Source organism: Chiloscyllium plagiosum, unplaced genomic scaffold (assembly GCF_037043375.1).
Source record: "Chiloscyllium plagiosum isolate Xiang-an unplaced genomic scaffold, Cpla_swu_hap1 HiC_scaffold_18, whole genome shotgun sequence".
In the NCBI taxonomy this organism is placed as follows: Eukaryota; Metazoa; Chordata; class Chondrichthyes; order Orectolobiformes; family Hemiscylliidae; genus Chiloscyllium; species Chiloscyllium plagiosum.
This window is the reverse complement of record NW_028270156.1, coordinates 69,770,596-69,914,774: the sequence shown is the minus strand read 5'-3', so window position 1 is coordinate 69,914,774 and position 144,179 is coordinate 69,770,596. Positions and strand designations below refer to the sequence as shown.

General features: G+C 44.3%; 1 protein-coding gene across 1 annotated transcript; it reads left to right on the top strand.

Moving 5' to 3' along the window:
* Nucleotides 1–45,236: 45,236 nt before the first annotated feature.
* Nucleotides 45,237–108,270, top strand: ldlrad3 (low density lipoprotein receptor class A domain containing 3). The gene is made up of 6 exons (XM_043706429.2): nt 45,237–45,249; nt 50,042–50,188; nt 53,274–53,399; nt 70,771–70,905; nt 101,798–102,161; nt 106,583–108,270. The coding sequence occupies exons 1-6, from the start codon at nt 45,237–45,239 to the stop codon at nt 106,767–106,769; spliced, it is 972 nt and encodes a 323-aa protein (XP_043562364.1). The 3' UTR covers nt 106,770–108,270.
* The last annotated feature ends 35,909 nt before the right edge of the window (nt 108,271–144,179 follow it).

Sequence of the window (144,179 nt, the reverse complement as noted above, 5' to 3'; positions counted from 1 at the left end):
TGTAAGGTGTGTATCTGTACTATCTGTAATATGAATGTATGTGAGTTTCTATCTGCTGCAAATTCATCCCATTATTGTAAACTTTGGGTCTATTTGCAATTAGGAGGTCTCCTATTGAACTCAGCCCCTGTGCAAGGTTGCTTTTTGTTGGAGTGACCATAAGATGTAGGAGCAGAGTAGGCCATTCAGTCTGTCCAGTCTGCCCCCCAATTTCAATGAGATCATTGTTGATCAATACTCCTCAAGGAATCAATGTACAAAGTCATATTTGCTTGATCATAATTTTGTAGTTTGAGGCACTCAGGAACAGGTGGTCAATATAAGTCAGTACAGTGAGACAGTGCTGCCAATATTGGATGGAATTGAGTGAATATGGACAGGAACAAAATTGAGTTGCACAGACTGTAATAAATATGCAACAAAAAGCCACATTGAGAACAAGATAAAGTCAGGAGTGAGTTATCAGGTACATGTACATTACTCAGAGGAAGAAGTCTTGCATTTACATGCTACCTTTGTGACCTCTGGACATCCCAGTGCTGTGTATAGCCAGTGAAGTAGTTTTGAAGTGTGGGTATTGTTGGAGGATAGGAAATATGACCAATCTGTTCATAGCAAGCTACCACAAATAGCGCTGTGACCAGAGAGTGTGTGTGTGGTGCTGATTGAGGGATGAATATTGGCTAGGACACTAAGGAGAACTCCCCAGCTATTCTTCAGAGTAGTGATATGTTCAACAGAATCCCCCTTGTTTTTAAATGATGGGCCATGGTTCTTGATTCCTTAACCAGGAGACACATCTGCATTGATCCTGTCAATCCCTTTAAGTATTATGCATAGTTTTCATTGACATTATCTCTCCCTCAGCAAAAGAGGGGGAGGGGACATCTGTTTACTGTCTCATTCAAAAAAAGGCACCTCCAACAGTGCAGCACTCCAATTAGCACTGCGCTGGCTTCTCAGTGATGATGTTTGTGTTCAAGGATTTGGGGTGGATGGGGACGTAACTTTCTGACTGAGACAAGAATGTAACTATCTGGCAGAATGTAACTAACACAGCAGGTGTAATGGTTATCTCACATTCGCCTCACATGAGAAAGGTCCCCAGTTCAATCCTGTGTGGGAACATTATAGCGGATGTTTTCTTGTGGCACAGTGGAAATGTCTCTACCCCTGGACCGGGAGGCCCGGGTTCAAGTCCCAACAGCTCTAGAGGTGCGTGATAACATCTCTGAGCAAGTTGACTAGAGAAAGCACAAGTACAGTGCCTGGATTATAGCAGTTCCAGATGAATGAGTACTGAATCACATCTACAACAGTGGACACTTAGTTACAAATTACCCAAAGAATAATAGGTAAGATAGCAGATTTGTTCTTGCGACAATGGGACTGTGCTCTGAAACTGGGCCTGTGTTCACAGCAGTTTTGCTGAGGGAGAGATAATGTCAATGAAAACTACGCATAATACTTAAAGGGATTGACAGGATCAATGCAGATGTGTCTCCTGGTTAAGGAGTCAAGAACCATGGCCCATCATTTAAACACAAGGGGGATTCAATTTTGGACTGAGATAAAGAGAATTTCCTCTGCAGTAGAGAATTTTTAGAAGTTAGTGATTGATAAATGGTTGATTATCAATGGTATAAAGGGTTATGGCGATAGTATGGGTAAAAGTGTTTGATCAGCCGTGATCATATTAGACTTCTCCTGTTCCTATGTTCTTAGATTGCTCAAAGTACGCATCTTTAATCAAGTTTCAAGTCACTCCATGTCTCAGTATGTGATTCTGTGTTGGATTTTGTCTGCTAGTGCTCCTTGAAACACTGTGGTATGTTATCCACCTAAACAAAGTGCTATATAAATACAAGTTGTTGTTGAGCAATTGCATTGAGAATACTACTTGGGTCTGAGCATGATATCATAGTTCAGGAATGCACTGACCTGACCACACAACCAAGGTCACAGTGATCGGAGTGCACATTCATTGATCCAAATACCAATTGTTTCATTGTGTGGTGTTCCACACTGGCCTGTCATTTTTGGATTTTGTACAGATGGTTTAATGGAAGTAGAAACTTCCAACATACTCAGAAGCAGAATCATAACTGAGTGCTGTGATTTTATAAATGTCTGGTGTTTTCAGATGAACAGATGCTAAGTGCTGTTATGGTTTGTGAAGAGAAATTTCTGGATTAAATTTACTGAGGCATTTTTTTATGCATGTAAATTTTATTTCAGAAGTTTACTATTCACATTTGTTTTTCGTTTCCTTCAATTGGAGTGGGAGAAGTCTGATAGTAATGTTGTTTAATTGAGTCACAAGACAAACCTCATGATCATTGAACGTAGTGTGATCAGAGAATTATATTACACCGTTCCTGAATCACAAACTCAGCACGTATGAAAAAATACAGAATGCTGACATGGAGAGGGACATTTTTGCCAGTCAGAGTTGCAGATTAGGAATGGGGTTAAAAGGGAGGATATCTGTTGGGCTCTGGGTTCCATGGTGGAGGCCTGAGGGCTAATCATAGAATCCCTGCAGTGTGGAAGCAGGCTGTTCAGCCCATCAAGTCCTTACCAACTCTCCGAAGACCATCTCGCCCAGATGCATTCCCCTACCTGTAACCCTGCATTTTTCCCATGGCCAATCCACCTGACCTGCACATCTTTGGACTATGGGAGGAAACCGGAGCACCCAGAGGAAACCCACACAGACAGAGGGAGAATGTGCAAGCTCCACACAGTTGGTTGCCCAAGACTGAAATCGAATCCGGGTCCCTGGTGCTGTGAGGCAGTAGTGCTAACTTTGGGGCAGTTGGAGGGTTAAGGTCAGGTGACAGTTCGGAAGCCATGGGTAAGGAAACAGAAGGGGATGGGAAGTTAAAGGCCTGGTGGAGAGGTGTCAGAAGCTTTGAGGTAGGGGTTGATGTGGTCTGTCTGTTCATGTTGACTACTAATGGAGAGTATTAGAATGACCTGTTGGTCTCTGCTCTTGGTTATTTCACACACTGTTTGGTGCCTTAGTTGTGTAGTGGTCACCTTGAACACTGAGTTATTTCCTAAGCTGTACAATTATTGAATACATTTAATAGGCACTGGATAATATTCTTCATATTATTGTGGCTGAGCTATTTTATGCACTGTATAGTGAGTGGATATTTTGCATACATTATAATGACTGGATTATTTTACATGCTGTATTTTGATTAGAAATTCATGTACACTTTAATGGCTTTATACTGCATGGATAATTTTATAAACCGTATAGTGACTGGATTATGTTATGCACTCTATATGGCCAATATTTTATATACGTCGAGGTTGAGACTTTAAATTCGTCATCCAAAACTCTGCTACCTGTTCTCTGAAAATCCCATCCCATTCATCCATCACCTCTGTTCTCATGACTCTGCGATTCTCACTCCCCCTGTCTGGCTCCTCTTAAGAAATGATTGTCTAGCTAGAACATGTCATACCCACTCAGCAAAGTGAACCTTCTCTGGAGAGCTTGAGTGTGGGGTCCACACTTATGCTGGTCAAAGGATGCACTGCAAGGACATTCTGAAAGCTTCTCTTCATTCAGTTTGTCATCGAGTTCAAGTCCTGGAAGAAGCTTGCCCAAGATTGCTGCTCCAGGTGTGAACAGTTTTAAAACAATGGTGCGGCCTCTTTCAAAAACTGACACACATCAGTGGCAAAGAGAAAATGCAAGCAGGAGAAATCCCTGAGTTCATACCGAATGCAATCAACTTGTATCTTGTCCACTTTGTCCACCTTAGCCTATTGTTGCAATCACCTACATACTGACTGGAACCCTGTCAAACATCTTAAATAATGGAAGCAGTAATCTTCATCTCAAATGACAAACAGTAAGCAATGTCCTGTTGTAAAATTATCTTTGTTTTTAAATCTCATCAGGGTCTGGTCTGTCTGATTTTCTGTAATATCCTTCGTCCACACAATTCTCTCGGGAATTTTTTTTGGGCCATCTGTTGCTGGCCTTTTTGAGCAATTTTAATTACTTAACCAGAGGTAAGTGCCTTCAGCTCCCTAGTCCTAGGCTCTGAAATTCCCTCCCTAAACCTCTCGACTTTGTCTTGTCACAGCTGGACATCAAGCCCCACTATTCCTGTGCAAATGTGAAAATTTGATTAAGCCACTAAATTGTCTAATTCTACCTAGCAATCAAATTCAAGTTGAAAGAATATGTGAATAAGGTCTTTTCTCATTAATATGTAAATATATATTGTAATCAAACTGTCTCTAACCAAGTGCAAAAAGAAGCATGAATTGCTAATTTATAATTCTATAACTTAGGTCGATGCCTGGTGATCCACCCGGTTTCATTTCTTTGAAATTTTGGAGTGTTTGGTACAACTGAGTGGCTTGCTAGGGCATTTCAGAGGGCAGTTAAGAGTCAACCACATTGCTGTGGGTCTGGAGTCATATATAGGCTAGACCAGGGAAGGATAGCAGATTTCCTTTCTGAAAGGACATTAGTGAACCAAATTGGCTTTTCTGACAATTGACAATGATTTCATGGTCATCAGTAGATCTTTAATTAAGATTTTTTTTATTGAATTCAAATTCGGCCGTCTGCCATGGTGGGATTCAAACCCAGTTTCCCAAAACATTAGCTGAGTCTCTGGATTAATAGTCTAGCAATAATAACACTCAGTCATCGCCTTTCTTTTTTGCTCAATATTATCTAATAACTCAGGTATTTCTTACTCTGAGGCACCTAAACCTGTAAAGGTGTCTTGTTGAAGAACATGGTGTGATTGCTATGGCTTGCTGCTTAGAAATTAATTCAAAGTTATGGAGTCATAGAACCGTAGAGCTGTATAGCATGGAAACAGACTCTTTGGTCCAACTCGTCCATGCCAACCAGATATCCTAAATTAATCTAATCCAATTTGCCAGCACTTGGCATATATCCCTCTAAATACTTCCTATTCATATGCCTATTAAATATTGTAATTGTACCAGCCTCCGCCAATTCCTCTGGCAGCTCATTCAATATATGTACCACCCTCTGTGAAAAAGATGGCCCCTTAGGTCTATTTTATATCTTTCACCTCTCACCGTAAACCTATGCCCTCTAGTTCTGGACTCCCCGACCCCAGGGAAAAGACCTTGCCTATTTACTCTATCCATGCCCATCATGATTGTATAAACCTCTATAAGGTCCCCCCTCAGCCTCTGACACTCCAGGAAAAACAGCCCCAGCCTATTCTGCCTCTCCCTTTAGCTCAAATCCTCCAACCCTGGCAACATCGTTGGAAATCTTTTCTAAATCCTTTCAAGTTTCACAACATCCTTCCTGTAGGAGGGAGACTAGAATTGCATGCAGTATTCCAAATGTGGCCTAACCAATGTCCTGTACTCACAACATGACCTCCCAACTACTATACTCAATGCTCTGACCAAACAAGAAAAGCATAATAAATGCCTTTTTCACTATCCTATCTACCTGAAATTCCATTTTGAAGGAACTATGAACCTGTACTCCAAGGTCTCTTTGTTCAGCAACACTCCCCAGGACTTTACCATTAACTGTATAAGTCCTGCCCTGATTTTCCAACATTTATGACTGTTTGGTAGGGGTATGGAATGAGCTGCCAGAGGATGTGGTGGAGGCTGGTACAATTGCAACATTTAAGAGGCATTTGGATGGATATATGAATAGGAAGTGTTTGGGGAAATGGGCCGGGTGCTGGCAGGTGGGACTAGATTGGGTTGGGATATCTGGTCGGCATGGACGGGTTGGACCAACGGGTCTGCTTCCATGCTGTACATCTCTATAACTCTATGAGTTTCTTCCTAAGCACCTTTAACGATGCCAGTAGACTGTTATCCAGCCATTTCAGAATCGTGTGGTATGTGTATATCTTCTTTCCTGCTGACTTAAGTGTTTTCAGAATGTGCGACAAGTAATGTGCGAGTGTGGATTTTTCAAATCCAATAATAGTGTCACTCCTTGACAGTTTTCTTCCCCTTCCCTCATATCTAGGTTCTTTAGATCATGAAATGATGGCCAATGGATGGTGGTCAGGATGTGGCTTCATGCCAGTGTGACCCTGCTTCCCTGAACATAACAGGACACTGCCAAATGGGCACATTCTGTCACCTCATTACAGGAAGACCAAGATCCAAGGGCCAGAACAGCTTCCTGTGGATAGTCAGTCTGGTAGACTTCAATGACGCCTAAGAAGCTAAATGTGGAACAGGCTTGCTAAAAAGCCAAGTACCACAAAAACATCAAAAGGAGTGGGGAAAGAGGAATTTTCACGTAAAGATCACAGCACACAAATTGTTATTTGGTTTTCAAGATGAGAAAGAGCTCAAGAAGGCAGATCGTGGATGGAAGAAATGAAGAGAGGGAGGATTTTAAATAGATGTTCTGTCGATTTGAAAGACCAATGAGGCCAAGATTGTAAACGACATGTTAAGGTCATCGGGGAATTGGGGGAAATGAGAGTTCAGGCCATCCACAATCTACACGGCAAAATGGAAGACTGATCATTTTCTTACCAACAGTAAAAAGCTAATAAAAGAAGTGATACTTCAAAAGGGGATACAGACGAGTGTAAAACCTACTCAGGAATTAGCCTCTTGGGTCTCATTGACAAAGTATTTGTCAGTCCTAGGTAATCAAATTGTGAATAAAAAGATCATTAAACTTCCTGGTGGATGGATTGAGCTCTCACTGAGGCAAAACACACTGATCTGTTTACCCTGAAGCAGCCATCTGAAAAATATCATGAAAAAAAAACTAATATCTCTAGGAGACCAATTTCACACAAGTGTATGACAAGAGCTGAAGGATCCACTTGTGGTTAATAATAAAAAACAGTGGTCTGAATGTTGATAGGGTTTGTAAGCTGGCCTTATGGATAAATAACTGTTATCCAGGAGCTGGGTGTGCAATTTTGTGAGTAATCTAAGTGGTATAAATAGCTGAAGAAATGAAACTTGCCTGTGTTATGTTTCCAATATCTATGATTGTAACAGTAGCTGCGATAGTAAGGGTCTGTCTAGATATGGGCACAGTAGCACTTCTGCCTCACAGCACCAGGCACCCAGGTTCGATTCCACTGTTGGGTGACTGTGTGGAGTTTGTACATGCTCCCTGTGTCTGTGTTTCCTCTGGGTGCTCTGGTTTCCTCCCACAGTCTTCCATGCAAGTAGGTAGATTGGCCATACTAAATTTCCCGTAGTTTCCAGGGATGTGCAGGCTAGGCAGATTAGCCATGCAAAGTACAGAGTTACGGGGATAGGTTAGGAGAGTGTATCTGGGTGGGATGCTCTTTGGACTCAGTGGTGCTGAATGGCCTGCTTCCACATCGAAGGGATTCTATAGCATGAATGGAGATGTTTTAAGAAGAACACAGTCTTTCAATAATGTGATCTTTGCTGGTGGTGTTAGCCTGACTGCTGAAAGAGGAAGGTCAGCCAAGGACTGGCAAACAGAACCCCCAGGCTAAGAAAGAGATTTGATCTGAACTTCAGTAAGGTCAAGATGTTTGTCCTGAATAAATGGAAAACCAATGTAGAATGAGTTGTTGTGATCTGGAATGCACTGCCTGCTTAGGGAATGAAAGCAGGTTCAGTAGTAACTTTCAACAGGGAATTGGATTAATACTTGAGAAGAAAAAAAATGCAGCTCTAAGTATAGGAGAATGAGATTGATTGGAAAGTTCTTTCAAAGAGGCAACCCAGGTATAATGGGCCGAAGGGTACTGAATGCTGTGTGAATGGGGCAAATGGGTATGGTTTACAACATGGTAGGAGATTGAGAGAGCCATTCTGCTAGCTGCTGCTCACTATTGGCTGAGGGTGAAATGGGAGGAGTTCCTCTTTGCAAATAAAACCTCAGGAAATATGAACCTTCCGTAGTACTTGCACGGAAAAAAGCATCATTGTCACCAAGGAGACACTGAGCACGTTGTTCCCATGTTCTTGGCCAGTTTTGGATTATCAGGCAGTGTTGTAATGCAAGGCAAAAAGGCAGAGAGGAACACTATTGGGCTAAATCATTGAAAGTTTTCATCATTTGTATAAATGATTTTGATGTGAATATAGAAGGTATAGTTAGTAAGTTTGCAGATGATGCCAAAATTGGAGGTGTAGTGGATAGCGAAGAAGGTTACCTCAGAATACAACAGGATCTTGATCAGATGGGCCAATGGGCTGAGGAGTGGCAGATGGAGTTTAATTTAGATAAATGTGAGGTGATGCATTTTGGAAAAGCAAAGCAGGCAGGACTTGTACACTTAATGGTAAGGTCCTGGGGAGTGTTGCTGAACAAAGTGACCTTGGAGTGCAGGTTCATGGCTCCTTGAAAGTGGAGTCGCAGGTAGATAGGATAGTGAAGAAGGCGTATGGTATGCCTTCCTTTATTAGTCGGAGCATTGTGAACAGAAGTTGGGAGGTCGTGTTGTGGCTGTGTTTGGTTTGGCCAGTTATGGAATATTGCGTGCAATTCTGGTCTCCCTCCCATTAGAAGGAGGTTGTGAAACTTGAAAGGGTTCAGAAAATATTTGCAAGGATGTTGCCAGGGTTGGAGGATTTAAAGCTATTGGGAGAGGCTGAATAGGCTGGGACTGTTTTCCCTGGAGTGTCAGAGGCTGAGGGGTGACCTTATAGAGGTTTATAAAGTCATGAGGGGCATGGATAGGATAAATAGGCAAAGTCTTTTCTCTGTGCTGACAGAGCCCAGAACTAGAGGGCATAGGTTTAAGGTGAGAGGGGAAAGATATAAAAGAGACCTAAGGGGCAACTTTCTCATGCAGAGGGTGGTACGTGTATGGAATGAGCTGCCAGAGGAAGTGGTGGAGGCTGGTACAATTACAACATTTAAAAGGCTGGGTATATGAATAGGAAGGGTTTAAATGGATAAGCGCCAAGTGCTGGGAAATGGGACTAGATTAATTTAGGATATCTGGTTGGCATGGATGAGTTAGACTGAAGGGTCTGTTTCCATGCTGTATAGCTCTATGGTTCTATCACATGTCAGTTGAATAGTTGGAGGTAGATGTTAAATATTGTTGTGTATTGTCACAAAAGCAAACACGAATCCCAAAATATTAATTAGATTGGTCAGGAACTAAGGATTGTTGTACTTTGATATATGCTGTATATGGTTTGGAATTTGATATACCACAGCATGCTGGCTCAGTGGATAGCGCTGCTGCCTGACAGTGTCAGGGCCCTGGGTTCAATTCCATCCTCAGGCAACTTTTTATGGAGTTTGCACATTATCCCGAGTCTGCGTGCATTTCCTCGGGGTGTTCCAGTTTCCTCCCACAGTCCAAAGATGTGCAAGTCAGATGGGTTAGCCATGGGAAATGCAGGGTTGGAGGAATAGGGTAGGGGGGTCTTGGTAGGATGCTCTTCAGGGGGTCGGTGTGGCTGCATGGCCTGCTTCCACACTGTAGAGATTCTATGATTCTATGAAAGCTTGGAGCATGTGATACAAACTACATAGGCTGGGTGAGACGAACACTAAATGGATTGGGATGTGTGACATGCATTGTACATGGTTTGGGGTGTGAGATAGGCATTGTACATGTACCGTGATTTGCAATGTCCTGGATTGATTTGGGTTCTGTCACATTCTGTATATGCGATGTAGTGTGCTATGTATTGTCTATGGGTCAGACTCTTATATACTACACACTGATATGAACAAGATAGCTGCTTTATGCAGGTCGAGTTGTAATCTGCGTTGCAAACCCAAAAGTCATTTATACATGTTGGAGTGTGATACATATTATCTAGAGGATGGGTTTAAAGAGTTTAATTTAAAGGAGGGCTCCAAGAGATGGAGAGGCTGAAGTCAAAGGGTCCAGCAATCTGTTATACATGCATACTAACAATATTTTCTCATCAACTTCAGAGATATTATTACACACATCGGGAGCAGATGGGACTTGAACCTGGGGCTACTAGCTGAGAGAAAGGGATATTGCAACATGAAAGTTTCAATGAGTGCATCCTCGATGGGTCTAGCTACAAATGTCAACAATGGAGCAAACCAAGAACCAAGTGTTTCAGGGAGTTTAAGGCTGGGAGGTGACGTAGATGAGGGTGTGGATATATCTACAGCCACAGAAAATGCATTGGGATGAATGGCGATCAGTGAGGGCTGGGGTGATGACCAAAGTGGGAGTTGGTCTGCGTAAGCTTTGGTTAGACTGGAGTTTATAAACTTTGGAGGCCAGCAAATGCTTTGTTATGCTGTGCATGAAAGATATGAGTTGCTTTGTCAAGATTGACTGGCATCGTATAGTCTGTATATAGGGATGGGTCGTGTTTTGCATAACTAATTATCACAGAATTATTACAGTCCAGAATGTGGCCCTTTGGTCCAGCTTGCCTTCACCAGCTGTTTGAACAAGGGGCTCACCTACTGCCATTCCATCCCCTTCTCCTTTCTCAGATAACAGTCTAATACCCTTTTAAGTGCTCTGATTAAACTAGTCATCATCGCACTCTCAGGCAGCACATTCAAGATCTTCACTGCTTGCTTTGTAACGAGGTTATTTTTTTCTCCAGTTGTCTTTGTTTTCTCTTTCCTCTAGTTTGTTTAAATTTGTTTCTTCTCGTTCCTTTTTCACTCGGGAATTTGTTTCTCCTCACCTGCTCTGTCCAAGCCCTTCATGATTTTGAATGTCACTTCCAAACCACCTCTCAGCTGTATTTTCTTTTCCAAGGGCATGTCTAGCTTCTCTGATGTACCTACAGAACTGAAGTTTCTCATCCCTGGAACCATTATCACAAATATTTTCTGCACAGTCTCACGTTCTTCCCAAAACGCAGGACCCAGAACTGGTTGCAACTTGTCAGCTGAAGCTGAACAAGTTCATCATGCCCTCCTTGCTGTTATACTCCATGACTCGATTAATAAAGCCCAGGATACCATACGATTTATTGACCACGCTCTCAGCTGACCTGTCACCTTCAATGCTTTGCACACATATATATCCAGTTCCTTCTCCATCTTCATTCCCCTCAGAATTGCAGCCTTTATGTATTGTTTCCCTGTATTTGTCCCACCAAAATGAACCATCTCACATTTCTCCCCCTTGACCTTGTGTGCCACCTGTTATTCTACATCTCTTCGGAGTCCTCCTCAGAGACCACAAAGCTAACAGGTTTTGTGCTCATCTCCAAACCTTGAACTTGTACTCTTTCCAGCCAGTACCAGATCATCTAAAAATATCAGGAAAAGTAAGTTTCCAATCCCTACCCATGGGAAGCTCCGTTATAAACCCAGGAACAGCTATTAGCCACTACTCTCTGTTTCTCACTCTCCCAAGGACATGCAAGTCCTGGACCGCCTCCACCACCAAATCAAAACCACCGGCAACTGGAGGAAGAACACCTCATCTTCAACTCTTCAACTACACAGCTTCAACATCAACTTCACCAGTTTCCTCATCTCCCCTCCCCTCACATCATCTCAAATCCAACCCTCCCATGCGGCACAACCCTCTTCACCTGTCCATCTTCCCTCCCACCTATCCGTTCCACCCTCCCCACCAACCTAGCACAATCAGCCCCCCACCTACATCTGCCTATCGCCTTCCCGGATACATTCTGCCTCAACCCCATCCCAACCCTCCTATTTAACTCTCAGTCCCTCCCCCCCCCCCCCCCCCCCACAATTCCTGATGAAGGGCTTATGCCCGAAACGTTGACTCTCAAGCTCCTCGGATGCTGCCTGACCTGCTGTGCTTTTCCAGCACCATCCTTTTCAACTCTGACTCTCCAGCATCTGCAGTCCTCACTCTTTCCTACTTCCTGTCACTGAACCAAGTGCATATCAATGTTGCTACTGTTCCTTTCATTTAAAAATCTGTGCTGGCTTTCCTCAATTAATCTGCATTTGTTCATGTGATTGTTAATTTTGTCCTGAATTGTTGTCTTATGAAATTTCCCCAACGCTGAGGTTAAACTGATGGGCCTTGGAGTTGTTTGGCGTATCTTTACAGTGGTTCTTAACAAAGATGTACCGTTTGTAAATCCCCCAGTGCTCTATAGTCCACAGAAATGATGCAATTTGAGCAAATTAAGGCCCATGTTGGTTAAACAGTATTATTCAACATCCTATATACATATAGATTGTGCTCTGTCGTAAACTGTGAAGGAGATGAGTTGTTTTATGCATTGTATGTAGCTGGGTTTTGTTATCTAAATGTATAGAAGCTGTATTATGTAGGAATGTGCTGTAGAGTTTGTCTCAAAAAATAGGGAAAGAACTGCGAAATCAGAAACAGAAGCAAAAATTGCTGGAAAATCTCAGCAGGTCTGGCAGCATCTGTGGAGAGAAATCAAAGTTACGGGTTGAGTGACCCTTCCTCAGAACTGACGGTAGGTAGGAAAATGTTGGTTTATATGCAGAAGGTAGAGTGGGGAAGGGGGTAAGGTGTAAATAATAGGTGGGGTTAGAGCCCAAGAGGAAGAAAAACAGAAGACCAATAATCCACTCCTTTGTCCAACTGTCCTTGTCTCCCTTTTGGCTCTACCTCCACCTATCCTTCACTCCTTACCCCCTCCACCCTTCTGCTTATAAACCACCATTTTCCTAGCTACTATCAGTTCTGAGGACGGGTCACTCGACCTGAAATGTTAACTTGGATTTCTCTCCACAGATGCTGCCAGACCTACTGAGCTTTTCCAGTGATCTCTATTTTTGTTTCTGGTTTACAGCATCCACAATTCTTTCAGTTTTTATTGAGAGAGAACAGTTGGACAGACAAAGGAGTGGATAACGGTCAGCCTGGGAGAATGAATCATGGCTAACAATAGGTTGTGTGTCATAAAACGCCATGTGATAACAAGGCCTGGTGTGTGGGGGTTGAGATAAGGTCATGGGAGCAGCCCAAGCCCTAAAGTTGTTGAACTCGACACTGAGTCCAGGTGCCTGCAGAGTTCCCAAGTGGAAGTTGAAATGCTGTTCTTCCAGCTTACGTTGAGTGTAACTGGAACACTGTAGCAAGCCTGAGACAGAGATGTCTGCCAGGGAGCAAGGTGGTGTGTATTGAAGTGGTAGGCAACTGGACGCTCAGGGGCTTTTTTTGTGAACAGAACGTAGGTGTTCTGTGAAGTGGTTGCCCAGTGGTTACACATCATTTCCCCGACGTAGAGGAGACTGGATGTAGATTTTGTCTGTCAGGCTTGCCATTGTTGATGATGGACAGGAAGTTAATTATCTTTAAAATCTTTGTTGATATTTCCTGAGTTGCCTTGTGCTGTGCCTGTTTCTGGCTGAGTCAACCTGCTGGCCCCGTTCTGTCAGTGTTACTGTACAAACAAGAACTGAGACGGGCGGAATGGGGCATAACCGATTCATCGCTCCCCCTCTGACTGTAGCCAATATAAACTCGGCTGAAGTCAGAAACTCCAGGTCGGGCCAACTTGTTTCTAACTAGCTAGGGCCCAGTTCATTAGAGTTCTAATGCACACAGTTTTGGATTCCAGCATTTCACTTGGCCAGAAGCCTGCATTATAGGATATCTGTAATAGGGGAGAATGAAAGGAGCCTTATGTTGAAAGTAAATGACCCAAGAGTAGCTGGTGACTGGGCAAGAAAGAACTCAAAAGCATCCCTTATTAACCAGCCTTTGCCTAAAAACATATCCCAGTGCCTTTGGAGAACATTGGGCAGATAAGGATAAGTTTGTGGATTTTACAAAACAAGGTTCCACACATAGTGACAACAAGTGGGGCAGATTTCTGAGTCAGTGCCCCAAACTGCCCAATTGGGATTGTGTGTCACACTCCCACCTTTCAGTTACCAAATTCCACTCCAGACCTTGAGGCTGATGCTTCTGTGCAGAAGTGAAGGAGTGAACCATGCTGCGTTTCTTTTTAGAGCCATAGAGTCCTACAGCACGGAGACAGGCCCTTCGGCCCAAACTGGTCCATGCCGACCAAACTGTCCATCCACACTAACCTCATTTCCCTGCACTTGGCCCATATCCTTCTAAACCTTTCCCATCCATGTATTTGTCAAAATGCCTTTTAAATGATGTTAATGTTCTCATCTCAACAACTTTCACTTTCAAAATTCCATATGCGTACCACCCTCTGTGTAAAAAAAAGTTGCCCCTCAGGTTCCCTTTTATTCTTTCCCCACTAACCTTAAACTGATGCCCTCTCGTCCTCGATTCCCCAACCTTGGGAAAAAGACTGAATACATTCACCCTATCCATGCCTCTCATGATCTTATACACATCTATGAGATCCCCCCTCAGCCTCCTACACTCTAAAGAAAAAACTCCTAGCTTGACCAACCTCTCCCTATAACTCAGATCCTTGAGTTCTGGCAACATCTTTGTAAATTTCTTCAGCACTTCTTTCAGTTTAATAACATCCTTCCTATAGTGAGGTGACCAAAACTGAACACAATACTCCAATGTCCTGTACAACTGCAATATAACTTCCTAATTTCTATACTCAATGCCCTGACTGATGAAGGCCAGTGTGCCAAAAGTCTTCTTCACTGCCCTGTCTATCTGTGACTCCATTTTCACAGAACTGTGCACCTCAACTCCAAGGTCCTTCTGTTCCACTACACTCCTTAAGGCCCTAACGTTCACCATGAAACTCCTACCTTGATTTGACTTGCCAAAATGCAAGATCTCACACTTATTGATTTTAAACTCTGCCATTTCTCAGCCCACTTCCCCAGCTGGTCAAATGTCCTGCTGCAATTTCTGATAACCTTTCTCACTGTCCACAATACCACCTATTTTAGTGTCATCTACAAACTTACTAATCACACCTTGTACGTTTTCATCCAAATCATTGATATAGATAACAAGCAGCAATGGGCCCAACACCAACCCCTGAGGCACTCCACTAGTCACAGGCATCCGGTTTGACAAGCATCCTTCCACTATTACCCTCTGCTTCCTACCATCAAGCCAATTGTGTATCCAATTTGCCAGCTCCCCCTGGATTCCATGCAATCTAATTTTCCAGAGTAGACAGGCAGGAGGTTGGAAGAACACAGCAAGCCAGGCAGCATCAGGAGGTGGACAAGTCGATGTTTCGGGTGTAAGTTCAGGTGCAGGTGCACGATTCTCTGAAAGTGGAGTCACAGATAGACAGGGCAGTGAAGAAGGCTTTTGACACACTGGCCTTCATCAGTCAAGGCATTGAGTGTAGAAGTTGGAAAGTTATGTTGCAAGTGTACAGGACATTGGTGAGGCTGCACTTGGAACATTGTACCTAACCTTCCTACGCTCTCTATAAGAACTCTCGACTCTGATCTCCAGCAGTCCTCACTTCCTGTAACCATCCAGAGCGGCCTACCATGTGGAACCTCATCAAAGGCCTTACTGAAATTCTTGCAGACCACGTCTACCGCCCTGCCCTCGTCAACCTTCCTGGTCACTTCATCAAAGACCTTTAACAAATTTATGAGGCATGATCTCCCACGCACAAAGCCATGTTGACTATTCCTAATCAATCCCAGTCTTTCCAACTGCATGTATATCCTATTCCTTAGGATCTTCTAAAGTAATTTAACTATCACAGATGTTAAGCTTACCAGTCTACGGTTCCCAGGTTTCTTTTCACAGTCCTTCTTGAATAAGGGCACACATTCACCACCCTCCAGTCTCCTGGGACCTTCACCCATGGCTGACCTTTTGAATGAAACTCTGACTCTGGGCAATTTTGTTGACAATTAGTTCTTTCTATACATCAGGAGGCCGTTTCACCAATTGGTGAGTATTATTTGAGGTATTTTGGCTCAGGCAGCACGTTCTTATCCTAGATCTGAGGATGCTGACCAATTATTGAGAGGGCAGTGAGAGGGAGAGTTTCTGAATAAAGGGACCATAGTATGGGTTACAGGGCCTTCCCAGCTCGTGGGCTTTTGTGGCTGCAGCAAGTCCCACAGAATGGAGAGGAGGACCAGGAAGGCTTCTCTCCTCCCCTGAGGCTCTTGCTGTAACCTGGGTTTCCTGATGCAGGATCTGAGGTGAGTCCCCTAGGTTCTGTCTGGCAATCAATTAAAGAGCCAATTCAGAACCCAAAGAGGGGGAGAGCAGCAGTGTCTCTAACAGAGCAGGCTTGGTTAGCGATAGCCCAAGGCTTGAGCAGTAATGTAGTTCCTTCTACCAAGAGACAGTCCATGAACTTGAGAGGCCGGAAAGGTCAATGATATCAAAACTGAAAGTCTGGAGAGAGGAATAGGGGCACATTTCAAGTCCAGTACAACTGTCCTTCAGAATGTTTAATGCTGTTTCTCTCTCCAAAGAAGTTCTGCAGTGCTTCCAGTTTTTATTTCAGATTTCCAGCTTTATTTGAAGGTCAATGACAGGAACACTACTCTGGTGCCAAGACCTGACTGGACAGTTGCAGGATTACACCCCCCCCCCCACCAGGAGAGTTACTGATAGGCTGGAAACAGATGCAGCAGCCAGGCATGTCCTATTCAGCTTTCTAATCACCGTGACCTTTTGCCCATCAGACCCAAGGGCTCACCTCCCATCCCACTCTGCAGAAAGCTGGAAGTGGATGGGGGTGATGTTGGAATCCTGACTCAGCTTCAGTTGGTAAAAGGTCATATCATAGAATCCCTACAATGTGGAAGAGGGCCATTCGGCCTGTTGAGTCGACACTGACCCTCTGAAGAGCATCCCACTCAGACCCACCCTATCCTCGGAAACCCTGCATTTCCCGTCTCTGATCTACCTGTGGACACTATGGAGCAATTTAGCATGGCCAGTCCACCTAACCTGCACATCTTTGGACGTAAGGTGGAAACTGGAACACCCGGAGGAAACTCCACACAGTCACCTGAGGGTGGAATCGAACCCAGGTCCCTGGCACTGTGAGGCAGCAGTGCTAATCCCTGAGGCACGATGCTGGCTCTTATGGTACTATTCCAAGAAAAGTAGGGGAGTCTCTTCAGAGCCCTGGCCAACATTTCTAACTCAGTCAACAAAAAAATGTTAATTCATTGGCAATTGCTCTGCAAATTGATTTGTTTTAATTTAAGCTTTATTGTCACGTGTCCTCAAGTATGAGAGTACAGTGAAAAGTGTACAATGCCGCCACACATCTTAGGTACAAAGGTACTTAGGTATAAAATGTAGGAACAAGTAATAACATAGAGAAATAAAGTTGAAAGTAAAGCATTACCGTTGTTCTTAGGTATAAGTAGAAAAATTCAGTTTAAAACATTGGCTGTCACATTTCCGACACTAGCAGGAAATATTTCACCGATTGAGAAGCATTGATGGACATCCTGAGATTGCGAAGGATCCAATAGAAATGGAAGTCTAACGTTTCCCTTTCATTCCGATGTTGCTGGCAGTTAAATGCAAGTTTATTTTGGGGTCTTTGAAGCCCTGATGAAGCAGGCGGTCACACCATTCTCTAACCTGAGCTTGGACCCCTCAAAGATCAAGGAAACCACCGGAGCTCGGGTGGGACTGGCTGATATTGAGTGATCCAATGTGGATCCAGTTGTTAAGGGACCTCTTACGAGTTTGATACCATAACCAGCACACAGGGATCATAAACAGGGTCCAAGTTGCTGCTCCCATGCTCCGAGTCTTGGGTGAAGAACACAGAATCACTGGGAGAGCTGAAATAAAGCTTAGTGCCAATGATATTTGTAAATAATGCCAAATTATTATCAAACATTTTGTACAACAGTATTTGTTGGATAGAGCCCTGGAAAAGTACAAAATAGCTGGCAGATGGCTCCACCGCGACAGTTTGTAGGATATTCTTGGGGCCAGGGTATATGTAAGAGTTGCTTTGTTGCTGAGTCCATTCCTGCATCAATCTCTGTGAACCTATATCATTCCTTCTTTTCACAGAATTGTTCGGGTGCAGAAGGCCATTCAGCCCACACGGCCTCCCCCAGGTCTTCAAACAAGCATTCAAGTCTTCAAACCTTCTGCTGTCTCCTCACACCCTTGTACATTATTTCTATCTAAACAATCATCTGATGCCCTCTTGAATGCCTCAGTTGAATTTCCATGATTTCCATCTGGAAGCTTGCAAAATCAGATGGTAGAGATGTTGGATTTCATCTGCAACCAATCTGCGATGTCAGTCCTTGAACTACCCCTAGTCGATGTCTCTTTCTGCTGGCCAAATATCGATGTTGCCTTTTCTGGATGTCACTTTTTTAAGATTTGTTTTTGCTCTTGAAATTTAAAGCACTTCTTTTGATTTATGGTTTATTTATGGAATATCTGGCACGAGTCTTTGTATTTAGATTTCAAAAGCTTCCATCGAGCTCTCTTTACTGTCAAGTTTCTGACGCACGCAGGAGAGTGGTTGCAATGTTGCATCTTATAAATTTTTATCCTTGTGAAAAGTTTGAGTTTATTGAAAGTTTTCTTGGTGGTGATGGTCCCTGTGGTGGGCAGTTTTTGCAGTAGGCACCTTTATTAATGGTGCAATTCGGTCTTGAAGGGAGGCAGATTTCACTCCGAATCTGTTCTGAATCCAGCTCAGTAAACCTGTGGGTTTGTAGCAATTGGAACTTTGAAGCTCAAACTGGGGGTCCCCAGAGGAGTTACTCTGGGAGCAAATCCTCCATTTCATGCCCGATTAAAGGCTAAATGGCATGTGTGACTGCAGAGCTGTGGTATAGGGTTTTGGATAGCGGTTTAATGTGGCCTTGCTTGTTCGGCGGGATAATTATAGAAATGAGTCAGTCTGCAGAAATGTGATATTGGAGCAGCGTATGTTTTGATGTAGGCTGACAAGTGGTAGTGGACGTCTTGAGTGGATCACTCGAGGTAGTTGGAAGTAAACCAGTGACGTGCAATTGCGATTCTTCCCGTAAACCACGACAAAAGGTGAATTTAGAAGCAGATTCATAGAATGAATAAAACACAAAAGGAGGCCATTTGTTCTGTCTCCTCACTGTTGGCTGTCTGCATAGGAACTCAACTCGTCCCACTCCCTCACCTGACAAATCATTTCTCTTCAGATTATGATCCAATTATCCCCATAGATACCACCCTAAGTCTGAAAAACAACTGTTCATCTCTGCCCTCGGTTGGCTGTCATTTAGGCAACATAGCATTTTAAAATTTATCTTTCCTGGAGCCTTTGATTCACCAGTGAAAATCAAAACTAAGATGGAGATATCGAACTAAGTATAAAAATGTTAATTAAACATTGATTTCCAAATATTTTCTAAACTGCTGGTTCAGAGATGGTATTATGCCTCCCTGAGGCTGCTGGGACTTGAACCCGTGCTTCTTGCTGCAGAGCTAGGAACACTACCATTGTCTCACACAAGCCCCTGAAAGAATGATTTTATATCTGGTCCAAATTTTTCTGACAACCTATGACCAGAGAGAAGTGGGGGAGGCTGTTAATAGACAGGCCAGCACGAGGGGCGTGCATACGAAGAGAGGTTTGATCAACAGCAGGTTGCTGATTGGCTTAGAGAGTTGTGACCAGTTGTGATGCTAAAGGCCATCAGCCTGACAACAGCTGTTTTATTGGCTGTTAGGTTGCTGAACAGCTGGTGAGTGTGAATGATATGGGCAGAAGCCTTTGGACTGCTGCAAAGGGCAGGTGGTGTGTCTTTGCCCACAGTAAAATTCCTAAAGGCCAAAGAAAGCCAGGTCATTTTCCCTCACCTGTGGCTTTTAACCAGTCACCAAGAGACTTTGTCGCAATCACTTGTGCTTCCTGTGAGGCTGTGAAAAGAGGCTGGAGAAGAGAGACTGAAGAATGGAAAATCCTGGAAAGCCAAAGAAGCAGTCCAGCAAACCCTGCAAAACTGGTGCCATTGCCGCCCCAGTTTCTTTTGCCCTCTATCTATAACATCAAAGTATAGTCATTCTTGTTAAGTACAGAAACCAGGCCCATGTCTCCTGTAAGCTTGGGACTTTCCATCAGGATAATTAGGGACTTTGCATCTGATGAAGATTTGTTAACTTTTGTGATGAGTCAGGAATAGCGTGGCTTGGTATTCAGTAGTGAGTCATGGCTTGGATTAAGAATTGGCAAGTACAAAGTGCCAGGCAGCGATCATTTCTAACAATAAAGAATCTAACCATCCCACCCTTGACATTCAATGCATCACCATCACTGAATCCCCCACTATCAACATCCTGAGGGTTACCATTGAGCAGAAACTCAGCTAGACTTACCATATCCACATTGTGGCTACAGGAGCAGGTCAGAGGCTATGAATACTGCAGCGAGTAACTCACCTCCTGGCTCAAAGGTAGAATACAGAGGGTGGTGGTGGGTTGTTTTTCAGACTGGAGGCCTGTGACCAGTGGAGTGCCACAAGGATTGGTGCTGGGTCCACTTCTTTTCGTCATTTATATAAATGTTTTGGATGAGAGTATAAGAGGTATAGTTAGTAAGTTTGCAGATGACACCAAAATTGGAGGTGTAGTGGACAGTGAAGAAGGTTACCTCAAATTACAACAGGATCTTGACCAGACGGGCCAATGGGCTGAGAAGTGGCAGATGGAGTTTAATTCAGATAAACGTGAGGTGCTGCATTTTGGGAAAGCAAATCTTAGCAGGACTTATACACTTAATAGTAAGGTCCTAGGGAGTGTTGCTGAACAAAGAGACCTTGGAGTGCAGGTTCATAGCTCCTTGAAAGTGGAGTCGCAGGTAGATAGGATAGTGAAGAAGGCATTTGGTATGCTTTCCTTTATTGGTCAGAGTATGGAGTACAGGAGTTGGGAGGTGATGTTGCAGCTGTACAGGATATTGGTTAGGCCACTGTTGGAATATTGGTGCAATTCTGGTCTCCTTTCTATTTGAAGGATGTTGTGAAACTTGAAAGGGTTTAGAAAAGATTTACAAGGATGTTGCCAGGGTTGGAGGATTTGAGCTATCGGGAGATACTGAACAGGCTGGGGCTATTTTCCTTGGAGCATTGGAGGCTGAGGGGTGACCTTATAGAGGTTTACAAAATCATGAGGGGAATGGATAGGGTAAATAGACAAAAGTCTCTTCCCTTGGGTGGGGGAGTCCAGAACTAGAGGGCATAGGTTTAGGGTGAGAGGGGAAAGATATAAAAGAGACTTAAGGAGCAACTTTTTCACGGAGAGGGTGGTACGTCTATGGAATGAGCTGCCAGAGGAAGTGGTGGAGGCTAGTACAATTACAACATTTGAAAGGCATTTGGTATATGAATTGGAAGGGTTTTGGGCCGGGTGCTGGCAGGTGGGACTAGATTGGGTTGGGCTATCAGGTCCACATGGACGGGGTGAACCAAAGGGTCTGTTTCCGTGCTGTACATCTCTGTGACCTCCTGACTCCCCAAAGCCTGTGCACCATCTGCAAGGCACAAGTCAGGAGTGTGATGGAATACTTGCCCCTTGCGTGGATGGGTGCAGCTCTCACAACATTTGAGAAGCTTGACACCATCCAGGATAAAGCAGCCCGCTTGATTGGCACCACATTCACAAACATTCACAGCCTCCATCACTGATGCTCAGCAACAGCAGTGTGTATAACCTACTAGAGGAGATGCTGGCCTACTGTATTATCGCTAGATTATTAATCCAGAGACTCAGCTGTTCCTTGAACCGGAGTTTGAATCCTACCACAGCAAGGATCTGAGAAAGAGTCATTTTCAGTGAAAGGGACCATCATCTGAGGGTTTCACCTTATAGTCATGAAGAGGTAAAACAGCAAGCAGTGTGTCTGCCCGGTAAGTATGTCACCATAAGTCTGAAGCAGTTAGCTACTCTGCAGATTTGGAAGATTCCAACTACCTCTCCATTGTCTGTTCTGTAATGAGCACTAAAGGACTTATGCCCGAAACATCGACTCTCCTACTCCCCGGATGCTGCCTGACCTGCTGTGCTTTTCCAATGCTGCACTTTTTGACTCTGGCTCTCCAGCATCTGCAGTCCTCACTTTCTTCTCCTCTCTTCAGTAATGGGACTGCCCTTTGTTGTTTGAAAAGAATATTAGAATGTCATCTGGCTGAGAAACCACTGCAGTCCATATTGTGGAAGAGCAGTAATTAGTGACGGGCTGTCTGAACCAAGCAAATATCCACCATTTGAGGGTTTTAATAGGAGTGAGTCCACGTGTATTAGATCATGGAAGATCCTAAACTTTCAGACATCCTTCTACAAAGAACAACTGGCTCCAGGGTGTTACCTTACCTGGATGACCCCTAATCCTCTGAGCTTTCTGAACTCTGCTAGCTCAGGTAGTTACCTCAGAACACCCTCTGATAGTCCTTTATGTTCTATGTTTAATCTTGTGAACGTTCACCCTGAAAGGTAGCTGCACTGTTGGAATAGGGCACTTATTTCATGGAGCTGCGCATTTCATTCATGATGGCCTCATCCATTCCATTTCCCCATCACTCTTTCCCCCCCCCCCCCCCCGCCAAAACAGAAATGGCATGGATCCAAATCAGTGCTTCTGAGAATTAACAATGGCGATTATGATTGTGCATGTGACAGGTACAGCAATGGCGTCCATCCCAATTTGGATATGCAGGAAGTCAGTGTCCGGTTTGCGCATTAGCAGGCAGCTTCCTGTGTTTGCTGCTGGTGCCAAATGGGTCGTTTTGATAATTGTCTCCCAATGTTTGATACCTCGGTGAAAATCATATGCTATGTTTTCACAAACTCTTCAGAGAACAAACAATCGACACATAAGATTTAGTGGGAAATAATTATTTTTTGATTGGTTGTAAAAGCTAAATCTGTGTTTTGAACTGGCGTTTCTGAGGGTGTCTATGTTTCTGTAAATTATGTTTAAATGTAGGTGTTGAAGGGATGTCACACAGGAGAAAGTGAAGGGGAAAATGGTGAAGGCTGAATTATTGGAACAGCAGCAGAGGTTTGAGAATATTAAAAGGCAAGCTGCAATGATTCAGGAGATAAGGGTCAGCAATGGTGGGGATGAAAGAGGTTAATATTGCTCAGGCTTGAAAAAATGAGGGAGTCCAGAATTCACTGCAGTTAAACGGGCACATATCCCATTCTGGAAGTGAGCAATGGGAGGGACTGGGCTCACCAATCAAGGTGCCGCTGAGCAGTGAGAATGAGTGCTTTGGCTGTTAATGCATGCAGTACAAGAAGTTCTTGCTCTTTTGCGATAAAAACTAATTTACATCAACAGAGCTGCCAAATCCCACCACTACATTAAAAATAAACAAATAAATAATGAAAAAGCTTCAGTTTTAATGAAATTCTACTCTCTGAGTAACCCTTACCCTGCTGAATCGTCTATAGGTACTGCACACAGTATAATACTTACCCTCCTGAATTTATAGGTACTGCACACTGTGTAACCCTTACCCTGCTGAATCTATAGGTACTGCACATTGTAACGCTAACCATGCGGGATGCATAGGTACTGCCCATAATGTAACCCTGACCCTACTGAATCTGTAGGTACTGCACACGGTGTAACCCTTATCATGCCGAATCTGTAGGTACTGCACACGGTGTAACCCTTATCATGCCGAATCTATAGGTACTGCACATACTGTAACCCTTACCCTGCTGAATCTATAGGTACTGCACAGAGTGCAGCCCTTACCCTGCTGAATCTATAGGTACTGCTCACTGTGTAACCCTTACCCTGCTGAATCTATAGGTACTGCACACAGTGCAGCCCTTACCCTGCTGAATCTATAGGTACAGCACACTGTGTAACCCTTACTCTGCTGAATCTATATGTAATGTACACAGTGTAACCCTTACGCTGCTGAATCTATAGGTACTGCTCACTGTGTAACCCTTACCATGCTGAATCTATAGGTACTCCTCACTGTGTAACCCTTACCCTGCTGAATCTATAGGTACAGCACACTGTGTAACCCTTACTCTGCTGAATCTATAGGTACTCCTCACTGTGTAACCCTTACCTTGCTGACTCTATAGGTACTGCTCACTGTGTAACCCTTATCCTGCTGAATCTATAGGTACTGCACATTGTGTAACCCTTACCTTGCAGAATCTATAGGTACTGCTCACTGTGTAACCCTTACCCTGCTGAATCTATAGGTACTGCTCACTGTGTAATCCTTACCCTGCTGAATCTATAGGTACTCCTCACTGTGTAACCCTTACCCTGCTGAATCTATAGGTATTCCTCACTGTGTAACCCTTACCCTGCTGAATCTATAGGTACTGCTCACTGTGTAACCCTTACCCTGCTGAATCTATAGGTACTCCTCACTGTGTAATCCTTACCTTGCTGACTCTATAGGTACTGCTCACTGTGTAACCCTTACCCTGCTGAATCTATAGGTATTGCTCACTGAGTAATCCTTACCCTGCTAAATCTATAGGTACTCCTCACTGTCTAACCCTTACCTTGCTGAATCTATAGGTACTGCTCACTGTGTAACCCTTACCCTGCTGAATCTATAGGTATTGCTCACTGAGTAATCCTTACCCTGCTAAATCTATAGGTATTCCTCACTGTGTAACCCTTACCTTGCTGAATCTATAGGTATTCCTCACTGTGTAACCCTTACCCTGCTGAATCTATAGGTACTGCTCACTGTGTAACCCTTACCCTGCTGAATCTATAGGTACTGCTCACTGTGTAACCCTTACCTTGCTGAATCTATAGGTACTGCTCACTGTGTACCCTTACCCTCCTGAAACTATAGGTACTGCTCACTCTGTAACCCTTACCCTGCTGAATCTATAGGTACTGCTCACTGTGTAACCCTTACCCTGCTGAATCTATAGGTACTGCACACTGTGTAACTCTTACCCTGCTGAACCTATAGGTACTCCTCACTGTGTAACCCTTGCCTTGCTGAATCTATAGGTACTGCTCACTGTGTAACCCTTACCCTGCTGAATCTATAGGTACTGCTCACTGTGTAACCCTTACCCTGCTGAATCTATAGGTACTGCACACTGTGTAAACCTACCCTGCTGAATCTATAGGTACTCCTCACTGTGTAACCCTTGCCTTGCTGAATCTATAGGTACTGCTCACTGTGTAACCCTTACCCTGCTGAATCTATAGGTATTGCTCACTGTGTAACCCTTACCCTGCTGAATCTATAGGTACTGCACACTGTGTAAACCTTACCTTGCTGAATCTATAGGTACTGCTCACTGTGTAACCCTTACCCTGCTGAATCTATAGGTACTCCTCACTGTGTAACTCTTACCTTGCTGACTCTATAGGTACTGCTCACTGTGTAACCCTTACCTTGCTGAATCTATAGGTACTGCTCACTGTGTAACCCTTACCCTGCTGAATCTATAGGTACTGCTCACTGTGTAACCCTTACCCTGCTGAATCTATAGGTACTGCTCACTGAGTAACCCTTACCCTACTGAATCTATAGGTACTGCTCACTGTGTAACCCTTACCCTGCTGAATCTATAGGTACTGCACACTGTGTAAACCTTACCTTGCTGAATCTATAGGTACTGCACACTGTGTAATCCTTACCTTGCTGAATCTATAGGTACTGCTCACTGTGTAACCCTTACCCTGCTGAATCTATAGGTACTGCTCACTGAGTAACCCTTACCTTGCAGAATCTATAGGTACCGCTCACTGTGTAACCCTTACCCTCCTGAATCTATAGGTACTGCACATTGTGTAACCCTTACCTTGCAGAATCTATAGGTACTGCTCACTGTGTAACCCTTACCCTGCTGAATCTATAGGTACTGCTCACTGTGTAATCCTTACCCTGCTGAATCTATAGGTACTCCTCACTGTGTAACCCTTACCTTGCTGAATCTATAGGTACTGCTCACTGAGTAACCCTTACCCTGTTGAATCTATAGGTACTGCACACTTTGTAACCCTTACCCTGCTGAATCTATAGGTATTCCTCACTGTGTAACCCTTACCCTGCTGAATCTATAGGTACTGCTCACTGTGTAACCCTTACCCTGCTGAATCTATAGGTACTCCTCACTGTGTAATCCTTACCTTGCTGACTCTATAGGTACTGCTCACTGTGTAACCCTTACCCTGCTGAATCTATAGGTATTGCTCACTGAGTAATCCTTACCCTGCTAAATCTATAGGTATTCCTCACTGTGTAACCCTTACCTTGCTGAATCTATAGGTATTCCTCACTGTGTAACCCTTACCCTGCTGAATCTATAGGTACTGCTCACTGTGTAACCCTTACCCTGCTGAATCTATAGGTACTGCTCACTGTGTAACCCTTACCTTGCTGAATCTATAGGTACTGCTCACTGTGTACCCTTACCCTCCTGAAACTATAGGTACTGCACACTGTGTAACTCTTACCCTGCTGAACCTATAGGTACTCCTCACTGTGTAACCCTTGCCTTGCTGAATCTATAGGTACTGCTCACTGTGTAACCCTTACCCTGCTGAATCTATAGGTACTGCTCACTGTGTAACCCTTACCCTGCTGAATCTATAGGTACTGCTCACTGTGTAAACCTACCCTGCTGAATCTATAGGTACTCCTCACTGTGTAACCCTTGCCTTGCTGAATCTATAGGTACTGCTCACTGTGTAACCCTTACCCTGCTGAATCTATAGGTATTGCTCACTGTGTAACCCTTACCCTGCTGAATCTATAGGTACTGCACACTGTGTAAACCTTACCTTGCTGAATCTATAGGTACTGCTCACTGTGTAACCCTTACCCTGCTGAATCTATAGGTACTCCTCACTGTGTAACTCTTACCTTGCTGACTCTATAGGTACTGCTCACTGTGTAACCCTTACCTTGCTGAATCTATAGGTACTGCTCACTGTGTAACCCTTACCCTGCTGAATCTATAGGTACTGCTCACTGTGTAACCCTTACCCTGCTGAATCTATAGGTACTGCTCACTGAGTAACCCTTACCCTACTGAATCTATAGCTACTGCTCACTGTGTAACCCTTACCCTGCTGAATCTATAGGTACTGCACACTGTGTAAACCTTACCTTGCTGAATCTATAGGTACTGCACACTGTGTAATCCTTACCTTGCTGAATCTATAGGTACTGCTCACTGTGTAACCCTTACCCTGCTGAATCTATAGGTACTGCTCACCGTGTAACCCTTACCTTGCTGAATCTATAGGTACTGCACACTGTGTAACCCTTACCCTGCTGAATCATTATGTACTGCATATAGTTTGTAACTCTTACCCTGCTGAATGTATACGTACTGCACTCAGTGGGTAAAGGTATCCTGTGAATAAGCACTTACTTTGTTCAAAGTGAGTAATTGGTAAGTTTTCATTTTATTATTATCTCATGAAATGTTCGTTCAATATTTTACATTCATGTTATACACATCGCCAAAGTTGCCTATAAACCTAAATATACACTGAATTAATATGCAGTAAACATAAGGCTATCAGCCCTGTGCTGATACATGCTATAACTGTTACTCTGATAACCATGTATCTTGCGAAGGATAAAGCCTGACCCAGTGTATCTTCCGGAAATGTCTACTTGTGATAGTCCGTGCAGAAAACGAGCAGACAGCTTTTCACTCCAACAGACTCTCTGTTGGAATCCTGTTCCTATACTTAGATTTAATCAACCTATTTGGACATGTTATGACATACCTTTGGGGCTGGTGAGAACCTGGACCCTCTAGCCTAAAGGCAAGGACAATACCACTGCACCAAATGGCCCTTTATTATGTAGTTGGTTCTTAAATAAAAGCTAGCCTGAAGAAACCAAGTAACATCGCAAATTGTCATTAAAAAAACAACTTCTGGTTCACTAATGTCCTTTAGGGGAGGAAATCTGCTATCCTTACCCAGTCTAGACAAGCAGGAGACTGGAAGAGCACAGCAAGGCAGGCAGCATCAGGGAGTGGAGAAGTCAATGTTTCAGGTGTAACCCTTCTTTTTACCTTACCTGGTCTGGCCTATCTGTGACTCCAGACCCGTAGAAATGTGGTTGACTCTGAACTGCCCTCAGGCTGCACATGCTGGGCTAGTCACTCACACCTGCATCCCACGAATGAATTGAGAACTAAAAGATATGTATCTATAATTTTTCTTCGATTACTATCAACTGCCCTAATGGCAACTAGGGTGTGCACATAAACTTAATTGGCCCTGTATTTGTAAAGTTAGCAACAACTTAGATATTTTCTAACCACCCTGTTCAGAGTTGCTATGACACATCTCTGGAGCTGGTGGCATTTGTACCAGAGTCTCCTGACTCAGAGGTAGGGACACTACCCCTGCACTATAAGAGCCATAAATAATTTAGATTTATAGTAACAGTGATCAGCCACTTTCTATAATGGGCTTACTTGTCAAAATACCTTCCTGCGCAGCTGGTAAAGGTGCATTATGAAGCAAAATTGGACACTCAGAGACATCAAACAATATTCAGGCTTTAAGGAGTGCCTTAAAAAATGAAGAGGTCAGAGTACTAGAAATGTTTAAGGGAGGAATTCTTGAGCTTAAGGACTTGGCAGCTGAATACATAGCTCTGAAGGTGGAGGGATTCAGATTGGGGATGTTCAAGAGGCTGGAACTGGGTAAATGTAAATACCTTCGCGGGGGGGGGGGGGTGAGAGAAGGTTAAAGAGATAAGGAGCAGCCAGGTCAATGAAAGACTTGGAAACCAAGATGATGATTTAAAAATTGTATTGTCATTTGACTGGAAGCTAATGGAGGGCAACAATCACCGAGGGGGAGGGGTGAAGATGACTTGTGGTGAGCAGCAGATTTTAGGATAACCTCCGATGAATAATTAAACAGCTGATTACGCCATCACGTTTGGAGACACTGGACTGGTTTCAGCTCCTCTCAAAATGACAAGCAGCAAGAGGTTGAACCCCTTCATTGTCAAATTAGTTTGTATATGTAGTCACATGAGGCTTTTACAAATCACTTCCTTGCAATTTTAGCTATGATTGTTCAACCTCTGCAACATTTCAGTCTGTGAACAGGTCCTCGAACATAGCAACCTTATTAGGTCCAGTTTCATTGTCTAAAAATATAACCCTCAGAATTGGTGTCAACCATGCTACACACATCTTCTGGAATACCTTTCCATGCAACTGGTAAAGGTAACATATTTAAAATGTTAAACTCCTGCTTCCTGCATTCTTAAAATGTAACATCCAGAAACACACACTACTCATTTAGAGTCACAGTCATACAGCATGGAAACAGACCCTTCGGTCTATGCCAACCATGTTCCAAAACTAAACTAGTTGCACCTACCTGCATTTGGCTCATATCCCTCCAACCCTTTCCTATTCATGTACTTATCCAAATGTCTCTTAAATGTTGTAATTAAAACTGCATTCACTACTTCCTCTGGCAGTTCATTCCACATGCAAACCTGTGTAAAAGATTTGCCCCTGCTGCCCTTTTTAAATCATTTTCCTCTCACTTAAAAATGTGACCCCTAATTTTCCCACCTTAGGGAAAAGACCTTTCCCATTCACCTTATCTACATCCCTCATGTCTTTATAGACATCTAAAAGGTCATCTCTCAGTGAAAGCTCCAGTGAAAAATGTCCCAGCCTATCCGGCCTCTCCTTATAACCCGAACCCTCCATTTCCTGGCAGCATCCTGTTAAATCTCTTCTGAACCTTCTGCAACTTAATAATCTCTTTCCTATAACAAGGTGACCAAACTTTAACTTTTACATATATTAAAAGGTATATTTACCTATGCTTCCTGTAGTTCTTGCATTAACAATTTTGCTTTATTCCTTTAAAAAGCTGTTACAAAGAATATATATATGTACATATATACCCTAATAGTATCCAATACTCTACTGAATGACTAAGGACTGCACATAGTGAACAATCTAGACCCTACTGAATGAAGAGGGACTCCATACAAATGGCAACTCGTAATCCCTAGCCCTATCCCAGGTTTGAGAGAAAGTGAGGACTGCACATGCTGGACATCAGAGTCTAGAGTGTGGTGCTGGAAAAGCAGAGCAGGTCAGGCAGCATCCGAGGAGCAAGAGTCGACGTTTCGGGCATAAGCCCTTCATTATTCCTGATAACTCTCCTGCTCCTCAGATGCTGCCTGACCTGCTGTGCTTTTCCAGCACCACTCTCGACTCTATCCCAGGTTTGGACTCATGTTCAGAGTGACTCTGTCTAAGGAGATGGCTAACCAAGGGCCATTGAAAGATGTGGGTAACTATGAAAAAAAAAATCTCAAACTCCCTGCTGTGGAAGGGTATGGCAGGATATAGCCACAAAGTTGCTGATAAATGAGCTGGGTGGCGCATTTAATTACTTCACAGCCTTAAGACTCACTAACACAGTTTTAACTATGGCCATCATCAATTAGTTGTGAACTGGTCATTGGAGCCATGTAAAGGAATGCAGTTTGCCCCTTGACACTTTATATTCTGCAGCACCGTTTTTCAATGGTTGATGATTAATGTGTGGTATATGGATCTGCAGTAACCCAGACTCTGTATTATTGAGGCAACTGCATTTTGTTCAAGCATAATGTGCTCATTATCGGCGTTGAGATTCCTGGCGACAGCCTGTAATGAGTAGCTCAGGGTTGGCAGTGACTATAAATGGCATCCAGAGGACTGGTGTGCCGAAGACAGTATTTTAGTAATTGGCTACTCTCAGAGATGTGACAGGCCTTTTGGGCAATTCATCTAGTCTCGAAAAGACATGACAGGGTGATTTATTTCCTCAATTTATTGCCTTCAAGGTAATGCCGAGCAAAACCCGAGCTCCTCAAGGCTCCTCTGAGTAAAGCCCATATTTCCCAAGGCCCTTTGTATGTGAACATATGAGTTTGGAGTGGGCCATTCGGCCCCTCCGGCCTGCTCCTCCATTCAATAAGAACGTAGCTGACCTGATTACTCCACATTCCCACCTCTCACCAATGACATACCTTTCAGGTGTCTATATCCTATTTGTAGGATAAGGTCTAGGGAGAAGCGGCAGGTGAGTGTTTTCCATCCCTTAGTGAGATGAACTTCCATGCAGACCAACTCACACCACCCGAACCGGTATGATATCTCCACAAATGGCAGCCCTGTAGATCTCCTGTATGCTGGTGAGCTGTACTGTCTGAGATGATTTAATGCCCAGGCTGTGCTGCATGGACTCATATTGGGTGGATTGGCTGTTGATAAATAATCAAAAGGAGACAAAGATAAAGACCGTCAAATGATGCTTCATTCAGTTAACAGTAACCACTCCAGCTCCTGAGATAGGTGTAAAATCTCCTTGATAAATTCATCAGGAAAACACTTGGAAATTGCATCCGATTCTCTAAGGCAATCAAGCGAGCTTCCAGGAGACTTCAGTGACCTGTAATTCCTCACAGTCCTGTCAAACTCATAATCTGCCCTCCATAACTCTTCCAGGTTGGTATACAATGTGTCGGTCATTTGGCAACTTGCTCTCAAGGGAGTGGATATTCTGAAAAAAAAACACGTTGTGGCATCAAATCAAAACCTTTATTGATTTTGTAGATTGGTCTCCAATCCATTTCACAACATAACTACACTGTTTCATTCCTGTATCATTTAAAAACAAACTTGGCTCAAATCCCCCTAAGCTCTGATTCCCTGAGGTCAATGACAGTCCTGCTTCTCTGCACAAATGAAAATCTCAGTTAAACTGACCACAGTGCCATAGGATGATGTAATTGGCTGAGGTTCCTGCTATAGAAACCTGGGCAAGGGCAGGGTTATGCTTGGCTGGCATGCCATTCTCCCATGATGAACGTCCAGCGAAAATACACCCAAGTCACACGTACACACACACACAGTCTCTCTCTCTCTCTCTCTCTCTCACACACACACACACACACACACACACTGAGGCACACGCATACTCACACACATATACACTCAGACACACGCACTCTCTCTCATACATATTCACACACACATGCACTCTCTCTCACGCATACACATGCACTCTCTCTCACACATACACACTATCTCTTTCTCAGATACAGACTCAGCCACACACACATTCATACACATACACTCTCTCACATACATACACACTCTCTCTTTCTCACATGCACACAAGCACACACACCATTTCACACACATACACAATCACACAGACACACTCAGAGACACACACATACATACACACACACTCAGGCACATATACACTGTCATATGCCAATGTACACCCACACACACATACATATCCTGAGTCAGCAACATGAATGGATCTTCAAATCAGGGAAAGGAAGTTGGCTTCATATGACAAAAGGAAACCGAGCACTTTCTTTCTTGGGGCCACAGCGATCAAATCTGTGTGAAAGGCCTAGGATCGGGTTGTGAGCTGGGAGCAGGGACTGCACTACAATAAGTGCTTCATAAGGTGTAAAGTGCTTGGATATATCCTGACGTTGTGCAAGGTGTTATATAAATGCAAGTTCTGTCACTCTTTTCCACATACAAAATAACAAATTAGGAGCAGAGGAGGCCATTTGGCCCTTCAAACCTGCTGTCTCCAATGTCTATATGAAAATCCCAGCCCTATGCCACAGGCAAATGGAGACTCTTGGACTGATGCTTCAGGCACATGAAGGGTATGAAATCACTGAGCACGATATATTGACTCTGAACGTTCCGAGGAAGCATTCTGGATTTATTTTTACACCCCTCCTCCCTCAAGCAAACTATTTCTCCCTCTCTGGCGAATGCAAGAGCAGCATTTAAACTCATGGTAAAGTGAGGCTTGTCACTCATGTGAATCGGGGACCTGGAAAAGAAGCCCTGATCGAGACTCACTTCAATCCAGGATGAGGCAGCTTCTGGATTTGAGCCGAGCCATTTAGGAGTGAGACAGAAGGCACTCTTTTGTGCAGCATTAGCTGGTTGTAAAGAGCGTTGAAAATGGGAAAGCAGAAGGACAACATCAAAAAGGAGAAGCACAAAAAGCACGAAGTGAAGTGGTGGTAGATGCACTGCAAGAGATTATAATGTGATATCGATAGCATGGTGAATGCGAGCAAACTCTATCTGAGATGGTCACCATGTCCACAATAGCAGGCATACGAAACCATCCAAAACATCTCATGTGATGTGTCCTCAGTCATGCATCTGAAATACAACTGGACATCATCCGGCAGAGAGTTGCCTGCTGTATGAACAGAGAAGTGGCAGAGGGGCAAACTGGTGTCGTTCTTGGGAATAGGCTGACTAGTTTGAATTTGTGCCCCCCCCGAAATCTCGGAGATGAATGTGAAAACAAGCAGGAAAGTCAACTTTGGCCCATGTTTGTATACTCTATCAAAGCTTTCAATAATGAGCAGTATGATACTGACTGAAGGACACTTGTAGACTTTAGTGTCCCCGAAATTTTTTGTATGGCTAATCTTTGAGCTGCATAGAAATGTTTCAGGAGTCATCAGAGCATGGTACCCAATTCCAGTTAGGGACAGGGGTCAGGCACCTGAAAGGTATTAGTTAATGTTGTGGTGGAGAGGATGGTGCAGTAACACTTAGCAAAGACACCTAGCTGTGTCCTGGGAGATCACTGCAAATGAAATCTCAGTTATTCAGTTTAAACATCATGCACCTAGCCAGAACAATACTGTACATGTTAATGACTTGGAGGAAGGAAGTGAATGTACTGTCGCCAAATTTGTAGACAACACCAAAATAGGGGGAAAGGCAGTTTGTGAGAAGGATACAGAATTTACAGAGAGATATTGATAGGTTAAGTATTTGTAGAATCCTGACAGTGTGCAAACAAACCATTCGACCCAACAAGTCCACACTGACTCTCTGAAAAGCATCTCACCCAGACTCAACTCCCTATCCTGTCCCTGTCACCCTGCTTTTCCCAAGGCTAATCCACCTAATGTATAGCCATGGTCCAAATGAATGGTGGAGCGGGGTCATGGGGCCAAACAACCTACTCTCACTCTGATTTCTTATGGTCTAAGAAAGGAAGAGATCGCAACTAGGGCTGGCCTAGTCGAAAGACAGAGCAAGCCTTTGGATTGAAAGTAAAAGAAGGAAAGTATGGCTTTATATTGCAATCAAAAAGTCAGGATTGGAAAAACTGAGAGAGATTCAATGGATAGTTTCAACTTTGGCTTGATGATGAAAACTAAAGTTACGTCCAAGAAAGAAATGTCAGTTAATGCAAAAGATGCGACCAGTCTCTTACGTAAGCAATGGGAGGAAGTCCAATAGCATCAGCATGAAGCTAAAAATAAAATCTGGTATTATCAGTAGTGTGGAGAGTTGCTGTGGATGAGAGAGTTAAACACTGAAATGATGATGAGAGGATAATAACAGCTCTTGTAGTATAGACAGGATGAAGGTAGCTCAAACTCAGTTAAGTGGGTTAGATCAAGAGTAGATGTTCAGGGATCAAAAATCCTATTGAAGAGAGAGGAAAAAACAGCCAATTATTGATATTGGAAATTAAACTGCACACCTCCAATTAGCTTGTTCTGCCGAAAACTGAAGGGGAGGTTGACAATAAAAGCAGGAGAAAGTGAGGTCTGCAGATGCTGGAGATCAAAGTTGAAACTTTATTGCTGGAACAGCACAGCAGGTCAGGCAGCATCCAGGGAACAGGAGATTCGACGTTTCGGGCACAGGCCCTTCTTCAGATTCCTGAAGAAGGGCCTGTGCCCGAAACGTCGAATCTCCTGTTCCCTGGATGCTGCCTGACCTGCTGTGCTGTTCCAGCAATAAAGTTTCAACTGACAATAAAAGCAGAAGAGGAAGAAGGAAAATCAGACAGAGAGAGAATGTTGAGACATCGACTGAAGGGATTAGATTAGATTAGATTAGATTACTTACAGTGTGGAAACAGGCCCTTCGGCCCAACAAGTCCATACCGACCCGCCGAAGCGCAACCCACCCATACCCTTACATTTACCCCTTTAACCTAACACTATGGGCAATTTAGCATGGCCAATTCACCTGACCCGCACATTTTTTTGGATTGTGGGAGGAAACTGGAGCACCCGGAGGAAACCCACGCAGACACGGGGAGAACGTGCAAACTCCACACAGTCAGTCGCCTGAGTCGGGAATTGAACCCGGGTCTCAGGCGCTGTGAGGCAGCAGTGCTAACCACTGTGCCACCGTGCCGCCCATCTTGAAGAAAACCAGAGAAGAGTAAAGACAATGTCAGTGACCTCATGAAGCCAACAAGATGGCAGAAATTGGGAGTTTTTGCTCTCAGAATATGTCCCCCCCCCCCCCCCCCCCCCCCCCCCACATCCCCCATGTGGGATCAGTTTAAATCTTCAAGATGTTTTTGGTGGATTATGGTATCAAGTTATAGAGTAAATGGAGTTGAGGGTTCAGATAAGTCATGATCGAGTTGCTTGGCACTGCGATATTGATGGCCTGAATTCCCTCGCCCTTTTGCTGTGTTCTAATAGGATGATGGGTTTTAAGGAACATCTGAAAGGTGTAGGAGCTTCAAAGTTTCAGGAGGGAAATTGAAAGATTGCCTCATGCTGGACCACCATGGAATGGGAAATGCACATGGAATGGGGAGGTTTACAAAAGAGGTCAGAATTGAAGGAGCACAAGAGTTCATCGAGGGATGTGGGGCACGGAGGAGATTGCGGTGGTTGAGCAAGGCAAGTCCACAGGAGGGATTTGGACATGAGGGTGAACATTATAAATTTAGGGCGTCACTCCTAATGGAAATCCGCGAGCACAGGGATGATATATGAGTGGGACTTAATGGAAGATTGGATGCGGAAAGCAGAGGCTTGCATTGATTCATCTTCATGGAGCATTGAGGACAAAAGGTTGGCTAGGATTCCTTTGGAATGGTCAGATCTGGAGATTACGAAAAGCATGGATCAGTGTTTAAAATGTTGAAACTTTATTGCTGGAACAGCACAGCAGGTCAGGCAGCATCCAGGGAACAGGAGATTCGACGTTTCGGGCACAGGCCCTTCTTCTTTCTTGAAGAAGGGCCTGTGCCCGAAACGTCGAATCTCCTGTTCCCTGGATGCTGCCTGACCTGCTGTGCTGTTCCAGCAATAAAGTTTCAACTTTGATCTCCAGCATCTGCAGACCTCACTTTCTCCTCAGTGTTTAAAAGCAGAAGGCTTGAGCCAGGGACAGAGATGGGCCATGTGATAGAGTTGCCCACCAAGAAACTTAGCCACATAATAAATAGGAGCAGGAGGAGACCACTCAGCCCTTTGAGTGTGTTCTGCCATTCAATATCAGCATGGCTGATCATCCAATTTAGTCCCCTGTACCTGCTTTGTCTCCATACCCTGCAATCCGTTAAGAAATACATCCAACTCCTTTTTGAAAACTTCCAATGTTTTGGCCTCAACTGCTACCTGTCGCTGGGAATTCCAAAGGTTCACCACCCTCTGGGTGAAGAAGTTGCTCCTCATCTCAATCCTAAATGGCCTCTCACATATCCTTAGACTGTGACCCCTGGTTCTGGACTCCCCGGTCATTGGGAACATCCTTCCTGCCTAATCCTGTTCAAATTTTATAGGTTGCTGTCAGAGACACCCTCGCCACCCCCCACCCACCTCATTCTTCGACGCTTAGACTGGCGGGTGTGGGGAGGAGAGGAGTTGGCTGAGGTCCTGCTGGGAGCTGAAGCAAGTGCCAGTGCACACTATGAACATAGTGCAGGCCTTCTTAGAGCCAAAGACCTATTGTTCAGCAGATTGAAAATAAACTGGTTTCGTTCACCTCTTTAAAATGTTCCAGTGAGGTGTTTAATAAACAAGTACTTTCTTCCAACTCAAACATTGCTCTGAACAATCGCTGGAACCTTTATAGAAATGGAGAGTCATAGAGTCATACAACATGGAAACGGACCCTTCGATTTAACCAGTCCATGTTCCCAAACTAAACTAGTCCCACCTGCCTGCATTCCTTGAAATGATTGGAAAGAGCAGGTAAGAGCCAACCATATTTCTGTGGGACTAAGGTCAGTCCAGATCAGAACAACAGATATCCTTCCCCAACAGCTTTAGTGAACCACCATTACTGAGACTAGCTTTCAGTTCCAGACTTTATTTATTATATTCAAATCTCACCAATTATCTTGGTGCAATTTGAATATTTGTTATCGGAACATAGTTTAAGCCTCGAGATTGCTACTTTAGTGTCGTCAATACTATGCTGTCATGTCCCCTTCTTATATTAGTTAGGGAGGCGATTGTCTAGCGGTATTGTCACTGGACGTTAATCTAGAGACCCAGGTAATGTTCTTGAGAGCCAAGTTCGAATCCTACCATGGCAGATGGTGGAATTTGAACTCAATAAAGATCTGGAATTGAGAGTCTACCAATGACCATGAAATCTATTGCTGATCATTGGCAAAATCCATCTGGTTCACTAATGTCCTTCAGGGAAGGCAACTGCCATCCTTGTGACTCCAGACCCACAGCAATGTGATTGACTCTTAACTCTGGGCAATTAGGGATGGACAATAAATGCTGGCCCAGCCAGTGTGGCCCTCATCCTTGTAATGAATAAAGTATCAATTGGTAAGCTGGCATATATATCAATGAAAATAGCATTGAATGACAGCACTGTAATGATCCCAATCTCAACCCTCTCACCTCTGCATTCGATACGCAAAGTGTATATAATCATGCCTGAAAATATCCACATTGATGAAGTTTTTATGAAATATACTGTCTATGTTTTCTGTAGCACACCCTGATCTTACCACTGATTGTGACTGACATTTGGGAGCTCAAATGAGAGAAGTAAGTTTTAATCTACTCGCGGCCAAAGCAAAGGGAACTGTTGAAGAGTTTGCGCTGCTTTCCGTAGGTTGGGAGAAGGTTAAAAATAAAAGGAGCAGATCAGAGCTGGAATTGGAAATTTGAATGAAAGGCGTGTGAAGTAAGAAACGTTGTCCAGGAAGGCGGTCTTGGAAGAGGTATAAAGCCAATTCTGTGGCGACACCCGAACTATGTGTCCGGACGGAAATGGAAACCCCGACAATGTGTAAATGTGATCGCAGAGCTCTCCTGGGTTGGCATGTTTCATCGGTGAAGCTTGAATCCTGCATGTCTTAACACAGAGGAATGATAACAACAAGCTAAAGACTCCCTTCAGTTCAATGTCCTCTCATCATAGAATTAAAGGGGGCCCATTCAGTAATTTTCTCTTTGGTTTTATTGTCACGTGTACTCAAGTACAGGAGCACAGTAAAAAGTTTGCAACATCGCCACACACAACACTATCTTAGGTGCAAAGGTACCCTGGTACAAAGTCTTAGTTACAGAAGTAGAAAATAAAGAAATAAGTCAAAAAGTTCAGCACTACAGTCTTCTTACTTTGAAAGTAGAGAAATAAAATTAAAAATGTCAAACATTACAGTCCTTTCTTTAGACAGGGCCTGCAGACGATCCGAGCTGGGTTTTCCCAAGAGGGTTTACTCTTTCTGTGCTGGGCTAAGAGCCGCCTGTGTTTGCCAGCTGCTGCTGACCTCCCGTCGGTTTCACCACCGCTCGCAAGGTTTCAGGCCCTGATTGCTGCAGAGCGCTGCTTATTCGTTGTTCATGTGCTAACTTTGTTCAGTTCTGTTTCAACGCACCTACACAGCTCCCCCTTGATAGAGGTTATTGAATTCTCTCCCATACAGTCCATTTCAGATCATAACCAATTGGCAGACAAGAGAGTTCTCATAGAAAGTAGGAAAAGGCCATTTGGCCCATTGAGCTCGCTCCGCCATTCAACATAATCATGACCGATCCTCCATCTCGCCACTGTATTCCATCTCCCCATTCCCCTTGATGCCTTCAGCCTCTGGAAATCCATTTATTTCTCAAATATATTTAGCAACTTAGCCTCTACGGCCTCTTTATAGTCGAGAATCCCACAGATGTTCACTGCCCTTTCCTTGTCTCAGACCAACGTGGCCAACTCTATCCCCTGAGACCGTGGCCCCATCTCATAAAAACAAAATATTGCAGATGCTGCAGATCTGAAATAAAATAGGAAGTGCTGGAGAAACTGAGTAGGTCTGGCAGCATCTGTGGAGAGAGAAAAACAGAGTTAACATTTCACATCTGCTATGACTCTTCACCTGATTTCGGGTTTCCTCTTAAAACTTTGTTGTTTTCAAACTTTCTTGTTCTGTTTATGAAGCATAAGATCCTGCGTGTTTTTTTTTAAACAGCCTTGTGTATAGAATTTTGAGAAACTGAAAAATACAATTAATTTTAATTTTCTCTCCAGTGAAGACTGAGAATGTCGATACCAATGTAAGGTGCTGCAGCACAGCCAGTGGATGATATCATTACTTTTCACCATTTTCCAATGGAAAGTGGACCTTGTTCCTCCTCTCCCACTTCAGAATGATGTCACGTGAGACAGAGCTTGGATCTGAAGTATCCTCATGTTGTTGTAGCTCCTGTCCATCTCAGGGATAGCATTCTCTGGGTTAATTGATGCTGCTGGAGAAAGTTCTGTAGCATTGACATAGAACAGTACAGCAAAGAACAAGCCCTTCAGTGAACCAGATCTGTGCCAACCCAGATGTCATTCCAAGCTAATCCCATCTACCTACACATGGTCCATATCTCTCTATTTCCTGCCTCTTCACGTGGCTGTCTAAATGCATCATAAAAGTTGCTATTGTCTGCTTCTACCACCTTCCTAGCGCTCTTAGGCACCTACTACCCTCTGTGTAAAAAAGCCTGCCTCACACATCTTTAAACTCCCCCTCCCCCTCCCCCTCTCACCTTAAACCTATGCCCCCTAGTATTTCCACCTTGGGAAACAGACTCTGCATATCCATGCCTCTCATAATTTTATATACATCTATCTGGTCGCCTGTCAGCCTCCAACGCTCTAGCAAAAACTATCCAAGTTCGTCCAACCTCTCCTTATAGCTTATACACTCCAATCCAGGCAAACCTCCTGGTAAACCTCTTTTTCACCCTCTCCATACCCTTCCTGCAGTGAGGCAATCAGAACAGCACACAATATTCCAAATATGGCCTAATGACAGTTTATACGCTACAACATAATTTGCCAATTTTCATATTAAATGCTTTAACCTATAAAGCTAAGCATGCCGTATAGTACCTTTACCACCCTATCCACTTGTGTTGCTACTTTCAGGAAGATTTGGTCTTGAACCCCAACATCCCTCTGTATATCAATCCTCCTAAGGGTCCTGCCATTTACTACATACTTTCCTCTTTCATTTAACCTCCCAAAATGCTGACACTTATCTGGATTAAACTCCATCTACCACTTCTCCACCCAGTTTTCCAGCTGATCTATGTATCCTTGACAACATTCCTCACTATGCATAACAGCATCAATTTTGTTTTGTCTGCAAACTTCCTAATCAGACCATCTACATTATCCTCCAAATTGTTTATACACAGATTACAAACATCAGTGGTCCCAGCACTGATCCTTGCGGAACACCACTAGGCACAGACCTCCAGTCAGAAAAACGCCCCCCTACAATTATCTTCTGTCTTCTATAACCAACTCAATTTTGTATCCAACTTACAGTGGATTCCATGTGACTTAATCTACTGCACCAACCGACCATGAGGGACTTTGTCAAATACTTTAATAAAGTCCATGTAGACAACATCCACTGCCCTACCCTCATCAATGATTTTCATCACTTTCTTAACATTTGTGAGACAAGACTTATACATACAAAGCCATGCCCAAGCCACGTGCTAATTGGGATAGGGACAAAAAAATTAGGGAAGTAAACACATGGCTAAGGGATTGGTGTGGGAAAGAGGGGTTCCATTTCATGGGGCATTGGCATCAGTTTTGGAACCGGGGGGATCTGTACTGATGAGACGGTCTCCACTGATCTGGAACCAGTGTTCTAGTGAAAAGGATAAATCGGGTGGTCACCAGGACTTCCTACATGTGAGTCAGGGGGAAAGGAAAGGGAAAGCAACAGGAAGTATGGTGATAAATGAAAAGGTAAGCAGCAGATTAGCATGTCTGCAGGAGGGTTTAGGTTCAAGGTAGATTACAAAAGAAGCAAAAATGAAATATAACTCAGGAGATATTAGAGATGTTGTGAATTGTGATGTTAAGAAAGCTAGCATAAAGGCACTTAACCTGAATGCTCTTGGCATTCATAACAAGGTTGATGAGTTAACGGCACAAATCATCGTGAATGAATATGATTTGGTATCCATCACAGAGACATGGTGCAGAATGGTCATGACTGGGAATTAAATATCCAGGGGTACCAGATTACTCAAAAGGACAGACAGGAATGCAAGGGAGGTGGTGTATCTCTGATATTCAAGGACAACATCAGGGCAGTGCTGAGAGATGATATCGGTTCTATGGAGCATGAGATCGAATCCATTTGGGTGGAAATTAGGGATTCCAAGAAGAAAAAGTCACTGATAAGCATAGTCTATAGACCACCAAATAATAACATCACATTGTGGCATGCAATAAACAAGGAAATAACTAATGATTGCAAAAATGGTACGGCTATTATCACGGGGGATTTTACTCTGCACGTAGATTGGTCAAACCAGCTTGGTCAGGGTAGCCTTGAGGAGGAGTTTGTTGAGTGTATCCGTGATAGTTTTCTTGAACAGTATATAATGGAACCAACGAGGGAGCAAGCTATCCTAGATCTGGTCCTGTGCAATGAGACAGGAATAATTAATGACCTTATAGTCAGGGATCCTCTTGGAAGGAGTGATCACAGTATGGTTGAATTTAAAATACAACTGGATAGTGGGAAGGTAAAATCCAAAATCAGGTCCTTGAATAAGGGGGCTGTGATAGAATGAGAGAGGACCTGCCTAACGTAGACTGGAAACAGAGACTTTATGGTGTGACTGTTGACAAGCGGTGGAGGACCCTCGAAGGTGATTTTTAAAGTGCTCAGCAAACGTCTATTCCAGTGAGAAGGAAGGACTAAAAGAGGAGGGGTAATCCCGCCATGGGTGTCTAAGGAAATAAGGCAGGCTGAAAGATAAGGCATACAAAGTGGCCCAAAACAGCAGGAATCTAGAAGATTGGGAAAACTTTAAAGGTCAACCGAAAGCCACAAAAAGAGCTATAAAGAAAAGTAAGGTAGAGTATGGGGGAAAACTAGCACAGGATATAAAGACAGATAGCAAACTTTTCTATAAATATATAAAACGAAAAAGAGTGGCTAAAGTAAATGTTGGTCCTTTAGAGGCTGAGAAGGGGCAGTTAGTTATCGGAGATGATGAAATGGCTGAGGCATTGAACAGGTATTTTGCATCAGTCTTGACAGTGGAGGATACTAATAACATGCCAGTAAGTGACAAAGAGACAAAGGTAGGTGAGGACAATTATTATTATGGAAGAACCCATGTTGGGTAAGCTAATGGAGCTAAGGATAGATAAGTATCCTGGCCCTGATGGAATGCATCCCAGGGTACGAAAGAGATGGCGGGAGAAATAGCAGGTGGACTGGTGATAATTTTCCAAAATTCACTGGACTCTGAGGCAGTCCCAGCAGATTGGAAAATAGCAAATGTGATGCCAGTGTTTAAAAAGGGAAGTAGACAAAAGATGGTGAATTAAAGACCAGTGAGCTTAACCTCTGTAGTGGGGAAGATTCTTGAGTCTATTATCAAGGAAGAAATAGTAGAGCATCTCGAAAGAAATTGTCCCATTGTATAGATGCAGCGTGGGTTCATGAAGGGCAGGTCATGCTTCACAAATCTTTTGAATTCTATGAAGACATTTCAAGTAAGGTGGACAATGGGAACCCTGTGAATGTGGTGTACCTAGATCTCCAAAAGACCTTTGACAAGGTGCTGTACAAGAGGCTGCTGCCTAAGATAAGGATGCATGGTATTAGGGATAGAGTATTAGTGTGGATGGAGGACTGGTTGACTGACAGGAAGCAAAGAGTGGGGATAAATGAATGCTGTTCTGGTAAGCAATCAGTGACTGGTGATGTGCTTCAGGAATCGATGTTGGATCCACAATATTTACAATTTATATAGATTAGATTACATTACAGCGTGGAAACAGGCCCTTCGGCCCAAAAAGTCCACACCGACCCGCCGAAGCGCAACCCACTCATGCCCCTACATTTACCCCTTACCTGACACTACGGGCAATTTAGCATGGCCAATTCACCTGACCCGCACATCTTTGGACTGTGGGAGGAAACCGGAGCACCCGGAGGAAACACACGCAGACACGGGGAGAATGTGCAAACTCCACACAGTCAGTCGCCTGAGGCGGGAATTGAACCCGGATCTCAGGTGCTGTGAGGCAACAGTGCTAACCACCGTGCCACCCACCCATATAGATAATGTGGAGTTGGGGACCATGTATACAATGTCAAAATTTGCTGATGACACTCAGATGAGTGGCAGAGCAAAGTGTGCAGAGGACTGTGAAACTTTGTAGAGGAACATTTATACATTGAGTGAGTGGGGAAAGGTTTGGCAGATGGAATGTAATGTTGGTAAATGTGAAGTCATACATTTTGGTAGAAGTAACAGCAAAGTAGATTATTACTTGAATGGATAAAAAGTTGCAGCATGTTGATTTGCAGAGGGACCTGGGTGTCCTCGTGCCTGAATCACAGAAGGTTGGTCTGCAGGTGCAACAAGTAATTAGAAAGGCAAATGGAATTTTGTCCTTCATTGCGAAAGGGGTTGAGTTTAAAAGCAGAGAAGTTATGTAACAGCTGTATAAGGCGCTGGTGAGGCCACATCTGGAATACTGTGTGCAAATTTGGTCTCCTTAACTTGAGAAAGGATGGACTGGCACTGGAAGGGATTCAGAGGAGGTTCACCAGGTTGATTCCGGAGTTGAGGGGGTTGGTTTATGAGAAGAGACTGAGTAGACTGGAATTATACTCATTGGAATTCAGAAGAAAGAGGCAGGATCTTATAGAAACATATAAAATTATGAAGGGAATCGATAAAATAGAAATAGATATGATGATTCCACTGGTAGATGAAACTAGGACAAGAGAGCATGGCCTCAAAGTTAGAGGGAGCAGATTTAGGACTGAACTGAGAAGGAACTTCTTCACCCAGTGGGTTGTTAGTCTGTACAATTCCTTGCTCAGGAAGTATTTGACACTACTTCAGTAATCACTTTTAAAGATAAGGTAGATATGGTTTTGAAAGATAAAGGAACTAAGGGATATGGTGAAAACGCGGCTAAGTGGAGCTGAGGCCACAAACAGATTAGCCATGATTTTATTGAATGGTGGACAGGCCTGGAGGGCCGGACAGCCTACTCCTGCTCCTCGTTCTGATGTTCTTATGCTGGCTATCCTTACTAAGTCCATTCTTTTCTAAATGCGAGTAAATCTTGTCCCTAAGAGTCTTCTCCAATAATTTCCCTACCACTGACGCAAGGCTCACAAGCTGATAATTTCCTGGAATATCTCTGTTGCCCTTCTCTAACAAAGGAACAACACTGTCTATTCTCCAGCCTTCTGGGACCTTGCCTGAGGCTAAAGGGGGTACAAAGATCTCTGTCAAGGCTCCAGCCATCTCTTCCCTTGCCTCCTTCAGTATCCCGGGACAGATCCCATCAGGCCTTGGGATATATCCTATGTTTGGTAAAGATGGCAAATTTCTTGCCCTTAACCAGTTAGATTTTGAAATTTGGTTTCACAATTGACACACGATCACCATAACTCAAGTGTTTAACTCAGATTTCACCTTTTTCCAATGATGGGATTTGAATATTGACCGGAATACTGAATATTGGCCTGGGGTTCTGAATTACCAGTCCATTGACATTAACACTGCCTCGCTGTGGAGAGACAACAGTGAAGCAAGGCCTGTACTTAAATAATTGCACTTGTTGCCACCATAACTGCAGGGAATGGCTCAGGCCACTACAGTCGTTGCAACAAAGAACAGGAACTATAAAATGTGTGCTGTTAAATCCTGGAATTGCAATTTGCTCCATGTTGGTCACCAGCGCACTGCTTCACTGTCTCCCATCCCTGGACGTGTGAGAGTAAGGCAGAAAGTGGATAAGAGTCATTTAAGTTTAGGGTTAGCAGTGCAGCGAGAGAGGTTGAAAATGGGCTACTGAGCAGGATGCTGAGCGGTTTCAGGGTTCCTTAGCTTGAGTGGAATTGTTCGTCGTCATGGTGGGCAGAGTTGGTTCCAGCTTTTACTTCCAGTGTAGATAAATGACATCAACAGCACCAACACCCTATGACAGGGCAATAACTTAGAATATAAGGAGGAACTGTGCTTGTAATTGGAACAGAGGGAGAGGCTCGGTCTGTAATTAGAATAGAGGGAAGAACTGGGTTTGTAATTGGAACAAATGGAAGAGCTGAATTTGTAATTAGAATAGAGAGAGGACCTGGCTTTGAAATTGCGACAAATGGAGAAGCTGGGTATGTATGTAATTAGAGGGAAGGACTGGCTTTGTAATTTGAATACAGGGAAGAGCTCGGTCTGTAATTAGAGTAAAGGGAGGAGCTGGGTTTGTATTTAGAATAGAGGGAGGAGCTGGATTTGTATTTAGAATAAAGGGAGGAGGTGGGTCTGTAATTAGAATAGAGGGAGGAGCTGGGTTTGTATTTAGAATAAAGGGAGGAGGTGGGTCGGTAATTAGAATAGAGGGAGACGCTGGGTTTGTATTTAGAATAGAGGGAGGCGCTGGGTTTGTATTTAGAATAGAGGGAGGAGCTGGGTTTGTATTTAGAATAGAGGGAGGAGCTGGGTTTGTATTTAGAATAGAGGGAGGAGCTGGGTTTGTATTTAGAATAGAGGGAGGAGCTGGGTCTGTAATTAGAATAGAGGGAGGCGCTGGGTCTGTAATTAGAATAGAGGGAGGAGCTGGGTTTGTATTTTTTTTCTTTTTTATTCTTTGTTTCTCTCTCTTTTTTTTTTCTTTTTTTTTTCTTTTTCATTTTTTTTTCCCCTTTAACCCCCACACTACCACCTAAGTGCGGTAGTGCTTATTTTTTCCCCAGCACCCATGGTGTGTGTGTGCAGGTGTGAGACACAGTGAAAGACACAAAGTGCACCAATCTTTATTCAATTAGGAGCTGGGTTTGTATTTGGAATAGAGGGAGGAGCTGGGTCTGTAATTGAATAGAGGGAGGAGGTGGGTCGGTAATTAGAATAGAGGGAGGAGCTGGGTTTGTATTCAGAATAGAGGGAGGAGCTGGGTCTGTAATTAGAATAGAGGGAGGAGCTGGGTTTGTATTCAGAATAGAGGGAGGAGCTGGGTCTGTAATTAGAATAGAGGGAGGAGCTGGGTTTGTATTTGGAATAGAGGGAGGAGCTGGGTCTGTAATTAGAATAGAGGGAGGAGCTGGGTCTGTAATTAGAATAGAGGGAGGAGCTGGGTCTGTAATTAGAATAGAGGGAGGAGCTGGGTTTGTATTTGGAATAGAGGGAGGAGCTGGGTCTGTAATCGAATAGAGGGAGGAGGTGGGTCGGTAATTAGAAGAGAGTGAGGAGGTGGGTTTTTATTTAGGATGAAGGGAGGAGCTGGGTCTGTATTTAGAATAGAGGGAGGAGCTGGGTCTGTAATTAGAATAGAGGGAGGAGGTGGTCTGTAATTAGAATAGAGGGAGAAGGTGGTCTGTAATTAGAATAGACGGAGCTGGGTGTGTATTGAGAATAAAGGAAGAAACTGGGTCTCAATTTGAATAGATGGGAGGGTTGAGTCTGTAATTGCTTCTTATAGTGTGTCTAGTTTGAACTCTGTATGGAATGTAATTAGTAATTAAATAGATGAGAGTTGGAATTGGTAATTTGAGAATAGTAATTGAGAGTCGAGAGTGAAGGTTGCTGTGCGTGGTAATTAAATTGTGCAGAACTACCCTTCCTCTGACAATGGATGTGCACTTTCCTGGTAACCTGTATCACTGCATAATTAATTATTCTTTAATATTTGGAAGTTCCAGTTTCCTCAAATAATTTTCAGCCGAGTCCCTCAATGGTGCCATGATATGAGGAGCACATGCTAACTACCTGAGGCCAGTCTCTGTGCTCACTTGTGTGAGTATCTCAGATTCCAGGATATGACGGGAGGTATTTAAGGCAGCCCGATTCTGTACTTGCATCACCAGACCCTGTTGTCACTATTTCCTATGTGTTTCAGTATCAGCTATTATTATAGAACTCAGTACAGCCCCTAGTGTGGATTAAATTTTCCTGTTTGCTATTGACCTCTTTTTTAGAGTGGACAGGAATTACGCAGAATCCTGTCACACAATATTGGATAATACTGGCAGAATATGTGATAGCATCAGATTGTGGAAACCCTTGAGGTTTCAAGTACTGAGTCATATAGTCATGAGACGTGCTGTATCAATCTGGGTTGAAGATTTAGCATTTAATGAGTTGAAACATATTCTCACTGCATTGTGAAGACAGTACCTTGTCTTCATCTGCGAAGATCCATTTGTATTTTATTCCCAGCAAAAATACAGTTTAAATTTGGCCTTTATTACATCAATGTTCTTTCAGCTTCTGTTGATGCTTAGATTACTAAGTTTCTGGGCAGCACGGTGGCTCAGTGGTTAGCACGGCTGTCTCACAGCACCAGGCACCTGGGTTTGAAACCAACCTCAGGCGACTGTCTCTGTGGAGTTTGCACGATCTCCCCGTGTCTGCGTGGGTTTCCTCCGGGTGCTCTGGTTTATCCCACAGTACAAAGATACAGGTTTGATGAATTGGCAGTGGGAAATTGCCCATGGTGTCCAGAGTTGAGTAGGCTAGGTGGATTAGCCATGAAACGCAGGGTTATAGGGTAAGGGGAGGTCTGGGTGGACTGCTCTTAAGAGAGTCAATGTGGACTTGATAGGCCAAATGGTCTGCTTCCACACTGTTGGAATTCTGTGATCCTATAAGTCTCTGAGTTCACATTAAATAACATGGGAATGGATTATACATGATGATTGAGCCTGGTTAAAGCAAGTTGGGAGTTATCTCTATCTCTCTCCAAGTAGGAGTATCACATGCACCGAGATATTTAGCTGGGAATCTGTCCTACATTTGCACAAATCCAGGGGAAAAAAAACATGTTTCTTCTCATCCAAAGTCGATATGACATCAGCAATATCTCTCTAGAAGTGCTTCGTTGGTCATGAAGGTCATTGGGAGCTCCTGAGTGTGTGAATGATATGATGTAAATTTAAGTGAAGGAGTGACCTTATAGAGGTCTCTAAAATCATGATGAGCTTGGATAGGGTGAATGGCCAAGGTCTTTTTACCAGGGTGGGGGAGTCCAGAACAAGAAGGGATAGTTTAGAGGGGAAAGATTTAAAAAGGTGCTAAGAGGTAACTTTTTCATGCAGAGGGTGGTGCGTTACGTGGAACGAGCTACCGAAGGAAGTGGTGGAGGCTGGTACAATTACAACATTTAAAAGGCATCTGGATGGGTATATGAATAGGAAGGGTTTGGAGGGATATGGGCCAAATGCTGGCAAATGGGACTAGGTCAAATTGAGATATCAGCTCAGCGCGGATGAGTCTTTATCTATGCTGTATGACTACAACTCTAAGTATTTTGACTAAAGTTATCATTTGTAAGCTGGATCTGAAATCCTAAAAGGCTTTCTATTTTTAATGGGACTTTGATAGCTAATTAGCTAGTGACTACTTTTGCATGTGTCCTGCCAACTGGAAACAGATTTCCCAGCAGGAGTACCTTCATCTGTTGTGCACACTAATCGTCATGGCTCAGTCTATTTAGTGACTGTTAATTGTCAACTCTCTGTAGGTGACAGAAGATGTAATATTGATTACCAGACTGTGAGACAGTGAGCTAATTCTTTTGAGCTGTGCGTCCCTTTGGGGGAATTCTGAAATCAGATTCTCTCATCCTCTGCTTGTCTCAGAGTGAACAATTGGAAAGAGGTTTCTGGAAAACAAACCTTTGAATGCTGATGTGGTTATCAGCTTATTTTAATTTTCAACGATACTTTGTTGATATTCTGCTATCTCTGCCCAGATTCAAAGCGTTAGAGACAAAAGTACAAGTTATTCAATGGGTTCGTACCCATGTGTTGAACACACTGATCCGACTCACATTTCAGACAGTCTTCCAAATTAAAAACAGGCTCTTTGAAATTCACTTTTTGCAGATGAAAAGCTGGAGGTATGTAAAATGTGAAATTAAATTAGGAAGCTGTTGGAAATACACTATAGGTCAGTAGGAATTATCCCATTGAAAATAACAAAGCTCTGACAAGGTAGACAAGGATTTGATGATACCCCAGATTGGTGACTCTAAAACCACCAGTTGCAATCTCAGAGTAAGGATAGACTGAGATGAGGAGGAATTTCTTTATTCAGAGAGTAGTGAATCTTTGTAAATTTCTCCCCGAGAGAACTATGAGCAGGTTCAAGACAGAAGTCGATACGTTCTGGAGACTGATGCCATCAAGGAGTATGGAGACAGTACAAGGAATTGTAGAAAATGATCAGCCATGGTCTAGAATTGTGGGATAGACTGAATGGGCGGAGTGGTTTATACCTGTTCCTCAACACTTCATACTGATGTCATCAAACAAAATCTTGAGACCCAAGTTGCATAAGTAAAAGGCAAGTGAAGACGAATACCATTGAAAATACTGGGTTTAATAGGTTCACGCTGATGTTTCCTACCTCAGTAGACTAAACACGATTGTTACTCCATTAACGACTGCTGACAGCGTACAAAGTGACAGACATTTCTGACTCAAGCTTACCCAAGCTGCATCAGGCAAATCCTCCAACAACCCATGTTCAAGACATCATGAGCTGCAGAAATCTTCAACTGAAAGATCAGACTCTGAGCATTGCAGGGATAACAACGCGAATAGCTGATGCACTTGCAGTGACTTGAATGAACCAGAATAGATGTTCGGGTATGCACAAACAGAAACGTGTCTGAAGAAGAGTCACTGAACTTGAAGTTAGCATCCATCGATGCTGCCAGACCCGCAGAGTTTCTCCAGCTGTTTGTTCTCATTACACACAATAGCATTCATAGTCACATGCAGATAGACACCTAGTTGCATGCAGAGAGAAGCACCATAACAGAGACAACACACAGTGGCATAAATATATATCCATGTGCAGATCCATTGCACATGCACACTTATGCCATGATAATGCTGTAGATGGGGCTTTATGTACTCAGCTGTATTGACAGGGCTTCTCTCTTGTGTTCTGTCTTTTGAACAGAAAGCCAGCTCCTGCCTGGGAACAACTTCACCAACGAGTGTAACATTCCTGGGAACTTCATCTGCAGCAACGGCAAGTGCATTCCTGGCGCCTGGCAGTGTGATGGCCTGCCGGACTGCTTTGACAAGAGCGATGAAAAGGAATGTCGTGAGTGATAGTTCACTGTTTATCTTAGACAGCTCCTGTTCCAGGTCCTTTCTGTGAGTGATCTAAAACCCATGTTACCTCACGGCTGCCCAGTCATGTGTGACGGCCCTGGCAATCAGTCACACATCAATTCAAGGCTGAAAGCAGATTGGCGATAAATTACTGAATGTCCAGATATGTTAGTGTTCCAGAAAACATGATGAATTGCTGAAAGACTATGCCGAGTTGGCAGCCTTGTGTCTGCACCTTTCCTGACTTGATGTATCCAGTGTGTCAGATTTATCTTTTAACCAGCTTTTACACACCTACATTAAATCAGCTACACTCGAGCACGACTGCTCTGGCTGGAAACTGCCCCAGGATTTTGAGAGGTCTGGAAAGTGATGCACAAATGCTATCCTGTCTTCTTCCATTTCTGGATTCTAAGTTTCTCTCAACCAGCCCAGCAGCATGAAGAGAATCCTGGGATTTTGTGTAGATTAAGGGAATCCTTGCCCCCAGCTGACTGCCTATCCACACTCATTTATTATGTGATTGTACTGACCCTTTCCCTTATGAAAGAAGATTAAACAAGCTGGGCTACCACTTGCTCTATCTGTCCCGAGAGTGTTTGATGCAGAGAGTGTAGAGGGAGTTTTACTGTGTTTCTCAACTCGTGCTATCCCTGTCCCTGGGAGTGTTTGAATGGGATAGTGTCAGGGAGCTTTACTCTGTAACTAACTCATGCTGTCCCTGCCCTGGGAGTTTTGATGCGGAGCACGCAGAGGGAGCTTTACTATGTAGCTAACTCTATCCTGTCCCTGTCCTGGGAGTGTCTAATGCAGAATGTGTAGAGAGAGCTTTGCTGTGTATCTAACCCCATTCTCTCTCTGATCCTGTGAGTATTTAATGCAGAGGGAGCTTTACTGTCAGTTCAGAAGAGTAGACAGGTTGGACCTATATCCGTGGGTGTTCAGAATGATGAAAGACGGTTCTCATTGAACCACAAAAGAGCCTAACGGGAGTTGACGGGAGACATGCTGAAAGGATGTTTCCCCTTGTAGGTGAGACTAAAACTAAAGGAAGCAGTTTTTTTTAAAGGGGTCTCCTTCTTTTGGACATGATAGGAAATTTCTTTCAGAAGGTTGAGAGCCTGTGAAATTCTTTTGCCTAGAAAGCAGTGGAAGAAGGGCTATTAAATATTTAGAAGGTGGAGCTTGTTAGATTTGTGACTAACAGAGCAGTCATAGCTTATTGAAGGTAGGATGAAATATGCTGTCAAGACCGTGGGAAATCAGTCATGATCTTATAGCATTTGGGGGCCAAATGGCCTCTTGTTACTCTTAGTGTATACGTTCATATGTTCTGGCCTTGAGGTGGTAATTAATTCACCACTCCAAATGTCTATTTGCAGCATGGTGAGAGGTCATCATTTTAGCCTTCCTACCCAGAATTGAATCCAGCTAGAGGCAGGAAGAGATCAGAGTTCTGGGTACCAACATGCCACTGATTCAATTTACTTTCCCACCTCTGGGACTGTAAGATCCATATCCCAGGATTCCTCTGCCGACATTCCATGAATAACTATCCAGTTGGGCATCACGGAACTGCCTGAGGAATTGGAGGTTTTTGCGGAGAGTCCTGGGGACTTTCCTGTCATAAGTTCAAACTGCCCGAGGCATTCCAGTGTGAGATCTCCAACAATCCAGAGACTGGAGCATTTCAGCCAGTACCTCCAGTAGTGCTGCACTCCTACAGTACAACGCTGCAGGGTTAACTAAAATCCCCAACTTAAGCCCTGTGATTACACTACCTTTTCCCAGGGTCACTCGTAATGCTTGATTTGATTCATTGTTGTCACATGTACCGAGATACAGTGAAAAGTTTTGCTTTGCATGCTTGCAGACAGATTATTCCATTCCAAGTGCACCAGGGTAGCACTTTTGTTTTTAATGTTACAGCCATAGAGAAGGTGCAGAGAGAGAGAGAGAGATCAACATTAACATTTGAGAGGTCTATTCAAAAGTTTGATAACAGCAGGGAAGAAACTGTCCTTGAATCTGTTTAAATGTGTATACAAACTTTTATATTTTCTGCCCGATGGAAGAGAGTATACCGGGGGTGGGAGGGGTCTTTGATTAAGTTGGTTGCTTTCCCAAGTCAGCAGGAGGTAGAGATGGAGTCAATGGCTGGTTTGCGTGTTGGGCTGGGCTGTATTGACGACTCTCTGTAGTGTTTTATGATCTTGGGAAAAACAGTTGCCATACCACGTTCTTGGAGCCCTGTGAAATCCAGATTGACTCTGCTCACTGACCCATAGCAACACGAATCACAAGGGGGAAGATCAACAGCTGCCCTCACATTTAGAAACACGGGCTTAGTCTGTCAGTTAATAAATCTGCCCATCCCTCTGCATAGGAGATAGGCTGCTTTCCATGGTGCATCTGTAAAAATTGGTAAGAGTCATTGTGGACATGCCAAATTTCCTTAGCTTCCTGAGATAATAGAGCCGTTGTTACACTTTCTTGACCATTCTGTCAATGTGGACAGACCAGGATAAATTGTTGGTGATCACCACTCCCAGGAAGCTGACCCTGTCGGCCATCTCCACCATTGATGCTCACAGGGCCGTACCCTCCACCCCGCTTCCTGATGTCAATGACCAGCTCCTTCATTTTGCTGACATTGTATTTCCAGCAGCCAAGTGTCTGCTGATTCGGTCATCATTGCAACTTTGCAGAAGAAAGATTTTTGAAAATGACTGGAGGGAATTCGGCATGTAAAGAGTTAAAAGCCGGTGTCTCCGAACCCTCCCATTCCCAGACACCATCTGTTGAGAGAGGCAGTGAGTGCAGAGGGATGGGCAGATTTATTAACTGACAAACCAAACCCGTGTTTCTAAATGTGAGGGCAGCTGTTGATCTTCCCGCTTGTGATTCGCGTTGCTATGGGTCAGTGAGCAGAGTTGATCTGGATTTCACAGGGCTCCTGGAGTTCAGACTCCAAGCTGTCAGATCCTTTTGTTTTTAATGTTTGGATAAATGAGTTTCCTTTTGTTGCCTTTCCTGGACTTTCCTCTGATCTTATCTCCTCTTCTCCCTTACAGCAAAAGTAAAATCCAAGTGTGCACCAACCTTCTTCCCCTGTGCAAGTGGCGTCCATTGTATCATTGGGCGTTTCCGTTGTAATGGATTTGAGGATTGTCCAGATGGTAGTGATGAGGAGAACTGCAGTAAGTGCTTTAATCATCATTGCAATATGCTGAGAAAGAACGGGGGCAAACTTTAGTCAGCTTCAGTTCGAACAGGTTTCGCACTTTGCTTTCGATACATAACCTATTTAAAGCTTTTTATCTTTTCCTTAAGAGTTTGTAATCCGCCTCACTCTTTGTAGCACCATGAATCTATTATTTACGGTCACTAACTCCAGTTGGAAGTATTCCCAAAAGGCTTATCGCACGACCTTCCACCTGCAACTGCCCTCCTGTTCTAAAAAGCCATCTCTTTTCGTTTTGGATCATTTTTGTACAACTAACTGTTCGAAGAAAGCATGTGTTATTTTTTTGAAAAAGTAACTAAGTTGATTTTATTCCCTGTCTGACTTTCCTCTCCCAGTTTATCGCAATAGTGTCCGGGAGATTGCTTTTCGATTCCTGGAGTCTCCCGGAACAGTATTGGAGGACTGGTGACGGTTTTCCCAGTACATTCCACAGAATTCTGGGCATCTCCGTGCAAGTTAACCTCTTCAGGCTACCCCTGCAGAACAGTTAAGAGGGCCAGGAACTTGAATAAGTTGGTGCAAAATCCAGAAAAGCCTTAGAGGAATTTGTTTGGGAAGGCTAAATGTGTCCTCATGAGAACAGCCTTTGACTGTATAGCCAGGCAATCCGCACTATCTACTCCCTCCATTGTTTATGTCTGTTCCAATTCTTCCTCTAGTCTGCCACCATTCACTGCTCGGACGTGCCCTCTCTGTGTGCATCTTTCCAGGGAATGACAGTCCCTTCACCACCTTCTAACGTTTAGAAAGGTTATTAGCAGGTCTGATTCCTCAAAGACATTTGATCATTCTGATACCTCCAAGAGGTGACGGTGGTGGAGAGATCACCATCAGTGGTGGTGACAGTGCCACATCATGATATCTTGTGTTATGAAACATGTTAATCGTAGAAACTCCATGCAACACTGAGACGGACTACTTTAATTTGACCACAGGAGCACGTTTCATATGGACTGACTTACATATCACTGTGGTTACCACAACTTCCCTTACAACTTTACTTACTGCAGGGGTATGCAACAGCACTCAGTACATTAATCCATCTCCCTACCGAAGTACCTTACATCATCTGGTTCAGCAGCGTTCAGAAACCTATACAGGCACTGGGGAGCATTTGAACAAAGTGTGCGCACTAATAGTTAACAAGAATTCCTCTAAGAACTCTTGTTCAGAGAGGAAAGCCTGTCTTTACCAGAACTGAGTCCAAATGGGCTAGAACTATTATCTTAACACTTGAAACTCTGCTTATTCTGTTGCTCCTAGCACAGGACGTTGCTGTTTGTGCAGCCCGGGTAAAGGTTAAAGTTACGAAAGCGCCATATCTAATCGTTTCTGACAACATGCAATCATCTGTCTGTGCCATCATTTGATAAAATTTTCCGGCAGCGGCACGTTCAAGCAGTTTCCTTGTTTTATGGAGAAGGAGCTTCAGGGCTTTTCTGTTGTGATGTTAATGGCGGTGAAGTCATCAGTGTGCCTCTGACCTCCGCGACCCCTCAAAGCCATGACCCTGCATGCCATCTGATGGCCTCCACTCCTCCCTGACTCCTGACCTCCCTTGCCCCACCCAAACACCGTTGAGTGCTAGCAGAGAAAGAGAGTCATTAAGCTCCAGAAACCAGGAGAAGCTCCTCGTTTGACACACAATAATGCAGCCGAGTAGGAGGCCATTCAGCCCAACTTTCCTAATGCTGGTCCTGTGCTCCAGCTTTCCAGACTGGAAGTCTCACTTCCCCTACATCTGACAATTTCCCTCTTCTATTATTTATCCGATTCTCTTTGTGATGGTGAATTCTAGATCACAAAAGATAAAATTGTCTTCATCTTCCCTCTGGTTCTTTTGCTAGTTCCCCTGTGATTCCTAACGTGAGGTTCCTCTGATGTTTGCGAAAGGGAGTTTTCGGTGTTCAGCTCTGATTATCCTTGAATACAAACCTTGAAATTAGATGGATAATATTCTAAAATAGACCCAGTTGCTGTCATAGTGTGAGTCACAACATCCAGTAATAATATACTTTCAATCAAATTCCCATTTGAAGAAGAGTAAGATTTGCTCGATGAGCCTGGGATTTCCACACAATTGAACTGGATGCCAATGAAATACTACAGTTCACCAGTGCTCCCTGGAGATATTTGCCTGAGGTTCTTCAATCATCTTCTTTGCAAGCTGTTCAGAATAGGGATTGTTGTTACTCCTGTGTAAAATCACTGTAAGACATGGGAACTACAGAATACAGAGGAACCTCCATTATCCAGCATTTGATTAACTGAATTTCGGATTATCTGAACAAGAGTGCAAGGTCCCGATGCTTTGTTAACTATGTTATCCGGCATCAATTGTCCAGCATTCAATTAACTGGACTGTGGTTCAACCAGGGGCCATTAGATTGGTATGGACAGGAGAATGTGGATGAGTGTGATTCTCACACCCACAGCTCTGCTCTGCAGGAATCAATGAAGCAAGCCTCAGCTGCACTCAACTCTGCCTCGGTGGCTCACCAAAGGGACAGTCTGGGTCCTGTCTCAGTGCCTCACCCTCCCCAGTTTGTAGCTCTCAGAGACAAGAAGGAGACCATACTGGAGCGCAGCATTGAACGTGGTTTCCAGACTGTGATAATCCCTGTGTCTAAATGCTTTTGGGGTCTGATTGCTGCCATTAGACCAGCGCTGTCAGTGATATAGTGGAGCCTTTAATCCAAGGGCAAGTGCAGTGGCGACAAATGGTGCCGACATGCCTGATGCTGCTGCCTGTTCAGGAGCTATTCCGATTCCAGCCTTCCCCTCAGATCATGGAAAAGCTCCCGGGATCCAAAGGCAAGTGCTTCCGCAGCAGCCCTTTATAAAGTACCAGCCGGAGTCTTAGCCCTCAGGTGACATTTTGAAATAGCTTGAGTATAAATAGGGTTTTAAAAAAAACATGTGACGGTGCTGAAGGGTGCATTAATAGCTCTTTGGCAACAGAATAGACTGTGTAGTGAAGTAACAGCTGTTTTTGAGGAACAGTAGAATTATTGAGAAAACGTGACATTTGTTTCTTGCTGACACTTAGACAATGATTGCTGGCAGTCAGACAGAAGTACAATGCGCTAACGTGGCGTCATATTGGAGGACAGGTCGTGGATGAGAGAGTGTCCCTTTGCAGAAGATAGAGCAGAGTGATGCCAAGCAGTGAATTCCACTAAGTTACACGGAAAGTAGATTCATTGATGATGATGTTCCCCAGAGACCCTTACATCAGTCCCTGTGTAAACTCTCAGTGTCTCCCTCAGTCCCTGTACAAACTCACACTGTCTACCTCAGTCCCTGTATAAACTCACACTGTCTACCTCAGTCCCTGTATAAACTCACAGTATCTCCCTCAGTCCCTGTATAAACTGACAGTGTCTCCCTCAGTCCCTGTATAAACTCTCAGTGTCTCCCTCAGTCCCTGTATAAATTCATAGTGTCTCCCTCAGTCCCTGTATAAACTGACAGTGTCTCCCTCAGTCCCAATATAAACTCACAGTGTCTCCCTCAGTCCCTGTATAAATTCACACTGTCTACCTCAGTCCCTGTATAAACTCTGTGTCTCCCTCAGTCCCTGTATAAAATCACATTGTCTACCTCAGTCCCTGTATAAACTCACACTGTCTACCTCAGTGCCTGTATAAACTCTGTGTCTCCCTCAGTCCCTGTATAAACTCACACTGTCTACCTCAGTCCCTGTATAATCTCACAGTGTCTCCCTCAGTCTCTGTATAAACTCAGTGTCTCCCACAGTCCCTGTATAAACTCACAATGTCTCCCTCAGTCCCTGTATAAACTCACAGTATCTCCCTCAGTCGCTGTATAATCTCACAGTGTCTCCCTCAGTCTATGTGTAAACTCACAGTGTCTCCCTCAGTCCCTGTACAAACTCACACTGTCTACCTCAGTCCCTGTATAAACTCACACTGTCTACCTCAGTGCATGTATAAACTGACAGTGTCTCCCTCAGTCCATGTATAAACTCACACTGTCTACCTCAGTGCCTGTATAATCTCACAGTGTCTCCCTCAGTCTCTGTATAAACTCAGTGTCTCCCTCAGTCTCTGTGTAAACTCCCAGTGTCTCCCTCAGTCCCTGTATATACTCACAGTGTCTCCCTCAGTCCCTGTATAAACTCACAGTATCTCCCTGAGTCCCTGTATAATCTCACAGTGTCTCCCTCAGTCCATGTGTAAACTCCCAGTGTCTCCCTCAGTCCCTGTATAAACTCACAGTATCTCCCTCAGTCGCTGTATAATCTCATAGTGTCTCCCTCAGTCCCTGTATAAACTCAGTGTCTCCCTCAGTCCCTGTATAAACTCAGTGTTTCGCTCAGTCCCTGTGTAAACTCTCAGTGTGTCCCTCAGTCCCTGTGCAAACTCACAGTGTCTCCCTTAGTCCCTGTACAAACTCAGTGTCTCCCTCAGTCTCTGTATAAACTCACAGTGTCTCCCTCAGTCCCTGTATAAACTCAGTGTCTCCCTCAGTCCCTGTGTAAACTCACAGTAACTTCCTCAGTCCCTGTATAAACTCAGTGTCTCCCTCAGTCCATGTGTAAACTCCCAGTGTCTCCCTCAGTCCCTGTATAAACTCACAGTATCTCCCTCAGTCGCTGTATAATCTCAAGGTGTCTCCCTCAGTCCCTGTATAAACTCAGTGTCTCCCTCAGTCCCTGTATAAACTCAGTGTTTCGCTCAGTCCCTGTGTAAACTCTCAGTGTGTCCCTCAGTCCCTGTGCAAACTCACAGTGTCTCCCTTAGTCCCTGTACAAACTCACAGTGTCTCCCTCAGTCTCTGTATAAACTCACAGTGTCTCCCTCAGTCCCTGTATAAACTCAGTGTCTCCCTCAGTCCCTGTGTAAACTCACAGTAACTTCCTCAGTCCCTGTATAAACTCAGTGTCTCCCTCAGTCTCTGTGTAAACTCCCAGTGTCTCCCTCAGTCCCTGTATATACTCACAGTGTCTCCCTCAGTCTCTGTATAAACTCACAGTATCTCCCTGAGTCCCTGTATAATCTCACAGTGTCTCCCTCAGTCCCTGTATAAACTCACAGTATCTCCCTGAGTCCCTGTATAATCTCACAGTGTCTCCCTCAGTCCATGTGTAAACTCCCAGTGTCTCCCTCAGTCCCTGTATAAACTCACAGTATCTCCCTCAGTCACTGTATAATCTCACAGTGTCTCCCTCAGTCCCTGTATAAACTCAGTGTCTCCCTCAGTCCCTGTATAAACTCAGTGTTTCGCTCAGTCCCTGTGTAAACTCTCAGTGTGTCCCTCAGTCCCTGTGCAAACTCACAGTGTCTCCCTTAGTCCCTGTACAAACTCACAGTGTCTCCCTCAGTCTCTGTATAAACTCAGTGTCTCCCTCAGTCCCTGTATAAACTCAGTGTCTCCCTCAGTCCCTGTGTAAACTCACAGTAACTTCCTCAGTCCCTGTATAAACTCAGTGTCTCCCTCAGTCTCTGTGTAAACTCCCAGTGTCTCCCTCAGTCCCTGTATATACTCACAGTGTCTCCCTCAGTCCCTGTATAAACTCACAGTATCTCCCTGAGTCCCTGTATAATCTCACAGTGTCTCCCTCAGTCCATGTGTAAACTCACAGTGTCTCCCTCACTCCCTTTATAAACCCAATATCTCCCTCAGTCCCTGTATAAATTCACAGTGTCTCCCTCAGTCCTAGTGTAAACTCAGTGTCTCCCTCAGACCCTGTATAAACTCAGTGTCTCCCTCAGTCCCTGTATAAACTCTCAGTGTCTCCCTCGGTCCCTGTATAAACTCTCAGTGTCTCCCTCAGTCCCTGTATAAACTCACAGTGACTCCGTCAGTCCCTGTCTAAACCTACAGTGTCTCCTTCAGTCCCTGCATACACTCAGTGGCTCTCTCAGTCCCTGTGCAAACTCACAGTTCCCACTCAGTCTCTGTATAAGCTCTCAGTGTGTCCCTCAGTCCCTGTATAAACTCAGTGTCTCCCACAGTCCCTGTGTAAACTCACAGTGTCTCCCTCAGTCCCTGCATACACTCAGTGGCTCTCTCAGTCCCTGTACAAACTCACAGTTCCCACTCAGTCCCTGTATAAACTCTCAGTGACTCCCTCAGTCTCTGTGTAACCCCACAATGTCTCCCTCAGTCCCTGAATAAACCCTCAGTGTCTCCCACAGTCCCAGTGTAATCTCCCAGTTTCTTCCTCAGTCCCTGTATAAACTCTCAGTCTTTCCCTCAGTCTGTATAAGCTCACAGTGTCTCCCTCAGTCCCTGTGTAAATTCACATTGTCTCCCTCAGTCTCTGTATATGCTTAGTGTCACCCTCAGTCCCTGTATAAACTCAGTGTACCCCTCAGTCCCTGTATAAACTCACAGTCTATCCCTCAGTCTCTGTATAAACTCACAGTGTCTCCCTCAGTCCCTGTATAAACTCTGTGTCTCCCTCAGTCCATGTATAAACTCGCAGTGTCTCCCTCAGTCCCTGTATAACCTCAGTGTCTCGCTCAGTCCCTGTATAAACTCAGTGTCTCCCTCAGTCCCTGTATAAACTCTGTGTTTCCCTCAGTCCCTGTATAAACTCACAATGTATCTCTCGGTCCCTGTATAAGCTCAGTGTCTCCCTCAGTCCCTGTGTAAACTCACAGTGTCTCGCTCAGTCCCTGGATAGACTCACAGTGTCTCCCTCAGTCCCTGTATAAACTCACAGTGTCTGCTTCAGTCCCTGTGTAAACTCACATTGTCTCCCTCAGTCTCTGTATATGCTCAGTGTCTCCCTCAGTCCCTGTATAAACTCACAGTATCTCCCTGAGTCCCTGTATAATCTCACAGTGTCTCCCTCAGTCCATGTGTAAACTCACAGTGTCTCCCTCAGTCCCTGTATAAACTCACACTGACTACCTCTGTCCCTGTATAAACTCAGTTTCTCCCTCAGTCCCTGTATAAACTCATAGTGTCTCCCTCAGTCCCTGTATAAACTGACAGTGTCTCCCTCAGTCCCAATATAAACTCACAGTCTCTCCCTCAGTGTCTGTATAAACTCACAATGTAACACTCAGTCCCTATATACACTCTCAGTGTCTCCCTCAGTTCCTGTATAAACACACAGTGACTCCCTCAGTGTCTGTAAACCTCCAGTGTCTCTCTCAGTCCCTGTATAAACTGACAGTGTCTCCCTCAGTCCCAATATAAACTCACAGTCTCTCCATCAGTGTCTGTATAAACTCACAATGTAACACTCAGTCCCTATATACACTCTCAGTGTCTCCCTCAGTCCCTGTATAAACTCACAGTCTCTCCCTCAGTGTCTGTATAAACTCACAATGTAACACTCGGTACCTATATACATTCTCAGTGTCTCCCTCAGTCCCTGTATAAACTCACAGTCTCTCCCTCAGTGTCTGTATAAACTCACAATGTAACACTCGGTACCTATATACACTCTCAGTGTCTCCCTCAATTCCTGTATAAACACACAGTGACTCCCTCAGTGTCTGTAAACCTCCAGTGTCTCTCTCAGTCCCTGTATAAACTGACAGTGTATCCCTCAATCCCTATATAAACTCAGTGTCTCCCTCAGTCCCTGTGTAAACTCTCAGTGTCTCCCTCAGTCCCTGTATAAACCCTCAGTGTGTCCCTCACTCCCTATATAAACTCTCACTGTCTCCCTCAGTCCCTGTGTAAACTCACAGTGTCTCCCTCAGTCCCTGTATAAACTCAGTGTCTCCCTCAGTCCCTGTATAAACTCAGTGTCTCCCTCAGTCCCTGTATAAACTCAGTGTGTCCCTCAGTCCCTGTGTAAACTCCCAGTCTCTCCCTCAGTCCCTGTATAAACTCACAGTGTCTCCCTCAGTCCCTGTATAAACTCACAGTATCTCCCTGAGTCCCTGTATAATCTCACAGTGTCTCCCTCAGTCCATGTGTAAACTCACAGTGTCTCCCTCAGTCCCTGTATAAACTCACAGTATCTCCCTCAGTCGCTGTATAATCTCACAGTGTCTCCCTCAGTCCATGTGTAAACTCACAGTGTCTCCCTCACTCCCTGTACAAACCCAATTTCTCCCTCAGTCCCTGTATAAACTCACAGTGTCTCCCTCAGTCCTAGTGTAAACTCAGTGTCTCCCTCAGACCCTGTATAAACTCAGTGTCTCCCTCAGTCCCTGTTTCAACTCACAGTGTCTCCCTCAGTCCCTGTATAAACTCTCAGTGTCTCCCTCAGTCCCTGTATAAACTCACAGTGACTCCGTCAGTCCCTGTCTAAACCTACAGTGTCTCCCTCAGTCCCTGCATACACTCAGTGGCTCTCTCAGTCCCTGTACAAACTCACAGTTCCCACTCAGTCTCTGTATAAGCTCTCAGTGTGTCCCTCAGTCCCTGTATAAACTCAGTGTCTCCCACAGTCCCTGTGTAAACTCACAGTGTCTCCCTCAGTCCCTGCATACACTCAGTGGCTCTCTCAGTCCCTGTACAAACTCACAGTTCCCACTCAGTCCCTGTGTAAACTCACAGTGTCTCCCTCAGTCTCTGTGTAAACTCCCAGTGTCTCCCTTAGTCCCTGTATAAACTCACAGTGTCTCCCTCAGTCCCTGTATAAACTCACAGTGACTCCGTCAGTCCCTGTATAAACTCTCAGTCTCTCCCTCAGTCCCTGTATAAACTCAGTATCTCCCTCAGTCCCTGTGTAAACTCACAGTATCTCCCTCAGTCCATGTATAAACTCACAGTGTCTCCCTCAGTCCCTGTATAAACTCACAGTGTCTCCCTCAGTCCCTGTATAAACTGACACTGACTCCAGCAGTCCCTGTATAAACTCACAGTCTCTCCTTATCCCCTGTATAAACTCACAGTGTCTCCTTCAGTCCCTGTGTAAAGTCAGTGTCTCCAGCAGTCCCTGTATAAACGCACAGTCTCTCGTTATCCCCTGTACAAACTCGCAGTGTCTCCCTCAGTCTCTGTATAAACTCAGTGTCTCCCTCAGTCCCTGAATAAATTCACATTGTCTCCCTCAGTCCCAATGTAAACTCAGTGTCTCCCTCAGTCCCTATATAAACTCAGTGTCTCCCTCAGTCCCTATATAAACTCTCAGTGTCTCCCTCAGTCCTTGTAAAAACTCTCAGTGTCTCCCTCAGTCCCTGTATAAACTCAGTGTCTCCCTCAGTCCCGGTATAAACTCACAGTGTTTCCCTCAGTCCCTGTGTAAACTCGCAGTGTTTCCCTCAGTTCCTGTGTAAACTCATAGTGTCTCCCTCAGTCTCTGTATAAACTCACAGTGTCTCCCTCAGTCCCTGAATAAATTCACATTGTCTCCCTCAGTCCCAATGTAAACTCAGTGTCTCCGTCAGTCCATGTGTAAACTCGCAGTGTCTCCCTCAGTCTCTGTATAAACTCAGTGTCTCCCTCAGTCCCTGAATAAATTCACATTGTCTCCCTCAGTCCCAATGTAAACTCAGTGTCTCCCTCAGTCCCTATATAAACTCAGTGTCTCCCTCAGTCCCTATATAAACTCTCAGTGTCTCCCTCAGTCCTTGTAAAAACTCTCAGTGTCTCCCTCAGTCCCTGTATAAACTCAGTGTCTCCCTCAGTCCCGGTATAAACTCACAGTGTTTCCCTCAGTCCCTGTGTAAACTCGCAGTGTTTCCCTCAGTTCCTGTGTAAACTCATAGTGTCTCCCTCAGTCTCTGTATAAACTCACAGTGTCTCCCTCAGTCCCTGAATAAATTCACATTGTCTCCCTCAGTCCCAATGTAAACTCAGTGTCTCCGTCAGTCCATGTGTAAACTCGAAGTGTCTCCCTCAGTCCCTGTATAAACTCAGTGTCTCCCTCAGTCCCGGTATAAACTCACAGTGTTTCCCTCAGTCCCTGTGTAAACTCGCAGTGTTTCCCTCAGTTCCTGTGTAAACTCATAGTGTCTCCCTCAGTCTCTGTATAAACTCACAGTGTCTCCCTCAGTCCCTGAATAAATTCACATTGTCTCCCTCAGTCCCAATGTAAACTCAGTGTCTCCGCCAGTCCATGTGTAAACTCGAAGTGTCTCCCTCAGTCCCTGTATAAATTCACAGTGTCTGCCTCAGTCTCTGTATAAACTCACATTGTCTCCCTCAGTCCCCATATAAACTCACAGTGTCTCCCTCAGTCCCATTATAAACTCAGTGTCTCCCTCAGTCTCTGTATAAACTAACAGTGTCTCCCTCAGTCCCTGTATAAACTCAGTGTCTCCCTCAGTCCCTGTATAAACTCACCGTGTCTACCTCAGTCCCTTTGTAAACTCAGTGTCTCCCTCAGTCCCTGTATAAACTCAGTGTGTCCCTCACTCCCTGTATAAACTCACAGTGACTCCGTCAGTCCCTGTCTCAACCTACATGGTCTCCCTCAGTCCCTGTATAAACTCACAGTGTCTCCCTCAGTCCCTGTATAAACTCAGTGACCCCTCAGTCTGTGTATAAACTCACAGTGTCTATCTCAGTCTCTGTGTAAACTCAGTGTCTCCCTCAGTCTCTGTATATACTCAGTGTCTCCCTCAGTCCCTGTATAAACTCAGTTTCTCTCTCAGTCCCTGTATATACTCAGTGTCTCTCTCAGTCCCTGTGTAAACTCACATTGTCTCCCTCGGTCTCTGCATATACTCAGTGTCTCCCTCAGTCCCTGTGTAAACTCACAGTTTCTCCCTCAGTCCCTGTATAAACTCTCAGTGTCTCCCTCAGTCTCTGTGTAAACCCACAATGTCTCCCTCAGTCCCTGTATAAACTCAGTGTCTCCCTCAGTCTCTGTATAAACTCAGTGTCTCCCTCAGTTCCTGTATAAACTCAGTGTCTCCCTCAGTCTCTGTGTAAACTCACAGTATCTTCCTCAGTCCCTGGATACACTCACAGTGTCTCCCTCAGTCCCTGTATAAACTGAGTGTCTCCCTCAGTCTCTGTGTAATCTCCCAGTTTCTTCCTTAGGCACTGTATAAACTCACAGTGTCTCCCTCAGTCCCTGTATAAACTCACAGTGTCTCCCTCAGTCCCTGTGTAAACTCACATTGTCTCCCTCAGTCTCTGCATATACTCAGTGTCTCCCTCAGTCTCTGTATAAACTCACAGTATCTACCTCAGTCTCTGTATATACTCAGTGTCTCCCTCAGTCTTTGTGTAATCTCCCAGTTTCTTCCTTAGGCACTGTATAAACTCACAGTGTCTCCCTCAGTCCCTGAATAAACTCTCAGTGTTTCCCTCAGTCCCTGTATAAACTCTCAGTGTCTCCCTCAGTCTCTGTATAAACTCAGTGTCTCCCTCAGTCCTTGTATAAAATCTCAGTGTCTCCCTCAGTCCCTGTATAAACTCAGTGTCTCCCTCAGTCCCTGTATAAACTCAGTTGCTCCCTCAGTCCCTGTATAAACTCTCAGTCTCTGTATAAACTCTCAGTGTCTCCCTCAGTCCCTGTATAAACCCAGTGTCTCCCTCAGTCTCTGCATATACTCAGTGTCTCCATCAGTCCCTGTATAAACTCACAGTGTCTCCCTCAGTCCTTGTAAAAACTCTCAGTGTCTCCCTCAGTCCCTGTATAAACTCACAGTGTTTCCCTCAGTTCCTGTGTAAACTCATAGTGTCTCCCTCAGTCTCTGTATAAACGCACACTGTCTATCTCAGTCCCTGCATAAACTCAGTGTCTCCCTCAGTCACTGTATAAACTCAGTGTCTCGCTCAGTCCCTGTCCAAACTCACAGTGCCTCCCTCAGTCCCTGTATAAATTCTCAGTTTCCCTCAGTCTGTGTATAAACTCTCAGTGTGTCCCTCAGTCCCTGTATAAACTCACAGTCTCTCCCTCAGTCCCTGTGTAAACTCTCAGTGTCTCCCTCAGTCTCTGTGTAAACCCACAATGTCTCCCTCAGTCCCTGTATAAACTCAGTGTCTCCCTCAGTCTCTGTATAAACTCAGTGTCTCCCTCAGTTCCTGTATAAACTCAGTGTCTCCCTCAGTCTCTGTGTAAACTCACAGTATCTTCCTCAGTCCCTGGATACACTCACAGTGTCTCCCTCAGTCCCTGTATAAACTGAGTGTCTCCCTCAGTCTCTGTGTAATCTCCCAGTTTCTTCCTTAGGCACTGTATAAACTCACAGTGTCTCCCTCAGTCCCTGTATAAACTCACAGTGTCTCCCTCAGTCCCTGTGTAAACTCACATTGTCTCCCTCAGTCTCTGCATATACTCAGTGTCTCCCTCAGTCTCTGTATAAACTCACAGTATCTACCTCAGTCTCTGTATATACTCAGTGTCTCCCTCAGTCTCTGTGTAATCTCCCAGTTTCTTCCTTAGGCACTGTATAAACTCACAGTGTCTCCCTCAGTCCCTGAATAAACTCTCAGTGTTTCCCTCAGTCCCTGTGTAAACTCACAGTGCCTCCCTCAGTCCCTGTGTAAACTCACAGTGCCTCCCTCAGTCCCTGTATAAACTCACAGTGTCTCCCTCTGTCCCTGTATAAACTCTCAGTGTTTCCCTCAGTCCCTGTGTAAACTCTCAGTGTGTCCCTCAGTCCCGGTATAAACTCACAGTGTCTCCTTTAGTCCCTGTATAAACTCAGTGTCTCCCTCATTCCCTGTATAAACTCACAGTGTCTCCCTCAGTCCCTGTATAAACTCAGTGTCTCCCTCAGTCCCTGTATAAACTCACCGTGTCTACCTCAGTCCCTTTGTAAACTCAGTGTCTCCCTAGGTCCCTGTATAAACTCAGTGTGTCCCTCACTCCCTGTATAAACTCACAGTGACTCCGTCAGTCCCTGTCTAAACCTACATGGTCTCCCTCAGTCCCTGTATAAACTCAGTGTCTCCCTCAGTCCCTGTATAAACTCAGTGACCCCTCAGTCTGTGTATAAACTCACAGTGTCTATCTCAGTCTCTGTGTAAACTCAGTGTCTCCCTCAGTCTCTGTATATACTCAGTGTCTCCCTCAGTCTCTGCATATACTCAGTGTCTCCCTCAGTCCCTGTGTGAACTCACAGTTTCTCCCTCAGTCCCTGTATAAACTCTCAGTGTCTCCCTCAGTCCCTGTATAAACTCTCAGTGTCTCCCTCAGTCCCTGTATAAACTCAGTGTCTCCCTCAGTCCCTGTATAAACTCAGTTTCTCTCTCAGTCCCTGTGTAAACTCACATTGTCTCCCTCGGTCTCTGCATATACTCAGTGTCTCCCTCAGTCCCTGTATAAACTCAGTGTCTCCCTCAGTCTCTGCATATACTCAGTGTCTCCCTCAGTCCCTGTGTGAACTCACAGTTTCTCCCTCAGTCCCTGTATAAACTCTCAGTGTCTCCCTCAGTCCCTGTATAAACTCTCAGTGTCTCCCTCAGTCCCTGTATAAACTCAGTGTCTCCCTCAGTCTCTGTATAAACTCAGTGTCTCCCTCAGTCCCTGTATAAACTCTCAGTCTCTGTATAAACTCTCAGTGTCTCCCTCAGTCCCTGTATAAACCCAGTGTCTCCCTCAGTCTCTGCATATACTCAGTGTCTCCATCAGTCCCTGTATAAACTCACAGTGTCTCCCTCAGTCCTTGTAAAAACTCTCAGTGTCTCCCTCAGTCCCTGTATAAACTCAGTGTCTCCCTCAGTCCCTGTATAAAGTCAGTGTCTCCCTCAGTCCCGGTATAAACTCACAGTGTTTCCCTCAGTTCCTGTGTAAACTCATAGTGTCTCCCTCAGTCTCTGTATAAACGCACACTGTCTATCTCAGTCCCTGCATAAACTCACAGTGTCTCCCTCAGTCACTGTATAAACTCAGTGTCTCGCTCAGTCCCTGTCCAAACTCACAGTGCCTCCCTCAGTCCCTGTATAAATTCTCAGTTTCCCTCAGTCTGTGTATAAACTCTCAGTGTGTCCCTCAGTCCCTGTATAAACTCACAGTCTCTCCCTCAGTCTCTGTGTAAACCCACAATGTCTCCCTCAGTCCCTGTATAAACTCAGTGTCTCACTCAGTCTCTGTATAAACTCAGTGTCTCCCTCAGTTCCTGTATAAACTCAGTGTCTCCCTCAGTCTCTGTGTAAACTCACAGTGTCTTCCTCAGTCCCTGGATATACTCACAGTGTCTCCCTCAGTCCCTGTATAAACTGAGTGTCTCCCTCAGTCTCTGTGTAATCTCCCAGTTTCTTCCTTAGGCACTGTATAAACTCACAGTGTCTCCCTCAGTCCCTGTATAAACTCACAGTGTCTCCCTCAGTCCCTGTGTAAACTCACATTGTCTCCCTCAGTCTCTGCATATACTCAGTGTCTCCCTCAGTCTCTGTATAAACTCACAGTATCTCCCTCAGTCTCTGTATATACTCAGTGTCTCCCTCAGTCTCTGTGTAATCTCCCAGTTTCTTCCTTAGGCACTGTATAAACTCACAGTGTCTCCCTCAGTCCCTGAATAAACTCTCAGTGTTTCCCTCAGTCCCTGTGTAAACTCACAGTGTCTCCCTCTGTCCCTGTATAAACTCTCAGTGTTTCCCTCAGTCCCTGTGTAAACTCTCAGTGTGTCCCTCAGTCCCGGTATAAACTCACAGTGTCTCCTTTAGTCCCTGTATAAACTCAGTGTCTCCCTCATTCCCTGTATAAACTCACAGTGACTCCCTCAGTCCCTGTATAAACTCAGTCTCTCCCTCAGTCCCTGTATAAACTCACAGTGACTCCCTCAGTCCCTCTATAAACTCAGTGTGTCCCACAGTCCCTGTATTATCTCTCAGTGTGTCCCTCAGTCCCTGTATAAACTCACACTCTCTCCCTAAGTCCCTGTGTAAACTCACAGTGTCTCCCTCAGTCCCTGAATAAACTCTGTGTTTCCCTCAGTCCCCGTGTAAACTCACAGTGCCTCCCTCAGTCCCTGTATAAACTCACAGTGTCTCCCTCTGTCCCTGTATAAACTCTCAGTGTTTCCCTCAGTCCCTGTGTAAACTCACAGTGTCTCCCTCAGTCACTGTATAAACTCACAGTGTCTCCCTCAGTCCCTGTATAAACTCTCAGTCTCTCCCTCAGTCCCTGTGTAAACTCTCAGTGACTCCCTCAGTCTCTGTGTAACCCCACAATGTCTCCCTCAGTCCCTGTATAAACTCACAGTGTCTCCCTCAGTCTCTGTATAAACTCACAGTATCTCCCTCAGTCTCTGCATATACTCAGTGTCTCCCTCAGTCTCTGTGTAATCTCCCAGTTTCTTCCTTAGGCACTGTATAAACTCACAATGTCTCCTTCAGTCCCTGAATAAACTCAGTGTCTCCCTCAGTCCCTGTATAAACTCAGTGTCTCCCACAGTCCCAGTGTAATCTCCCAGTTTCTTCCTCAGTCCCTGTATAAACTCTCAGTCTTTCCCTCAGTCTGTATAAGCTCACAGTGTCTCCCTCAGTCCCTGTGTAAATTCACATTGTCTCCCTCAGTCTCTGTATATGCTTAGTGTCACCCTCAGTCCCTGTATAAACTCAGTGTACCCCTCAGTCCCTGTATAAACTCACAGTCTCTCCCTCAGTCTCTGTATAAACTCTGTGTCTCCCTCAGTCCATGTATAAACTCTCAGTGTCTCCCTCAGTCCCTGTATAAACTCACAGTGTCTCCCTCAGTCCCTGTATATACTCAGTGTCTCCCTCAGTCCCTGTATAAACTCTCAGTGTTTCCCTAAGTCCCTGTATAAACTCTGTGTCTCCCTCAGTCCCTGTATAAACTCACCGTGTACCCCTCAGTCCCTGTATAAACTCACAGTGTCTCCCTCAGTCACTGTATAAACTCTGTGTCTCCCTCAGTCACTGTATAAACTCTGTGTCTCCCTCAGTCCCTGTATAAACTCTCAGTGTTTCCCTCAGTCCCTGTATAAACTCACAATGTATCCCTCGGTCCCTGTATAAGCTCAGTGTCTCCCTCAGTCCATGTATAAACTCTCAGTGTCTCCCTCAGTCCCTGTATAAACTCACAGTGTCTCCCTCAGTCCCTGTGTAAACTCACATTGTCTCCCTCAGTCTCTGTATATGCTCAGTGTCTCCCTCAGTCCCTGTATAAACTCACAGTGTTTCCCTCAGTCCCTGTATCTACTCAGTGTTTCCCTCAGTCCCTGTATAAACTCAGTGTCTCCCTCAGTCCCTGTATAAACTCTCAGTGTTTCCCTCAGTCCCTGTATAAACTCACCGTGTTTCCCTCAGTCCCTGTATATACTCAGTGTCTCCCTCAGTCTCTGTATATGCTCAGTGTCTCCCTCAGTCCCTGTATAAACTCAGTGTTTCGCTCAGTCCCTGTATATACTCAGTGTTTTCCTCAGTCCATGTATAAACTCTGTGTCTCCCTCAGTCCCTGTATAAACTCACAGTGTTTCCCTCAGTCCCTGTATAAACTCACCGTGTTTCCCTCAGTCTGTGTATAAACTCACAGTGTCTCCCTCAGTCCCTGTATAAACTCAGTGTACCCCTCAGTCACTGTATAAACTCACAGTGTCTCCCTCAGTCACTGTATAAACTCTGTGTCTCTCTCAGTCACTGTATAAACTCTGTGTCTCCCTCAGTCCCTGTATAAACTCTCAGTGTTTCCCTCAGTCCCTGTATATACTCAGTGTCTCCCTCAGTCCCTGTGTTAACTCACAGTGTTTCCCTCAGTCCCTGTATATACTCAGTGTCTCCCTCAGTCCATGTATAAACTCTCAGTGTTTCCCTCAGTCCCTGTGTAAACTCACAGTCTCTCCCTCAGTCCCTGTATAAACCCTCAGTGGCTCCCTCAGTCCCTGTATAAACCCTCAGTGGCTCCCTCAGTCCCTGTATAAACTCACAGTGTCTCCCTCAGTCCCTGTGTAAACTCACAGTGTCTCCCTCAGTCCCTGTATAAACTCACAGTGTCTCCCTCAGTCCCTGTATAAACTCTCAGTGTTTCCCTCAGTCCCTGCATAAACTCAATGTCTCCCTCAGTCTCTGTTTAAACTCAGTGTCTCTCTCAGTCCCTGTATAAACTCCCAGTGTCTCTCTCAGTCCCAGTATAAACTCAGTGTCTCTCTGTCTCTCTGCAAACTCAGTCCCTGTAAAAACTCACACTGACTAGTGGTGCATTTGGGGATAATGCCTGTCAATGGGCAGGAATCCCATGTCAGCCTCTTGTTGGCTACAGATTAATCTGTGGTGGTGATGCCTCTGTTAGGAGACTGACATGGTGCCTGTCCTGTGATTAAGTGGATTCTGCCAATGTGTTTCCCGTCATGACATGCTGCCTTAAATTCAGCTCATTATATGTGACAGAAGTTATGTCTGGTTTTGTGTAACATGGTGTCCATGTCCTCTTGTGTACAATAGACAGTTTCCATACCAGTGTCTATGTAGCAGTCACTTGTGACAGCCAGCTCTGTGTACTGCCTAATGGTGTTGTCTGTTCTTCATAGCAGCAAATCCCCTCCTATGCTCGACAGCCCGCTTCCACTGTAAGAATGGCAGGTGTATCGACAAAAGCTTCCTGTGTGACGGAGTCAATAACTGCCAGGACAATAGCGATGAGGACAACTGTGAGATCTCTCCAGGTAAAATTCCAGTCACGCTCACAGATTACAGCATGGATTTCACGTTCACAAAATACTACACAGCAGTAAACCTGGGCAAGGTGCAATGAAACAGGCCTTTACATTTGGCCATGCTCATTGCTAATAAACAGTTCGATTCACCTGCTAATGACTGACCCACCGTTTTCTTTGTCTCTCTCCTTCTGATTCCCCCCCATGTTTTATTCTGTCTTTGGTATTCAAGATTTTTATAGAATAGAATCCCTACAGTGTCGAAACAGGCCATTTGGCCCAACAAGTCCACACCGACCCTTAGATTAGATTAGATTACTTACAGTGTGGAAACAGGCCCTTCGGCCCAACAAGTCCACACCGACCCGCCGAAGTGTAATCCACCCAGATCCATTCCCCTACATTTACCCCTTCACCTAACACTATGGGCATTTTAGCATGGCCAATTCACCTAACCTGCACATTTTTGGATTGTGGGTGGAAACCGGAGCATCCGGAGGAAACCCACGCAGACGCGGGGAGAATGTGCAAACTCCACACAGTCAGTCGCCTGAGGCGGGAATTGAACCTGGGTCTCGGGCGCTGTGAGGCAGCAGTGCTAACCACTGTACCACCGTGCTGCCCAATGTATATAGCCCCATACAGTTTGATAACAGTACAAGACCCCTTGCAGTCTGTCGGTGTTGTATACCGGTGCTGGGTACAGTCGCTATAATGCCACCTGTGCAGCCATTGTACAGGTCACTGTGCAGATTGTGTATAGGCTTTCGGGGAAAAATGTGGAATAGACCTACTGAAAGGGAAGGCACTGTAAAATAGCCACATCGGCTCAAAAGGAACAGAAAATTAATTAAAATGTCTTCATTGGAAAGCCTTAGCATACAGATTATTAGGTTTTTAAGACGATGAAGACCTCAATAAGATAAATGATGGAAAGGAGGGAAAGAGTAGTTCCTATTTAGGGCCACAGTGATTGTTTGTACATGGAGCCAAAAGGCATAGATAAGGTTCTAAGTGAATAGTTTGTGTACTGTCATTTGTGTCAATGTTCGCTATTAGTAGGGATGATGTGGGTATAGATTTCAGGGAGAATGTCTATGACCTAATTAAAGAAATTAGCACAGACAGAGAGGAGTTTCTGAGTGATCTGGCTATCTTAAAAATAGATCACTGTCCAGGGTCAGATGAAATGTACTGCAGGTTGGTCAGTGAGACAAGGGAGGAAGCAGCAGGAGCATGAGCAATAATTTTCAATTCCTCCCTGGCCACAGGAGAAGTGCTAGAGGACAGCCAATGTGGTACCGTTATTCAGGAAGGGGGCAAAGGGTAGACCAGGAAACTACAGGCTGGATAGTCTAACCCGATGGTGGGAAACTACGGGAAGCAATTCTGAGGGCCAGAATGAATCTGCAGTCGGAGAAGCAGGGATTAATCAAGAACAGTCAGCATGGTTTTGTTAAGGAAAGGTCATGTCTGACCACTTCGATTGAATTTTTTGAAGAGGTGACCAGGTGTGTAGATGAGGGCGATATTTTTGATGTCGTCTACTTGGGCTTCAGCAAGGCTTTCGATGACATCCCTCATAATTCACGTGTAATATGAAAATTGGTGGAGTGGTAATTAGTGAGGAGGATAGCCTTAGATTATAGGAGGGTATAGACTTGCTGGTCAGATAGGCCTTGTGGCAAATGGTTTTGATCTGGATAAATGTAAGGGTGATGCACTTGGGCAGGACAGACAAAGCAAGGGAATATGTGATGAACAGTAGGACCCTGGAAAGCACTAAGGATCAGAGGGACCTTTGTGCAACGTGATCCTGTTCCTTAAGGTATCACGACAGGTGGATAAAGTGGTTCAGAAGGCATCTGGGATAGCTGAGTTGTCGAGTTTAAGAGCAGGGAGGCTATGCTGGAACTGCACAAAAATGTTGGTTAGGCCACAGGAGAGTATTGTGTATAATTGTAGGAGCCACATTCTAGGAGGGATGTGATAGCATTGGAGAGGATGCAGAGGAGGTTTACCAGGATGTTGCCTGCACTGGAGAGTTTCAATTAGGCAGAGAGATTGGATAGACTGGGGTTGTTTTCCTTCGAGCAGAGGGGACACAGTGGAGATGTGTAAAACTGTGGGTGCACAGACAGGAAGAGACTTTGCCCCTTGATGGAGGGGTCAGTGATCAGGGGCATAGATTTAAGTAAGGAACGGGAGGTTTGGAGGAGATGTGAGAAAAGTTTATTTCACCAAGCGGGTGGGAATCTGGAACTCACTGTCTGTAAGGGTGGTAGTGGCAAAAGCCATATTAACATTTAGGAAGAATTTAGATGTGCCAAAGTATATAAGGCTATGGGGCAAGTGCTGGAAAGTGGGATTAGAATAGTTAGGTGGTTGTTTTTGACTTGCATAGACACAGTGGGCCTTTTTAGAGTCATAGAATCCTAGGGTCAATGGGTCTTTTTAGAGTTAAACAGCACGGAAACAGACCCTTTGGCCCTTGTCTCTGTGGAAGGAAGAAACGAAGGGAGGGAGGATTTAAATTAGATTTTCGGCCGATTTGAAAGGCCAGTGAGGCCAGGTTTGTAAACGACATGTTGAGGTCATCAGGGGATCTGGGAAAAGGGGAGTTCAGCCCATCCACAATCTACATGACAATATGGAAGACTGACCATTTTCTTACCAGCAGTAAAAAGCAATAGAAGGGGCGAAACCTCAAAAGAGGGGACAAAAATTATCCAGCAAATCAAATTTATCGAGCAAGCAAAGGGTTTGACCTAAATTTGAAGTCAAGATGAATGAGCTTGTTTGACCAGAGCTCTGAATACATGGCAAAGGACTGTGCAGTGAATTGTTGTGATCTGGAATATCCTGCCTGCCTAGGGAATGAAAGCAGGGTCAATAGTAACTTTCAACAGGAAATTGGCTAAATAGTTGAGAAGAAGAAAAATTGGGGCTCTGAGTACAGAGCAAGGGAATGAGATTAATTGGAGAGTTCTTTCAAAGACATAATTGACTGCGAGGCCCTGTTCTGATTCTGTCAGATCACTAATCAGATGTTTACAAACTCAGCAATATTTATGAAGATTCCCTGACAGACTATTTGTACAGAGTCCTGCACCAACCCGTATATTTCAAATTCCCTCCAGTCTTTGAGTAATACAGATTTGTGTACACTCTGTGTGTGGAGTTGTTCAAATTGATTTATTCAATTCATTCATGGGATGAATGGCATTGTTGGCGAGACCATCCCTAATTTTCCAGAGGGCAGTGAGGGTCAGTCACGTTGCTGTCAGTCTAGAGTCATAGGTAGACCAAACTAGGTAAGGAACAGCAGAATTCCTTCTCTAAGGGTCACTGATGAGTTTTTACAAGAATTGACAGTGGTCATCATTACGTCAGATTTTACTGAGTTCAGATTTTACAATCTGCCCATAGTGGGATTCAAACCTTGTCCCCAGAACATTGGCCTTGGGTTCTGGAGTCCCAGTCCAGTGAAATTATCACTACACCACTGCATCCCCTATTAAGTTGTTTCATGCTGTGAGCGCTGATTATCAGGATGATTTCTGAGTCTCAGGCAGCCCACTGAGTGATGTTATATCTCTGATTAGATTAGTGTAGCCTGCTGTGACCCAGCAGTCAGCTCACTGGCTGCTTTGCATTTTCTTGTTTCAGACTCTGAACCATTAAATAGACATTCAGAAGCAGTTTGATCATTTCCGGAGATGTGCTGGCTGTGTTGAAATGCCAATGTTTTATGGCATGTTTGATCTTTCCCTCAGTTCTGTCGCACACACTTGATCTTGTCCTTAACGAAGTTTTTTTTAAGGGTTTTCTTTTTAGTCATTGGGTGTGAAATGTCAGTGGCAAGAACAATTGTTGCCAGTCCCACCTTGAGAAGGTGGACCACCTTCACTGTGGTTGGGAGCTGCTGTTAGGGAGGGACGATATAATTCCAAATCAGGCTGCTGTGTGGATTAAGGAGATAGTGGTGTTCTTATCCTTCTGGATAGTGAAGGTTGTGGGTTTGTAAGATGCTGTTGAAGGATCCTTGAGAACGGTTCAATGTGACTATCCTTTTCATGCTGTGAAAGAGACAGGAGCTTATGAGGGGCATGGATAGGATAAATAGGCCAGGTCTTTTCCCTGGGTGGGGGAGTCCAGAACTAGAGGGCATAGGTTTAGGGTGAGAGGGGAAAGATATAAAAGGGACCTAAGGGGCAACTTTTTCAGGCAGAGGGTGGTATGTGTATGGAATGAGCTGCTGGAGGAAGTGGTGGAGGCTGGTACAATTGCAACATTTAAGAGGCATTTGGATGGATATATGAATAGGAAGGGTTTGGAGGGATTATGGGTCGGGGGCTGGCAAGTGGGACTAGATTGGGTTGAGATAACTGCTCGGCATGGACGGGTTGGAACGAAGGTTCTGTTTCCATGCTGTACATGTCTATGACTCTTACATGAATATTGTTCCCATCTTATTTTTCAGTGTGATTGTAGATTTGCAGAGGCTTACAGCATGGAAACAGGCCCTTCAGCCCAACTTGTCCATGCTGCCGAATCTTCACAATTAAACTAATCCATTTGCCTGTGATTAGTCCATATCCCTTCATAACTATCCTATCCATGTACCTGTCTAAATGTTTCCTGAATGACAAAATTGTACTTGCCTCCACCACTACCTCTGGTAGCCCTTTCCAGACACTCAGCACCCTCAGATTGAAGAAATTGCCCCTTTTGTATCTCTCCCCTCTCACCTTAAACCTATGCCCTTTAGTTTTAGACTGTCCTACCCAGGCTATCTACCTGATTTATCTCCCATCATGATTTTATAAACCTCTATAAGGTCACACCTCAGTCTGCTATGCTCCAGTGAAATACATCCCAGCATATCCGGCCTCTCCTTATAACCGAAACCTTCCAGTCTGGATAGCATCTGAGTAGACAATATTAATGTTACGCGGCTGAGGAATAAGTGCAATCCCAGTCTCAAAGCAAAAAACAAAAATAGTTTATATTGATTTTTACAAAAATAGGGTTAACCGATATCAGCCAGCACTGTAGTCAGAGAGTCTGCTTTTTCTAATACGTGAAATACCCATATCACCTACTCCCCCCCCCCCCCCCACCCCCACCCCCAACCTCCTGAGACCCTCAGGAATGTGTTGAGCAAATGACAGGGTTCATTGTATGAAGTACAATGTTTACAAGGTCACAATTTACCCATTCCAGGAGAAATTGGGAACAGACTAAGACCTGCGGAGCAGGCGTCCCATACTAAATTAACCCCTTCCACTAAAAATGAAGATGGAGTGGAAAGCATCATTGTGCTTCCTGCTGAGTTTGCTGCTGTGTTAAGGGACTGGGCAGGGCTGCAGTTTAGTTCAGGCCTTGTGCCAGGCTGCCTCTTTCCCTAAGCTCCTCAGTTTCACCCCGTTTGCATGAGCTGCATTTTTTTCAGGCCGTCAGCCTCTTCTGTTTCTTGCCTGCGCAAATAATTCCCCCCTTTCTGGTGCCGAATTACGGTGTCAGTTAGTCTGCTGGGAGAACAGAAATCCATTCTGGCGTCAGGTTTCTCTCGAGAGCAGAGATCAGCTTAATCAGCCCATTGCCATGGGAACTGGAGTTTAGATTTCCCGGAGTCTCTGTGCACTTTGGCAGCTCACTCTCAGCAGCCCCAAGGACCCCTGCCACTTCCTCTGTTTTGCTTTGAGCAACCTGCCAGTTCATGTGAATGGAGAGTCCCGAGGGGGGGTGGGTGGCAGGGGGAATGGTGGAGGTTGTGGGCTGACAGGAGCCTTTCTGACACTCTCTCAAGCTTATTCTACCTGTGGCTGCTAATGAATTCCCGCATGCCGGTAGTTCCTGGCAAAGACCACCTAAGGAGACTGTGTTGGAGTGCCCTTTTTTCAAATGGCTGTCCCCTTAAACATAATCAAATGGAGCCCAGCCTCAGCTGACTCACAAATGACTGTGGGGCCACAAGAATACTGTGAAGAGATTAAATCCTGCAGGGGATTAGAATTGTATCCCTTGCTATTTGGGACATGGAAAAGGCTGGATGTAACAGTAAGGTCTCGCTTTGAGCTCCTGGAATATGAAAGGAGACTGCTTCTCTTTTGTACCCAGTTGGGTGAAGGGCGTCCTACTGTTTTTTGTTGTTGTTGAACATGTTGAACAATGCTTTGTAAATGCAACTGTGCCACATTCCACTGAAGCGCAGCAGACTCCATGCAGACCTAAGGCAGAGAGGAGGAATCTGAAGTATTCTTTACCACAGAGAGCTGTCGAGGCTGGGTCATTAAGTGTATTCAAGGCTGAATTAGATAGATTTTTAATCAGGAAGGGCAGTCGAGGGTTCTGGGGTAAAAAACAGGAATGCTGATGCAGGCTTGATGGGCCAAATGGCCTACTTATGTTCCTATGTCTTAAGAGAAGGCTTAACTCTACAATATTACAGTAGCAAACATCAGAATGACGAACTGTGGTCCCTCAAGCAGCTTTTCCCTAATTGCATAAGAGACAGACCAGTAGCAGAGATCCAGTGCAGAGCTGTTTTATGGTGAAGTTAGACTTTGTAACACATCTCGCTACCTTAATTCCAACGTACATCTCACCCAGTGAAGTATTTCTGAAGTATCATTATGGCTGTAATCAGCAACACGATTTAAGAAAAGTTAATCAGTTTTAGGTATTGTTTGGGGCTAAACACCAGCCTGGGACACTAGCATGGGGGCGGTCGGACCAATTAGATTGATTAAAAAGGCTCTCTTTAAGAGGAGCCCACTGTTTGTACTGCAGAGATGGAGCAGATCGACCAAGAATTGCAGTTCCTGGTGCTACAGAGGCAAGTGTTCATAGCTTAGCAGCCAGCATCACTTGGTTGAAGTGCAGAATAGAAACTCTCATCAAATATGAGTTGCAGATCCTTTCTGATATTTCTTAGAATAAGGAAACTGGTCAGCCTCTGTTGCTAATGTACTCCCCACCAAATTTTCCTTTTTTGAATATTGGGCACTCTTGGAGTCAAAACAAAATCTGTGCCACTGTAACTCTACGACTTTATGCAACAGTTTCTCACGGTTGATGGTTCATAACCTTCTGCAGGATGCCCATCCCTCCAGCTGCTGAGCTCAACAAACATTCCTCAAAACTTACTGATCTCAAGGGCTGTCTCTCTCAGCCATAAGGTTAATATGTTTTGCAAGCTGATATGATGTTTGAAGTCTCCGTTTTCCCAGGGTTACTCAGGAAAGCGAGTAGCTGATGAAAGTTGGTGTGGTGGGGCATGCAGTAAACAGCATGCTGTGATCGACTTGTGTACATTCAGCCTCCAGACTAACAAAGGCTCACAGATCGCTGCGGCCCTAGCTTTACAGACTTACCAAGACCCGCAGAACGCTGCTGATCAGGGGTTAATCTTGTCAAGGTTTGTGGATTTCCACCAGGCACAATAGAGCGACAACTAGCACCATGGAAACAATGCTGATACGTACAGTAAGCTTTAAAGTCTTAGCAAATTACTGCATCACATGAAAAATAGGAAATTGTTCTGCTAAACCTATTCTCTTACAATGGTCTACCTTTATCTTCAAGCGGTAGTGTAGAACACTCTCGTACACCTCCCACAACAAGCAGCTTATTCCAATATTCCCTGTTTACGCAAACACTCAAAGCCAAATTACTCCCAACACCGAGTGTATGTGTCAAACCCAGAAATGGAGCCTGGAGTCATTTCCACCTTCAATCACTGAATTGAATTGTGCTTTAGCTACAGAATTTGCCCTGAGTTTTGTGGGGGAGACCAGGCACATCCAGATGGTTTGTGATAACATTGTTGCTCATTTTTTTCCCCTCTTCTCTTTGTTCAAATCTGATGTGCTGATCGCTGTTGCAAATGAGGACAGCGAATATCCCCCATGAGGAATGACTTATCGTCACAGCCCCAACAAGAGATCAGCATATCCAGCTCCTACCCTGAGCAGTTTAAGTCAACAATCCAGTTGAACAAGGAAGCATTAGAGGCAGTGTGTTAAATCCAGCCTAATTATTATTCTGAACTGGTGTGCTTGTTCTGTCCTCTGTGGGGCCCCTTTTATAGGATGCACTGAATAGGTATCATTGTTACTGAAGGTAGAAAGAAAGGGATTATGTTGGCCCAGCAGTATACGACATGAGGCTGGCCATTGAGAACTAACTTTACTTTGACTGCGTAGGCACTACAGGGATATAATAGCATTTGAAGCTGTTTTTGAACATGAGGACCTCAGACTTTATATGCATATCCAAAAGACGGTGAAAATGTTTTAAATGATTGAAAGCCCTTAACTGTTTGCCATAAACCATGAATGCAGATTCTGTAATTTCATGTCCTCTGTGTGGAGCTGTACCTGTGTTAATGCACTGTATGTCTTCAATATCGTAACGCGTCTGCAATCAGTGGTTCAGGTGGAATTTCAGAAGGAATGGTGCGATTTCTCCTGTACCTGGTGCCTCTGATCCCATCACTGCAGGGTCAGTCCTTCAGTCTGAAGCAGCCATCACTCCTAACACTCAACGCAACTTAATCCAGAAAGTTGCCAAGGCATAAAATTGCCACCAAAGCAACTTTATTTAGCCTCACTTAAAGTTGGCAAGAGGATGACAAATGTGTTGGAAGTGTCAGTATACAAAAGCCCTACATGGCTAAAGAATCCCAAGCTGTGAGCCATTAGCCCCGTACTGTCCCCACTCTGGTGGGATGAGAGGCTGTAATATATAAATACTCCATTAAGCCAGAGTCAATGAACAGTCAGTCTCTCCCTCCTTCCCTCTCTGTCTCTCTCTCTCTCTCTCACAAGTGCATGCTCACACACGCACACCTTGTAGAGATACACAAGGCCCACCCAGAAAACTGTTGTGTGTTTAATCTTTCATAACATGAACATGATTTTACTATTCTGCATTGGTTTCTAATTTGGTGAAAACAGAGGAAAGTCAGTCAACCAGGGATTGTTGAGACGTGAAATAGGTTGGATGGAAAGCTCCTGTGTTTATGCACCAGAAGGGAAAGGGTTAATGGAACTCTGAGTACAGATGGAAGTCATTGCTGGCTTTGCTTTGGTCTGTGTCAGTTTTGAGAGTGACTTATTGAGGCCTCTATAATGCAGTCTGTCACACAGATGGGCAGCAGATGAGGGGAATTAGTTAACAGTACACTGAGCAAGGAAGAGGCCAAGGTAGATTCACAGAGCAGCATGAACTTTATCAACAGGACATTTTGTCAGTTGGCCCGTCTTAGATGCACGTTAATACCTCCTGCTACATCATATGGTGTGTTGCAGCAGACTGTGGTAGAAGTTTTAGCTTCGGTCATAGCATTGCCTGTTTAGCCAGTTGAGCTAGGTACCTTACAGTGTATACAGGCAGACAGTTGAGTAGGGAAGTAGTAGATCCCCTTTTATATAAGTCATAATTGCCTTGGGTATAAAACCTTTCACACAAAGGTAACCCCTTTGACAAAAAGATAGTGAAATGTTGGGTCAGTTGAAGTGTTCAGGACTGCAGTTGTTGTTGAAGAAGGACAGGGCTTCCCAAAGTGGGGGTCAGGACCTCAAATGGTTTTTGAGTGGAAATTTTAGGGTCACAAGGTTCAAAGCAGCAATGGTGAGCTGTGACTGAGTTATCACAGTGCCCCTATGTCCGCTAACCCCACTGTCACAGGTTCTCCCCCTAGTCCCACAATCACACGGTCCACCTACGTCCCCTAGTCCTACATGGTCTTCCCATTCCCCCTCTCAGCTTGCGGCAATCCTTGAGCCCATACCAATCAGAGCAGAAAAAATAAATCCGGAGTGGTTTAGAAGCTAGTAAGAGAAAAGTTCCAGAAACAAAAGACTTCAGTGTTTCAGAGAAGAAGACCTCCCTCCACAGCTGTTGAACACATGAGGCTAGGGAGTGAGTGAACTGTGTGTGCCATTTATTGAAAGGTCTCAGAAAGAGACATTGACAGTAGCGATAACATTGAGTAAGTGCAGAAATCTGTTGAGAAGATGCCAATTACAGCCATTAATGGGCAATGGAAGTGTCAACCATCCAGACCCGTTAAAGTCCAAGGGGTGGGTGGAGAAGTGGTGAGGTCTTCACTTTAACGGAGACAAAGTCTCACAGCACCAGCACCTTTTAACCAGTCCTTTTATTTTGGACTAATCCAAAATCTGGTTTCCAGCATCTGCAGTCATTGTTTTTACCCTTTTAACCAGTCCTCCAAGTGGCTGCGTGCGACTTTGTTCACGGGTCAACGGCAGTGGAACTCCTGTTCCTGAAGTACTTTCCCCTGAGGCTGCAAAGTTGAGCCAGGAATCTTCCCGACTCTCATTGTCTGTCTCAAGTACAGGCTGTAACGTGACAGTCGTGTTCGTCTGCAACCTCACGCTGTAGGAAATCACGCTGGAGAAGATCGCTAATAGAAAATCACTGTACCCGTTCAATAGAAAATTTGCATTATCCAAACAGCATCCACAATTTATCAATCACAATATAGCCAATTTGCGTTGATGAAACATGCAAAACAACTTGTATGAAAATCCAGGCAGATGTGTGGTTTCGTGGTACGTAGCTACGTGGGCCACAGAAACAAAGGTACTTGCTGGAGTGGTTTGCTGGCAGATAGTATGAACTTCCCTTCAGTGCTGTATCCAAGCTGGCAATGATCAACAATGGACAGACACTGGTTTAATTTTCTTTTTTTTAGTCTATTGCCAACCACTTTAAAGAGACAAAATTGACTGCCAAGACGGTAAATGACTAAAACCTGTTGTTCAAAAGCCTGACGAGAGAACTAAGTTCAGTTCCCAGCTTAAAGCTATTTAAAAGAAATATGGCACATTATCTTAGAAATTCTTCACATTCGTAAACCTGGTCCTAAAAATACCGCAGAGTGTGAACGACTATGGGAATCCAAATCCTGGAGAATTTTATCTGTTCCACCCAGCTGTATATTTGGATGCCCTATAGGATGTTTTAATTTTGTGTAACAAATTCCATCTCCTACTCTGTACCCAACCCTTGACCTATCAGGTTTGTGCTTAACACAGCAGCGTCAGGAGACTGACAGGTTATCAGCAGATAATGCACTCAATGCCATGTGAATATGCCAGAACTGTCCTCACCATTGGAACATCAGATCCAGGTTTCAGATGTGTCAATGATGATTAAATGCGTTTATGCTTTTTCCCCAATTCTCAATTTGAAACATAGTTTCATGTCTGACGTTTCTGAGGTAGGTTGCATTAGGAAAATAAGACAGCACTGGAACCTCCACTACAACCCTTCAGTATCAGGATAAATCCATGTTAGTGTCAATGCTTCTATTACCCTGCTCTTTGCCTAACTGTAAATTCCTTCCCATTTATTCTCAGTAACTCAAGTCCTCTTCATTTCCATGCGAAAGAGTTCAGCAACTAGTGATCTACCCTCTGGGTTTGAAGTCCCACTCCAGAAACTGAAACCTGTGATCTGGGTTGACACATTAAGCAGAATTGAGGGAGTGCTACTAAAATCAACAAGGTGCATTTGCATAGCGGGTAGTGTCACATTTTGGATGAAACGTATTCTGAGAGCCTGACTATGCTGTTGTATGAGTGTTGAACAGAAGCCCATGGCAGTATTTCAAGAAAGACAGACATGTTTCCTAGGACGCCTGAACAATATTTTTCCTTCAACCAATGTCATGGCATCTACCCTGTCCTGCCCCCTTAAAAATCCTGTAGTTTCAATAACGTAACTTCTCACTCTTCTAAACTTCATGGAGTACAGGCCCAATCTACTCAACCTCTCCTCATAAGACAGTCCCTTTATTCCTGGTATCAACACAGTCAACCTCCTGTGGACTGCCTCCAATCCCAGTCTATCTTTCCTTAGATAAAGGATCCAAAACTTTTCATAGTATTCCAACTGTGGTGTGACTCGTGCCTTGTATTGTTCTAGCAACACCTCCATACTTTTATGCTCTTTAAATCCTTTGCAAGAAAGACCAACAGCTCAACTTGGATGATAGATTTTACTGAATTATGGATGAGGACCCCAAATCCCTCTGTGCTGTAGCCTTGCTCCATGAAAGCAATATTCACCTCCTCTATTCTTCCTGCAAAAGTGCACGTCGTCACAATTTCCTGCATTATACTCCATCTGACGAGATCTTTTCTCATTCTAAATGTCTCTATCCCTCTGCATCTCTTTGTTTCGTCCTCACTACTTGCGTTTTCACCTTATTTGTGTCATTTGCAAACATGGCTACAGTAGATTTGCTTTCCTCATCCAAGACATGAATATATATTATAAATAGTAGTCGCTCCAGCACTGATCCCTGTGACACTCCAGTAGTTGTAGATTGCCACCCTGAAAATGTGCCCTTTATCCCAACTCTCTGTCTTGTATTAGTCAGTCCTCTATCTATGCTAATGTCCTGCCTCCAATGCATTGGGGTCTTACCTTATTAATTATCCTGATGTGGGATACCTTATCAAAGGTCTTCTGAAAATCCAAGCATATTACATCCACTGCTTCCTCCTATTAGTGGCTTGTTACATCCTCAAAGAGTTCTAATAAATTTGTCAGGCATGATCTCCCTTTCAGCCATGCTGACTCTGCTCATGTATTTCTAATTGCTTTGTATTACATCCTTTATAGTAGACTCCAACATTTTCCTAAAAGTAGCCATTAAGTTAACTGGCCTGGTTTTTTTTTGTCTCCTTCCCTTTTTAAATAAAGGTGTTACTTTTGCAGTTTTACAATCCTTGGAACTTTTCCAGAATCTAATGAGTCTTAGAATTACAGAGTCATATAGCACGGAAACAGACCCTTCAGTCCAACTCATCCATGTCGACCAGGTATCCTCAACTGAATTATTCCCGATTTGGAGGTGCCATTATTGGACTTGGGTGGACAAAGTTAAAAATCACACAACACCAGGTTATAGTCCAACAGGTTTATTTGGAATCATTAGTTTTCAAAGCGTTGTTTCTTCATCAGGTGGATCCCATTTGCCTGTATTTGGCCCACATCCCTCTAAACTTTTCTGATTCATGTACCTGTCCAAATGTCTTTTTAATGCTGTAATTATACCCATTTCTACCACTTCCTCTGGTAGCTCGTTCCATATAGACACCAGCCTCTGTTTGAAACTGTTGCCCCTCGGGTCTCTTTCAAATCTTTCCCTTCTCACTTTAAACCTATGCCCTGTAGTTTTGTACTCCCCTATTCTGAGCAAAAGATTTTGGCTATGCACCCTCATGATTTTATAAGCCTCTATAAGGTCACCGTTCAGCTTCCAATGCTCCAAGGAAAAAGATCCCAGCTTATCCAGCCTTTCCTTTTCACTCAAACCCTGGCAGCATCATCGTAAATTGTTTCTGTATCCTTTCTAGTTTAACTTTCTAGTTTAACACATCCTTCCTATAGAAAGATGACCAGAATTGTATGCAGTATTCTAAAAGTGGCCTCACTGACGTCTTGTACAGCCGCAGTACGATGTCCCAACTCCTGTACTCAATCCTCAAACCAATGAAGGCAAGCATGTCAAACATCTTCTTCACTAACCTGTCTACCTGTGACACCACTTTCAAGGAACAATGTACCTGCGCCCTGGGTCCCTTTTGTTTTGGCAACACTCCCCAGGGCCTGCCATTAACTGTGTTAAGTCCTGCCCTGATTTACGTTACCAAAATGTAAAACCTTGCATTTATCTAAATTAAACTCCATCTGCCACATCTCAGCCCATTGGCACATCTGATCAAAATCTCGTCGTACTCTTAGATAACCTTTTTCACAGTCCACTATACCACCAACTTTGGTGTTATCCGCAAACTTACAAACCATATCTCCTAAATTCTAATCCAAATTGTTGATGCTACCACTATCTCTGCGGCTGCTTCCTTTAATATCCTCAGATGCATCCCTTCAGATCCAAGGGACTACTGGTCTTTAACCTCATTAACTTGCCTAGCACTTTTTCCCTGGTGAGAGTTACTGTATTTATCTCCTCGCCTCTTTTGCCCCTTGATTTTTGAATCATTTTGGAATGCAAGTAATGCCTCAGAGATTGAAGAAGATTGTTTCTTGAAATAATATTGGTTTTACTGATTTTAGAAAAGAAGTATACTCCCAAAAGAAAGAGAAGCTACATAAGATTTAAGCACAAGTGTAAAGAACTAATTGGAAACTGACTTGGCAAGTCACGGTCAAAAAGACTCCTAGGCAGGACCTACAGACCTCTGCTGTGGTCTTTTGTTTATTTCACATTGATCCCCTCATACAAATAAGTTGGAAAGGGATTCTTGTAAAACCGTGCCACGTGTCTGAATGATTGATGCAAGGGAAGCAAGCAGCATTCGAAGGTTTGTGGATCAATGATGTGGAAGAACGTATTGATTGGCAGTTGAATTTCTGTGCAGATGAATATAACCCTTTGTAGAAAGGTTCAGGAAATAGTCAACGCATTCAGCACAAAGAAGCTTAGAGCAGTGATGAAGGAAAACGATCCAAGGATAAGTGTTAATTAAATCCCAGTCATAAATGAGGCAAAAGTGTCGACTGAGCTTCAATGCAAAGCTAATCAAATTTTGGTAACTAGCTCCAGGACACTCGGCTGTTAATTGAAGCCAATCATTCGAAACCTGTGTAGCTCACTGATAAGGCGACAATTAGAATATCAATCTTTTTATCTGGTGTCTGCCATTGACCAAGATAAAATCTGATGCATTGTCTGCTGTTCCAAAGGCAATGACATAGTAATGGATGTGCTTCATTTTGCCTCACTGCCTTACACATACCATTTTTCCTTAAGTGGATTGAATGAGCAGAGCAGGGCGCAGGGTTGGTGTGGTGAATTTCCTTTGCTTGTGCTTTTCACGTTCTTGTAATGAGTTTCCAAACGCACATTTTGTAGAACTTTTTCAGCGTAAAATAATAATCATCATCTCTGAGATTCACCACAAAAGCAGAGAAGAGCTAAAGGAATCCTTCAAAATTTCATCAGAAATCTTATTCATCTCACATGAAGTTAATGGAATTAATGCTATTTGTTAGGAGAAAGAAACCCGCGCTGACCCAGGTAGTCAACTGGAACTTAGTTAATCATCTCAGTACCTCATGTAGACAGAATAGATTCAGAGCTTCGTGGCGAAAAAGTTTGAAAAAGCCGACATTGGGAACAAAAAGCTAAATCGATAAAGGAGAGAGTTGAAACTTAGAGTCTGCCTCTATTTTAAAGAAGGCACACTACATGATTCCAGGACTTAGATGGTATTCCAGAGTGTGGTGGATGCTGGAACACTGAATAAATATGAGGTGGAGGTAGTTTTTTTTAATTAGTAATGGATTATGGGAAGCAGCCAGGAAAGTGGAGTTGAGTCAGACATGAGATCACCCATGATAGTATTAAATGGCAAAGCAGGCTTGAGTGGCTGAACTGCCTCCTCCTGCTTTACCAGGCATCCAAATCCCTCTGTCCATCACAGTTCTACAATCTCTGTCCATGTAAACAGTACGCTCCTCTTCCATTCCCCTTTGATGAAGGGTCAATAACAAGGGGGCATCATTTTCAGGTAAAAGGCAGGAGGGGATTTGAGGAAAATATTTTTCACCCAGAGGATAGTGGGAATCTGGAATGCCTGGAAGTGTAGTTAAGGCAGCAACCTCACAACACTGGTACCTCACAGTGCCAGGGACCCAGGTTCAATTCCAGCCTCGAGCGACTGTCTGTGTGGTGTTTTGCATATTCTCCCTGTGTCAATGTGGGTTTCCTCCGGGTGCTCCGGTTTCCTCCCACAATCCAAAGATGTGCAGGTTAGGCGAATTGGCCATGCTAAATTGCCCATTGCGTTCAGGGATGTGTAGGTTAGGTACATTACTCAGGGGTAAATGCAGAGTAATAGGGTAGGGGAATGGGTCTAGTTGGGTTAATCTTCGGAGTGTCGGTGTGGACCTGTTGGGCCAAATGGTCTGCTTCCACACTGTAGGAATTCTGTAATTCTATGATTACAGCGAGACTCTTGCTGCAGCCCAGATGGTGTCCCACTCTTCACGGTGCTCCATAAAGTTACTTCACCCTTTCTTTTTGGCTGACCCTTTCTTACCCCCCCCCCCCAACCGGTCACTCTGAAAGGGCATAAACCTCAGAGGTGACATACATGTCCTGCCAGTCTTTGTCATCTCCTGTGTCAATGCCCCATCGGTGCCTCCAACCATTCCTGCGTAACACTTCTTACTAATGCCCAAGGTCTTGTGTAGGAATTGCTGATGGAAGATGTCCAGTTCTCTTCATGGATAGATTGGGATTAGTAACTAAAACAAGCACGGTGGCTCAGTGGTTAGCACTGCTGCCTCACAGCACCAGGGATCTGGGTTCAATTCCATTCTCGGGCAACTGTCTGTGTGGAATTTGCACAATCTCCCCGTGTCTGCGTGGAGTTCCCCGGGTGCTCCGACTTCCTCCCATAGTGTTCAGGGATGTGTAGGTTAGGTGCATTCGTCAGGGGGAAATGAAGAGGAATGGGTTTGGGTGGGATACTCTTCGGAGGATCAGTGTGAACGTGTTGGGCCAAAGGGCCTGTTTCCACACTGTAGGGATTCTAAGAACTCTTTCTGTTAATGACATGTGGAGTTGGTATGTGATATTCAACAAATACATCGAAGAAATACATGGTACCCTTCCTGACGATCAGTCAGGTTTCTGGGTGGAAGATCTGACCTATATGCTCAGGAATGTCACGCACCCAGGAATCAGCTGAATTGAGCAAAGGTCAGAGTCTACAGTAAGACCTTCAGCCAGGATTCCAATGGGAGCCCCATGTGGACATATATATAATCTCTCACCTACTGAGCAACTTTCCCAACTCCCTGGTGAAGTTGAAGAGAGGGAGCAATGGGAGAAACTCAGTAAGTAAGACTCAAATCGTGTTCTCATTGACCAGTCATAGTAACTTTTGACTGAGGTACAGGACTTTGAAAGATGTTCAAAAAGCAGTTCAGTTTCATATCGAACTACTATATACCCCAAGGGTCAGTCAGCTCAGTTGGCTGGATGATTGGCTTATGATGCAGAGTGAGGCCAACGTTGCGTGTTTAATTCACAAATGACGGAATCTTCTCAACCTCATTGTTTGCTTGAGGTGTGGTGACCCTCAGGTTAAACCACCACCAGCCTCTCTCTCTCTCTCTCTCTCTCTAATGCGAGAGAAGCCCCATAGTTCTCTGGGACTATGAATTAAATTGAATTGAATTAGCCTCCATTGTCACATATACTCAATGAGTACAGTGAAAAGTTTACATGTCACCATTAACAGCGCCATCTTAGGTACAAAGGTACCTAAGTACAGCTTCTTCATTCACAAGATCTAAAAAAATAGAGAAATAAAATGTTCAACATTGCAGTAATAAAAGTCCAGAACCATGGTCTTCTAACCCAGAGCATGCTGGCACCTTGCCTCCAGCCTGCACCGGGCCCTGGCTCCAGACTGGGCCAGGCCTCACCTTGAGGATCATGAAGCTGGGGGAATAATTTCAGAATGCCATGCTGGGCCGAGAGGACGCCTGGCCTGGAGGCTGCCCCGGAAGGCTACTACAATAGGTGGGGAGGCCAGGCCGGGAGATCGCTACAGGAAGTCAGGTGACCTTATTTTTAGCGTCATAGAGATGTATAGCACAAAAACAGACCCTTAACCCCAAGGGACTAGAGTTGTGCCTGCAATAGATGACACAGGCACTGTCAACACAGGAGCTGAGGAATAGCATATAACTAAAGTGAAAAAAAGTGCAAAGGATAGTGTCGATCCAGAGGTCTGGGAGAGAGATTAAGAACAGCAAAGGAAGACAAAAAGAGTAAGTGCTGCATTTTGATAATGAAATCTAGCAAGGGATGTTAGTGTTAGGGTTTTACAATTACATTGGGAGAGAAAATGTTGGCGAGGGTAATGTGGTCTGTTTAAAAACAAATGTAAGTACTATTGCTTTTGAAAAGAAGGAAGTAGCAGACTTGTTCAATGATTATTCTGTATTAATTTTCACAGCAGAGGAAGGGGATGATATAACTGACATTTCAGGGAAGTAATAATAAGTTAAGGACTGGAAATTCAATTTATCAAGAGAACAGTGTCAGCAGTAAAGGTCGATAAATCCCTAGGATCTGATGATTTTGTGCCTCAATAATTTCCACCCCAGTGCTTTAAAGGAAGTAAGTGAGGAAATTGCAAATGATTTTGCCACGGTTATCTGAAGCTTTTCCAATTCAACAACAATGAAAAAAACCTGAATTTATGTGGCATCTTTAACATATCAAAATCAAGGCATGTCACAGGAGTATTTTCAAACCAAAGTTTACACCAAACCACTTAAGAAGATAATAGGACGCATGATCAAAAGCTGAAAGCATGGCTGTCAGTAGAGGAACCATTAAAATCAGGGATGCTGAAGGGGACAGGACAGGGGGATGCAGAGACAGTCAGTTCTACTATAACTCGGTAGTTCTGTTCTTGTACAATCCCGTGTTATAAGAAAATCACATAATAGCAGAACCGTTTAAACTAATGGGCTGGAATTGTGTTATAACCAATGCACACTTTAAAACTTTGCGCTTTAGAAACAGTGTCCCCAATTTGTCAATCGTGATACAGCGGATTTGTGTAAACTAAATGCGAGTTATAGTAGATCGACCTGTATCTTGGAGAGTTGTAGAGCTAAGGAGATTTCAGAGGTAGGAGAGATGAGGGCTTGGAGAGATTTGAACAGAAGAATGAGAATTAAAAGAGATTTAGGAATTGTTTCTTTAGGTTGGAAAATTGCAAATAAAACTCCATTGGTTAAGAAAGGTGGTGAGGGGGATTGTTGGTTTTGTTAGTCTAATATATTTTGCAGAAAAGTTATTGGAATCTGTAATCAAGGAGAGAGTGCTTAAGCACTTAAGATGTGGATTTTTAACAGGTAGGTTATGTCAATTGAAGCAATTTGAATTATCTGACAAAGTCACTGAACTAACGGGACAATGTCTGTGGATGTTATTTTGAAGGACATCCAGCAAGTGTTCCATTATACACTCTGTTATGCACCATTAAAACCCCTGGAATTGAAAGGTAATTATTGACCTGATCAGCAGATCAGTTAGGTTGTAGAAACATGAGGGTGGCATGGTGGCTCAGTGGTTAGCACTGCAGCCTCACAGCACCAGGGTCCCAGGTTTGATCCCAGCCTCGGGTGACTGTCTGTGTGGAGTTTGCACATTCTCCCCGTGTCTGCATGGGTTTCCTCCCACCGTCCAAAGATGTGCAGGTCAGGTGAATTGGCCATACTAAATTACCCATAGTGTTAGGTGCATAAGTCAAGGGGAAGTGGGTCTGGGTGGGTTGCTCTTTGGAGGGTCGGTGTGGACTGGTTGGGCCGAAGGGCCTGTTTCCACAATGTAGGGAATCTAGCCTAATAGGGGATAGTGATAGGTATGTATTCAAACTGGATGCAGTTAGTGCCTTACAAAACGTTGTGCTATCTTTCTATACTCTTCTCACTGCTCAAAGCCTTGTGAGAAACAAAGCTCACACACTTCAATAATTGCAGTCCGAGACAAAATCTGAATCAGTAGTGTCCTTTATTTTACTCTTGCAAGAGGGTGTGATGTCCAGTGTCTACAAGGCAAGGGACACACACACACCAAATTCAATTAATATATGATATTTATATAATTTGTTTTTTTTTTCATTGCTCCTCCCCTGTTTACATCTTCCACTTCCCTAAGACCGGCACCCATTACTCCTGTTTATCTCTTGCCTCATCCGGCCTTGTCTGTGACAGAAAACTTATTTCTGGCCTCACAAGGCCATTTGACCTCATCCCGCTGTGGGTCATTGTTAGGCATATTCTTTCTTCACCATTATCTACTCCCTCCATCTGTACCTTCCCCTACCATACTGATCCTTATGACCCTTTTAATTGGGGTTTGTTCCTGTGTTTCTGTAAAAGTGGGAAACAGATGTTTATACCTACTGTTTGTACAGGCGTATCTAGCTTAACTTCCTCCCCTCATAGCATCTTATCTATTCGCCTGTAATATCTACCATTGTTTTGCAGTCATGTTTCATTCTTGCATACAAGTTTAGCTAATACAAAAACAATTATGTATTTCCTCCACATAGTTTCCATTCTTGTTGACTCGGCTCTTGGCTAAAACAATTACACACTGGTGTGAGTTCATTTACTTTGTATAAGTAAATGGAATTGCAGAAGTAACACTATTTTTCCTATATCCCACACCCTCAAACATCCTACCAAGTAAAACAGCAATTTAATCGTACTGGGCATTTGCTGCCTCCACTGAAACACAACCTCACTTTTTGATTGGATATCTTAGAACCTCACTTTTTGATTGGATATCTTAGAGCCTTTAACCTTAATATTGAGAACAACTGGTCCAGATGGTCAGGTTCACCCACTGGTACTTGACCCACTTGGCCCATTCCATTTCCTAGGATCAATGATGCCTTGTTTCTCATTGAACTAGAAACATACTGCTGTTGACAATTCTCCTGAATATGCTCTAGGACCTCTTGTCATCCTCTGCCCTAGTCAATTACTATCTTCCGCCTCGGAACACTTCAACCCCAGGGCATCAATGTGGACTTCAACAGTTTCCTCATTTCCCCTTCCCCCACCTCACCCTAGTTCCAAACTTGCAGCTCAGCATCGCCCTCATGACTTGTCCTACCTGCCTATCTTCCTTCCCATCTATCCACTCCACCCTCCTCTCTGACCTATCACCTTCATCCCCACCCCCATTCACCCATTGTACTCTTTGCTACCTTCCCCACCCTCCTTTCTGACCTGTCACCTTCATCCCCACCCCCACTCACCTATTGTACTCTATGCTACTTTCTCCCCACCCCCACCCTCCCCTCATTTATCTCTCCATCCTGCAGGCATTCTATCTCTATTCCTGGTGAAGGGCTTTTGCTCAAAACGTCGATTTTCCTGCTCCTCGGATGCTGCCTGAACTGCTGTGTTTTTCCAGCACCACTCTAATCTAGAATCTAATTACTATCCCAGCCAATATCCAGAAATTAAAGTGCCTATTATGGGAAATCCATAATTCTTGCACCTTTCTGTAGTTTACTTAGTGTTCTATAAACTATATGAAGCAATTTAATTACATTGTTTTTATTCCATATTAAGAGTCAATTAGATTCTGTCTACTCTCTCTCTTGACATTTTTTATTCGATCCTGCCCCTTTCCATCTTTCCTGAACACCTTGTATCCAGGGATGTTTAATACCCTGTCCTGCCACTTTTAGAGTCACAGCATTGAATTTTCACATGTCCAACTGTGCCTGTAACTCACTGATCTTATTAAGCAAACACCCCACATGCATATACATGCACTGTAACCTGAATTTAGACATTGCCACCTTCCTCCTTACGCTGAACCCATCTAATGCCTTACTATTCATGACTCTAGTACTGTCTGTCTTTCCCAATATTCTCTGCACCTTGGTACTGCTCTCTAGTATTAACACCTGGATCCCTTTACCTTTTAAGTGCAACCTGTCTCTCCCGCACAAGTCCCATCTTGCCCAAGATCCCAAATTCCAACGATTTCAACCCCTTGCTCCGATGCCATTTCTCCAACCATACATTCATTTGCTCTATCCTGTTATTTCTATACTTGCATAAACTGCTGGGAGTAAGCCAGAGGTATTAGTAAGAACAACTCTTGAGGTTGTTCTTAATCATTTCCTATGGTAGCTCCCTAAATCCTGACTGCAAGTCACCTCTCTCTCTCTATTGTCATTGGTACTGAGCCATGACCATAAGCTGTTTACCCTCTCACGCTCTTGCACCTCACATGTACCTGATTGTTGCTGTAACTATTGATTCTCTTATCACTATTACTCCTGCAGTCTCCTTCATATTCTGTGGTAAAGCTGAACAGTTATGGCCTTGGCTCTATCTACAGTTCCAAGATGAACCACCACTTTCGACAGTATTCAGAACTGAATATATTACCTGCCTATTCCTCTTGACTGTCTGCTAGTCACCTAGTTCATCGCTGATGTGATCCACAAAGCATTCAAACTCATGATGCCAGCCGCTGCTCAAAGTTCAAAACGCTGCAGTTGATGTCACTTCCTGCACGTAATGTCATCTACAAGAAATGTCCTGGAGATCCCACATGGAACAGGATGTGCTCATGTTTTGCAGCTTTCCCTATTATTAGTTATAGAGTCATAGAGATGTACAGCATGAAAACAGACCCTTCGGTCCAACCCGTCCATGCCAACCAGATATCCCAACCTAATCTAGTCCCACCTGCCAGCGCCCTGCCCATATCCCTCCAAACCCTTCCTATTCATGTATCCATCCAAATGCCTTTTAAATGTTGCAATTGTACCAGCCTCCACCACTTCTTCTGGAAGCTCATTCCATACACGTACCACCCTCTGCGTGAAAAAGTTGCCCCTTAGATCTCTTTTATATCTTTCCCCTCTCACCCTAAACCTATGCCCTCTAGTTCTGGACTCCCCCAACTCAGGGAAAAGACTTTGCCTATTTACCCTATCCATGCCCCTCATAATTTTGTAAACCTCGATAAGGTCACCCCTCAGCCTCCAACGCTCCAGGGAACACAGCCTCAGCCTGTTCAACCTCTCCCTATAGCTCAAATCCTCCAACCTTGGCAACATCCTTGTAATTCTTTTCTGAACACTTTCAAGTTTCACAACATCTTTGCGATAGGAAGGAGACCAGAATTGCACGCAATATTCCAATAGTGGCCTAACCAATGTCCTGTACAGCCGCAACATGACCTCCCAACTCCTGTACTCAGTACTCTGACCAATAAAGGGAAGCATACCAAATGCCTTCTTCACTATCCTATCTACCTGCAACTCCACTTTCAAGGAGCTATGAACCTGCACTCCAAAGTCTCTTTGTTCAGCAACACTCCCTAGGACCTTACCATTAAGTGTATAAGTCCTGCTAAGATTTGCTTTCCCAAAATGCAGCACCTCTCATTTATCTGAATTAAACTCCATCTGCCACTTCTCAGCCCATTGGCCCATCTGGTCCAGGTCCTGTTGTAATCTGAGGTAACCCTCTTCGCTGTCCACTGCACCTCGAATTTGGTGTCATCGGCAAACTTACTAACTATACATCTTATGTTCGATCCAAATCATTTATGTAAATGACAAAAAGTAGAGGACCCAGCACCAATCCTTGTGGCACTCCACTGGTCACAGGTCTCCAGTCTGAAAAACAACCCTCCACCACCACCCTCTGTCTTCTACCTTTGAGCCAGTTCTGTATCCAAATGGCTAGTTCTCCCTGTATTCCATGAGACCGATCCTTGCTAATCAGTCTCCCATGGGGAACCTTGTCAAACGCCTTACTGAAGTCCATATAGATCACGTCTACTGCTCTGCCCTCATCAATCCTATTTGTTACTTCTTCAAAAAACTCAATCAAGTTCTTGAGACATGATTTCCCACGCACAAAGCCATGTTGACTATCCTTAATCAATCCTTGCCTTTCCAAATACATGTACATCCTGTCCCTCAGGATTCCCTCCAACAACTTTCGGGCGGCACGGTGGCACAGTGGTTAGCACTGCTGCCTCACAGCGCCAGAGACCCGGGTTCAATTCCCACCTCAGGCGACTGTCTGTGTTGAAGTTTGCACATTCTCCCCGTGTCTGCGTGGGTTTCCTCCGGGTGCTCCGGTTTCCTCCCACAGTCCAAAAATGTGCAGCTTAGGTGAATTGGCCATGCTAAATTGCCCGTAGTGTTTAGGTGTTGGGGAATGGGTCTGGGTGAGTGCGCTTCAGCGGGTCGGTGTGGACTTATTGGGCCGAAGGGCCTGTTTTCACACTGTAAGTAATCTAATCTAAGTAATCTAATCTAATCTAACTTGCCCACCACTGAGGTCAGGCTCACTGGTCTATAGTTCCCTGGCTTGTCTTTACCGCCCTTCTTAAACAGTGGCACCACGTTTGCCAACCTCCAGTCTTCCGGCACCTCACCTGTGACTATTGATGATACAAATATCTCAGCAAGAGGCCCAGCAATCACTTGTCTAGCTTCCCACAGAGTTCTCGGGTACACCTGATCAGGTCCTGGGGGATTTATCCACCTTTACCCGTTTCAAGACATTCAGCACTTCCTCCTCCGTAATCTGGACATTTTGCAAGATGTCGCCATCTATTTCCCTACAGTCTATATCTTCCATATCCTTTTCCACAGTAAATACTGATGCAAAATATTCATTTAGTATTAATAAAACTTACCACCTGTGAAAATTAGAACTCATTAGTTACTCACCTCTCTCCTTCTGTTGCCACTTAAATATAAGAAGGACAACGGAGCTGTTTTCGTTTTATTTCCAGAAAAAAAATAACGTTTAATTTCCTAGCACCCTTAACTAACTTCCAAACTTGGGAGGAAGGGAGACAAAGTGACAATCCTCACCAGTCAATCAACTCATGGTTTTCCTGTGCTGTTACAGTGCTTTATCCACTCTCAAACCAGTGTTACTTCAGGATCGACATGGTTTTGTAAATGAGAAATCATGTTTAACTAATTTATTGGAGTTATTTGAAGATGTTCTGAAGTACTGTGTCCACTTCTAGTCATCCTGTTATAAGAAGAATATTATTAAGCTAGAGAGGATTCAGAAGAGATTTACCAGGATGTTTGAGTTGTAAGGAAAGGCTGGACTTTTTTTCACTGGATTAGATTAGATTCTCTAAAGTATGGAAACAGGCCATTTGGCCCAACAAGTCCACACTGACCCTCCAAAGAGTCATCCACCCAAACCCATTCCCCTATCCTATATTTACCCCTGACTAATGCACCTAGCACTATGGGCAATTTAGCGTGACCAATTCACCCTAACCTGCACATCTTTGGATTGTGGGAAGAAACCCATGCAAGCACTAGGAGAATGAGCAAACTCCACACAGTCACCCAAAGCTGGATCGAACCCGTATTCCTGATGCTGTGAGGCAGCAGTGCTAACCACTGGACCACCTTATCACACATGGTGGAGTTTAGGAGATTGAGAGTTGACCTTATTGAGATTTATAAAATCATAGGGTAATTGGCAGGTGTCTTTTCTCTAGGATGGGGGGATTTCAAGACTAAGGGACATATGTTTAGGATGAGGAGAGAGATTTTAAGGAGACGTGACGGGCAACTTGTTTCCACAGAAAAGTAGTTTGCATGAGGAATGAACTTCCTGAGGAAGTGGTGGATGCGGGCACAGTTACAACATTTATAGGACATTTGGATAAGAAGATGAATAGAAAAGGTATGGAGGGATATGGGCCAGGAGCAGACAGGTGGAACTAGTTTAGTTTGGCATTTTGTTTGGCATGGGCTGGTTGGACTGAAGAGTCTGTTTCTGTGCTGTATGACTCTAAGTAATATGCTATGGATAAAGGGGAACCACTGGACTAACGATACTTGGATTTCCAGAAAATACTTGATATGGGTCCATGTCCAAGGTTATTGCAGAAAATAAAACTTCAGGGTATGAGGGTAACATGTTAGCATGGAGGAAAGATTGGCTGGCTAACACAAAACGGAGAATGGGCATTAATGGTTCATTTTCTGGTTGGCATGGGGTAACAAATGGTATGCCACAGAGATCAGTGCTAGGGCCTCAACACTTCCCATGATTTGGATGAAGAGACACAAGGCATGGTTACTAAATTTGCTGATGATGCAAGGAAAGGCAGGCAAGTAAGTTATAAAGAGGACACAGGCTATAAAGGTTAAATGTGTGGAGCACAATCTGAAACAGGTAATATAATCTGGAAAAATGTGAATCTGTGCATTTTGAAGGAGTTAAAAAGCATATTATCTAACTGCTGAGAGGTTGCAAAGCTTGAGATGTAGAGACATCTGGGGGCCCTAGGGTATGAATCACAAAGGTTAAAATGCAGGTACAAAAATTAATTCGGAAAGTTTATAGAATAGTTTATAGTTCAAAGATGTGTGCCGGTTAGGTGGATTGGCCATGCTAAATTGTTAATAGTGTCCAGGGATGTGCAGGCTAGGGGAAATTAGTGGTGGGAAATGGATGGGATGGAGGAGTGGATCTGGATAGGCTGCTGTTCGGAGGCTCAGTACTGACTCAGTGGATTGAATGGCCTCTTTCATCACTGTAAGAATTCTTTGAGTCTCTGAATGATATTGTTTAAAATGAGGAGAATTGAATACAAAACGTAGTGTGGTCATGCTTCACGGCCCTAGTGAGACCACTGCATATAGTCTTGGTCTCTTTATTTAAGGAAGGCTGTAAATGGATTGGAAACAGTTCAGAGAAGGAGGTTAGGCTTGTAATTCTCTAGAAGAGGAAGAAGTAACTTGATTGAAGCATGCAAGATCCTGAGCGGTCTTGACAGGGTAGAATTGGAGAGGAAGTTTCCTGTTCTGGCAGAACCTAGAATTAGGGGGTCACTGTTTCAACATAAGGGTTCGGCCATTTTAGGACAGCGATGGGAGACGTTTTCGCTGACAGCTGTGAGTCTTTGGAATTCTCTTTCACAAAAAGCAGTGGGAGCAGAACATTCAAGTATTTTTAAGGCAGAGGTAGCTAGACAGATCCTCAAAAGGTAAGTAGTGGGGGTGGGGGGGAGTTATCAGGAATATCAGGTGCACGCCTTGTGCGATGTCACCTGTGTACCTCTGTCTTAGTTTTTTTTTCACTATATGGTGTATATGTCATTGCTTACTATGATCTGCCTGGATTGCTCACATACAAAGCTTTTCACTGTACTTAGGTACATGTGACAATAAATACGTCAAATCAAATCGAATGTGGAGTAACCAGATCAGCTGGGATCTTAGGAAATGGTAGAGTAAGTCAAGGAGCTGTGCTGCGTGCTCCTAATTCATATATCTGTATCTCTAGGACATGGGGATTGGTAGCTCAGTGCTTATTGTGGTGCATTTCTTTTTCACAGACACCTTGACATAAATTGAAAAGGTTGCTGTAGCTAAAGACCCCAGAGCTGAGAGCATATTATTTATAAATATATATATATATTAAAAATATGTAGGAGTCTCACATCCCACCTAAAAGCATTTGAGAGAGGAGGAATGTTTTCACAAACATGACAACTTTGTTGAGCTGCAAATCCGGAGATAGCTGGAATTCTTGTGTCGTTCCAGCAGAATAACAGGCTTTTACTTGGAGAACGAGTGGTCCCGGATATTTCCTTTCATGTCTGTGACAGAGACTCCATTTCTGGATCAGAGTGTCACTGACCTGCTACAGTGGTGCCTTTGTTTCAATTGAAACCGCTTTATGTTCATTAAGGCTGAGGAGGCGTGCCTTAATGTGTTACAGAGCGATGCTTAATAGAAGCAATTTCACTGGCTTAATAGAGCATGAAGTGACATAATTAAACTCGAGGGATATAGAGCAAGTGATTCAGCAGATAGACAGATGAGTTGTGAGAACATTTTCATATTTAAAGCTGCAATATATTTTTGAAGTATTGTTATTTTAGGGTCGATTTTGGAGCTTGAGGGGTAACTGAGGTCGCTGAGAATTTCCTGGTGCCTGCATTCCAGACACTGTTCATCTCATAGGCACTGCATTTAGGAGGATGCTTAGGAAGTGGGAATCTCTTTGGGGCATTGATACTCTCCAACAAACTTTCAGTGAAGGTGACAACACTGTAGGGCAGTGCAGTCTCAAGCATATCTCCAACGCTGGGATAAACGATTTGGAAGTGGCACTGTGGCTCAGTGGTTAGCACTGCTGCCTCATAGCACCAGGGACCCGGGTTTGATTCCAGCCTCGGGCGACTGTCTGTGTGGAGTTTGCACATTCTCCCCGTGTCTGCGTGGGTTTCCTCCAGGTGCTCCGGTTTCCTCCCACAGTCCAGGTCAGGTGAATTGGCCATGCTAAATTGCCCATAGTGTTCGGTGCTTTAGGCAGGAGTAAATATAGGGTAGGGGAATGGGTCTGGGTGAGTTTCTCTTCAGAGGGTGGGTGTGGATTTGATGGGCTGAAGGGCCTGTTTCCACACTGTAGGGAATCTAATCAAAAAATATGGTTACACAGAGGAACACAGACATACTGTGAACATGCGGGGTCAGTAGGCAGGAGGATAGGTAGTTCTGTGAGCCCCCATGGTGTCAGGGTAAAGGACACTTTCGGAACATTTTGCAGAGAAGAGATTATGGTTCATGTTGGACCCAGTGATGTGGGTAGAAAAGGCTTGAGGTCTTGCATACAATGTTCAAGGAGTTAAGGAGGAGGTTAAAGAGGAGGATCTTACAGGTGGTAATCTCAGAATTGCTTGCAGTGCAATGCATAAATGCATTCACTAATGCGTTTCATAATAAGAGGCAGTGTAGGCTTGAGGGGCTGAATTAGCTCTTGCTGCTTCCAGTTCTTCTGTTCCCTAGCAGCACCAACGTAGTGTTTGTGGAGAACTGCCACAAAAGAGAGGATTTCAGATTCTTGGGGCCAATTTGACAGATAAAGGTGCTGTCCTAGGTTGCTCAGGCTGGGGCCAGTGTGCTCATGGGAATGTTAACTAATGCTGAGAGGGAGGGTTAGAAAGGAATACCGAGTAGGAGGCACCAAACAATGGGAATGAGGGAGAAGGGGCAAATTTCAGGCAAATCCACAGAAAGCTGCAAGAACTTCAGACGAGTGGAATGGAGGACTTCATTTATTCAAATACAGATTAAAAAAATAACAGCATACAGGAGGAAGAATTGTTGAAATGTTTATAAGAGAGTTTTTTTGATCGGCATCTTTCCAATCTAAGGAGAAAATTAGCAGCTCTGCATTTAATTTTGGGGAATAAAGTGGGGCAACTGGAGCTTGTTTCATAGGGACAGCATTTGGGAAATAGTGATCATAATATGATTAAGTTTGGAGTTGAGGTGGAAAAGGAAAAATCAAAGGTGATAATATCTTAACCTAGGAGAAGCACTAATTTCAGTCATTTATAAAACTCTGGTTCAGGTGGATTTGAATGTTGGCATGGCAGCTATAATCACGAAGGAAGAATGTAGAACCTCCAAGGAAGAGATGGTTCAGGTAGACACGAGACACATTTCCATGATGAGGAAATGGGAATCATCCAAATCTATAGTCCTCTGGATAATCAAGATACAAATGTTAAAATGAAACTGCAAAGACAGGCTTATGGTGAACGTCAAGTTCATAATTCAGTCAAAAACCAAACTGAATATAAGAAGTACATGGGAAGATTGCAAAAGGAAATGAGAGGCAATGAGAATAGATCAGTGAGTAACATAAATGGGAAGCCACATGTCTCCTCTTGACACAGAAACAATAAAGAGTAGTCAAAAGGAGGATGAGATTGATTGGCAACCGAAAAAAGAAGTCAAAGGTATGGCTGAAATCGTAAATAATGTTCTATTTACTGCTGGCAATGACCTGATAAAGAGTCTGTTAATTGTTTTATGTAAGAACAGTTTGCATTCCTCAGAATATTGGGTATATTTCATTTGTAATCACATTTATTTGTAATTATTTCAATGCATTTTCTCCCTTTGCTACAGGTGTTTAGTATATTTAGGAGGATTTTGTAAGACAAAGTAAACACTACCTCTTGTTCAACGTCCCACCCATAAACTTGCATTCACATAGCACCATGAATAAAGCAAAATGTTTCGAGGTGTTTGTCACCGATCTCCCTTGGCATAATGAACATATTAAACTTGCTATTTTTGGTTCAAATGTTGTGTTTATTAAGGAGCAGAAAATCACTAATAAGAGGGAACCAAGCAAAAAGCATGTGCGGTTCTTAACGAACAGCATCAGCTAAAGGTAATTGGTGATGCCTAGGATTAATTAGCCTTTAATTGGCTTCGCACACTATCTATTCACCATCATGAGACAATGCAACCTCAAGGAGACAAGCCAATTACAGTCACAGCAACCTGAACAGAGAAATTGATTGTACGTTGCATTGCACAATTGTCCAATTTTTACTCAAAATACAACTAACTCTTCATTTCATTGCTGTCACTCATTGGTGTCCTGCCCTGCTGTCCAGAGGTGGCAGGGTCCCTCAGTGAAGGGCTTTTTTAGAGGTCCTCCCCTCTACCACTGAGGACGTGGTGTGGAGGGTGTTACGTGCAGCAGACCTGTGCAATTTTAGCTTGAGCTGATTCACAGACTCCCAGTCTGCCCATCGTGCCTATGGTCTTAATGAATCCCAGTTCCACATTCGTACAGATCATGCGAGGTTGCAGCCCTCTTTTATCACTCAAAGGCGTTGAACTGAGCCTCAGCCTTTGGTTGGATTTCATCAAGATACTCTAGGTCTTTAGTAAACTGATGCAGACAGATTGGAGGCCACCCCTCGAAGATCTGGCCCTTGAGCCTACTCAAGGTATTCATTAACAGCTCCAGGCAGCAGAGCAGACTGCCTGCATCTCCTCCATGGATACGTGTCCCTGGAGATGGAGCATGTGTTTTCCCAAGTACCCAAGTGAACACGCAGGGGCTGGAGTTCATCATCTCTCCTCAAAGCTAAATTTCAATCAATTTCCTCAAACCATTTTCCTTTAAAGAGCTGTCTATTATTTAATTTCTTCGTTTGTGTTTCATTGAATGAAAATAGTATCGAAGCACATTTTCCAGTTTCCTCTGAGCCGCACTGTGGGAGTGACAGACTCTGTGAAGCCAGTTGTGATAATGAACAGCCCTTCCCAGATTCTAATGTAACATTGCATTTTCTCTGTTAAGGTATATATTTGAAAGCAGCCCAAGTTGGGTCAGGATAGCTTTAAGTTTCTTTGTGTTACCATCTCAGTGCTGCCCAATTATGGCCTACAATCTGCAATTTCATGTATGCTAGTAGCAATGGAGTGTTCAATGATCTTTCCTTTCGCAGAAGACAGTCTGGATGGTGACCGTGAATATGTCACATCCGATGTCCGCTTCCCATACTACCCAAGCGTCATCTTCGCCATCATAGGCAGCTCGGTGGTCTTCATCCTCCTGGTGGCCCTGCTCGCCATGATGCTGCACCATCACCGCAAGAGAAACAACCTGATTGGTCACGTCACGCCACCCCTGCACCGCCTGCAGCACCCACTGCTCCTGTCGAGGCTGGTCATTCTAGACCGCAGCCACCACTGCAATGTCACATACAGCACCAGCAATGGCATCCAGCTCACGCCCAGCTCCATGTACCACCAGCCACTGGCAATGGAGGAAGTACCACCCTCGTACTCTGAGGCTGTGCTGGAACACAGGTAGGGAGCTAGTTATCCCAACAAGCCACAGACAATGAAAGCTATGTTGGTTTCAATTATAGATTTCACTCGTTACTCACAGACAGTTGTTTTGTAACTGGATCTCCAATGGTTTCTGGAATGTTAACCAGAAAATACAGCTCAACATTTGCCTTGTGACAAAGCAGTCCACTCTGTCGCCTTAAACTCTCTACCACATCTGCACAGTGGTTACAATATGTGTACCTGCAAGATCAACCATAGTCAATGACTAAGGCTGTGTTTCAGCAGTACCTCCCAGACCCATGACTTGTACTGCAAATCTCAATTCAGGAAAGTAAATTGTGTACCATTCTGGTAGCCCAGCTAGAGGAAGGATATTATTAAATTGGAAAGGGTGCGGAAAAAATTTACGAGGAAGTTGCTGGAACTATAGGGGTGGAGTTATAATGAGAGGCCGTGTTTTTTCTCTGGAGCATAGGAGCTTAAGGGGTAACATTATAGAGGTTTATAAAATCATAAGGGGCATAACTAAGGTGAATAGCCAAAGTCTTTTCCCTCGGGTAGAGTAGTTCAAAACTAGAGGGCATAATTTTAAGTTGAGGGACGGGGAAAGATTTAACAGGGACCTCAAGGTGACATTTTCACATAGAGGGTGATTTGTACAGTTATAACATTTAGAGTTGTAGAATCATAGAGATATACAGCACAGAAACAAACCTTTTGGTCCAACTCATCCATGCCAACCAGATATCCTAACCTAATCTAGTCCCATTTGCCAGCACTTGGCCCATATACCTCTAAACCCTTCCTATTCATATACCCATCTAAATGCCTTTTAAATGCTGTGAATGTACTAGCCTCCACCACTTTCTCTGGGAGCTCATTCCATACACGTACCACACTCTGTGTGAAAATGCTGCCCCTAAGGTCCCTTTTATATCTTTCCCTTCTTACCCTAAACCTATGCCCTCTGGTTCTGGACTCCCTCACCCCAGGGTGGGTGTCTATTTATCCCATCCATGCCCCTCATAATTTTGTAAACCTCTATAAGGTCATCCCTCAGCCTCTGACGCTCCAGGGAAAACAACCCCAGTCTATTCAGCCTCTCCCTGTAGCTCAAATCGTCCAACCCTGGCAACATCCTTGTAAATCTTTTCTGAATCTTTTCAAGTTTCACAACATCCTTCCGATAGGAAGGAGACCAGATTTGGTCTCAGAATTGCCTGCAATATTCCAACAGCGGCCTAACCAATGTCCAGTACAGCTGCAACCTGGCCTCCCAATTCCTTTACTCAATGCTGTGACCAATAAAGGAAAGCATACCAAATACCTTCTTCACTCTCCTATCTACCTGTGACTCTACTTTCAAGGAACTATGAACCTGCAGTCCAAGGTTTCTTTGTTCAGCAACACTCCCAGGACCTTATCATTAAGTATATAAGTTCCTGCTCTGATTTGTTTTTCAAAAATGTAGCACCTCATGTTTATCTAAATTAAACTCCGTCTGCCACTCCTCAGCCCATTGGTCTATCTGATCAAGATCCCACTTGAACTATGAGGTAATCTTCTTGGCTGTCCACTGCATCTCCAATTTTGGTGTTATCTGCAGACTTACTAACTATCCCTCCTCTGTTCATATCCAACTCATTTATATAAATTATAAAAAGCAATGGACCTGGCAAATTTGGACAGGTACATGAATAGGAAAGATTTAGAGAGGTATGGGCCAAACAGAAGCAAGTGGGACTGGTTTACTTTGGGAAACCTGGTCACATGGGTGAGTTGGACCAAAGGTCTGTTTCTGTGCTGTGTGGCTGTACGACTCTCAGTCAAAACACTGGAACTGCCTCCCTGATGGCACTACATTTTCCACACAGACAGCAGCAGTTCACCAAAGCAGTTCAGCACTACCTTCTCAAGAGTTTCTAGGGATGGGCAATAAATGCTGCCCCCTTGATGGTGACATGGGAAGATTCTGAAATCTTCTCTCGTTGGATTGTGTGTTGGGAGCAACTACCTGATGCTGCAGTGGCCTCAAACAAAGCGAGAATTAATTGGTACCCAGTTGAGTTTGCTCCTGAATGTTTGCTGTTGCTCTGGTGAGGTCCAGTTTGCGTTGAGCAGACACCATTCACCATTACCCTGTGACCTCATGTCTGAAAGGGACCCCGACTCTAGAGAGCTGCCGCTCAATCTGATTGGCCAACTGCACTGTTAACCCAACAAACTCAAGATGAGCAGTGACCTCTGATTAGGCAGTTGCTGAAGGGTGAACCTAATGGTGCTTGGATTTAAAAAGTCATCTAGGATTTGGAATGGGTATTAGGACCCCAATGGGGGGATGCTGGGAGATTAGTTTGTGGGCTTGGGAGACCAGGAGGGTGGGGTTAGTCTTGGTGAGAGGGGCCACCACTGGACTCCCCCAAAAGGAGACAACCTCTCCCCTCTTACCTGACAGCCATTCACTCAGTGAAAGTTGCTGGGCTTACCCTCTCCTTACCCTGCACACATTAACCTAGTAGCAGAGGCAGAATGGAAACATAGAAAATAGGAGCAGGAAGAGGCCATTCACCTGCACCTGACCATGGCTAATCATCCAACTCACCGCCGCCACCCACCTCCCGTTCCCACTTTCCCCCTATATCCTTTGATCTCTTTATCCCTTACTCCTTCTTGAAAATGTTTCAATGCTTTGGCCTTGAATGCTTTCTTTGGTAGAGAATTCCACAGGCTCCCCACTCTCTGGGTGAAGAAATTTCTCCTCATCTCAGTCCTAAGTAGCCTTCCGCACATCTTTAGACTGTGACCCCTATTTCAGGACATCTTGGTCATTGGGAACACCCTTCTTGCGTTCATCTTGTTCAAATTTCTATGAGATCCCTCTCATTCTTTTAAACTGCAGTGAATACAAATCCTAACTGATCGGGTCTCTCATCATATGTCAGTCCTGCCCTCCTAGGAATTAGAATGGACCCTGAAGGTGGCCTTTAAACAATCTCTTATAATCTGCAATGGGCCTGAGGGAGTGTGGGCTGCCTGACTGTTTCCTCGCAGACCGTAATATGGAAAACTGGTCTGGAGCGTGCTGTAAAACAGCTGATCCAAACTCCCCTCCCCCATTCCCACCTTCCAAAACACAGCACAGTTTCGCAGGCTGAATTGACGATGTCGCAGGTTTTAAACAAGGAGAGAGGCCAGCAAAGCTGGTAGGGTTCAAAGAGCAAAAAAAAAAGGCTAATCTGTGACAGGGTAGGGGGAGGGCAGGAGCGATTAGATGGCAAAAGGGACGATGGGAGTGAGCCAAAGGGTTGGTAGTGGGACGAGCACAGAAACAATAGGTGGACATGGAGGAGATTTAAATGAGAAAAGCAGCATCCACATCAACAGCTGCCATTCACAAAAAAAAAGATCGTGATACTTAGTGGTTACAGTCAAAAACTCTTGAACACTATTTTGATTCTATGAGTCATGAATCACATGACACCAGGTTAGAGTCCAACAAGTTGATTTGGAAGCGCTAGCTTTCAGAGTGCCACTCCTTCACAACCACCTGATGAAGGAGCAGCGCTTCGAAAGCTAGTGCTTCCAAATAAACCTGTTGGACTATAACCTGGTATTGCGTGATTTTTAACTTTGACAACCCCAGTCCAACTCCGGCATCTCCAAGTCATGGTAATCATTGACACCACTCACTGTTGACTCTGAAAGTCTCATTGGAGGGGGCTGAGAGCAAACAGGTTCCTTTGACTCAAACAGCTTGTGTCTTTGCTGTTGCTTGTTTTGCAGCACAGTCCATCCACCATGTAGGTGGGGGCCCTTTTCACATACCACCATCCAGGCTACATGGTGGCTCAGTGGTTAACACTGCTGCCTCACAGCACCAGGGACCCGGGTTCGAATCCACTCTCAAGTGACTGTGTGGAGTTTGCACGTTCTCCCCATGTCTGTGTGGGTTTCCTGCACGTGCGCTGGGGTTTCCTTCCACAGTCCAAAGATGTGAAGGTTGGGTGGATTGGCCATGCTAAATTGCCAATAGTGTTCAGGGATGTGCAGCCTAGGTGGATTAGCTATGGGGAATGCAAGATGATGATGATAGGTCAGGGGGTGGGATGCTCTTTGAGGAGGGGGGGTGGTGGTAAAGACTCGATGGGCCGAATGGCCTGCTTTCACTCTGTAGGGATTCTACAATTCAATGATCTCTGAAATATCAGGTGGCAATGGAAGTGTAAACATGAAGTATCAGTCAGGCACTCAGTTCGGAATACAATTCAGGAGCTCAGGCTAATGGTATTCTATATTACTCTTGAGACTTGTTCACAGGGTTATCTGGAAGACCATTAAGTGCTTTCTGACGCTCCCCAGAGCTTCTGTCAGTATCGTACATCCTCGTTAATGATCTGCTTGTTTCCGTGCTCATTTCCTTCTCATTTCTCCTGCAGGCCCCCATGGTTTGACCTCCCCCCTCCTCCATACCTACCAGATTCCGAGATCCCCAGCCGTTTGGAGCTGCCCCCCTACCGGTCCAGAGCAGGGAGCATGCTGAGCTTTGGACAGCCAGCTACCCTCCAGGGAAGTGCTGAAATGAGAGACTGCCTGCTCAACACCAGGTTAGAGGTGGGGCTCTGAGCAAAGCCACAGTGACCGCATGGAACAGCAGTTGTGTGTTCTTGCACTACTTATTATTTAAAGAGAGTTTGGATTGAAGGATTTAACTTGAGAAGCAAAAAGAATAATTCACACACTTTAACCATGGGTTTGTCCCTTTGTTGTGAAGACACAACTATGGCATCCAGCTGTGTGACCTTGAGGAATAAAATCCAATTTTTCCACTGATGTTCGACCCAGGAAACTTGCCCTTTTTGCGGACGTCTCTGTGGGGTAACCAGGAAACTGGACTCGAAATCTAAACAGGAAATACCTAGAGATTTTGAGGGATGAATGATCTCGGATAAGCTCCTGATATAAATGCACTCTCTCACCGATTAAAGAAACATTGCGAATCACTAAAGTGTTTCAAACAAATGATCTAGACATAACAGGCGCAGAATCTGCTGATTTTTATGATTGCGTTGCTAAATGTAAATTCTACATTTCAGAATCTGAAAACACAGTATATTCTCACACTTCTGCTCTGGGTATTCAAATAGAGCAGAATCACTGTTTATCTTGTGAGGCAGCCATCTGTTTCGGTTCCTCTTCTCTCTTTCCCCTTCCTCCAAGCTGACACCCAGCCTGCTGGCGTTTTCCCCTTAGCAGAACATGTCCTGAAGTCACTTCACCATTCACAGTCCTGGCCTCATGTGGTGGGATGAGTGGAGGAACTCACTTGCATTGACATTTCCGTGCCATCTGTGCCAGGAAACAAACTCAAAAGCCGCGGATGTGCCTTTTCAACAGCGCACGTCCTGAGGAATCTCAGGGCCACCTACCACCTTAACTGAAAGCAAGAAAGAGGTGAAAGAGCACGTGCCAGAGATCTGCGCTGCTGCATCTACTTCACCACTGTCTCTGGGTGTCAGAGCAGCAGCTGTTTCTAACATTAGACAAGGGTATAAGGCAAGTGGGCAGAGCTGGGGAAAATCCACTCCCATCCCCTGCAGTGCTGGAGTTGGTTTTCCACTTACAGGTGATTCACCACAATCTTGACAATAATGATGTAAGGCTTCAAGATGCATGTTTTCCGATGAAAATTTACAAGTGGACATCTGTATCCTGTGCAACCACACTGAGTTAACCTTCAGAGCTCACATAAACAACATGCCCTGCAACATCTCACTCTTTCAGATTTCAAGCCTCATGTTGCTACATCAGGAAGGACTTAATGACAAAATTAAAACCAGCTGTTCCAAAGTGAAAAACAAAAATTCACATCTTTCATTTTCTTTCATTTTGTAAACAGTGTCAGGATTTACTCTGCATTTCAAACGAGTTTTGTTTGTGTTCCAAGATTCACTCCTCCGTCACAAAAATGATAGTATTGTCCCATTATGTGGTTGTCACTTATATAATTGTGTAAATTCCCTCGAGACAAAGCAATGTTGTTTGATTTGATTGTTTATATTCATATAGTGTTAAAGGTGGATGGTCTTTCACACATGAACAGAACCATAAACCCGTTTGCCCATAACAGAGATGTGCTCGTCATTTCACAGGTACACGTATCAGAAGGGATATGGGCTAAGTGCTGGCAAATGGGACGAGATTTATTTAAGATATCCAGTTGGCATGGACAAGTTGGACCTAATGGTCTGTTTCCGTGCTGTACATTTCTATGACTGCATAACGGAAACCTGTCCGATACTGTCTTCAATATCAGCAGGCATTTGCCAGTCAAATATTCGTGATGTAGATACACCAACACACATTTATCCAAGAAATTACACTCCACCAATGACCCTGCAATTGCATAGCATTCCACTTACCAAGCTTCTGTCACGTGTCTGAAGATTTACTGTACCCGATATTCCTTTCCAATGTACTATAAAAAAGTGTTAGCATCAAAGAAATTGTGCCAAACTCACTCCCCATTTGATAGAATACCACTGTAAAATATATCAAATTCTTGTCATATCAAGGTGTACAATTGACTACTTATTGAACAATACCAGGCCAACTGCATTTCAAACAATTCTACAGGATTAAGCCTCCCTACTGGTGTAAATTTACATTGTCCCACTCCCAGAATTCCATAGTATGACCTCCCATCTGAATATATTCAACAACAAACCTCATATGTTCTGTTGGATTCCATTGTAATAAACCTCTCTAGTGTTCATTCCTTTTCTCTGGAATTTCTCTGTATAGCCACCTGTTATTGGACAGAATTCCTCTGCACACTCATCTCCTATTGTATGAAATTCACTTTAAATCTTCCTCCTCATTAACGGAATGTGCTTTTAAATCCATTTGCCCTTGTAAAGATTACACCGCACAAAGTCACATGCCAACTGACAGAAACACACCACTTCATTCAGTACCATTACATTCAAAACTACTGTGATGTTTAAACAGCTTCCATTCCTAAACACATACGCTGAACTGACAACACCTTGAATTTTAATCACTCCCACTGTACTGAACCCCCTCCCATTGTAAGCAATCCCACTGTGCCAAACACTCTCCCATTGTAAACAATCCCACTGTACCAAACCCCCTCCCATTGTAAACAATCCCACTGTACCAAACCTGAAGAAGGGCCTGTGCCCGAAACGTCGAATCTCCTGTTCCCTGGATGCTGCCTGACCTGCTGTGCTGTTCCAGCAATAAAGTTTCAACATTGTAAACAATCCTACAGTACTGAACCGCTCCCATTGTAAACAATCCCACTGTACCAAACCCTCTCCCATTGTAAACAATCCCACTGTACCAAACCCCCTCCCATTGTAAACAATCCCACTGTACCAAACCCTCTCCCATTGTAAACAGTCACTGTACCAAATCCTCTCCCATTGTAAACAATCCCACTGTACCGAACCCTCTCCCATTGTAAACAATCCCACTGTACCAAACCCTCTCCCATTGTAAACAATCCCACTGTACCAAACCCTCTCCCATTGTAAACAATCCCACTGTACCGAACCCCCTGCCATTGTAAACAATCCCACTGTACCAAACCCTCTCCCATTGTAAACAATCCCACTGTACCGAACCCTCTCCCATTGTAAACAATCCCACTGTACCGAACCCCCTGCCATTGTAAACAATCCCACTGTACCAAACCCTCTCCCATTGTAAACAATCCCACTGTACCAAACCCTCTCCCATTGTAAACAATCCCACTGTACCAAACCCTCTCCCATTGTAAACAATCCCACTGTACCGAACCCTCTCCCATTGTAAACAATCCCACTGTACCAAACCCTCTCCCATTGTAAACAATCCCACTGTACCGAACCCTCTCCCATTGTAAACAATCCCACTGTACCGAACCCTCTCCCATTGTAAACAATCCCACTGTACCGAACCCTCTCCCATTGTAAACAATCCCACTGTACCAAACCCTCTCCCATTGTAAACAATCCCACTGTACCGAACCCCCTCCCATTGTAAACAATCCCACTGTACCGAACCCCCTCCCATTGTAAACAATCCCACTGTACCGAACCCCCTCCCATTGTAAACACTCCCACTGTACCAAACCCTCTCCCATTGTAAACAATCCCACTGTACTGAACCCTCTCCCATTGTAAACAATCCCACTGTACCAAACCCTCTCCCATTGTAAACACTCCCACTGTACCAAACCCTCTCCCATTGTAAACAATCCCACTGTACCGAACCCTCTCCCATTGTAAACACTCCCACTGTACCAAACCCTCTCCCACTGTAAACAATCCCACTGTACCAAACCCTCTCCCATTGTAAACACTCCCACTGTACCAAACCCTCTCCCACTGTAAACAATCCCACTGTACCAAACCCTCTCCCATTGTAAACAATCCCACTGTACCGAACCCCCTGCCATTGTAAACAATCCCACTGTACCAAACCCTCTCCCATTGTAAACACTCCCACTGTACCAAACCCTCTCCCATTGTAAACAATCCCACTGTACCAAACCCTCTCCCATTGTAAACAATCCCACTGTACCGAACCCTCTCCCATTGTAAACAATCCCACTGTACTGAACCCTCTCCCATTGTAAACAATCCCACTGTACTGAACCCTCTCCCATTGTAAACAATCCCACTGTACCAAACCCTCTCCCATTGTAAACAATCCCACTGTACCGAACCCCCTGCCATTGTAAACAATCCCACTGTACCAAACCCCCTCCCATTGTAAGCAATCCCACTGTACCAAACCCTCTCCCATTGTAAACAATTCCACTGTATCGAACCCCCTCCCATTGTAAACAATCCCACTGTACCGAACCCTCTCCCATTGTAAACAGTCACTGTACCAAACCATCTCTTACTTCCTCCCGTGCTGATTTTGATGGCCCTAGTCACATTGAATGCTATCCTAATTTGAAGGCTTAGCCTAACATTAAGTTCCACCTGTTAACATCGGTTTCACTTGGAGTCTCACTCTCGCTCATTCATTACTGAGATTGGTCAACCTCCTCATTGACTGCATAGCATTTTGGAGACGATCACTGAATGGATGGCATAACTTGGTAAAACATTTAAATAGTCAGCGTTTAAAGATCAAATTTCCAACCCATCAGATGAATGATCTGCATCTTAACTGGATTTGCATTTGAAGATTTATGCCTTGGAAGACGAATCACTTGTTGGTATCAGATGCTTCTAGCAGCAGTTATTCAGCCCATTAATGTCCCAAGCCAAGGCAGCTGGACTGAATTATTTCTTGCTGTTTATGTTTCAGCTCCATGTTTTATGCCTCGTAAAATCGTGTAGCATCCACTTGCATGAATAATTGAATTTTGGAAATAGCTAGCCTTGTACCTCAGGAACCAAGTAGCAAACTGAATCTAAATCAGAATTTCAGTCCAGCAGTAGCTGTGTCCCTGTTCCTCATTGAATCTTCTGCTTCTACATCTTGGCTGAGGAGTATTGCTTGTCGTATTTCAGAGGGAATCACGCTATTTAAAGTTTTGAATTGGATTTTGATAGTAAACACTAAATCAGGGTTACTGTTGGACAGTGTATCTACTGGGTATGCAAAGAGAAAAGTCCTTTTGTTATATTGCTTTCGCAGTAATATTTATGTGTTCTGAGAGAGAGAGATATTTCATCTTTGCAGCACTGTCGTGTATTTGTGCCAACATTTATGTCCTAGCCCTGCTACAGTATTCCAGCAAATCCCAGTGGAAGCTGGAGGAATGGCAACTAAATTAAACAGCCTTCAGGGGTCAACCTTGAGCTCAACAATTTCAGAACCATGAACTCTGATGCCTGTTCTGATTCCCACCCCAGTGTTTGTTTGCATGAGCTTGCTATCAGGAGAACTGGCCTATTTTCCACTGTTAGCATCCACCTTCTCTTTACCAGCATCTCTCCTCTGCTGTGATGAGCACTTCCTTTGCCTGTTGATCTGCAGCACCTTTCCCATCTGTTCCACTCTACTTCTCTCTGCTTCTTCTATACCGTCACCTTCCCAGCCCCCATTTTAGCCTTGACCAAGAGTCACCGAGAACTCAAAATGTTTGTGTCTTCACAGATGCCTCTGCCAGGCCTGCTCAGATCCTGCAGCACTCTCTGTTTTCGTTCCATTGTGATCTGCTGCAGTCTGTAAATTCTTCTGAAAATTAAATGTGTTGGAAAGGAAAAGTGGCCGATAGAAGATGGTTGATTTGTCAGCCCTTCTCTTCCTGGCTCCTACTCCATTCTTGAAGAAAGATGGTCATCGAAAACTATTTCCTTGCCCTGAGAGACCTGGATCTGAATCCAGAGTAAGGTGAAGTTCCCCTGTTGTATATGGATATACAATCTCTGTTTGGGTGCAACTGAGGAAGAAGTGGAGCACTCAGCCCCTTTGAGCTTACTGCCTCACTCAGTTGAGTTACACTGACCTGTACCTCACATCATTTAGCTCCCCATCCTCAAAGACTCCAAAGTAACGCCCCAGTCTTCAAATTTCCATTTGTCCCATCACCATCATCCCTCTCGGGTAAGGATTTCAAAATTTCCACTGTCTTTTGAGTGATTTCTGTCCTGAATGTCGCCCTGATTTTTAAGATTAAATGCCATTGTTCTTTATTTCCTGTATCCACTCTGTCAAACACTTGTAGCATTTTAAATGCATCAGTTTCATCCCCCTTCAATCTTCATTCCTCAAGGGAATACAGGCTGTGCTAATGCAACCTTCATGAGGATGTCCTCATCCTATAAGCCCCGTTATTGTTCAGCTCCTAAAGGACACAGGACCATGGCTTAAGACTTCACACAGAATTGAAGAATGGGCGACAGCAGAGAAGGGGACCATTCAGCCCATTGTAGCAGCTATGCTAGCTTGTTGCAAAAACAAATGTGCCTGTTCCACATAGCCCTGGCCATTCTTTCCCGTAGCCCAGCAAATTGTTTGTTGTTCCTATTCCCCATTCAAAAGCCACAATTGAAAGTGCCTCCACCAGACTCTTGGGCAGTGCATTTTGGATCTCTGTCATAGGTTAGTAATTGTACTTCGAAAGACCAAAGGCTGTAACAAATGTACATAGTGGTAAATCAGTTGATTTTATTTTAGAATCTTAAAATCCCCACAGTGTGGAAGCAGGCCAATTTGGCCCATCAAGTCTCCAAAGAGCAGCCCACCCAGAGTCAACCTCCATGTATAACCGCCTATACCCTATAACCGCCATAGCTAATCCACCCAGCCTGCACATTCCTGCACACTATGGGTGAATTTAGCATGGCCAATCCACCTAACCTGCTCATCTTTGGACTATGAGAGGAAACCGGGAGCACCTGGAGGAAACCCGCGCAAACACAGGGACAATGTGCAAATTCCACACAGACAATTGCCCAAGTCTGGAATCGAACCCAGGTCCCTGGCTCTGTGAGGTAGCAGTGCTAACCACCATGCCACCGTTCCAGTTCATCTCACAACGTGACTCTTTGGTGTGAAATTAACTGCCTTAAACTACCAATTCACACTAAGGATCCTATGCCATTGAAATAATTACAAAACCTTGCAGTCAACAAGCCAGTCTCCTACAAGCGTGTAATAAGCACAGCATCGTTACTAAAGGTGGCATACGTTTAAACCAGGAATTCTTCAGGTTCAGACTATGTACTGGGAATGGTAAAACTCCAGGTTTCACTGCTGCTGAAACTATCTTCTACCACAGTTTAATTGGAGAAGTCAACATGAAAAGCCATAACCACATAATCGAAAACTTTCATTCCCCAGGAATATTTGTGTACATCTGTTTTGTTCCTCTGTAAAGAATTCACTTTCTTCCTAAATTGTTATGACCAGAAATAAACCAGTATTTAACAAAGATTCATCACAATGTTGTTTTATACTCTGTGCGTTGATTTATTCAACTCAGAATTCCATATGCGTTTTTTGTCACTTCTTCGATTCGCCCTTCCACTTTCAGTGATCCGTGCACAAAAACCCACATGTGCCTTTGTTCCTGCAACTCACTGAGCCTTCTGTCCTTTGTTTTCTAATCCCTCTCAAAGGCAGGCTGCAAGTAGGGCTGCGGTGCAAAACAAATATGTAAAAATGTCAAGAAAACAAGACTAAAGCTCGATTTCTGAATGCACAGAGCATTTGCAATAAGGTTTAGGAATGTATATAGTAAATAGTTGTAAACAGGAGTGCTATGATTGTGATTACTGAGATATGGGGGAACCAAGCTTAGGAACTGAATATCCAATGGTATTCAATCTTCAGGAAGGACAGAAAAATGGAAAAGGAGATGGAACAGCATTGATAGAGAAAGATGAAACTAGTGCAAGAGTGATCAAGGATACTGGTGCAGGAAGTCTACATGTGGAGCTAAGAATCAACAAGTGGAAGATGACATTAGTAGGAATGGTCTATAGACCTCCAAACAGCATTGGTTAGGTAGGGATGGCATCAAATAGGGAATTACAGATGCATGCAACAAAGGGGCTGCTACAATCATGAGGACTGTTTTCTACCTACAGACTGGGCTTAGAAGTCTAACAAACCATCTTAGCAATTTAGCAGTAATAACCACTGTGGTGGGTAAATTCCTGGAGTGTGGACAAGTTGAGGTTAGACAGATACATTGTGGAACCAACTGGGGAACAGGCTATCCTGGATTTGCTTTTGTGCAATGAAAAGGGACTAATTAATAATCTTGTTATGGGAGGTCTTCAAGAGAGCGTGACCATAACATGATGGAATTCTTCACATTTATCTTCAATTGGGGCGATTGAGAGTTATAGGGTAGCCAGGAAGGACCTGAAGAGAGAGCTAAAAGCAGCAAGGAGGGGACATGAAAGGTCCTTAGTCGATAGGATTAGGGAAAACCCTAAGGCTTTCTATAGGTATGTTAGGAATAAAAGAATGACTAGGGTAGGAATAGGTCCAGTCAAGGATAGTAGTGGGAAGTTGCGTGTGGAGGCGGAAGAGATTGGGGAGACACTGAATGAATACTTTTCTTCAGTATTTACTCAGGAACAGGGCATTGTTGTAGATGAGAATACTGAGTCACAAATAAGTAGAATGGATGGCTTTGAGGTATGTAGAGAAGAGGTGTTGGAAATCCTGGAAAAGGTGAAAATTGATAAGTCCCCTGGGCCTGATGGCATTTATCCTAGGATTCTCTGGGAAGCAAGGGAGGAGATTGCAGAGCCATTGGCCTTGATTTTTATGTCCTCTTTGTCTACAGGAGTAGTCCCAGAAGACTGGAGGATAGCAAATGTGGTTCCCTTGTTCAAAAAGGGGAGTAGGGATAGCCCTAGTAACTATAGGCCGGTGAGTCTCACTTCTGTTGTGGGCAAAGTCTTAGAGAGAATTGTAAGGGATAGGATTTATGCACATCTGGATAGGAATAATGTGATCAAGGATAGTCAGCATGGTTTTGTGAAGGGCAAGTCGTGCCTCACAAACCTTATTGAATTCTTTGAAAAGGTGACGAAGGAGGTTGATGAGGGGAAAGCGGTAGATGTGGTATATATGGATTTTAGTAAGGCGTTTGATAAGGTTCCCCATGGTAGGCTACTGCAGAAAATACGGAGATATGGCATTGAGGGTGAATTGGAGGTTTGGATTAGGAATTGGCTGGATGGAAGAAGACAGAGGGTAGTAGTTGATGGCAAAGTTTCTTCATGGAGTGCCGTCACTAGCGGTGTTCCGCAAGGATCTGATTTGGGACCATTGCTGTTTGTCATTTTTATAAATGACCTGGAAGAGGGGTTAGAAGGTTGGGTGAGCAAGTTTGCGGATGATACGAAAGTCGGAGGAGTTGTTGACAGTGAGGAAGCATGTGGCAGGTTACAGCAGGATATAGAGAAGCTGCAGAGCTGGGCAGAAAGGTGGCAGATGGAATTCAATGTAGCTAAGTGCGAGGTGATTCACTTTGGGAAGAATAACAAAAAGATGGGGTACTGGGCTAATGGTCGGATACTTGGTAGTGTGGATGAACAGAGGGATCTTGGTGTCCATGTACACAGATCTCTGAAAGTTGCCACCCAGGTAAATAGTGCGGTGAGGAAGGCATATGGCGTACTGGCTTTTATTGGTAGAGGAATTGAGTTCCGGAGTCCTGAGGTCATGATGCAGTTGTATAAGACTCTGGTACGGCCGCATCTGGAATATTGTGTGCAGTTTTGGTCGCCATACTATAGGAAGGATGTGGAGGCATTGGAACGGGTGCAGAGGAGGTTTACCAGGATGTTGCCTGGTATGGAAGGAAAATCGTATGAGGAAAGACTGAGGCACTTGGGGCTGTTTTCACTAGAGAAAAGAAGGTTTAGGGGTGACTTGATTGAGGTGTACAAGATGATTAGGGGGTTAGATAGGGTAGACAGTATGAACCTTTTCCCGCGTATGGAGTCGGGTATTACAAGGGGGCATAGCTTTAAATTAAGGGGGGGTAGATATAGGACTGATGTTAGGGGTAGGTTCTTCACTCAGCGAGTCGTTAGTTCATGGAATGCCCTGCCAGTAACAGTGGTGGACTCTCCCTCTTTATGGGCATTTAAGAGGGCATTGGATAGGTATATGGAGGATAGTGGGTTAGTGTAGTTTAGGTGGGCTTGGATCGGCGCAACATCGAGGGCCCAAGGGCCTGTACTGCGCTGTATTCTTCTATGTTCTATGTTCTATGTTATCCACATTATACTTAAGCAGTGGGAGCTAGGAAGGTGCTTGCTCCTTTAGCAACTGGGATGGATCTCTTTAGGCTGAATGTACATCACACCCATAACTGGTATCGATTCTAAATACTGTTGGATGGGGTCCAGAGAGCTTCATGTGAGGATGTGTTAATGGTTTAATGCCTAAGGTTCCCATCCAGCAGGTAGTGCCCACTGCTGTCTTTCACCTGCATTGTTTAGGAGTCTGTGCAATGCAATTGGCCTTTGAAGAGCTGTACATCGCTCAACGCACCTTCCCTCACGGAATGAAACATTTACCCCTCCCAGTCTGGGGGTTGGGGGCAGCTATTTTCAACTCCATTGGACACTTGGTATTGACAATAGAAAATAGCAGGGTCACTCCTCACTCTGTGAGTCTCACTGTGAACCTGTTACTCCTGGGGAATATCCTGAATGTAGACATTTCCTTCCTGGTACTCCTCCCTGTCAACTGAATTTCTCCAAGTCCCCACCCAACTCATCTGTCTTCAATCTTCATCTCCCCCACTTTATCCCCTGGCTCCAGGCAGAGCGAGACATCTATCCTGGTACAATCATGCTTTGTCCCCCACATGGAAATCTCTTGATTTCAATGACCCCATCCTTCTCATGCCTAACACCTTTCCCTTTAATACTCTATCATACCACTCCACCTAGATATTGAGTCATTCCCCTTTCACCTGTATTATCCCCTCAGTTACAATCCCCACAATTGAGATACCACTTCTCTCCCACAGCAGAGAGCCCTGATAAACGCCCCTATTCTTTCTCCTTTGGCTCTCAGCAGATGAACTTTTACTGAGGACTACTCCCTTTCGACTGAGACAGAACCATTTGGTTGAATCACGTGCAGTGGGTATACTGCTGGCAGAGGGCACGTGAGATATTGTCATAGCATGGTACCACAGAGCAACATTTCTGTCTCCTTGACCAACGCCAATGTGCTGGTGTAGAACCCTACTTTATGTGGATCAACGATGTGCCATCACGAGTAGGTGAGGCTGGTAGGTGTCAGATGGCAAGGTCTGTGGAGTAGGGGTGTCCGCGGCACTGCCAATGTGACCTTGTGTCCAAGATGGAGGCCGAGAGGAGCAAACAGTGAACGAGAATCAACTTCAGCTTCCACCTTGGGAATTCTGTCCAGGGGTGGGAACGTGGAAAACTGCTTGTAAGTGAGGCAAGATTAAGTAATGATGAGATGTTAAATGTATGCGATATTATTCAATTGGAAAGAGAGCAGAAAATATTTACTAGGATGTTACCGGTTCTGGACGGTTTATGGAGAGGCTGGGACTTTTTTCCTTAGAGCGTAGGAGGTTAAGGGGTGACCTTGTAGAGGTTAATAAAAACGTGACGGTAATAGGGTAAGGGAGATCAAAACTAGAGGGTATAGGCTTAAAGTGAGAGGGGTAAGATTTAAAAGGAACCTGAGGGGCAACGTTTTCACACAGAAGGTGGTGCATGTTTGGAATGAATAGCCAGAAGGAGTAGTAGAGGTGAGTACAACATTTAAAAAACATTTGGACAGGTACATGAACAAAAAAGGTTTAGAGGGATATGGGCCAAATACAGGTAAGTGGGACTAGTTTAGTCTGGGAAATCTGGTCAGCATGGACCAGTTAGACTGAAGAGTCTGTGTCCATGCTTATGACTCTATGAGATCTCTCATCGCTCACAAGTGAGAATCTCATTTCACACATTCTAAACTTGATTGACAAGTGGGATTCTTTGCTCTCAAGAAGTCCATTGCTGAACATCTCACACAATTCGCTCAACTTTCTCACCATGACCCACAGTGTTCAAGAGCTCGGAGTATTCTGCGCCATTACACTCTATTACATAACAAACGTATTTGTGAGGCTGGAAAGGAAACCCTTGAAAAAGTCTCAAGAAAATCCATCGAAAAGGAATCACTTTGAATCTCGCTCTGGATAGACATACCTCCAGAGATTTCATAGTAATAGAAGCAGGAATAGACCATTTGGCCCATAGAGCTGATCTATCCATCATCTCAGTTCCTCCTACTTGCATTATTCCCCATAATCCTTAATTCCCCTACCATGCAAAAACCCATCTAACTGTGTCTTAAATATATTTAATGAAACTGCCTCTACTGCTTCCTTGGGCAGACAATTCCATAGATTCACTACTCTCTGGGAAAAGCAGTTCCTCCTCATCTCTGTCCTAAATCTACTCCCCATAATCTTGAGGCCATGTCCCCTAGTCCTAGTCTCACCCACCAGCGGAAACAACTTGCATGCCTCTATCCCTTTCATTATTTTATACGTTTCTATAAGATCCTCTAAATTCTAGTGAGTACAGTCCCAGGTGGCTCAACCTCTCCTCACAGGATAATGCTGTTCTCTCCAGATTCAATCTAGTGTACCACCTCCAAATCCAGTATATCCTTCCTCAAGTAAGGAGACCAGAAGTTGGCCGACTGTCTGTGTGAGTTTGCACATTCTCCCTGTGTCTGCGTGGGTTTCTTCTGGATGCTCCGGTTTCCTCCCACAGTCACAAAGATATGCAGGTCAGGTGAATTGGCCGTGCTAAACTGCCCATAGTATTAAGTGCATTAGTCAGAGGGAGGTGGGTCTGGGTGGCTTGCTCTTCGGAGGGTCGGTGTGGACTTGTTGGGCCGAAGGGCCTGTTTCCACACTGTAGGGAATCTAATCTAATCTAATACTCCAGGTACGGCCTCACTAACTCCTTGTACAATTGCAGCAGAACCTCCATGCTCTTAAACTCAATCCCTCTAGCAATGAAAGCCAATATTCCGTTTGCCTTCCTGATTTACCTGTTGCACCTGCAACTCAACTTTTAGCGATTCATGTACGAACACTCCTAAGTCCCTCTGCACAACAGCATGCTGCAATCTTTCACCATTTAAATGGTGAAAAGAGGTGTCATCATGTGACCCCCCTGAATGTCAAGTGACTCTTTCTCAGACTCCTGCCATTCATTGTTCAACACATCAGTCATCAAGGAACCCCATCTTTTCAGCGTGTTGCAGTCTGGTCATCCTGATGCACTGGGAAAACAACAGTCACACCCTCCATTTGTTTTCAGTCACTAGCAGACCTTGTCAATGGCCTAGTTACCTCAGGATGCACGCATTATCCTGTTTTGGTACTCCAGCCTTCCTTCTGCCCACTGTCAACCTAGTCAAGCCAGCAGTAATGTTTGTAGTGGCCAAGCAAGCTTCATGTTTTACCTGGTCTGTGGCTCCCTCTGCCTGCCACATTGGAAAATACTTCCTATATTTTGATTCCCTTCCTCTTTCTCCTCCCTGACCTGTGTTCGGCTGCTCTCAGAGCCCTGCCAGATACTCTTCAGTCCACCTGAAAGACAGAGAAGGATATGAATTGCCTACAATTCTCAACTACTATCTTGGACAGGCTTCTTGACTCTGCTTGGCATAGTGCACACTGCTTGCATGTGCATACAATACGTATATAAAATCTTAATATTTATAGCTAAACCCAATCAGAGGGAAATCAAGGAGCAATTCTTCACATAAATGGTGATTGAAATTTAGAATTCCCTCCCTAATAGAGGCCGTAGGTATTGGGTCAATTAATTGTTTAAGACTGCAGGTAAGTGGGACAAGAGATAGGGAGACAGAACAGACAAAGGGAGTTCAAATGCCGAACAGTCAGTCTCAAACTGAATTGTAAAAGGATTAGCACAGCATTAGCAGGTAAGGGTTGAGTAGTTGCAAGAGGCGGGGACCCCCAAGGCCCTATAGAAACATGCAACCTGGACCAGGGTGAACTGGAATGCAGAGTTCCTGGATCCACCCCAGTCCAACACCGGCTCCTCCCCACATCATGGAGTTCACAGAATGTAAGTCAGTGATGACAGAGGACAGACTGAGCTGTAGGAGAGAATGCAACTTACAAGGCTTGCACAGGCTGTCGTGACACATATGAAAGAGTTGTAGTTGTGGATGATTTACAATGGAAATGGCATGTGTGCACAATGTAGGAGCGATTTTGCTGAAGGCTGCCATGTGTAGGAGCTTTGAGGTTTGACTCAGTTGCTGTTTTATTTCAGATCTCTGGCATCTGCAGTATTTTGCCTTTATTGTAACATTTTTCACACTACCTGGTTCAGTCTAAGACAGCAGAGCACGTGGGTCTGGAATGCCGAGTTAATGGTGAGAGCTGGACAATATTCTTTCTTAGCCATTGCTTGATGTCAGCCTACACGCTATGGCAGAGACTTTAAGCTGGGCACCACCAGTTCACATTTAGCAACCAGCTTTTAATCCATGGTTGATGTCACTGTTGTATAAGGTAATAGTTCTGAATGATGAAAGTTGATGTTACATTGACCTCCACGCATTCTGTTGATATGCACACCATTCATGGTTGGAGACAGTGGGTCCTACACCATCCTAGTTCTACGCTATCCTATAGCTTCTGTGCTATAAGTAATCTTGTTAACTAAGAGTTGTTCTTCTGTAAAGATTGTACAATGGTGTATCCTCAAGCAGGCAATTAAGAAGGCAAATGGAATATTGTCCTTCATTGTTAGATGGATGGAGTTTAAAAGTAGGGAGGTTATACAGCAGCTGTGTTGAGTCCTGGTGAGCCCCCACCTGGAGTACTGTGTGCAGGTTTGGTCTCCTTACTTGAGAAAAGATGGACTGGCACTGGAGGGGGTGCACAGGAGGTTCACTAGGTTGATTCCAGAGTTGAGGGGGTTGGTTTATGAGGAGAAATCAAATCAAGTGGGACGGTACTAATTAGACTTTAGAAGATTGAGGTGAGTTTTATAGAAACTTATAAAATTCTGAAGAGAACAGGTAAGATAAAAGCGGGGGGGGGGGGGGGGGGGGCATGTGGGGGGTGTTGTGTTGTTTCCACTGGCCGGTGAAATTAGAACCAAGGGCACAGTCTCAAAATAAGGGGGAGCAGATTTCAGACTGAGATGAGGAGGAACTTGTTCACCTCAAGGGTTATGAATCTGTGGAATTCCCTGTCCAGGGAAGCAGTTGAGGCAACCTCGCTGATTTTTTTAAAGGCAAATATAGATAGATTTTTGAACAGTAAAGTAATTAAGGGCTATGGTGAGCAAGTGGATTAATGGAGCTGAGTCCATGCGAACAGCCATGATCTTATTGAATAGCTGAGCGGGCTCAAGGAGCCAATTGGCCTACTCCTGCTCCTATTTCTTATGTTCTCTACCACTGATCATTAGCCAAGCCCAAGACAAAGTGTTAACAAAGGAGGATTGGCGACAACAAATTACCTGAAGCAATCCTTGCACTGAATCACACAGTGGCAGAGTTGGCAGGTACAAAAGGTGCCGGGGCAACAAATAAACAAGAAATAGGAGAAAGGTAAAGCCATTATTAGGAGCGCAAATGCTTTGGATGTAGGTTTGCTCGCTGAGCCTGAAGGTTCATTTCCAGACGTTTTGTTACCCTAACGAGGTAACATCTTCAGTGGGCCTCAGGCAAAGCACTGCTGAAAATTCCTGTTTTCTATTTATATGCTTGGGTTTCTTTGGGTTGGTGATGTCATTTCCTGTGGTGAAGTCACTTCCTGTTCCTTTTCTCAGGGGGTGGTAGATGGGGTCTAACTCAATGTGTTTGTTGATAGAGTTCCTGTTGGAATGCCATGCTTCTAGGAATTTTTATGCATGTCTTTGTTTGGTTTGTCCGAGGATGGATGTGCTGTCCCAGTCAAAGTGGTGTCCTTCCTCATCCGTATGTAAGGATACTAGTGAGAGAGGGTTATGTCTTTTTATGGCTAGTTGATGTTCATGTATCCTGGTGGCCAGTGTTCTGCCTGTTTGTCCAATGTAGTGTTTGTTACAATCCTTGCATGGTATTTTGTAAACGACACTAGTTTTGCTTGTTGTCTGTGTAGGGTCTTTCAAGTTCATGAGCTGCTGTTTTAGTGTGTTGGTGAGTTTGTAGGCCACCATGATGCCAAGGGGTCTGAGTAGTCTGGCCGACATTTCCGAGATGTCTTTGATGTAGGAGAGCGCGGCTAGGGTTTCTGGATGTGTTTTGTCTGCTTGTTTGGGTTTGTTGCTGAGAAATCGGCGGACTGTGTTCATTGGGTACCCATTCTTTTTGAATACACGGTACAGGAGATTTTCCTCTGCTCTGCGTAGTTTCTCTGTGCTGCAGTGTGTATTGGTTCATTGAAATAATGTCCTGATGCAGCTTTGTTTGTGGGTGTTGAGATGATTGCTTCTATAGCTCAATATTTGGTCTGTACGTGTTGTTTTCCTGTAGACGCTGGTTTGAAGCTCCCCATTGGCTGTTCGCTCTACTGTGACATCTAGGAATGGCAGTTTGTTGGTCTTCTCAAGATTTTCTCAAAACTCGCTAAGCATAAATGCGCGAGGGCAGTGCAAGAACCAATGGGTATGGAAGGTTTGAACACCTCAATGAGATCAATTACAGGATGCAAGCTCAAGCGATGTGACTGACTGTGAACAAGGTCTGTCTGCTGTGAACAGGACCTAAACAGGAGCAGAGGGATTCAAACATATATATACACATCATCACAAAATATACAGCCCCACATACACATCATCACAAAATATACAGCCCCACATATATATCATCACAAAATATACAGCCCCACATACACATCATCACAAAATATACAGCCCCACATACACATCATCACAAAATATATAGCCCCACATATATATCATTATAAAATATATAGCCCCACATATATATCATTATAAAATATACAGCCCCACATATACATCATCACAAAATATACAGCCCCACATATACATCATTATAAAATATATAGCCCCACATATACATCATCATAAAATATACAGCCCCACATATACATCATCACAAAATATACAGCCCCACATATATATCATCACAAAATATACAGCCCCACCTATACATCATCACAAAATATACAGCCCCACATACACACCATCACAAAATATACAGCCCCACCTATACATCATCACAAAATATACAGACCCACATATATATCATTATAAAATATATAGCCCCACATATATATCATTATAAAATATACAGCCCCACATATACATCATCACAAAATATACAGCCCCACATACACATCATCACAAAATATACAGCCCCACCTATACATCATCATAAAATATACAGCCCCCCATATACATCATCACAAAATATACAGCCCCACATATATGTCATCACAAAATATACAGCCCCACCTATACATCATCACAAAATATACAGCCCCACATACACACCATCACAAAATATACAGCCCCACCTATACATCATCACAAAATATACAGCCCCACATATACATCATCTCAAAATATACAGCCCCACATATATATCATCACAAAATATACAGCCCCACATATATATCATTATAAAATATATAGCCCACATACACATCATCACAAAATATACAGCCCCACATATACATCATCACAAAATATATAGCCCCACATATACATCATCACAAAATATACAGCCCCACATATACATCATCACAAAATATACAGCCCCACATATATATCATTATAAAATATATAGCCCCACATATAGATCATCACAAAATATACAGCCCCACATACATATCATCACAAAATATACAGCCCCACATATACATCATCACAAAATATACAGCCCCACATACACATCATCACAAAATATACAGCCCCCCATATACATCATCACAAAATATACAGCCCCACATATATATCATCACAAAATATACAGCCCCACCTATACATCATCACAAAATATACAGCCCCACATACACACCATCACAAAATATACAGCCCCACCTATACATCATCACAAAATATACAGCCCCACATATACATCATCTCAAAATATACAGCCCCACATATATATCATCACAAAATATACAGCCCCACATATATATCATTATAAAATATATAGCCCACATACACATCATCACAAAATATACAGCCCCACATATACATCATCACAAAATATATAGCCCCACATATACATCATCACAAAATATACAGCCCCACATATACATCATCACAAAATATACAGCCCCACATATATATCATTATAAAATATATAGCCCCACATATAGATCATCACAAAATATACAGCCCCACATACATATCATCACAAAATATACAGCCCCACATATACATCATCACAAAATATATAGCCCCACATATATATCATTATAAAATATATAGCCCCACATAAACATCATTATAAAATATATAGCCCCACATACACATCATCACAAAATATACAGCCCCACATATACATCATCACAAAATATATAGCCCCACATATATATCATTATAAAATATATAGCCCCATATATACATCATCACAAAATATATAGCCCCACATATACATCATCACAAAATATATAGCCCCACATATATATCATTATAAAATATATAGCCCCACATATATATCATTATAAAATATATAGCCCCACATATACATCATCACAAAATATATAGCCCCACATATATATCATTATAAAATATATAGCCCCATATATACATCATCACAAAATATATAGCCCCACATATACATCATCACAAAATATATAGCCCCACATATATATCATTATAAAATATATAGCCCCACATATATATCATCACAAAATATACAACCCCACATATACATCATCACAAAATATATAGCCCCACATATATATCATTATAAAATATATAGCCCCACATATACATCATGATAAAATATATAGCCCCACATATACAACATCACAAAATATATAGCCCACATATACATCATCACATAATATACAGCCCCACACAAACATCATCACAAAGTATATAGCTCACATATACATCATCATAAAATATACAGCCCCACATATACATCATCACATAATATACAGCCTCACATATATATATAAAATCATAAAATATTTAGCTTGCATATACATCATCACAAAATATATAGCCTCACATACACATCACCACAAAATATATAGCTCACGTATACATCACAAAATATGCAGCTCCACATAGACATCACCACAAAACATACAGCCACAAAATATACATCCTCACATACACATCACCATAAAATATACAACCACTAAATATACAGCCCCACATACACATCACCATAAAATATACAGCCACAAAATATACAGCCCCACATACACATCACCACAAAATATACAGCCCAACATATACATCATTATAAAATAAATAGCCCATATATACATCATCACAAACTATGCACCTCACATATGCATAAAATATACAGCCCCACATACACCTCACCACAGGATATAGAGCCCCACATAATATACGGTCCACATACATATCAAACATTCAGGTGCCCACTGAAGGCTGAGAGAGATGAATTTATGTAGATTTTATGTGGGCACATTTGAAGTTGGATGTGCAGGAAATGCAATGACAGCATGGATCCTTGACACAAACGACGTTTATATTGGCTTCAGGAAATGTGTTGAAAAATCATGAATAGCTCTGTTTAAGGCCAGTCTGCAACATAGAATCTGCAGCATACTATGTCCTTAAAGATTTTCCCAAAGCAAATATCGATGATTGAGGCACACTTACAGTCGTGAGCTACTTGTGGAATTAGGAAACTCTGTAAAAGAGGGAAGACGAGAGGTTGCTACATGGCTGCCAAATGAATGCAGCTGGCTGAGGGATAGGATTTTGACCCCCTAGAGATCTGTCTGAAGAGAACGTCTTTAGCTCCTCATTAAAAACTTTGCAGCAAAAATGAGCTGATGCTATTAAAGTTACCACAGCCTGGAATGTTTGGGCTTTGGCAAATATTGATGGCATCTCCAAGGGGGCAGCCCATCACAAATTAATGTGGGGAATGGATGCCCTGCTCATGAAAGCAAGGGGCACCATGTGGAGTTTGGATTGGGATGAGCACAGGAAGCACAGAGAGCCGTGAGCTGTGCATCCAGAGCTGGATCCCCTCAGTTACTGAGGCTCATTGACGACACCCACAATGGTCATCATGTCCTGAGTGAAGGGCCACGTGAGTTTCGGCAATAGCTCCCTTAATGTATAGCTGGTTTGCAGTACATGGTAACAAGCAATGCATGTACAATGTGTGTGTACACTTTTCTGGAAGTTGTCCTTACACCATTATCTTCTCACAGTTAGTGACACAGCTCCTTATTGCAACCATCAGGAATACATGAGTAAACACTGAAGATAAGGCAGTGTGACATTGCTGCTCTTTTAACAAAGTTATGTTGCCCCTGGTTATTTTCAAAAGGGGTTGTAAAAAGCAGAGGTTCCGATTTGTCTGGGTTTAGGCCACTTTGATTATGGCTACCAGATACTGCCTAAGGCAGCAATCAAGGAAAAGGACTTTTAGTGTTATTTTTAAAAAAACATTTGTACAAAGAAAGGGGAGTGGTCAGTTCTCACAGTTCAGGGATTTTTCTAGTTTGGTTTAGTTTTAGCTAGGGATCCCAAGAGGCTGCTGGGAAAAAAAAGGAGTTCCATGTTTCAGCCAATGCTCCCTGGCAGATCCTCTCTGCAATCTCTCTCTCTCTCGTAAGAACCTGGATTTGAATTTACCTGTTTGCCAAGGGATGTGTTTATGGGATGTTGCAGGAAATCAGAACAGCTCTTTGTTAAGTTGCGGAGGATTTTGTGTCAGTCCAGTTTTCAAGTAGTTGCTATTCTAAATTTTGTTTTCTTTTGCTTGTGTTTCATTCGATAAATAAACTATGTTTTGATTAAAACTGAGTGGTTTGACCAGCTGCATCACTCCTGGAATATCCACTTTACACCTGCTTAAAACAACTAGAAACGTTAGGGCCTGGGCTACCTTCTTGAAATGTTCTGAAGGGGGTCTGGCCTAGTCCATAACGGCAGTGCTTTCCAAATATTATCCTGATGTGACCCCATCATATTGCCTCAGACTTGGTGTGACAGTCAAATGAAAATTAAGGGAAAGGAGCTTAGAGAGCCCTTGAGTAGAGAAGGGGGAGTTGTTAAGAAGGCAAGGTAAGTTTGGGGGGAGGTTGAAGTTATTCAGCAGGGGAGGGGGAGATGATCAGCAGGGAGGGGGATTGTCCAGGGGGGAGGGGGAAGTTGTTAAAGAGGGAAGGTGAGTTGGGAGAGAGAGGAATTAGTCAGGAGGGGAGGGGGAGTTGTTGAGGGGAAATGATGAGTTCAGGGAGGGGGTAGATGGTAAGGGGGAAGGTGGAATTATTGAGGGGGCAAGGTGAGATGGGGAGGGGGAAGGAAGTTAGTGAACAGGGGAGAGGGAATTGTTGAGGGGCAAGAGGGGAGTTGGTGAGGGGTTAGAGAGTTTTGAGAGGCAGAGTCAACATTGAGAGACAATGAGAATTATTGAGTTGGGCTGGAGGTATTGTGGAGGGAAGCAGGAGGGTTAAAAATGAAAACAGACACATTTGAAATGCTAGTGGCTATTGGGCCTCAGATGACGCAGCCCCACCCACCAACAGAAAACTCCCAAACCACCATCGCTGTTTCAAAGCCACCATCGCTGATTTGAAGCCAGATCCCCAACATGGGTCTCCCAACCGAGAGACACGGCTTGACCCATCCTGCCAACTGAGTCCCCTCAAGAGCTGAGTCCAGACTTCCCAAGCAATGCTGTGGCCTTCCCTCCCTCCGTCCCTCCCTGTTCCCCTCTCCTGATTCCAGTCTCTCCATTGCCCACTCCCAACAGCAACACTACAATGGCTATCATTTCGCTATCTGTCACTATCTGAGTGAATGTTCCCAATAATTTAGAAACCGGAAGAACTGTGGATGCTGGGAACCAGAAACAAAAACAGATGTTGCTGGAAAAGCTCAGCAGGTCTGGCAGCATCTGTGGAGAGAAATCAGAGTTGACATTTCGGGTCCGGTGACCCTTCGTCAGATCTGCCTCTACCGTCTCCTCCTGCTCTCACTTTACAATGGCCAGCACCATGCTGTCTGCAGTGACCACTTTAAACAGGGTCTCTTTTGAGCGATAAGCATCTGAAAGGATTAATTCTGAGGGCATCTTAAACACTAGCCACTAGAATAATGTAATTATGGTGCGAAAAGAGTTTTGGATCCCTTCACAGTCTCTGTGACAATATCTGTCATATAGAGTCATAGAGATTTACAGCACGGAAACAGACCCTTCGATCCAACTCATCCATGCTGACTAGATATCCCAAACCAATCTAGTCCCACCTGCCAGCACCCAGCCCATATCCCTCAATTCCCTCCTGTTCATATACCCATCCAGATGCCTCTTAAATGTTGCAATTGTACCAGCCTCCACCACTTCCTCTGGCAGCTCATTCCATACACGTACCACCCTCTGTGTGAAAACATTGTCCCTTAGGTCTCTTTTATATCTTTCCCCTCTCACCCTAAACCTATGCCGTCTAGGAACGCAGACACACATGTGTCTATTTATCCTATCCATGCCCCTTATGATTTTGTAAACCTCTATAAGTTCACCCCTCAGCTTCCGATGCTCCAGGGAAAATAGCCCCAGCCTATTCAACCTCTCCCTATAGCTCAAATCCTCCAACTCTGGCAACATTCTGGTAAATTTTTTCTGAACACTTTCAAGTTTCACAACATTTTTTCAAAAGGAAGGAGACCAGAATTGCACACAATATTCCAACAGTGGCCTAACCAATGTCCTGGACACCCGCAACATGACGTCCCAACTCTTGTACTCAATACTCTGACCAATAAAGGAAAGCATACCAAATGCCTTCTTCACTATCCTATCTACCTGCGACTCCACTTTCAAAGAGCTATGAACCTGCACGCCAAAGTCTCTTTGTTCAGCAACACTCCCTAAGACCTAAACATTAAGTGTATAAGTCCTGCTAAAATTTGCTTTCCCAAAATGCAGCACCTCACATTTATCTAAGTTAAACTCCATCTGCCACTTCTCAGCCCATTGGCTCATCTGATCAAGATCCTGTTGTAATCTGAGGTAACCTTCTTCGCTGTCCACTACATCTCCAATTTTGGTGTCATCTGCAAACTTACTAACTATATCTCTTATGCTCGCATCCAAATCATTTATATAAATGATGAAAAGTAGAGGACCCAGCACTGATCCTTGTGACAATCCACTGGTCACAGGCCTCCAGTCTGAAAAATAACCCTCCACCGCCATCCTCTGTCTTCTACCTTTGAGCCAGTTCTGTGTCCAAATGGCTAGTTCTCCCTGTATTCCATGAGATCTAACCTTGCTAACCAGTCTCCCATGGGGAACCTTGACAAACGCTTTACTGAAGTCTATATAGGTCACGTCCACCGTTCTGCCCTTATCAACCCTCTTTGTTACTTCTTCAAAAAACTCAATCAAGTTTGTGAGACATGATTTCCCACGCACAAAGCCATGTTGACTATCCCTAATCAGTCCTTGCCTTTCCAAATACATGTACATCCTGTCCCTCAGGATTCCCTCCAACAACTTGCCCACCACCGAGGTCAGGCTCACTGGTCTATAGTTCCCTGGCTTGTCTTTACCGCCCTTCTTAAACAGTGGCACCACCAACCTCCAGTCTTCCGGTACCTCACCTGTGACTATCGATGATACAAATATCTCAGCAAGAGGCCCAGCAATCACTTCCCTTGCTTCCCATTGAGTTCTAGGATACACCTGATCAGGTCCTGGGGATTTATCCATCTTTACCCTTTTCAAGACATCCAGCACTTCCTCCTCTGTAATATGGATATTTTTCAAGATGTCTCCATTTATTTCCCTATATTCTATATCTTCCAAGTCCTTTTCTACAGTAACTACTGATGCAAAATACTCGTTTAGTATCTCCCCCATCTCCTGCGGCATAACACAAAGGCTGCCTTGCTGATCTTTGAGGGGCCCTATTCTCTCCCCAGTTATCCTTTTGTCCTTAATGTATTTGTAAAAACTCTTTGGATTCTCCTTAACTCTCTTTGCCAAAGCTATCTCATGTCCCCGTTTTGCCCTCCTAATTTCCCTCTTAAGTATCCCTCCATGTACCTTTTATGTAGCTATCATTATGCAATGAATGTTTAAGATAAGACTCTCTTCTCCTTGGGCTCCCAAGTGTTTTTTACCACCACTCCCTGTAACTCCCTACGCTAAAAGAGGGTGCTAACTCGTAGTCAGTAATAACCCAGAGAGCTCATCCAAACTGATGAAGAGCTGTACGGATTGCTCATCCAACATCTCCCTGAGACTTCCACCGCCTCCTCATTCTTTCTGCTTGGATATAACTGCTGGGATATGTCGAGGCTAGTTTGACAATAATAGCATCTTATAGCACTGCAACGTCACCTCTGGGATGTTTCCCGATGTTATGATCCCGGGACAACAGTCCAACCCAACCTGTGTGCATCACACACACACGCAGACACACACAGACACACACACGCAGACACACATGCACACATGCAGACACACACGCAGACACACGCACACATAGACACACACGCAGACACAGATACACGCACACACACACGCACACACACACAGACACACACACACGCACACGCAGACACACGCACACGCAGACACAGACACACAGGCAGACATACACACGCAGACACACACGCAGACACACACACAGACACACACACGCACACACACGAACACGCGCACACACACATGCAGACACACGCGCAGACACACGCACACACACGCGCAGACACACACGCACGCACACACACGCCCACACATGCACACACACATGCACACATGCAGACACGCACACGCACACGCAGACACACACGCACACACGCAGACACATACACACGCAGACACACACACACACGCACACACACGCAGACACACACGCGCACACACGCAGACACACATGGACACGCAGCCAGAGGCACACACATACACACACACGCGCACACGCACGCACACGCACACACACGCACACGCATGCACACACACACACGGACACACAGTCAGAGGCACACACATACACACACACATGCATGCACGTACGCACACACGCACACACAAACGCACACACGCACACGCACACACAGACACACACACAGACACACACACACGCACACACGCAGACACACAGCCAGAGGCACACACATACACACACACACATGCGCACACATGCACACACACACACATGCACACATGCAGACACACACATGCACGCGCACACCCGCGCACACGCAGACACACACACACGCAGATACACACACACATGCACACACACGCACACATGCAGACGCACACACGCACACACGCATGTACACAGGCAGACACACACACACGCAGACACACACACACACATGGACACAGCCAGAGACACACACATATACACACACACACAGATACACACAGACACAGAGACATGGACACAGACATACACACTCACGCATGCACAAAAACACACAAACAAACGCACACACACATTCACACAGACAGAGACATAAAAATACAGACACACATACTCTCTCTCTCTCTCACATACACACACGAAAGTACACACTCAGACACACAGACACAACATACAAACACAGACTCAAGACATACACACACAGATACAGGCATTCTCACACACACAGAGAGACATAAACGCACAGACACACATACTCTCTCTCTCACACACACACACAGACTCACAACATATGCACTGAGACACAAATACAGACAGAGACATAGACACACACACACTTACACATAGACCCACACACACAGACTTACACAGACATGCACACAAAGCACGCACAGACAGACAGACATAGATGCATGCACAGACACACAGATGTGCACACACACATACATATACACACACACATGCATATACACACACGTGGACATTCACACACATGGACATTCACACACAGACACAGAGACATAGACACACACAGATACACAGACACAGACACAGACACACTCACACATAGACTTGCAGGCACACACACACAGATTGACACAGACTTGCACACATAGGCTCACATATAGAGAGACACACACATAGACACACGGGCATACACACAGACACGCACACCAAATATGGTACACAGTTTGTAATATATTCACTTTACAATCGAGGTGCAGGCAGTTTATTAATAATTTTGAATTGTAAGATTTATTCTTCTTGAATGCACTGATGCTCAGGCCCATCCTTAGCTCAGTTGGCTGGATGGTGATGCAGAGTGACAGTAACAGCATGAGTTTAATTCCTGCAGTGGCTGAGTTACCATTACTTTCTCAGCCTCACCTGAGGCGTGGTGACCCTCAGGTTAAACCACCACCAGTTATTAGATTAGATTAGATTACTTACAGTGTGGAAACACCACCGCCCCGCGAAGCGCAACCCACCCATACCCCTACATTTACCCCTTACCTAACACTACGGGCAATTTAGTATGGCCAATTCACCTGACCTGCAAATCTTTGGACTGTGGGAGGAAACCAGAGCACCCGGAGGAAACCCACGCAGACACGGGGAGAATGTGCAAACTCCACTCAGTCAGTCGCCTGAGGCGGGAATTGAACCCGGATCTCTAGTGCTGTGAGGCAGCAGTGCTAATCACTGTGCCACCGTGCCGCTCTCTAATGAGAGAAGAGCCCTATGGGACTTTAGTGATTTTACCTAAAATGGATTCCTGCTTAAGATGATCCATTGTGTTGTAAATGCTCACCAGTGTGACAAACTAATGTCCTAGCAGATGTACAATTCAGCAATAACATTGTAAACTGTGAATAATCCTGAAAAGAGATCCTTGCAAATTTGACTGAAGTCTCAGGAGAGGTAGTTTTCAGAGCTATTTTTATCTTCTTACAGTTTCAGGGTTAATTTAGGCAGTAATTTCTTACAACTACTATTGATTTGAGTTGCTTTCTGGTATTGATTTGTCTCCTCTGGGCTCACCCACTAACTGATCTCTCCTCCTGCCTGTCCCTTCTTTTGATTTGTAAGCATTCTGTTAAAGCTTTGATGTTACTGCTGTTTTCGACAGAGAATTCAATCACGCCACAAGCTGCAGTGACTCCCTGGGTTGAGTGATAGACAATTCACAAGCTCACAAAGAGAATAGTCCGACAGCTCCTGACCTGCTAACCCAATTACTGAAGCTCTGTCTCAGCAGTCAGAGAGGTTACTACGGCCTATTCCCAGCTACAAAATTACCAGGCCTCAGTGAAAGGAAATGCTGGAACCAAAGACCCACACACAGCAGAGCACAAATGGATTCCTTCTTTCTGTCAAAGTTCTGCAAATTCCCTCCCTCACTCACCCTATCCGTGCACACAATAATTAAAGTTAACCTACATCTAAGTAATACACTTTCTTATTCATTCACAGGATGAGGGCATCACTGGTTAGGCCAGCATTTATTACCCATCCCTAATTGGCCAGAGAGCAGTTAAGAGTCAATTGCATTGCTGTGGGTCTGAAGTCACGTGTAGGCCAGACCAGGTAAGGATGGCAGATTCCTTCCATTAACAAAGCAAATTATTTTTTTTCTTCCTGACAATAGACTCGTCATCATTAGACTCTTAATTCCGGATTTTAATTGAAGTCAAATTCCACTATCTGCTGTGGTACGATTCGAGCCCAGGTCCCCAGGACATTAGCTGACTCTCTGGATTAGCAGTCGAGCAACAACAGCATTAATCCATCACCCACAGCACCTCCCCACCCCTCCCCCCACCCCCCCCACCCCCCCCACCCCCGCTTTTAATTGCTGCCAAGTCGTACCAGAGGTAGGCATCATGGAAGGTGTGGAAAGAGTCTTGGTCATCTGGATTCACAAGCAAAACCAACGCAACAAGCATTTCCGATCAATGGCCTGCCCAAGCGAAAGCTAAAAGCTTAGATAGTGCGTTAAGCTAGTGCCCTGGGATCGAGGATGACGTGTCTACCCAATTGGAGTTCCAATGCAATGGGCACTGAAATAGCTGAGAAGTGCAATCTGCAGACTCTGGCAAGGCAACAGCCAATGGTGCTTGAAGGATTGAGTTGATGGGCTGTTTGGAGGCTTGTGCACTGTTTTCCTCTACAGCAGCTCCTGTCGCGACTGAGTTCCAACTGGAGCGGCATCTGTGGGGCATTTGAATTATACATTCTACACAGCAGATGTGGTCATGAGTGATTGGTGTTTTGATCATGAGTATGTTGGCCTGGGAGAGGACTCTGCTGCAGGACTGTCCACCAAAGCCGAACGATCTAGCAAAGGTATTTGGATATCGGACAAGCAATTTGCCAATATATATGTCAAAGGTAACCTTATAATTGAAGAAGACAGTGATAACCTTCAAATGGACATAGACAGACCACTGCTATTATGTGCCAAATGAAATTTAATACACAGCACGGTGAAATGGTAATTTGATCAGAAGAATGAGGAGCAGTAATATAAAGTGAGGAATTCAAATCTAAAAAGGGTTCAGGAGCAGAGGAACTTTGAAGTAAATATGCACAAAGCATCGAAGCTGGTACAGTAGTGAAAAAGTTGGATAACAAGGCTTAAACAATTTCGCACTTTACAAATAGGGCATGGAAAGAGTCCAAAACCAGGAGGCAATGCTGAACTCAGCTGGAAGAAAGTGAGGACTCCAGATGCTGGAGATCGGAGTGAAGAGTGTGGTGCTAGAAAAGCACAGCAGGTCAGGCAGCATCTGAGAAGCAGGAAAATCGACATTTCAGATATAAGCCTTTCACCAGGAATGAGGCTTGTGAGTCAGGGGCTGAGAGATAAATAAGAGGGAAGGTGGGGAAGCTTGGGACCAGGCTGGAGGGAAACTGGTGAAATCCACATTAATCCCGTGTGGTTGCAGAGAGACTTCAGTCATGTGGATAGAGGGTGAGGCTATTCCTCTCAGAGAAAAGAAGAGAGAGTTGACTTGGAGATAATAGCCTCATCCTCTATCCACATGACTGAAGTCTCTCATCCCCAGATCCATTCTAGGTCTCCATTCTTGTCAATGCCTTGAAGTCCATCCCAAAGCGCGGTGCATAAAATTGGACGCAATAGCCTTACATGTTGTTTACTTTTAAATAACCATCCAGTGTCCTCTTGCATGCCTCAATTCAATCTACCTCACATTTCCAGGCTGTGCCTTCTGCCCCTAACTACTCATCTGTGTGAAAAAGGTTGCTCTCGCCTCAGCTTTACAAAACACTTATAAACTGTGACCTCTGATTTTTGATCCATTTAGGAGTGGAAACAGTTTCTATGCTGATTCTCGAACCTCCATATTCCGAGGTTACCACAAACATTAATGTTTGAATCAAAGTACACAAAGTCCCCACTTTCCCTATCTGATCGAATCAGGTCGACAACAAATACTAAGTTCATCTAGAACTGGTTATTTATTACAAATTCGTAGGGTTGAGTCACAGTTTATGAACCATTAACATAAAACTTTATTAGTTGTAATTCTAACCCCTTTTTTAAGTGCCCACACACACACACACACACATATATATATAAAAAACACAAAGAAAGAAGCAATGGTGCTATCGATAGAGGGGGGAAAAACTGAATTGGGGAAACAGGGCTTAATAGCACCAGACCACAGGCTTCAATGAGATGTACCTTTTGACTAATTTCAGTCAGCTTTCTCCAGATTCTTTCACTTCTTTACAGGAGGCACAGGACAACTGGTACTCTAATTACAAAGTTTTTTTAGCTACTTATTGAAGGCAATGTATGGGAGAAACCAATTGGCTTTCTCCAGGCTTCAGGTATTTTCACTGCAGCAAGATAGAGACACAGAACCTGCTCTTCCAGCAGTCTGGAGTCTTCTCATCCTCTATTGTAACCCTCAAGCTCATCTATACAGGAATCAAACAGACAGCTTTCTGATGATTTCTGGCATCCAAAACTGGTCACGTTTACACAAACCAGTCAGCTACCTGTTGCTAAATGAATGATTCTCTACACACACAATGTGGTTCTGTATTGTCTTAACTTGTTGCTAAGCAACGGTGCAAACACAGGACTCGATGAGTTTCAATGCCTTGTTTTCAAAGTGCAGTGATTCTTTTGACCGTCCTTTGGTGGATGTTCAGACTCTGTTTGAGTTGTAAGACAGTCCAAAGCTTCCCCGCACTCCACCATACATTGGATTCTTCCACCTAGCACATTGTGTGGTTGAATAGAAATATATTTTTAGACAGCTAGGATTTTTGTACTCTCCCTGTCTACCTGTTGCCTGCTTTGTAACTGTGTCAGCCCTAAAGCAATTTCTATCCACCAGACATCTAAGGGTATGGTAATGATCTTTTTTTAATTATAAGGAGACTCTTTTTATCACTAAAAAAAACCTGAGGGCTTCTGCGGCCTCTTGCTGTGTGAGAAATGTCAGCTTGGATTCCTGCTCCTGATCATTATCTCTCCAGCCCCTGCTGAGAGAGCCTAGAGTTAGCTGACAGAATTGGAGAGGATGGGAATTCTATATGATTCCCATGATAATCCTTGCTGTCCAAGCTCATACAGGGCAAGGTCCTGGGAGCAACCCAAATAGAATCATAGCGTTTGAGATGAAAATTAATACAAAAAAGGCCAATTCTCAGCCTGATGTTAAAAATATGGACAGAGGTGACAGAAATGCTAGACCTGACCCAAATAGAATGACAGCACTGTAAATACAAACATGAGTAAGTATTAAACTTGTAAGAACTGCAGGATTATAGACAGAATAATGCAATACTTAATAAAGAAGAGCTCTCTAAGCTGATGCATTCAGCACAACTTAAAACTGTATTTTACTGAATTTATTTTTAGTGGAAGTTTATATCAGTAAACTTTCCTTGTTTGGACCTGGAGAACTGAAATCCAGCTGAAGACGGTTAAAAGGTTTTTATTGAGCATTTGGTTACAATGACGTTAGGGTCTGTCAGACACAGAGTAGCCAATCGATCCAAAAAAAGATGAAAGCCCCTCATCAAAAAGAAAGGATAATCTGGATCAGCACCTCTGAGCTCTGGAAGAGAGAAAGGGACTGAATTCATGCTGTCGTGTAACACCAGGAATGGTCCAAAGAATAGGGCTCACTTCACTCCCTCTCACTATCCTGGTGCAGTTTAAAGTCCATTAATCATTTCTTACAGCTCTGTAAGACAGAGAGTGCTGGGGATAGGGATATGGACATCAAAGGCGTGGGAAGGTTACGGGGAATGCAGGGGCCTGCAGAGACAGCTGGTTCGATTTAAGACACAACATTATCACATGGAAATAAAACAGCAAGATAACTCATCCTCACAAGGTAGACCCACCGAACATCAAAACATCAAGGAACATTCCCGAAGGATTTAGCTCATTCCGTGAATACTGGGCAAAATTCAAAAGGGGTGTGCAGTCTTCGTCAACTGTACTGCAGTGTTCTGAAAGATACTAGGCTCAGCTTTATGCACGAAAATGGACTAATTTCTCACTGCATCCATTTTGAACTTAGGGTTGGTGTTGAGTAAAACCATCCGTAACATTGGGAATGTAACTGGATCTCACATACAATTTTCACATAATTACTGTTCCTTTATAGTAGATGATGAGGTACTGAGCAGAACATGAGAAATCAGTTTGGTGGTACAGTGGACAGTGAGGGAGGTTATCTAAGAGTACAATGGCATCTTGATCAACTGGGCCAGTGGGTCAAGGAATGGCAGATGGTGTAATTTAAACAAATGCAATGTGCTGTATTTTGGTAAGACAAGCCATGGCAGGACTTTCACAGTTAATGGTAGGGGCCTGAGGAGTGTTGCCGAATAGAGAGACCTCGGCATACAGGTACATAGATTCTTGAATGTGGTGTCACAAATTGACAGGATGGTGAAGAAGGTGTTTGGAATGCTTGCCTTCATCGGTGAAAGTACAGGGGTCAGGGCATCATGTTGTGGCTGTATTGGTAAGGCCATATTTGGAGTATTGCATACAATTCTAGTCACAAAAAACATTTGGACAGGTTCATGGATAGGAAAAATTTAGAGGGAAATGGGCCAAACACAAGCAAATGCAACTACTTCAGATTAGGAAATTTGGTCAGCATGATTGAGTTGGGCCAAAGGGCCTGTTTCTATGCTGTACAACTCCATGGGAAAAGGTCAAAGGCAAGATTCAGGAAATTTCTGAAGACAGAGAGGAAGCTGGTGACATTGAAAGAATGGATTTTAAGAGAAAGCCTTTCAGAATATAGGGTTTGGGGAATGGGAGCTGAGGAACTGAAACTGAAGGAATGGGACTGGGGAGAAATGGAACTGAGGAGATGGGAGCCGGGAACAGGAGCTGGGGGAATGGGAGCCGGGAACAGGAGCTGGGGGAATGGGTGCCGGGAACAGGACTGGGGGAATGGGAGTCGGGAACAGGAGCTGGGGGAATGGGTGCTGAGAAAACGGTGCTGGGAACAGGAGCTGGGGGAAAGGGAGCTCAGGGAATGGGAGCTGGGGGGAATGGGACCTGGAGGATTGGGAGCTGGGGGAATGGGAGCTGGGAGATTGGGAGCAGAGGAATGGGAGCTGGAGGATTGAGATCTGGAGGATTGGGAGCTGGGGGAATGGGAGCTGGAGGATTGGGAGCTGGGGGAATGGGAGCTGGGGGAATGGGAGCTGGAGGATTGGGAGCTGGAGGATTGGGAGCTGGGGAACGGGATACGGGGGAATGGGAGATGGAGGATTGGGAGCTGGGAGAATGGGAGCTGGGAGATTGGGAACTGGAGGATTGAGAGCTGCAGGAATAGGAGCTGGGGAAAATGGGAGCTGTGTGAACTAGAGGTGGGGAAATGCAAGCTGGAGGATTGGGAGCTGGAGGATTGGGATTTGGGGGAATAGGAGCCAGGGGGAATGGGAGCTGGAGGATTGGGAGCTGGGAGAATGGGAGCTGGGAGATTTGGAGCAGAGGAATGGGAGCTGGAGGATTGGAATCTGGAGGATTGGGAGCTGGGGGATTGGGAGCTGGGGGAATAGGAGCCAGGGGAATGGGAGCTGGGGAAATGGGAGCTGGAGGATTGAGAGCTGCAGGAATGGGAGCTGGGGGAAATGGGAGCTGGAGGATTGGGATCTGGAGGATGGGGAGCTGGGGGAATGGGAGCTGGGGGAATGAGAGGTGCAGCAATGGGAGCTGGGGAAAATGGGAGCTGGGGGAATGAGAGCTGCAGGAATGGGAGCTGGGGAAAATGGGAGCTGGGGGAATGGGAGCTGGAGGATTGGGAGCTGGAGGATTACGAGCTGGGGGATTGGGAGCTGGGGGAATAGGAGCCAGGGGAATGGGAGCTGGGGAAATGGGAGCTGGAAGATTGGGAGCTGGGGGTAATGGGAGCTGAGGGAACACGAACTGGGGGAATAGGAGTTGTGGAAAGAGGAGCTGGGGGAACAGGAGCTGTGGGGAACAGGAGCGGGGGGAATAGGAGCTGGGGGGAAATGGGACTGGGGAGAGTAGAAGCTGGGGGGAAATGGAATCTGGAGGAACAGGATTAGGGGAACTGGTTCTGGGGGAAATGGGAGCTGGAGGGAACGGGAGCTGGGGGAGGGGGAGGCGAAGCTCAGCAAAGTTGGATGAACTCTGATGAAGAGACATCTAGACTCGAAACATTAGCTTGCTCTTTCTCCATGGATGCTGCCTGACCTGCTGTGACCTCCAGCATTTGTTGTTTTCAGTATAGATTCCAGCACCTGCAGTAACTTGCTCGAACAGCCGATCCTGTTTGAAACAGAACCACAAGAGCAGGTTAGGCTGCAAGGCTTTTACAGAGGAACAGAGGTCTCAGACTGAGCTGGGATTCAGTAACAATGGTGAAGGAATGTGCTGGCTTACAGCTATTCTTCAGGGTTGATTAGGATTGCAAGGGCTGAATTGCCCCCTTTGTTAGATTGTTATTTTTTATGGAGGTTTTTCCCATCATGGCTCATTGAGACTTGGCTCTGCTCACCCCGCTAATGAAACATCCGGGCTCCACTGTGCTGTCCATGTTCAATCATGTGGCAACCAGAGGGAGGTGTAACTGAGGCTGGCAACTCACTCTCATCACATCACAGACACTACTTTAAACTCCAGCTCTGTAACCCTTTGAACACCGTAAGCCAGGGATTGGCCTTTACACAGAGATACTGGGACTCAGCAAATGGCCCAGAGAAGGGAGCTCACTTCCTGTTTATCTGACCTGGGACCTGGAGGTCATACTCACTCACCCGCTTAGGCCACCCCCCCTAGCCTCTCCACCTCCAACACTTCCATCATCACTAACAGGTCTTCCATCGACTTTCATCTCACTCAATCTTCCCTCTTTTCTCAATGCAGCAGAAACTGTGTTCAATAATAGGACCAAAGAAACCAAGATGGGTAGCAGAGAAGGTGAAATCTCTGTACACACACCCCAATGAGGAGAAGATCCTGAAACCATGGTCAGACCATAACCAATCCTGTCAGAGTGCTGAATCATCAGGACAGCACAGTAGCTTGGTGGTTAGCACTGCTGCTTCATAGTGCCAGGGGCCCAGGTCCGATTCCAGCCTCGGGCAACTGTCTGTGCGGAGTTTGCACGTTCTCCCCACGTATGGGGAGATTTCCTCCAGGTGCTCCGGTTTCCTCCTACACTCCAAAGATGTATGGGTTAAATGGATTGTCCATGGGAAACGTAGAGTATGGGGATTGGGTTGAGGTCTGGGTGGGATGGTAGCAAAAGCCCTTCCTCAGGAATACAGGCAGGGCGCCTCCAGGGTAGAGAGATAAATGGGAGTGGTGGGGCTGGGGAGAAGGTGGGATGCTCAGCGGAGGGTCAATGCATACTTGATGGGCTGAATGGCCTCTTTCTGCACTGTAGGGATTGTCTGATGTGTGTCCGGTCAGCCAAATATGCTTTGCTGTGATACTCTGCCTTTACTGCTGTGAATGTACTCTCAACCCTCTAACCCAATTGTACGATTATTGGCCTCTCCTTCCTTCTGAGGACACCAGATACAATGCCCAAAGAGATCAGCTCCTCCTCCACTTCTGAGGATGAAGTGACAAATCCCTCAGCAGGGCTTCCTCCTGCACCCTCCACCAGCCCAGAGATGTTGATCATTTTCATTCTGGTCAGCATCAACGAGGGAACCAGCTCCAGGTCTCTGGCACTGAGAAGCCTGCTAGAGACAAGGGCTCTGCCCAGGCCCATGCCCAGACAGAAGGTAACTCTATGAACAGTCTTGTGAAAATACACAGGAGCAGGAGGCACACTCGGAACTGGGCTGACCCCAGCGTGGCTGGGTTCCTTGGACACAGATTGGGGGTTGTCATAGAAGCCAGGTCCTAGAAAAATGCTGAGCCGCTGCCCGAACTGTGCACAGACTTCACTCTGTCGTTTTAGCCACTGGTGCTCAGCATCAGCTGCAAGGAGAGATCAGAGGCCTTGATCCAACTCCAGACTGCCTTTCCTCTCCAGGAAGCAGACGCAGGAGGACCCACAGTCTGGCCCAGCCCCTCCCCGCTAACTCCCTGCCTGTGATCACCTAATCTTGTGGAAGTTACTGCTTAGGAGGCTGACCCTACACCTTGGGACCTCCAGGGCACTGTCAGCCTGTTCAGGTCCTCCATCGTCACTAAAACCCCTGGGAATGTACACCGAAAACCTCCAGTCCAACAGGTGGTGCCAGAGAGCAGGCTCCCTCCAGGCCAGATGTGGACCCTGATTCTGCACCTGAAGGTTGTGGGTGAGCAAGGGGAAAGAAAAATGAGGTGAGGGCAAGTAGGCCACACATCATTGTATGTCAACATTAACATCGGGAAATGTATATGTACACTTACAATTGTCACATGTCTGAACAAGCAGTAATCAGCATCATAGAATCCCTACAGTGCAGAAACAGGCCATTGGGCCCAACAAGTCCACACCGATCCTCCTAACCCATCTCCCTACATTTACCCCTGACTCAGGCTCCTAACCTTCACATCCCTGAACACCACAGGCAATTTAGCATGGCCAATCCACCTAACCTGTACACCTATGGACTGTGAGAGGAAACCAGAGCACCCAGAGGAAACCCAAGCAGAATATGCAGGGAGAATATGCAAACTCCACACAGACAGTCACCCGAGGCTGGAACCTGGATCCCTGGCGCTGTGAGGCAGCAGTGCTAACCACTGAGCCACCGTGCACGCACATTAGATCATGATTAACAAGTCAGAGTTAAACAGTTTCTTTGTTTATTCCAATCGGGATAGAAGTTATATGAATGTGGCATTGCTCATGTCATAGCAGCAGATGTCGGGGATCCCTTCTGAGTACAACCAAGACTTAGCACTTTAATGAGAAGAGCACTGAGGCCAGTGCTAGCGTGAAAAGATTTGTAGTAGGTCCTTGCCTCGACTCACATTCCACACTTCCAGTCACTCTCTGTTTCCTTGAGACTACGTGGTCACTCATCTCTGTACATGTCTCATGGATTCTACCATGTGTCCTACAAGGGAGTGTACACCCAACACAGCATTAACATCTGAAACCTGCATCAGAACACATTGTTCTGGTGGGGAAAGATGCTCTAAGTGCAGGCTCTGTTATTTCCGAGGTTGGAGCAATATGTGCTTAAGGATTACACGCTTGTTCAGCAGCATGTGTGAAACAACAGACACTGAAGGCTGAACAATGATGGGTGGCTGAATTCAGTCTGCAGATCTCGGACCCATGACCATGAATAAAGCCTCAGAAGCAAACTTTCCACACAGCAAACTTTCTGCAGCACCCTTCGATGTTCTAGCACTTTCTGAAAGACTGTTGCTTCCTCCCTAACAGATAATGTTTTCACTCTTCAAAACACCGACACCTCCACATTTTGAAAGTGGAAGGAGCAGGCGGTGTAAAGTGCTGTATTCAGGCAGTTGTGAACAGGAACTTTCATTGTGCAGAAGAAAGACAAAAAAAATGCCAAACAAAGAGATTGTGTTTGCTTTGGCCACTTGAGTATGGTCTGTGTGACCCAAAAAGGAATCCTCCAACGTTCAACCCGTATTCTGCCCTTGAGTGACAGACAAAAGGCAGGGAACAGACTCAGAACTTAATTAAACAAACCCTTCTTTATTTTAACACTTCAAATACCAACACACATTCATTGCAACATTAACTTTTTATTTCATCTAACTTCAACTTTAACTCACTTCATTTAATTTCACTTTGTGTTTACTTTACTTAATTCACTTAATTAACCCGAGTTCTTACTTAAGCTCTATAAATTTGGTTTGAATCAAATATTACCCTGATTCAAGAGAAGTGACCATCATTATCCTCTGTGTAGGCCTCGCCTCATGGTTTTTTATTCTCTCTCTGAACATTTACTTCAGGGCACGAGTTTTTCAAGTATGGTCTGGGAGGCTTCTTCTGAAATAGCCCCTTTGTTCTCTTAACTGAAAATGTACT

What these genes read in the sequence shown, in the direction of transcription:
- ldlrad3 (XM_043706429.2), top strand. An exon ending in GAGCGATGAAAAGGAATGTC is followed by an intron (nt 50,189 to 53,273) that starts GTGAGTGATAGT and finishes TCTCCCTTACAG; the next exon opens with CAAAAGTAAAATCCAAGTGT. An exon ending in TAGTGATGAGGAGAACTGCA is followed by an intron (nt 53,400 to 70,770) that starts GTAAGTGCTTTA and finishes TGTTCTTCATAG; the next exon opens with CAGCAAATCCCCTCCTATGC.